Source organism: Lottia gigantea (assembly GCF_000327385.1).
Source record: "Lottia gigantea unplaced genomic scaffold LOTGIsca_56, whole genome shotgun sequence".
NCBI lineage: Eukaryota > Metazoa > Mollusca > Gastropoda > Lottiidae > Lottia > Lottia gigantea.
Window position 1 is genome coordinate 1106090 of NW_008709919.1, and position 144179 is coordinate 1250268.

Here is a 144179-nt window from a genome sequence, read left to right on the forward strand (position 1 = left end):
TCCAAACTTAGGCCGGGTGTCAACATACAACTCTTTTCACCCTTACTTTGATGGACCAATGTTTACAACGATTCACAGATTCTGAAAAGTGAAGATTGTATGGGCGTTGTTCTTAAGATTGATGGGAAAATATTGCTGAATAGCTTTAGAACTGATGATATGTTTGGTAAAAAAAAAATGTCAAAAATTTAATCGTATAAACATTTAACTTGTAACATAAAAATCAATTTGTTATCGTATAAACATTTAAGTTACTTACAATGATGAGATTATATAAAGTTAAGATGTGTGGGCGTATTTAAGATTTTGGAGTTTGTAGCGTTGTGTTTAAGATTGATGCAAAAAATATTGCTGAAAAGTTTAGAACTTTAGAATTTTCTGAAATTTGTAATCGTATAAGCATTTAACCTGTAACATAAAATTAATTTACGTTATAACTACAAATAAAATTTAACTAACACCTTATACCCTTCAAAACAACATGGCCCTCATCAGCTGTATTATATCGTAAGTGTGTCGTTTTTATTGATGTTTATTAACTAATATTAATGTGATTTTTATTAACATTGCACAAGTCAATCCATTAAAAACAAAGGCAACCCCATTCAATGATATGTATATTATGTTTAGGGTTTTGCTTGAACATGTTCAACACATTTTCTTGATAAAATTAATAGCCTTTTCATTGACTCCATTGTTGAGATGGATTGAAGTGTATCCACTCCATTACCTGTTACAAGAGTGCGTAGATATCATCAGCTGAGATGGGTATCTCTCTCAACAGTACATCAGAGATGTGAAAATCCATACGGTAACTTTCAGAAAATGAAATTAACGTTTATTTAATAAACACTCAACTGTCAATCTTTAGTCTATTTTAGATCATGAATGCGTCGGTGGCTGACGTTCTTAATTGACTTCGCAATATACATCTTGGTATGAGGTGTGCCAATATATGCGATCGAATCGTCATCAGACGCAACTATTGAGGAATCCAGCGTATTTGGTATTATGGTTGGATTAAGACGCGCACTGATGACCGTTTCAGACTGAGTATGTCAACTCAATATCCCTGAAGGAGAGTCTCGAACTGATAATAATATTTTGAAGTTATGATCTGTGTTAACCACGCGTAGTTTTCTAAGTAAAACGTTCACAAAGGTTGTTGCCTTGTCAATGAACTGAATACTTGTAGATGTTTTTCTGTGTCAATCTGTATAAATTCTGAAAAATCTAGTATTGATTTAATAGTTAAAAACACAGATAAGTGAGCTTGGGAATTTTGTTCAAGGCAACAATTTAACTGGAGAGGCGTTCAGGTTTGAATTTAGGAATACATGTACTGGGCTATTTTCAACTGAATGTCACTCACAGTCATGACCTTATACATATTTATACTGACACAAATTGAACATTCCTTTTCCTTCATCTCAAAAACTAAGACTTGCCTCATGAATGTATCTTACGAAGACTTAAGTGGTTTGGCGTATATCGGCAGATCTTCAATAGGAAAGGTGGTTGTTACTGGTTGAATTCTTTCAGTTCCTTGAGAAGTAAATGGCTATGCATTTAAATGTGACCACATTATTATTGATTATATCTTCCCTTGGGCCAAAGACCAGCTGGTAGAAAGGATCTTCATGAACCTGAATTGTTTTCCTTGTAACAAAAAGTTGTATATTTTCAGTCTATGTGGCATTTTTTCATCATTGTAGTTTATTGTTCAATAAACCGAGGCCCCGTGTGCTACAGGCTGTGCAGGTTAAAGATCCCAAAGACAGTTGGAAATCTAAAAAATGCAGGCTATTGCCGTTGTCCTGGCAAAAATTTCCATCATAGCACCCTGCATGGTGTTGTACGTTCACCCAAAAGGTTCAGAAAAAGAGGACGTACAACTCCATTTCATTTTCATTTATGACATAAGCAATGTTTTTTTAAAACATCGTACGTTTCGTAAAATAAATATGCTGTTCATTCTCACTTTATATTTTTGTCATACAACTTTACATTGTTTGCACGGTTTTGTAAGAAAGAAATTCATGATATATAGAATCGTAAATGTTTTCATATGTTAGTACGTATGATTTATTAGAGATTGTTCTTGTTTTCCGGGTATATTAATCATTTTTGTTTATATAACCGATATTTCTGGCAGATAGTGTGATTTACTGACAATTAGCTAAGCTAAAATGCAGCAGATTTTTGGATGAGAAGAAAATATGTATAAAAGAGATATTCATATTTTTACGAAATATATAGTATGTAATACCATACAGTAACAGTAACCGAGATTGATCTGCATGATATCTACAGATTATAGGTCCCATGTGGACAATGCTCCAAACCAGAATTGGCATAGTCAGCAATGATAAATGGAAATATGCGCCATTTTCAAAACATCAAGAATTGGAATAAGTTTCTCCAATTTGTATTCAAATTTGTTCATAATATGAAGCCAGTTAAAATTGGTTTAAGAACTTAATTTTCTTGTGTCTTTTTTAAAAATGGCCAAATTTTCGACAAAAAAAACCCCACAAAAAACATCCATCCTAAGGTTTCAAACACTGAGGCTACACATCAATACCTACAATGATGTGTGGAATCAATTGGATCCAGGATACATGGTTGCAGCAGAACTGGCAATAGAATTGTGTAGCAATTGTTAATCGTTAATAGGCATTGTACAATTATTATTGGTGTTCATAGAATATATAATATACAGTCTTGCTTTGAATAGTGTTCAAACCATGGATGTTCTTTCGCGATCTAGTGTTCATTGTATTTTATTTCTTGCACAAATTTTACATAAAAATACAGTGCTATGGGCGTTTTTCTCTAGACTTAGTGGCTATGTTCATCAAATTTTATATCATACAAAAAGTTTCTCTCCTTTATGAAATTAGAATACAGAAATTCTCGAAAAAAAATTTACAGTTAGGGTGCATAATGACAGCATATTTATTACATTATTAGACCATGATGAGATATAGATGAGGTATATTATTATTAATTATTGACATATTAGGGCTTTATTATTGTAATTACTTAATATGCTATTCCCTCTGGTCATTTTTGTATTTCATTAGAGCATTTCTTTTTATCATGTGCATTATATTCCCTGACATCAAATGTATGCAGCATCAGATCAACAATACATTGTTCTGGATCTCAGTGCGGTAGGCAATTTCTTACTTGATGAAAGAGTTCCTGGCCGAACACCCTGAATATTCAAACTTTTGATTGATTCTCAGAATGCGTATGAACAGTAGTACTAGCTTGTGAATTTTTGCGCTGATCTCAAAATATCTCGATGTACTGAGGGCAAGGAAACATCTAATGTTCATTGAAAATGGGACTAAGTCATCTTTAGGGGTTCATAATTTAGACAGAGGTCACCACCGTTGATCGTGGACTCGGAATGATGCAATTGAGTGTCCTCGATACACATTACACATATAATGGCAAGACAACCAACTTTGAATCACTCAAAGGGCAATAATAAGTTGCATATAAACAAAAGATTAACTAAAACAGTTTATTTATGTTTGAGCATTGCAGATACATACATTCCACTTACATAAGTTTTCAGATTAACATAAAAAGACTTTTGGCCCCATGGTTTTTATTCCAAGACAATCACCTTGTTCTGGGCAGCAACCTGGCTTGGCGAAGAAGACGATAAATTAATTATGGTGAAACACTGAACATAATATTCATCTGAAGACAGTATTTGTTCGGAAAAAAACATAACATTCAAGAGAACGTGACAGATTTATCAAGAAGTCAACAAATTGAATGTAAGCAACCATAAACACTGGTTCTTATTCGAAAAAATATGTCAACCCAACCTCGAAATTAGATGAATAAATGAAATGACAGCAGTAGATGCGTTTTCTGTAACTTTCCGCTAAATTTCACACATTTGTATGGAACTCTTCACTGCAAAGATCAAAAAAGTATTTTCAGACATCTCTAATTGATCCAATTTACACACAAGGTTAATAGCATTTATATACTTAAAGGCAAAAGGTACGTCACGTAGATATAGAATTGATGTACTGAGCACTATTTTAACAGTGTAAAATATTTTATTATCGAAGATATATATTTTCAACTTATATAGTTAAGTAAAATTGTCACAGATGGTCAATGAGGACATTGATGCCACAAAAAATCACTAAAACGTTAAATGAGTTTGTAAAACACAAGTAACTGTCAGTGTCTTGTTTCATTTTAATAGCATTTTACGAAGTGACGTTTCTTTTGCCTTTCGGTACATATATATAGATTTAAATTCCATAAAAAATACAGCACTGAAAAAATCATTATTTTGGTTTTATGCAATACAGATTATGCAGCTTGGTCTGCATTAAGCAACAGAGATAAAAGCAGTGCTATTAATTAACTGCAATCTGCAGCAGCTGTAAATTCAACAGAAAAAGTAACATCACTTACCATATTAAGCCATATGCTCAAGGACGTTACGCTAAAGGTGAATTTATTTTTTCCCCCGATTCAAAACAATTCGTTAACAATTTTATCTGCGTCTGAAAAAGATAAAATGTATAATTAAATGACGTAATATTTACAATACTGGTGATTATAAAGATGACTGATAGAGAAAATCAAAGTGAAATGGTTCATATCTTGTAAGGCACGTGGTAGTAAATTATATAATATAATTATACAGTCTATTTGAAACGAAACATCAGTTCTTAGGCACTTTCGAAAGACTATTGTTCAGCATTACGAAATAGATTGCCGACATAGGGAAGTATTATTCGCGTACATTAATTGATAGGCGCTTTATTGCGAATATCATGACCAACAAAGGTGCTTCATTGCGGATAACTTGACTGGTAAATAAGAGTATTTTCAACTCAATAACGATCGTTTCAGGGCCAAGTGGGGACCTCCCCCTCTTTATAAACAACACTGAATACATTAACTCTTTTGACAAACTAGGGCGACCTACTGGTTTATTTTACATGCGTAATGATAGTAATATTATTGAAAACACCTGCTTTCGGATGAACTTGAAATTATTGTATTTTTCATGATAACTTCGTTTAAAATTACTCGTAAAAATAGAAAAAGCGAAAAGACCATAATTGATATCATAATTAAATTTAAATTTTACAAAAAGATGACCAAATTTGATGTCAATCTGTAATTGAATTCTTGTGTTTCTTTCAAATGTAAAACTTACGACAAATGATACTTTTTAGAGAATCTAGAAATTTCCTAAACACGTTAATCTCTAATCTATTCGTATTTTTAAAACTATTTGATTTTGACATCAACGGCGTGATTTAATCACAAAGATTTATTAGTTTGTATAGGTCAGTAATGCTCATCATAGTAAAGCTACGTATTATCTCATCGTCAGTCGCGTCATTCCTTTAGAGGCATCCTAAAAGCCATCATTTATCAAAACCTATCAATTTCAATATTAGTTACCCTTAGTGTCATGTAATGGTAATTTCAACAAACCTATCAAACGACTCTCAAAATTGAGACCAACTCCTTGGAGTTGGAAATGTGTTACGTCGTATTTGCTCTGCTCTTATTATGAATGATGTTCAAAGACGTGTGAAAGTAAGGGTAATTTGGTCAAGCAGGGACATTGGTCAACCCTTTTTCAAATTGTCTTGTAACATCTCCGCCTTTCCCATCTGTATCACTGATAACGGTAACTGGGTCGAAAAATCTCCACCTATACATCCATTAAAATGACACTCAATCCATAGATTGTAAGGATACATTAAACCTTTGGTCACGGTTTCAATATACTGCTACAGAAAGTCCCCTCCATAACCAAAGCAATACTAAAGATACTGGTTGTTGAGGCTGTTCCAGTCCATCCAACTGAAGATTGACATTTCAACAAAACCTCGACAAAAACAAGATTTATCAACTATCTTAATGGAAACAAGGGAATTGAATTTGAAAGTGTCATCGACGGTAATTAATTTTATTGATAATCAGGAAAAGTGAAGATTCGTGTCATAATACGCAATATGTCAACTATTATCGTAAAGGCCATCTTCACTCAATCAGCATTATGAGGTACGTTTTCAGAAAGAAAGAAAGAACTCTATTTTACTTGGAATAAAACTTAGGTTCTCAAAGGATCCGGATTAATTGCTTATCTTTGGCCAAAACTCTTTCCTGGAGTGCCCGCACCTATTTACAGCTGGGTCGACTAGAATTATGAGGGTAAAGATAATTTTATCTAGGTAATTAGACAACGCCGACCGAGATTAGAACCCACGACCACCATTTGTTCGATGTAACCAAGCAAATGGCCAACTCTCTAAATGACTATGCTACAGAACCCCCATTTTTTGTCCTATTTTCAGGACTATTTTTATGAAGTATATCGAACGACAAAAGGAGGAAGTAATTAATTTTTAATCTAATTTCAGTTATTTGACAGACACGAAAATTTTAACTTTGTTTTAAAATTGTACAGCTTCAATTTACCGTTTACTCTTTTTAGAAACATATCTCGTTTCAAAATGAAATTTGTACAAAAGACATTTGGACATTTCACAATAGAACTTCTGAACATTAAAGTAAATACCAGAAAATTAATTTGTAGCATATTGAATATAATCAAAATAAATATTTCTGGTAAATTGTAGATGAAAAGGTACCACGACGACAAATCAAATTGCCTCTTAATTTGATCATTTGCCTACACACTACTCTGACCAAACTTTAAGAGGATATATTTCAATCTACAGAGTAAATATGTGTACATTCTTGAGACAACGGGCAGTGCAATAATTGAAAATCGAACATGAGAGCCTGTATGGTGGAAAATGCTATATCAAAGTAAATATCATGATAAATTCCTAGCAGAGAATGATATCTTTGTTAAACTGGACACTGATGCATCCTATTTTTGTGGATGTTTTCTGAAGTATTTGTTTTTTGGTCGTTGTTATTTGGGAATTTATACGCATGGACGTTGAAACCACCAGCATACAAAGAACAGACAATGTTCTCGATGCCAAGAGATTTGCCCATTTCCATCATGGTAAAATGTCATCTTTGTATAAAATTAAGAATGGTTGTTTATTTCTTTGTGTAGAAGTAGAAAGGTAAATAACACAAAAGCAGAAGCTTCACAGAAGCAAGCTTGTTTCATTTTAAGGAGGCTTAGCTAGGATTTGAGGGTCAAGCGAACAAACAAACTAAGCTAAAACAAATTAATCAAGGCAAAGCCGAAAGAAATATTTATTCAATAACTTTCAGTAATCAACTCTGCTTCCTCATTCAAAGAGCAGATATTTTAAGATAATAACACGTCTGGAGCCAAAAGCGACGTCCACCTGCTCTCGTGGTCGTAACCCTATTTTTATTTGACCACGTTCAGTCCTACAAAATCGTATCCACTCTAGTGGATGATGTTATCAGTTCACATGAAACATGTTCAGGTCGACTAAACAGACCGAATCTTATAGAATTGGCCAATACTTATTCTATTGCAACCTCTTTCTTAACCGAATCAAATCTGACCAGTTTGATGCTCAAGCAGTTGATTATCGAAGCAAGTAATTACTTATATTAATTATGAAATATTATTTTGAAAGTGAGTACCTATATCTACATTGGGAACCTTCAAGCTGCAGGAACTGAAAATGCTTAACTGAACTGTTTTCATGAATCAAAAACATGATTCTAAAATTCATTATCATCTGTCAGAGGATAGCAATAAATCTTTCTGTTTAAGATTCGGGTTGACAGGTTTTAATTATACAAAACCAACTTAATAAGCGATTAGATACGTGCACTAGAAATCACCATCACAAAATCATTCATATGAGCCGTCCTCGGATCACACAAATGAAAAAAATGCATTCAGCAACGCAGGTCTATTGAACAGTTTGGTGATAGGCTTGCCATGTAATACAATCTTTTACAATTAAAGAAGAAAATTGAAATGTCATCTCAATGAGTGATGAAGATCGAAAGTAAACTACTTTTGAATATTGGCAAATAGAAAATAAGGGTATGATATTGAGATTCCTTCAATAAATATCACACGGTGTTTTGTAACTTATGGATTTAATATTGTCTACACGAAAAGAAATCATCTAGAACAATGCTTCTAGAAAACATTTCCAAAATAACATACATCAAGAGGAAATAAATTATAAGATGGGGTGAATGATACCTCAAACGTAAAAAACCTATGCAATCGAATTAAAAAAAAGTTGTTTTGCTTTAAAAACCCTTTTCAAAAGGAAGTAGAATGCGTTCAATGAATCCATTTTCCTTTTTCTTCTTTGAATTAATCCATTTTCCCTTTATTCTTCTTTGAATGAATTCACATCACATTCATTGTTAATACTTTAACCTCAAAGTTGTCCATTTTGACTTTCTATGAGATAAATCTAAATCAACCTGAAGATCAACAATGAAAAACCCTAAAGGACTAACGATCCCAAGAGCAAAACGTACAAAAAAGGGCAGGTCCATGCCGCTTTCAAGTTTCTCATATTGCACAGTCCATAGAGTTGTCCTGCCAAATTGCCTCAATTAGAAAAGTAGAATGTAAAACTCATTTCAATTCAATTTAAGGTTAATGAAAAACTAATGTCACAAAGTAACCAGGGTTTGTTTCTTCAGAACTTAGTAGGTCTTAGAATTTGACATCATATGCTTTTAAGTATGTGATAACCAGTAACTTTGACCTTCATTCTTTGAAGACAAACAGACAAACGGCAAATAAAAATGACAACAAATTCACCCGTCATTTATTAAGATAATGGTGTATTTTCCTAGTTAATGTCTATCACTTTATTTAATAACCTTAATTAGGACATTAAATAACAGAACACAACCCTAAATGTCGCTAAAGGCTTAATTAGGACAGTCGCGACCAACTTTTAGAGGTAGATGGTTGCAGATGGACCAGAATCGATCATGCTCTTTTTTTTACCAAGGAAGAATTTGGATCATTTTTCAAATTATGTAAACGTTATTTATTCTCAAAACTGCTTATTTTCTTACTGCAGACCTTTGTCTTAAATAATTCTGATCTCGCTGGGCTTCTGATTTATTTAAACTTCGCAGGCTTTTAGCCTTAAAAAACTCCGAAGAATTCAATCGCGTTTTGGCTTTCAAAATACAATACTACCATACATAAAGCAAATAAACAGTTACTATCTTTGTAGACTCTACGTAAAGGATGTCGATTTGACAAACGTCAATCAGTCAAAAACCATGTCACGTCATTAAGCACGTCAGTGAAAGGCGTCTATACGTAAATATATTATAACAACATTTTACTCATGTTTCCGAAATTTATTCCATAGTCGTAGAGTAGCATCAGTTAGAGTAACACGACAATGTGTTTTGATTACATTTTATTTTTTAAATAATATATCTCTTATGATCTTTGTTTGTTTTCATCTATGTAATCGTTTGTTTATTTATGTGTTTTGTTTGTATTGGCATTGCTGGGCAGAATGGAATGGTTTAACGTTTCACATTCAAAAAATTGAAAGTTGAAATTGAAGTGTGACATGATCATGCTACTCCTAACCTAAGAAAGAAAGAGAAATATTCGTGATATTCAAAATTAAATTAATATATGAAGTGATATATGATATATATATATATATATATATGATATATGAAGCAGTTGTAATATATGATTTAATATGAGAATTGGTTTCCATTAAGAAAACACTACATTCCAATCAAAATGTGAAACTGTCACCGTGACACTATCACAGTGTTAACTGATTTGGCCGATATTGCTCACCTTCGCATTGATATAGGGACTTAAAGTGTTATGAATGATGTTATTATTGAATTATCGTGAAACACTCTTTATATACGATGCTTATTACTAGAATGTTGTTGTTTAAATCTTTATTAAAGAAGATCTATTACTTCGGATTATACTCAGGAAGTCGCTATTAAAAGCAAAGTTTTTTTTAAAAAGAAGATTCGTTAACGAAACAGCGTTTTACCAGAGGCTATGATTCATGTATCATAAAAAGGCTATAACAGCTCATGTTCTTACTACTAGGTTAAATGCACACTAACGTGTTAACATAATTTTGGTGCATCTGGTTCAGCTTCAGGATTGATCTTAACTGTTCTAAATTGTTCAAGATAGATATTGGCAATGTAATAGATTTCGACAAGCATTTAAAATTAGCATTATATATTGCACAGTATGGAACACAGTCTATTTTCAATAGTAAATTTGGAATAATCGTCAGATATATTGACCAGGATCAAATCTACCCTTTTCAGAATATAGAAAGATAAAAGCTCATTCTTTGCAATGGTTTCAAACACTATATGAATTTTGGAAATTTCTGACTTTGAGTGGCTTCATCTCAAAATAGTATGTGCTATGCAATTGATGGTTGCGAATACGTTTACTGAGATCTAATACGCACACCCGCACGAGTGGTTTGTTTCACGGTAGTGCGTTTCTCTTTTTTTACGGAATGTCTTTTAATGATTTAAATGCTCAATTAAACGAAACCTTTACTACCAGCTTATAATTCGGTCCAGTTGTAATTATAATTAATTTCTATGAGTGGGTGATCCTGTCGATAATAATTATGTTATTCTTCTTTTCACGTCACGAACTACTAAATAAATCAGCAAATATTGGGTTTGTGGTCATCATTTAGAAATCTTAGCTTTCAGCATTTTCGTTCGTGGACATGACCAGGACATGAGATATTATACTTCTTGCTGTTTGCTGTCAAATGAAACTTTTAAAATGCAATGTAATGTTAGTATTTAATACTATGAAATCAAACTACTTGATGAACCGATGTACCGACTGATCCTTGGCCAAACCGTTCAGCGGGGTCGTTCCCAGATTATCAGTACATGCACCTTTTGTCAACTGGATCGACTAGAATAACGAGTAACGGCGACACAAAGACATAAGAGCCTTCGACCACTATTTGTTTCTAAGCGACTGAAAAGCCCATATAAAAGTTCAATAGTCATGCCCACACTTTACAAATAAAGTCCTGTAAACTAATGATATCAAATTTCTCAGTGAATCCAATTCCTATTAATAAATGTCATAAGTATAAATTCGAAGTTCAGTTTGCTCTTAAGGGAATTATTCCACAAAAATTGAAAATGCCATCCTGTTTTAAAGAACAGACAATGTATTGTGGAAACTGTATTCCAATCATTATAGTTGGTAATTGATGTTTTGTGGACTGTAATTAAAAAAAAATAAAATGCCTGGAGAGAATTGAAGGCCGAATATATTTTAACATAAACTTTTTATCTCTATACCAGAGAATTTATTTTGAATTTTATATTCGATATAGCATCAACACCTGATACTTGATGAAAATGTAAGAACTTCATCGAAGTGAATTATGTCTGACCTCAGATAATGGCTAATAAAAATACTTACAAGCAAAACAATTTCGTTAACCTAGGAGTTTTCAATCTGAGAGTAAATACTTTCAAGACGGTAAATTTGAAATGTTGGGGAGGGGGATTTTATTGAGGTGCTTTGTAGTCTAGTATGAAAATTAAAGAATAAAGTATACCCACGAGAAAATCACGAAATAGTAAAGATTTATAGGGTTCAGGGGGTGGGTGTAATGCAATCGATCAAGGATCCTGGCTGGGTAATTGAGAACCCATCACCAACTCTTTCTTGTCATGCGTTACAACTGTCAGAAAAGCTAGGACTACAATTTTTCAATCATTTTGTAGTCTTTATAAGAATTACAAAATTACAATAACATCTGCTTTCCTGTGATCGAATATTGTCTGAAAGATAAATAAAATATAGACATTCATCTCGTCAACAGGAATAAGTACTTGAACCTCTGATCTTTGAAGTCCGCTTTGAACCGTCCTGTCACCTTTGAACGATCAACAACTGCACGAGGGGGCAACGTTTAATTCTAGAACTTCGTTCTTCGAAGTAACTGCCGAATTCATCAAAGTGAGACACATCGCCCACTGTGATAGGAAAATTTCAGCTACAGATGCACCGTTGAGATACTAATCTTCAATACGTCGAGGTCCATGATGACTTTCTCATAAAGGACCTTTGTCATCATCATTTGTAAGAGTTTGATTGATTGGATGGACATGACTTCTTTTCGTGTCGATGTATATTGGACAGAAGAATGTTTTTTTATGAGTTCCTTTTTACTGCTTATGAAATGTGCAGATGGTGGATTACAGGACGACAAATATTGATAAGTCACTTGTTCAACAACATATTTGTAGATAAAAGCCCTCTTGACAGTAGCCATGGAAATTAAGTTATGACTGCATCCACCCTTTTATGTGTATCCAACCACTTTCGACTGATGTCAATGAAAGAAGGCTTTTATTCTGTCCGCACACATAAGGCTTTTGTGTTTCATTTTTATCTTGAATGACTGATGAGGGCATGTGGGACACATGTACCTAGTTGATTTTGTCCACTCGTGGATCTTGCGAATAGTTACTTAAGGTTTTCTCCATGTGATCGAATAAAATTTAACCTTTGCTATTCATGATTTAAAAACATTAGGATTCAGATTCACTTTTTTAAAAATGTCTAGACAATTGTTACCTATATATATGTTTAAAGGAAATCTTTAAGAAACAATAAATAATATCCGCTGTTCTGAAGATGAATTTATTTGCACTTGGGTCATTCATAAAACATTATTTCATTTCTTATTCATAGAACAATTAATAATTGTCTTGCCACACAGAAGGTGGGGATGAAGAAGATATAGTCGATACTCATATAATCAAGACAATCAAACTCGACCTAGCCCACTTGATTAGCTTGAATAGGATTCCTGATTACATATAGATCAATACATTTCATCGTTTTGAATTGAACTAGTTGAAGATGATCCGTATTTAAACAGCGAGGTCTGACATCCCGTTTGTGAAATGCTTGTACCGCAGTGAGTTCAAATTTCATGCCACGTTATTTAAACCTACTGAATATATTATGGTGATGATTGAATAACAAATGAACGAGTCCTCTACGTAAATCGAAAATTAAAATCGGATGTAACCGACAAAACGAAAACAGGGAAAATAGTTATACGGTAGTTTTTTGATATCGGCAATATATTTTCTGATATGCCCTATATCAATAATAAAAGCAAGACAAATAAGCATAAAGAGCTATCTGGGTTAAAAACAGGGATGTTGAGTTGACAAACCTAATCATAAAGTGGTATCAAGTTTCCGAAAAAAAAACCCAAAAACTTCCGCACTATTATTGTAATAGAATTGAAATGCAATGACTTTTAAGAACTTGACCGAAGCTGATCATGATAAGACTTCAGAAAGAATTGTGTCCACCAATAGCCTGGTGGGTAATAGATATACTATGTAGAATCTATGAAAAGGGAATGTAATAGTTTTGTGACAAAGAAATGTAAGCTTTTATTTTAAGACAAATTCTTCCATTTCTGGAATTAACATCTGGTATGGCATTCTTAAGTAAGGCTGGAACTTTTTAATACGCGTAGGATGGATTGATTTTTGTGACATTTGCTGTACAAGCAAGGCAAGGACACCTTAATTTGATTTTAATCCTGACTTTACATTAAAAGATTTACAACGTCTTTCAATGTTTCCGATAAAGGCATCAATGCTAATTAAATTTGTCACATGGGACGGACGCTTTAAGAACCAGTAATTAAATAGGTACTTTCTGACCTATATTTCATAGAAGCACTAAGATTTGAAGTCGGGTCCCCACGGTAAATCTATGATCGTGTATGGAGGAACGACATTAAACATAAATTTTCCTTTTTCTTAAGCGCTCGTCTATCTTAAATACTACTAAATACTGTCAAAATAACAGAGTATATCCATTATAATAGCATAGTATCACAGTATCAATTAGATCGTTAAATGAATTCATTTAAATGTTCCAACAGAATAAAACTGACACGACCATGTCTCCTTTCTAGTAATTGTGTAGAACCTGCTTGGAGAAAATTACATGGTGTTGTCCACGTGTAACGAAGCGCTTTATCAAAAGAAACTTTTTCAGATAGCTCATTTACAAATTGAGGACCTTGATCGGAGATGAAACTAAAAGAAGGACACCATAAAGACAATCGGTACCACCAGATAGCCCCTCTTCCAATTTCTAAATGAACTATACGTTTCACTGTCTAGGTCTGTATTCATTAGCCATGGTGCAGAAAAGCAGGACGTAAAACTCCATTCATTTCATTTCACCTCAGACCTGTTCATTTGGAAGAAGTCACCCCTTCCCAAAAAGCTAATCCGTTTTGTAAAACCTTTCTTCAGCGGTGGTCATCTCTGAAGACCTTAAACCGCTCGATATCACATAGATTGAAAAATAATTCTGTTCAGAACTGAACAAAGAAAATAGCCGTCACATATCATATTTCATTGAAAATAAGGCTATAATTTACGTGTAGAAGCAAACCAGACCATATATCAATTTGATATCTCGGTTGTCTAGAATTTAATTGAACCGTCGACTCATAAATTGGGTATAATTTGAATTTTATCTAATGAAAACGATGGGAATTAGTATTTTGAAATATTAAATTCTCCGATGTAATAGATAAAACAGCCGCAAATTGATGTGAGTTTGACAGCCCGTCGCACAGTAAAACGGAATTCTTTGGAATATAACAGAATTAATCTTGAAAAGATTGTTTTGTTTGTCGTTGACAATCGTTACAAATACTGACATAAACCAAATAAGTTTCAAGTTTCAATTCCAAAAATTGTAATAATAGCACGCAGAAATTGCCACAACTGAATATGAATTTCGTTGTAACATATTCATGCACCATATCAAAGGCGCGGACCTATGAGAGGCCCTCACACTAAACACAGAGCTGTCTATATTAAAATCAAATTTCGACAATAACGTAAGTTAAAGATTTAGACGGGTGGATTCCAAATTAATTATCTCCCACGACGACATCACAATATGAAAATTCGGACACTTGTTGAAATCGAAACCCAGTGGCTGTATATTGTCTTCAGATAACCAGATTAAAAAGACGTTCGTTGATAGAAAATAAGCCATATTTAATGCCGATTCAGACGAATGTTATTGTAATTGAAACAAATGTGTCTCTAACCTCACCCATCTAATAAAATCAAGAGTAAGTAACTTTTCTATTAGATTTAGTGAATTGTATAATTGATAAATGTGGTTTGTCGTTGGGATAACAATGATTATCATGTCAACGTCTGAACATGGTGCCTGTATGTTAAATATTATGTACTTTAACTTAAAACATGTTTAAATCAATTGACTTTCATTTGAACAGATTACCATAGAAGCCCTGCTCATTAGAAATAAAACGCAACGAAACATTTAGTATGACAGTTGACAAGACTGAAAAGTATATCGTTCGGCTGGAGAAAAGCTACCAGATAGTTACGTTCCAGAATCCATCAACTACCTTAACTAACTACCATCGATTGAGGCCTTAAAGCTAGATTTTTTACTCACGTTCGAGCTCCTCCAATCATTCCAATATAAAGTCAGTATACCATACCAAGGACTACTTTCCTATATTAGGATACAATACAAGAAACGACTTTATTATTAAGTACCTTGTCTAGAACCACTTATTAATACAAAACCAAATAAAATACTGTTCCCAACACCGCTAAACTGATACCATAGTTATCACCAATCAGGGCGTCATGCCCAGGACTACTATACGATACAAAACCACGACTTTACTAAGTGTCACTATACCAAGGACAGCTGTGCTATCTGATACCCTAACCAGTACCCTAGAGTTACTATTCCATACCGCATCCAGCACCACTTACAATCAAATTCTTTTCTCATACCATCTAGAAATTATTTGATCCTATACCAGGGACTCCTCGAATTTCTAACGAAACCCAGGTCCAAGATGATATAACTATCTTAACTGCATTATATAATAGCATTAAATGTTGGGAAAATGTCAGTATGTGAAATATTTATAATCTCCAGGTAATTAAAATATAAAAACAGGTAACGAATTTTCAGCCAAACAAAATAACGAATTGAACAGAAAATTAAATGAAACCATAGCAACATACACAAAAACGTAAAATTTCTTTCCAAGATTATTCAACATTGTGAATATACGTCAATTATGAAAGCCACACTTAAGAACCTTCGACATTTTTCATTATAGTGCTTGCTCGGACGTGTGATGAAGCATAATCTAGGTAACGTGAACTGGGATGTTATTTTTACCTTGCTGATAGGGAACTCCTTATTGCATAAGCTTGGAACAACAAGGGTAGAAAACACGTAGATCAACTGTCCTTAGTTTGAAGTACAACTGAACGTAAGGTTTCGAGGTAAGAAGGTGAAGTTGCTGAAGGGCGAACAGTTCTCCTACCGTGATAGGTGAAATTTCTCATTTTACCTATTATTCAAGAGAATGTCGGTTTAACGAATGCGCCAAGTCTATACACAGAGAACTCATTTCAATCTTAACATTAATGTCTTCCACAAATTGCAAAAAAAGTTTTGTGAGAATTTTTTGACATAGTTCTTGGGTTCCTAGCTTCTCGTTCTAATCAATAGAGTGTCTGAAAATCGTTATGGAGAACAGAATAGAACTTTATATACGTCATGCTCATTGAGCAGTGTTAGATAATTTAAATCAATTCCGATATTATCTATCCATGACCGAATTAAGTTAATTATTCAAATTTTAAGCATCACCGTTATAAGAGTTGAATGCTTTTTATGATTTGTGACTTTTATATCTAATTTATCTGATTGGATGTCAATTGAAATTTATTTGCGGTCACAAGGCGTAAGATATTAAAGAATAGTGGAAAGGAAGATAAACTGCAAATATTTCAGGTTATAATTTTCATTGTGGAATTTTCCCAACGACAATAGATCATACATAAATGTGTGCCCGATACATTTCTATTGCATGTTTCTGAAAATTTATGAAATGGTATGAAATAAATATAGAAACACTAACCTGTACGGCTTTACTGATGTAATAGTTGAATTCATTTTCCACTGTACTACACTCATCACTTGATCTTTTACCCCATCCAGGAGCGCGCTTTCCCCATCCAGGTGCACGTTTACCCCATCCGGGAGCACGTTTACCCCATCCAGGAGCTCTCTTGCCCCATCCAGGAGCACGTTTGCCCCATCCGGGTGCTCTTTTACCCCATCCAGGAGCCCTTTTATCGGCTGCAAATGATTCTAGACTGCGCTTGCCCCATCCACGTTTAGAATAGTCCTGAGATACATCATCACTCCAATCATCAGCATCGTCTAATAAAGCACTCAAACTTCGTTTTCCCCAACCGGGGGCCCTTTTAGATTCTAAAAAGTCTTTTTCTGAGGATGACAGAATGTTTCTCTTTCCCCATCCAGGTGCACGTTTTTCTTCTTCCGCTTCTAGTAATGATGATGAAAGTTCTTCCGATGTGGCACATTGAATAAGTAAAACAAACAACGAGAAAAATAAGGCGGCGAGATGTGTCGAAAAGTACATGGTTTTGTCAACTTGGATTAGTAATTATACAGATCGTTCCCTTTAGCGGTTTCTAGATGTTGCTCGCCCCTGAATTGAGAGAAAGTGAGTTTCCCACTTTTCTTTATATAACAGAAGTTTAGCACACCACGTGTGAGCACCCACTTCCAACTGTGAGAACCAATCTCCACTGATTGAATTTTAACCCCGCCTTTCTAGTGTTCCTAACACGACACTCTTGTTTGTGGGTGGATTCTAGTTATTTCCCGTATACTTCTACTACAGTTTCGAATCCACATTGATTATATCCTAATAAAGATTACTTTGGCTATTAATGAACCCGACTAATGAGTGGTTCTTGCCACTTCCACATCAATAGAAAAGACCTAGAATAAATTACAACTTAATTTAGACAAGGCCATACAGATAACAGAAGTGACAACTGAAGAAATTGGGATATCGTCTTAACCAAATATGCCTTCTCATAATCATTCTATGTTATGGAACGATTCTGTTTTTCACACGCATAATATTAGCTAATTGTAAATATAACCGCCATGAGGGGATGTAATGTTAATGATACGAAGATCATGTTGGAAGTCAATGTAATTTAATTAAGCTATTTAACAATGTGATAAAATTCTTGTGTGAATATAAAGATCTTTTAGTTACGTGTAAGAAGCATAATCTCGGTAGAGAATACTTCCAGTTGTAGACGTTTAAAAAAAGAGATTAAATAAGGAATAGTGGATAATCCATATAACATGAGAATGATTGTTTCGTCAAAAATGATAAAATGACTGGTCGAAAAAGTTGACGCCGAATGCAGTTGATTGATAAAGGGGCCAATAAAATTCAGGGTGTCCGTCCACACATGCATTTACAGTAACAGTTTATCCGAAATAACAGCTGTTCTGTCGACTACTTATACTTGTTGGCACCAGAGCAAGTTACATCGCATTTGATATTATATATCCAAGACCTTGCGTGATTTAACTAAATTGCATCATCTGCAATTGTATGTTGAAGGTTATATGGTCATATTTTTATGAAGGGTGAATCAATTATTAAAATGCAATATTAAGTATTTGGAAAATGGTCAGATGTGGTGGATCATCCCTTAGTTTTTCCGACTTATATACATGTAGGTTAGCATGACGCCTTATCGATAACTTTCCCCTTGGTGTTCTTACGAAGCTTTAGCATATCTATTCAAATATAGCTCGTCGACAGCGCTGTTTGGGATACCAGCCCATTCCTCTTATCCATTCTCAATTCTCTGAATTAAAATAAATTTTACTGATATTCCTTGCCCGAGTTAAAAAGTTAGCTGCGCCATTTTTGTTGTTGTTGACCAATCTTACCGTAGTCTCAGAAACGGAAACTGTTTTTTAGTTAAGCCAATTAAAGTGTTCAAAGCTCATCGTCGAGCCTTCAAATCGTCATTAATAGAAAAGGGAAAGGAAATTCATAGTGTGAGATATTTTTTTTTAATTTTTGGTACTTCTGAAGACAATAAACAAATAAACTTATATTCAAGACTCAAATAAAATGCCGCAAATGTCACTCGGAGTCAAGGATTACGTTAAGGTGCTAATTTAGAAAAATCAAAGAACTGAAGAAAATGACATTTCAAAACCACAAGTCAACTGTTTTCAATGCACAATGCTACTGAGCGATTACACTAACAAGGTTTGAAGAGAGTACATACACATTGTATTGAAGCAATTTGAAGAATGTCCCAAGAGTATAGCAAGTTGTATTGTTACTTGGCTCCATCAATAGTACGTAATCATTTCAATTTCACAGGTTTATTGGTTTGATTATTATCTGATTACTACATCATTTCATTGTCCATGTATTAGAACAGTATTTTCATTCTAATTGTCAACACAAATTCTGACTAGTTAAAAAGCCATGTAGGTCAATCATGTCGGTTGTATGTATGTTACGATAGGGAAATAAAATGAAATAAATGGAGTTACGTCCTATTGTTCTGGACCTTGTCCGGGCAGTCTAAATCTTTCCATGAATATAAATATTAAATATTAATTGCCGTTAACTGACATGATGCATTTGTGAATATATGGATGTCTATGACATCAAATCCAATCATGTCAAACGTTTGTCCGCCAAGCAATCTGAATCAATTCGTGAAAATATGGGCGTCTATGGTCGTCAAGCAATCTCATTTACTCATGACTAAGTTGACGTCGGTTGTTGGTCCGGCCAACAACCTTAATCTATTCATATATGGCCATTAGTCGTGTCGGTTGTACGTCCGTCAGGAAACTGCATTCAAGATTATGTGGTCGTCTACATCCCAATCCTCCCAGTCGGTTTATCAGTCCAGGAACCTTTGGTTGCGTCAAGCACGTTATTATATGTATGGTATACATGGATAAAATAGCTCGTCCGAGTGCACCTGATCGCAGCAAATCATTGGCGTCTTAATACGATGTCGACAAATCAACTGAAATGAGTGAAAGTCGAAATATGGACTATTTTATTTTTCGCAATAAATTCAAAATAAGCTGAAATATCGTTTGTGTGTAAATAAAAATATTCTTTATTCCTATTTTTGAACCGAAAAAAAAGGTTTTCTAAATGTCTCAAAGTTACTGACATCCATGTGGGAACAATTTATTACGTGACATTAGTTTACTGTGAACCAGGTTGGCATTCAGTTGTGAGGAAGTTATGCCATGGTATGTGGTATAGGAGATCTAGTCGTGACACCGTATTGTTCTTGGGAAATAATAATATTCCGTGGATTTAGTACTTCCGCACAAAAAATACCCAAAATAGCGATGCCATCGTAATACGCCCACATTTGTAATGGCAGCTAATTTGTCCGGGGGGTTGACAAGAGTTATCAGTAAATGAATGTTTCTGAGAGTGAAATTTTCATATTTCATGGGTTAAGTTTACAGCTTACAATTCAAGAACAAGGGCAGTAACTGATAGTAAATATTTTTCGATTCGTCTGATTTTTAATCGATGATTACAAACACTCGCACCGTCAAAATCCATCAAGAAATCAGCTCTCTATCGTGTCCACAAACAATTCAAGAACAAGGGCAATAACTCATAGTAAATATTTTTGGATTCGTCTGATTTTCAATAGGGTTCATCCTATACACTAATGTGTGGGCGTATAAAACAGGATTAATAGCATGACTGTAATAAAAGGGTCGTCAAAAAGACATTGTAGTCTTCAGGGTTCAATTAATATTGAAAAATTAGAATTTTTGGCTCATCAAGATGAATTTGGATTTGCATATCATAAAAATTCGGTAGCAAATCTAAATTTTTCATTTGAAGACTTTAGATCGATCTTGCCGATGACGTTAGTCTCTTAAAGCTATAGAGATTTTGGCAGGTATTTCCTCAAAAATATACTATTTGATATGATTCCATCGATCGTCGTGATAAATTTTAATTTAGGCTAATCATATGAAGTAATTATTTATTATATAAACTATAACATATTCGTATTATAGATGAATATGTATAGAAATATCAAGTCATGCTTGGTATTGTACGATATACATGTTTATAGCGCAATTACCACTTAATCATATCTTTAAAACCGGTATTGCTTAATGAAGACTAGTTATCAATGCTTGTGTAAAATACTATTTTGCTTGAATAGAAAAGAGTAAGCCTATTTGCGACAATTACGTCAAACTTTTGTTTCTGGCATAATTTGCACCTGGCGGTTAATCAGGATGGAGCGATGAGAAGTTTTCACACAAAATCCAAAATTTGGTTGAAGAATATAATAATGCATTTTTTTTTCGAAAGAATGACAGCTTTTCAAAAATCTTAACTTCGACAGTAAAATGTCCAGTTTCACACCTACTCCTAGATTCAACCATTTTTTATTCTAGAGGGATAGTTTTTGTATTAAATGAAAATTTAAAACTACTGGCGTCTTCAAGGAGGGTGAAGGAGGATAGGTTTTTTTCGATACGGCTTGTTTTTAAGGATTTTCTTTTAAGATGTATTATTTAACAGTCTTTTTGGCTATAAAAGGACCGAGAAATGCAAAGTTAAGTATGTTTACCTTATCCACACATGTAAACCTAAGGCTGAAAATCTCTTTGATGTTGCAGGTTGATTATACTTCAATAATAACCTCCCAACTGTTTTCAATGCACACTATTATTATATAGTATTCTACGGCTCGACTCCCTCAGAAGTACTAAAAATATACGAAAACCGCATAATTCTTACAAAAATAACTCAAAGTATGAATTTCTTTTCTTATTTCTATATGTCATTTTGATATATGACAGTGTTTCAAGAAAAAACGACTCGTCTTTTTAACTTTCAAACGCGTATAATTCTGGACAAACATGGATTTGAAGACTCAAATTTCTACGGTGAGCTATGAATAATATTACTGATTAGTTTAGCTAATAAAAATCCCGTTTCTGAGAGTACGATTGGTAAAAATAATGGTGCTTCTATCCTTTAACGTACGTGAAAAATATTAATGCTGTCAATGCTGTGATAACTACAATGTTATCAGAATCGCATTTAGTCAATCACTTTAGTATCAATTGAAATATCAACTACAAACTATTACTGAGAGCCTTAGATAGTATGTAGGTCGATGAAAATGCCAACCAATGAGAAAATTTTTTCGTGTATTTGGAATAATAGCTTTACAGTAGATAATTATCAGTCCAAAATGTGGGTCTTTTTCACTGGGAATTTCTGGGAGTAAAGTGTGTTTGTTTTAAATGTTAAAATCATGTAAAATCGTTGGACATTATATATTTCTATGGATATTATAAGACAATAGCTGGATCGATGACTAGGTGCAGGACAGACAAGGGACGTCATTCAGAAAGATAACCCAAAGTAATTTGAAAAATTTACTACGTTTTATTCATTAATTTAGAATTGAAGATTTAAAAATCCTAAATCCTCATTAGTGATGTATCGTATGTATTAATGCATGCGGGTTCATAAATATATGTATGTACAAGACACAATATATTCACGAGTTATTGCGTATTACTTTAGATTCGCAATTGCAAAAAAAAAAAAAAGATCATCATAATCGTCATTGATGTATCGTCACGATTCGTTGCGTTGTATGTATATGTACAAGATATATTTCTCATATAACAGTTTGTCTTTTATTGATTTCTTATCGTTTTATTTTCATATAACAGTTTGTATTTTTCAATTTTGAGAATCGCTATTGTCTCCAGTTTGTAAATGTAGGTGGGACAAGCTACACGACATTAGGATCGTAGGTGTGATATCGTAATTAATGATGGGAAACGAATGATATTGGATTTTGAAAATATGATTATATTGGAAAGATTGACCAGATAGTGTAAAACATAACAGAAAATGATAATATGCCATTAAAAGTTTCTAATTTAGAAACCTTGGCTTCTAATAACTGAAAGAAAATAAGATTTTCATTATGCTTATCTGTGAAGACCTCGATTATTCGATAAACTAATTCATGTTTAGTTCCATGGAACTCTTTTACGGTACTGTGTAATTACTAAAATATCTTTAATGTGAATGAGTTGTTCCCAAAATAATCACATATTATCATAGAAGGGTTACGTCGCTTCAGCCAAGTTGTAGTTCATTGCCACTTACTTGCTAAGTTGTTCTTTTGCAATCTTCTGCAGAGGTACTTGACAAGCGTTAATGAAGACCTACACATAAAAGAACTTACAGCATAGATGTCAAAATATGCCATACAAACCAGGCTTGCTCTCATTTTCAAACTTTGTTTAGTACTTAATAGTGATATAAAGACAGAGTTTATTATTTACTAACACCGATTCTGAACCCAGAGTATGCCCGTTACAGCTGAAACTGTTGGATAGAATAACCACCTTTAGATATTTATCTTCCCTTAAGTTAGCCGCTTTTATATAACAGTTTCTCAAAAATACTTTATCTTGCCGTCAGTATTGTATCTATATGAATGGATTTGTTCAGTGGAAAACAAAAAACGCTACAAAAAAGTTTGCAACCTGGAGTTCAAAAAATGTAAAATTGAAGGCATCTTTAAGGATTTCTGAACAAGATAAAATAAAAAAGGATTATGTGCTAGGCCTGAAGCATTATTTAATCTACCAGACAGGATTGCAAAATATTGATTTGTTAGACTTCTAAATCACTTTTTAATCTGTGTTTCGCGTATAAACATCTATCTAGTAGATAAGAATGAAGCAAAGCAGTGTGATTATTTCCAGTAGTGTGCTGTTAAGGGATTCTGTGACTGACATCGGTCATTCAAAAACATCGTGTTCAACAAGCTAGCAGATTGCGACACGATAGCAGTGATTCACCATTGATCACATAATATTAAAAAGTATACCATTGATTTTGAATTTTTGTACAAAATATCTTTAGTTCGAAAACACTAATTCAATACAATCTGTGAGCGCAAAGAGGAATTCCTAAAGACTTGAAACCGCTCAGCCATAATCCCATAGCGCTAGTGGAACATGACGGAATCACACTCTCTGATTGCGATCGCTCATAAAGTTTATGAAGTTGCCCTTTGGGCTGTCTGACTTGATTTTGACAGACAACAACCAAAGACATCGCACAATTCATACATCTTACCAACCCAACAGTGGCTCAACTACCACAGTGACTGGTTGAACCACCACTAAGTGTGCGTATGTTTAAACGAAATTTCCGGAGCCCAACCTACTTCAGTCTACAGTCACCAACTTATTTAGATGAGCCAAAGTTTACCAACGGCAAAATATATATCGTTTTATGAAATATGGCGTATATTGAATATTTTTTAACTCGATTATAGGTAATGCGTAAACATGTTTTATTTGATAACTGCTTCAATACTGTATCAGAAATATAGTGAGCGTTATTAGCATATATTTCCCAATTTCAAATAGATATGTTTATCAGAAGGGTCTTAAAAACATCCCACCAAGGTGATTTCCGGTACTTCTTAGACTTTCGGAATTTGATTGTTGTTAATCCGTGGATTTAAGGTGTTATAAGGTTACGCCACTTTATTAAAAGTGAATTATCGTTCATTTACTAGTATTTAATTTTCATCCCTCTTTACCACCCACTCTCGGTTGTAAGGTGCTGGGAATGTACTGAGTTGACTGGTACAATTAGAATATGCAGCGCTCACATGTACCTTTAGTTAAAAAAAATAGTAATGAAATGTAAGGGAAAAGGTTAACAAAACAATTAACACAGGAAAAGGTTAACAAAACAACAATCAATTTATAAGGTATAAGGACATTTATGTATTAAACGTATTATTGTATTTTGATTGAGCGTCACAAGGAGCTCGCTATGAAATGGTAATGGTGATAATTTATCATACATGACAAAGAGAACCACTCTGAATAACTCTGCTTCTAATGGTCGAAAATAGCTCAAATTCGAACTTCGTTTCGTTTTATGAATATGTATACACATAACGAATTTCATTTGATTCCATCAAAAAATCGAGATTTCAGAGCGTTAACAAGCAAATGCTGACGGACGAACCGACACCGAGATGCCGACAATATACGTCCACATAGAGAGATGTGGGCGTATAAAAATTGAATAATATATTTTTCTTCTCAAACTTTATATTATTTTGTATAATGTTTATAATCTTGTATCATTTTTGCCTTCCTCTTAAAGTATCTCTTTACTGAATCTCTTTGAATATATGTTATTTGTAGCAATTAGTAGGGGAGATTACCTATGGTAACTGGATTTCTAAAAACCATTTTACTATTAATACAAATATTATCAATGATAGGATGTCTGATTTTAGCAATTCAACCTTTACATTGTTATTCTATTAAAATGATAATAAGAGATACTTTGAAAAGAGCATAAGTGTAAAGCTGGCTGAAAATAAGTTCTACCAGCTGAACAAAACAAAAACTTTTTTTAAATAACCATATCATCGAAGTCAACGACCATAAAAGTAGAACAGTAAAACAAGTTGATCTCAGATCAAATGTCAAAGAGGAAATACAAAATAACATGTTGAAGATGAAGCAAACAGAGAGTGGGGCATCCATGAAACAAAGTTACAGAAATGTGACTTCTAAAGTGTGGGAAGATTCCATAGGGCTACCTTTGCAATCAGATATACAAAGAAAAGCTATGTACATGTATCTGTATTTTTTAAGAGATATTACTTCTCTTTTGTAATATTGAGGAAGGAATTTTACTTATGATGCTTAAAAATGTATTATTTTGACTTGATATTTGGAAAATTTTCTTAGGAGGTTCCGGGGACCCCAAACCCCCACCAATCACTACCCCCGTCCCCCCGACAACTATGTTGTCGAAATAACACCTAGAGAGTCAAAGGAATTTTCCTCTTTTTTGAAATACCTTGCTCAAATCGCTGGATCTGAAATAATTGATGCATGTTACGTCCATTGCCTGATTTTTCTATGTTCACTGATGTTTCCTTGACGAGTTGTACAGGAGTACAGAAAGAACGACATACTAGGTTCAAATACACGCAAACGGTGTTAATTTAGTAAATGAATTACTAACTTAATTTAAAGAAATAAGTAACGCGACAAACAAAGAAAACATTGAAGACTAAGGTCAAACCCTACCCTCTTCAAACGTTTAGAAAACCTATTTTTATGGCAAGTAATTTACTTTGTGTCACTGTATAGAGATCTGCGTCATTTCAATTAAGCTGAAAATCCTCTGAAGCTGTCGATCTATATCAATTAATTTCCGACTAAGCTATAGAACGTTTGTGCTTTTTGTCTCTTCACCGACCATCCATCTTTGTTGGAAATTCAAATTTGGTAAATTAGGGTGTATTTCTGTAATATACTTGTCCAACACTGTGTTTAATTGTTATAAATTGTTTTGTGGCTGTCGACGAAGAAGAGTAGGTTTCGCTGGAAAAATTCTGTCGTAAAGGAGGCGAGAAGTGGTTAAATTAAGTACGATATATTCCGTTATATGTTGATGATTTTGCTAATATAGTTCACAAATGGTTAATTTCAACTCTGCCGTGAAAGTTGATTAAGTAGGCGGTGTGACAGATAAGTGACATGCAAGAGCAGATAATTATTGTTTCTAATTGGCATCATATCTTATTTCTTCTTGAGAAATCAATAATCTTGAGGTGAAAAATATACAAATATTTAAATTGAATTTATCGTAAATTTTGTTCTTTTCCTAGTAGTAACCCGTATTGTCAGCTTTTAAAAAGAGAACGATGGTTTGATCGTTTGTATATGGGTACTTTACCCTTTCGTTTCAGAATTATTTATGTCACAAAAGGATTAAAGGATAGTAGGGCTTAGTGTACGATGCGACTAAAATACTTTACCTTTTCACTTGGGATTTTTTTATGTCACAAAATCCAAAATATGTTTGCCCAAGCGGTTGCAAGGCTTATTGTGCGATGAAACCCAAGATTTGTTCAAAAGGAACAATTGCCGTACTGAAGCATTATCCCTCATGGAACAGAACCGTCAAGATTTTCCGACCTTTACTCGTGGACTGATGAGCTGATGTGTAGTAATGCCTGTACAAATTTTCAACAAGGTTACATGGAGTGTCGGTTTGGATTCAGCCTGTTGCAAAGCGATCATGAAATACAGTATAGATTGCGGACGAAGTTAGTCTAGGAAAAAAAACATAAGTCGTGCGTCACATTAACAGTTACAATTGACTGATGATGTTGAGTAAAAAAGAACTCCTTTATCAAGTACATGCCTAATTTAACTTCATTTCATTTCATTTAATTTGTCATGACAAATATCATTTTTTCAGTCGTTTTAAAATAAATCAGATCCAACGTTACTGTACTTTTTTTTTACAGAATTAATAACTTTAGCTTTCTCTTTAAAAATAAACACAAGTGTATTTGTTTGAAATTTTTGGTGTCACGAACTTTTTTGAACATTCACTTTAAATTGTTCACAGACGCAAACCTTTTGGTTTTGAACTTTATTATTTTTTTAAATTCATTTATTGGTTCTGTTCAATTTTTGTAACATGAAAATCAACTGCGTTTTGTTTCATTTTCTTAAAGCCACACTTTGTAGTCTTCAGTATATCATGCAATTGAAATATTCAAAACAAAATTTTAATCATGTTGTAGCTCAAGAGTTTTACACTATGCGACCTTCAAACAACTGAAGTTGGACAACTAGAACTTGTTCTCATGTATACAGTTCGAGACAAGTTGGGAACGTTTGTTTAAAGAAGTGGGCTTTGGGCTGGAAAGCTTTTCAGTTAAACACGGGTTACTTCGTTAGGTTTTATTTGTGTAGGCCCTAGCACTGCTATCAACGCACCAGGATTATACAACTGATGCATTCTCAGTAGTATAATACATTTCTGTTCGGCCATTGCTTTCTCTGGCTGTTATTGTTCTGTGCTCGTGGTTAAATTTTTATCAGACTTCCAGATTGTGTCCTTTGTATTGCGCTATCATGCACTCAAAATTGCTTTTTCCCCCTCCACAACGATTTATTTGGCCGCTTTAGAAAATCTGTTTCATAATTTTAGTCTTAACTGTGCATAAAAAACGAATTTTTGGCTATTTCAAGCGAGAATCAAAATTATTGTCCACTGGAATCTGAAAGAGTTTTTAATAAAGGTAAGCAGCAAAACTTGTCAAAAAAAATCAAAATAAGTCAATAAAGGTATGGGGATTTAATTGAAGTGACATATTTTAAATCAATAGTTATACAATATGGACGTCAACAAATCACCTGACGTGACCAAAAAAAAACATTATGTTGCCATCCTATGTGTATTTGAAGCTTTGTTATGGCTGTTAGTGAAATTTTGCTTTTCCGCCATTTTGAAATCCAAGATGGCCGCCAAAAGTGATTCATGGAGTTGGAGCCATTAAAAAATGTAAATGACGTAGTTGAACATCCTATAATTTTGGTACTTTCGTCTAGCTTTTAAAGCTTTGTCCAAAATTTTGCACTAAGGAAGTTTACTGCAGTGCGGAATCTGAAACGCTCTAGATGGCGTTTTTCGCAAAACCGCGTCTTCAAATTAAACACTGCACGATGTTAATTACAAGAGCCTTAATGAAGTTAGTTTAGACTTTAAATTAGTATGTGTTTATTATTCCACCCTAACAAAGCTACAATTAATTTTAATCAAGCTCATCTAATGCTAAAACTCAATTTGAATTTTTAATTGAGTCTTGAATTAATCATATCATTACATCTTGAGGCTTACGATTACATTGTGCATAGCTAATAAAGTGAGCATTTGCTCAAAGGTACAGTATCCATCCATGGACGTCTGGTGTAAGCTGGTAGCAACGTGATTTTCAACGACTGTAAGAACACGGCAAGAAACAACCATTTAAAAAAAATAATGAATAACAACTGAAAGTCACTATATTCTTTCTAGCTGGTCGTTGTCATCAAGCAAATGACGTCATGTAAAGTTTCCAAAGTTTTAATCGACAGAACCCCTTAGCTGACCCGAAAATCATCATTCGTTAGATTTATGAGACCTGCGCTAATTGGTCAAAAATACCAGTTGCCATGATTTGCCCATGTTCTATAAATGGGTTATCAGAATCTGCGATCATCCAGTTTATCTCCGTTGCTTGTAATGTTAATATTTGGATACGAGCACGTCGCTTACGTCCACAGCGACAGTTCGTCATTTGATCTGAGCCCATTTTTACGTTATATTTGAAATCAGTACAAGCAAAACAATTCCGTCAATAAAATATTCCGTCCCAAGAAAGTCCAGTCTAATTAATATGAGACCAAAATTTTGTTCCGTTTTAATTTTATTAGATTTCATTTTTAATATACCCGATTCGGTTAGGGTTTAACGATAGTCTTCTTGAACGTTCGTGAAATTGACTTTTAGAACTAATCTGATAAACATCGCGTCACAATATGCTAGACTTCATCGAACTGAAGTGGCTATATTCAAAATAAAAGCTAATTAAAAAAAAACCGGAACAAAAGTTTTGTCACATTTTATTGAGACTGAAGAATGGCGAAATCGGGAGTAAAAGTTGAATGGTCTGCCTCGCGTGCGACACCCGCCAAAACTTCAATGGTCAAAATCATGAAGTACAACCAGATCAATTCATGTCTGACCAAACAAATTGCAAGTGTCAATGGTTTTTTGTTGAAAAATAATCGTTTCAAATGTCCCATCAATAATAATCCGATTTAACTATGAAAACCAATTAGGATTTTGGTCCAAAAATAGCATTAGTAGCAATTGAAATATTACTAGAAGAGCCAATAATTTCCGAAGGATTGTCATAATCTGAAAATAGAAAATATTAGATAGCAATACATAAGAAGTTATGACTAGAAGATTAGCAATGTTAATCACCAATTCATTATAATATACCCACGTCTTGTATGGGAATTTTAATAATCATTTGAAGCTTATTAATAACATATTTAGTTCTTTGAACTAGTTTTTAAACATAAAGGATGCCCATATGTTAGCTGAACTGTTTTGACTAAGGATTAAATCAATGCTTCACAGTCACAATTACCTGGAATAACGAGGGTACAGCTTGGTGAAATATAGGGGTGGCAGAAAATTTCATTCATTAACAGCAATTGAGGAAACACCCTTTTATGATTATGTACATCTACTTTCTGAAAGTGATACTGCTATCACAGATGGAAAATACAGAGATTGTATGTTCGATAGTGTAAGTAAGTTGAGTTCGGTTATGTTGGCATAAAGCAAATGGGAATACTTTTTCTCCTAAGCATAATCTTTAGTTTGTGAAAATATTGGAACAGTATTTTATTCATTGCACACCAAATAACGCACACTTAGCCTTCGTTATAAATTTTTTTTCAAAAAAAGCAAGGTTCAAATGGTAGTTATTTAACACAATTAACACATGTTTTGGCTTTTAAAAGCCAAGTGTCTTCAGTGACACGCGGTTAACTCATCTATCTAGTTAGCCTAGTTTCGTGCTCATATTGATGGTTGCGATGTAAAACACAACGAAGTTAGTTATTGATACACCTTATATTATTTATACATTTGTCTTAACATTAATGCACTAATATTTGTCTTAGTTCCTTTTTGTTTATGAAACTAATAACGTTATAACAAGTATACCAATTCGTAATATGAGATCTGTTTTAACTGATGAGATCCTAATAGTGTATGGCCAGCATTGATAAAAAAAATTACACGACGAATTTGGGTAACAGTGTTTGCTATTTCTGAAGGTCTTCAATTTCACTAAACTTAAGCGTTGTGTTACTCCAAAAGCAGCTTTTGAGATAGAGTCTCCGTGTGCAGTTAGGCGTTTCTATGATTATGAGAATCACAGACGTGACGATAAATTGCATGTGAATAGAAGCTATAAATGGTAGAGATTATAAGAGTAAACCTTTGAGCACACAACACAGTGTGCAGAATGTCTTATTCGAATGAATATATTTTTAAAGTTCAAGATTTGTTCTGATATCTGTTTCGAACATTGCGAATGGCTTGGATGAATTTCTTTTGGCTATAATTTTATATTATTATTACCCAAATGTATACCTGCAATTCAAGATTTTTTATTCGACAATCTGCTTGGATTCTCTGATCATTTTGTTAGGTGTAACGGTTCGCTGGCCTTTTAATAAAAAGTCGTAACACGATGAATAAAGATGCCAGCGTCGTGATGTTGTAATGGTATGCAAAAAAGGTGCCTACCATTCACGTTTATCTTGATGATTAAACCAGACGATTTGGCAATAAGTCATGGAACTTTTAATGAGAAATTCCTCAAGTATATATGACGGATTAATGACGGATTAGTGTAATACATTTCTATACATGAATATTATTAATACGCAGATCATGGAATACAGAATAGTTATATTAATTATTACTTATTATTAATTATTATAAATCTTCATTTTTATAAAGATAATAATATTTAGACATATTAAAATCAGGGATTTATACTTATATTCAATATATATTTCAATAAACTAAATGATTTTGTAGAAGCAAATCTTATGATTGATATACATGTACTTCCTCATGCTTCTAATGTTTCGCAAAGAGACGATGTTGTTTGAAATTCGGGTTCTGTTTAGGGGTTCAGATCGTTGTGCTTTGTGTATTTATTTAACAAAAACACCTATCTTTTTTTTTCTTATCTGGATCAGCGAGTTAAAATGTTTGCTTGCTGTCCTGGAGGTCAGTGATGTGGGTCGGAGGGGCTGACACAGACAAAGCGTTGAATTGTCTGAATGAAACAAAAAATCTGTTACGCACATTCGTTCGCATTCAGGAGTTCCTCTGGTTCTCACCTGTTTTAGTCTCACCTCATTTTTTTAATTACACAGGACTGAACTGTATTACCAAACTGTATTAAGGTCAGGTGATTATCTATAGAGTTCTTCCGCTTCCGGTACGGGATACAATTTCTCACAAATCCACCTCTTCTATTCTGACTGCATCGATAATCCCAAACCGCACACCGTACCTAGCCTATTCGCACCTTTAAAGGTCATCGTCATCGTGGATGTACTAGAAGTAGGTTAGCTGTTAAAAAGAGAAAGTCAAAAATGTGTGGGCTAACTAAAAGCTATTAATATAACTATAAATAGGTGTTGAAGTCGTTTGAAATAGTGTATTGTTGGTCAGTAGGTCGATACCGATATACCAGCAACACGTTTTTCTCTCTGACCAACGTTTCGCAATTCTGTCGCATGACAATTTCAAGACGTAAATTGTTGACCTTGGGTAAGAATTGGTTACATTTGCTTAATTTGGCCAATTGAAGAATATAAGTGTATACATCATTTATCTGTGGTAAAGGTGGGATTGTTTTATATTTATATTGGTCTAATAACTTAGAAAAAAACACAAGTTTAAGCCTGATACACACAAAGACTTTTACACCGAACCCAAAACCGATGTTCATGAGAACCTGCCTCGTGGGTTTCTGTATCTAAATACAGGTAGTTCATATTGTAAATATTCGCTCTAAAAAATCCTTTGGTCAAGATTGGTATCTAAGTCGCCGTACAGGATCGGAACTGGTGATCTTATATTTAGCAAAAAGTTTGACGGCTGTTTATTTTTACAACACGGAATGAATCTTAATGTGTGGGTATACATGTATATGAAACAACTTAAACATTGTATTTTGTTAACAATATGAAATTACTAAAAACCAGAAGGAAATATAGATACCACACTTTTCTATAGTGTGTATTGCTTAACCTACAAAAAAAATATACTCAAGGATTCCATTTTTTGTTACGTTAATTTGGTTCGACCTCTATATATATGGTTGAATTTAGTTTGTGGGTGTTGAAAATTAACTTCGTTTATAGGTAAAGCTGCGTTTAACCGAGCTTATTAAAATGAAATAAGAACAATCCCAAGTGACGAAGCGAATTAAAGTGTAAGGTAAAGTGACTTTCATTTCTACCTTGTACGTTATTCATTTGAAAATATGCATACATTAGTAAGACAAATCAACAGCTCTATACTAGGACCTGAACTCGTTCGTCTTATTGTCAAAGGTTGTAGCGTCTTGTTTTCACTCCCTGACCACAGTTTTCAGCAGATTCATTCTGCAATACAGAAAACAAGACGCCCTCATTGAATAGTAAAATTGTATAGGGACCAGGGGCTGAGAGTGCATTCGGAAGCATGCAAAGCACATCATATTGATCAAATAAATCATCTTAATGAAGATTGTAGACCAATGTGTGAAATTAAAATAGTAGTAGACACCTTTAGACAGATTTTAAACTGAGTCTAATGGTAAAACAATTTATAATCAGACTGTTATTTCATTGTAAAAAGAATAAACCAAATCAAGTTATTAACCAACAACTACTCCATCTATGGGCATGTCAAACAGATAAATATATTGTTGACAATTTGGAGTCGGAGACAGGCATAACACCACAATCATACCTTTGAGCAACAAGCAAGCAAATGTCTGGGTAATTTTTTTATTGGTTTAGAATGCATAATGCCTCCCCTTTGGAACATCCTCAACAGGTTCCATAAAGCTAAAACTGTCTCGGTAATGAATGGTAGATCTCGTCTTTTGAGGCGAGCCTTTTTACTTTCGACACTTTTTCAAATAATAGTAATATAGCGACCCAAATATAGTCCATAGCTTAAGTGCCTTTTGGGTGATAATACTGACACTTACCCATGCATTAAGCTAGCGGGTCTTTCATGGTAGACGGTATGAACTCCTCCATGATAGAACATTATATTATCCAAGCACCACACTAAAAGCCATGAAAATAATATTTGCGTCACGTCAAAATGTAGGTTTTGAATATATTATTTATTCCATGGACATAGCCAGACAAAACAGATTCATCAAGCTCCATCATTATGTAAAATCCGACGTTTAATCATAAGAATAATTTGTCAATTTGATACAAAACATGATGTTAATGCCATATTCACCGACAGTCAGAAATAGAACATTTCACCCATTTTCAGAATTTTAATCAGGTTTCAACGAATTAAGCAAGTGTCAAACAACAAGGAAGCCAGCGTTTTATCACACTACCCACAGAGTCAAGAAAACTACATAAGTGACATTTATGATGAATTACAGAACCTCCAGTCTGTAATCGCGTGTCTGCATTTTAAAAAGAACATTGCAAAAGCATACCAAGCTTCTCTTTAAAAAAAAAAATTGGTATTGCTACGAAATGAGACGTGAGTAGGACCTGCGAGCTTGAAAATGATAAGAGAAACCACGTCCGAAAAACAACCCAGAGTGAAATATTCACAATTTTTTTTTTCAAATTTTTCTTAATACCAAAATCAACATACTTTCATGCGATTTCTTCATTAGACTGAGCATCTGCGAGAGATGAAAACAATTATTAGCAACTGCAGCTTAATTATGAGCAGCCTTATCCATTTTAGTTACATATTCACGCGAAGAGCTTACAATATTTGGTAATATTTCTTTAATATTTGTTTTTCGGTGTCCAATTTCATGTTTTGTAAATGACAGAATAACCAATTTTGATATGAATGCAAACAGCTATTTCAAACTTCAATTTATTTCATCAGATCTATCCTGACGTAAAAAAATATTATGAATGCTTGAGGAAACAAATAGATGCTGAGCACAAAACAATACATTAAATAAGTCAAGGGTTTTGTTGTGTTTTTCACTGTTTTTGAATGAAAATAAATGTGTTTTCCCCATAAAATGATATATCTCTTAGAATGGACATTAAGTGAAATTAAAAGTCTCAAACTTGTTCAACAAGTGTATGTATATTCATAATTTAGAACTTACCAGGTCTCATGAAAAAAGAATAGAATCTCAATATAAGACAATATATCCATTTAATTAATAATATTGAAACACGCTTCTAATCTTGTATCAAAATTACTTATTCTAATAAATTATTACTTAGTTTTATGGATTTATTAGATTATAGGGAGATTCGGTCATATAGATATGACATCAGGTATGTCCACTGATGAACAAATACTCATTTTAACCAAGTTTTTTAGAGGTATCATACCTTTAAAATCATTAAGCAGGAATATTTTTGTGGCTTTATAAATGAGTTCCATAAATGGGATACTTATTCGACAAAGATAACCATACTTTATCCCATAATTTTTGGTATCTAAAAGTATTGAAATTAACTTTGTCACCCGATCAAAAAATATTTTTCAGCTTCCAGAAATCATAAGTCTCTTTTTAATCCTCTTTACTTATCTATGTCTCCCAACGAATCACCCAAACACCGTTAAGTACATTATGGCTTGGAACCCCATTTGCGTCGGAGAAGACCATTAAATACCAGAAACATTGATAAGTCTACTGAATATATTTTGGAAGATTCACTCGCCTATATTATTCATAAAATGGCATATTAATGACTTTTATACGCCCACATTGAAATGTGGACGTATATGGTTGTCGCTCCTGTCCACCCCTCACATTTCTTGTAGGCACAATAAAGACTGTAGTTTTTATCCTATCTTGATGAAACTAGGCATGTATGTATATATTGATGAGATCTCAGTCGAGTTCCAAACTGGTAATAATCGGATGAACATTTTAAGAATTATTGCTCTTGCCTAAGTAAATACACGTCAAATTAGGCTTGTAGCCATGATTAAGGCTACAGTTTTTATCAAACCTAGATGAAACTAGGAATGTATGTATACACGTCAAAGTAGGCTTGTAGCCATGAAAGAGGCTACAGTGTTTATCAAATCTTGATGAAACTTGGTATCATGTTTATATCGGATGTTATACACCGTTTCATTTGTGACAGCTAGTAGTGGGCGTATGTTACCTGCCCTGACAAGCTATCTTTAAATTGTGGCAAAGTCATTCTAAACATTGATAAGTCTATTTAATATATTTTTGAAGATTCACTCGCCTTAATTATTTTTAAAATGGCAAATTAATGATTTTCAAATTGTTATTCTAAATATTGCTATTTAGTTTATTTTTGAAGGTTGATTTTCCCATATTATTTTCAAATTGTGGCCAAAAGCAGTTTAAAATATTGTTGAGTCTATCAAAATTATATTTTAAGATTCACTAGCCATATCATTTTTTTTTCAAATTATGGAAAAAGTCAGTCTTGTACTAGAACTAAGATGCCCTTCAGGGTTCAATTTAAGAGGTATCGCATTGCAGTTTGCGAGCCAAAATGATTCCTTTTGTGATCCAATATATTCTATGATATAGAATTAATTAAAATCACGACAATCTGTGAATGAAATCAAATTGCATATTACTTGAAAATTTCCTGCCAAATCTAGAAATATACAGCAACTTTAAGCAGTCTCTTATAACCTCACGAAACTAACACCATTGACAAAATCGATATAGAATCTACAACTGGAACATTTTGAACTTATTTTTTATAAATTGCGAATCAAAATTTAACTTGATTAGCAAAAACTGAAACTTAGTGTGAAAAATTGCTAATCCAATTTTTCAATTTCCACTTTGACCTACATTTTAGTATAATCTCTTTAAGTTGGTTATTTTTATTGGAAAAAGTACTGAAATGTATGCATTTCGGACATCCGTTAATATTTTTTTTTCCAGTAATAAAAAAGCTACTATTGAGTGAAATGAAAAATATACTCGACCGAATTACTAAATAAAAACATAGCTTACCAGGCAAGGCAATATATACCAATGGCAGCTTCATTTTGAATAAATATGTTTGGCAATTACCAGTATGAAATATTCAACCTTCAATCATACACTTGTTTGGACTTTTCGGGTGATACTGGACAGTATTATCAAATTTTGTTTACGAGCTAAAATATTAAAATATTTTTCAAGAACGAGGTCAATAACTCGTATAAAATGTTTTTCACCAAGTCTCGTCAATATCCATCGAGAATTGTGCCATCTGCAGTGGTGACAACGTAAACGTAAAAATTGTGCATGTTTTCAAGAACAGGGGAAATAACTCGTACTAATTATTTTCGATTTTGTTTGGATTACCTTTGGGTGATTACAAACACTCACACCAAGTTTCTTCAAACTTCAAGCAGTGTGCCTTCAGGAGTGTTTACCAACAATTGTTGACGGGCGGACATGGGTGACGCCAAAGTAGTACCAGGGCTCGCAGATTGGATGCACTTTCGCCCATTCCGTTTCGTTCCATGGGGAAAATGCATCCAATCTATAAGCCCCCCCCAAAAAAGACCTATACACTCTACATTCCATCGACTCACACCCAAAAAAGACCTATATACCCTTCATTTTCATCATTAAATTAATTCATTTAAAAATAGGATGACTTTAATTTTCTAAAACACGAACAAGCATAACACATATGAATTTGTTTAATCTGTTAAAATGAACTAATAATGGATCCATAGTTGTTGTATATGAATAAATCCACACAAGGAAGTAAATAGTAATATATAGGTCATAACACAAAAACACTCGTAAAATAATTTAAAAATAAGATGACTTTAATTTTTTAAAACACAAACAAGCATAATATGAATAACATATGAATTTGTTTAATCTGTTAAAATTAACTCAAATTGATTCCATAGTTGTTGTATATGAATAAATCCACACAAGGAAGTAAATAGTAATATATAAGTCATAACACAAAAAACACTCGTAAAATCATCGCAAATACACACTAATTTAAAAAAAAAACACATCCTTCTGTCCCAACATCTTGAACTATCAAAAAAAAAATTAATCAGAATCCTATAATTCCTCTTCACTTACATTAAAATAATTAACGAAAAGAGCATATTAAAAATACCCTTATACAAAATAACTTCCTTGATTTGCTTAACATCCGGTTTTTTTATAGCCTCGTTTTTATAGTCTCGTTTTTAACTGTTTTTTTTTATGGGTTCTTTTTTTAATTTAGAAACTTCTGTAAGAAAGATAATCTTAAAAATGGCAAATAAAAATTACATACCAAATCCAATCTTTAAATTATACGATCCGATTCGTTATTCATTTAACAAGAAAAAGAGGATTATATTATTATCTCACCGACTGTTCGTTCTAAATCCCAATTGAATGATGGTGGTAGAATTACCTTTGAAATAAATTCATTATCAAATTGGTTGCTTCTTTCCGATGCTTATTTCAGATGCGATTTGTGTACCACAAACTAACTAATACAACGTTAGAAAACAATTTCTTTCCATCTTTATTTAGCGAGATAGTTTTGGAAGCCGGTTCAAATCCTATAGAAACCATTAAACATCCGGGGAATTTGACACAAAGTTGAAAACAGTTCAATATCCCAAAATTTACGATTCAGTCTCAGGCTGGATACCCGATGTTGGTGATGGAAGTGTTTTATAAGAACCGGTAAGAAATGTTCCAAATGATGCAGATGAAGCTAGAATGAGAGTTATTGCTCGAAACACAATAGAAAGAGTAGGACGAGCAGCTAATCACGGATTCGAAAAACGAGTACTTCAGTACAATATTCCGGTTGATAATAATAGTTGGGGTAATTACGTAAATTGGAAGTTATATCCTTTATTCGGTCTGTTGGAAAATAGAAAAGTTTTCATAGGATTACCATATAAAATTCATCTACAAAGAGAAATCAATGATGATAAGATATTCTTTGAAGAGAATGCTTCCAATGCAAAATTAGAAATATCGAATCTCCAACTTTACATACCCGTAATAACACCATCAATTGAAGTAGAAACGAGAATATTCAACATGTTGACTAAATATTGAAATAGCTTTTATTCGTCGTAACACGGTTGGTAGCATGACTTAAACTGGAGAATCCACTACTTGGCCAATAACCAATACAAGATATTTAATGGTTGGTTTCAAGAACTTACCAGACTCTCAGACGAATAACAATAATGTCTTCAGAGTGATAATGAACCAAAATCAAGATCCTATAATCCATAAGGTTCAAGTACGATTAAACAACGATAATTATCCTAACCAACCTTTAACAATTAATCCATCCACAAAGGATTATAATGAATTGTATAGAAACTATAACAATATGTGTGCATTTGAAAATCCACCTCAGTTTGAATATGTAGATTTTGCAATTAATCACCCAATCTTCTGTTTTGATCTATCAGCTCACCAAGAAGATCTTTTCAAAACAGGAGTAAATATAAATATTCATATTGAAAAAACACAAGGAGAAAAATGATAAGAATTGAGTAAAAAATACACCCTTAAAAATGAAACTAGAAACTTTAGTCAAGAAAATAATAAAAGCTATTGAAACAGCTTCACCAACTTACAATGGTAAAAAAATCAACATAACTTAAAAACTTATAAATATTGTAAAGTCAGAGACAAAATAGAAAGAATTGACGCGAACGCAAAGGAAGGTGGGTTTTTAGCTTTTCTACTTTAAATATTTGCTGGTCTTACCGCAGCGGGTGCAATAACTAGTGGTACAGCTGCCGCAGTAAAAACTGCCAACGAAGATAAAGCAGCTGAAGAACGTAGACATAATTTAAAAATGGAAAAGGAAGCACATGAAGCAGCTACTGCAAAAATAAAAAAAAGGTTCAGGAGTGGCAAATATATCAGGAACAGTAAAAGAATTTGGAAAACGATTTGGGGAAGAAACCAAGAAAGTTGTTAAACAAGGATTAAACAATATCATAGACAAAATCGACACAGGAGAAATGAGAGTCAAACATAAGGGTAATGGAATATTTCTAAACATACACACTGGAGAAGGATTATTTCTTTCAAAGTATAAAGGAGAAAGAGTGATTTTTGGAACAAAATGAAATAATAAAAATGGGAAAGAAATTCAAACATTCAGACATATTTCCTGGTAACCCAATGTTTTTGTGTAAATGCGGTAGTTCAGGTTCTGGGAAAACACATCTCACTTGACATGTTGACAACATCAAACCTTTTAGATTTCGATTCTCTGTATATCTACTCAACAACACCAGAGCAATCATATTATCGATTTCTCAAAGCTTTAGAATATTTACCAACGAAAGATGTTCAAGACATATTTCAATATTATGAAGACAACGAAGAAGAAGTGGAAATAAAAGATATCACAGAGAACTTCATTAAAGCAAAGAATCCATCTTTCAATCCAACGGATATAAAAGTTTTTCTTACGAAAAATGTTAATGATCTAGACTTTTCTAATATTGATAGCAATCGAAACAACTTAAAAGTCTTGGACGACTGCGTACAACTGTTTAACAAGAATTTTTCACGAAAGGAAGACATCACAACTGTCACTGCATATACCAATCCCAATCTTTCTACGGAATGGAGGCAATGTTTATTAGGAAAAACACAAATTGTTTTTTTATTATTTAAATTAAACGACAAAGATTTTTCTAAAATCATTCAGTCGATAAATCACGGAATGGACAGAGATACATTTAAAAAGGTTTGTAAAACACAATAGAGAAACCCAGATGATCATGGATATGTATTTGTTAATACTAGAAAACCTGCGGGTGAAAGAGTTATGATCGACATATGTTAATTGTATTTTTTTAAAATGAATAGCGATTGGACCAATCGTTGATGAAGTGGGACTAATGTTTAATGGTTTTAGAATAAGATTTAAGCCAAATGACCCTATATTCAAAATCCATAAAAAAGACTTTATATTTAGCATACTCAAAATTTCTACATGCAATTAGAAAGTCAGGACATAAAACAAGAAGATTGAAAGAAGTTTATCTATATATATATATGAAAAAAGTTATTGCTGATGAATATGAAGTTGATGAAGCAGATGATTATGATGAAGTTGACGAAGCAGATAATATTTCAATCACACAAGAAATAGACGAATTCGAAGATATGGTATCTGGACAAGGCATAACGTTTTATCCGACAACAACGAGGAACTACTTAATAAATTACAAATAATATTAGCGGCAATGAAAGAAGGTCAATCACACAGACAATATAATGAGGTAAATTGTATATTAAATAGACTCCTAGAGAAAGGTATAGATAAAAATGATTATAAATAGAACAACTATTCGTTATCACCTCAAATAAAACAGACATTAAATTGTTTCTAGATTATGAGTGTGAACTCTTATGAATTGGGATTAAAGTATTTCTGTTTACAATTCCACTAGAAATATCAACGAAAATAATAACCAAATAAAAATATCAACAGATAATAGAGTTACATTCAAAACCATACGTTAACTATCAGGAAACTATGAATACGTAGCCATTAACGATTACCTTTCTGAATATGGAGGAAGTGTTAATGGTATAAACAATATTGAATTCGAAGGATATTGAGAAATGAGAGTCAAGTTGATTTCAATGTAGAAAATTTATTAAAGACTTTACTTGGCATATATAAGGAATCAACACTAGCACCACACAAACCTAATATCAAGAATGATATCGATGTCATTAATATTCACTGCAATTTGATAAACGGTGGATTTTTCAACATACAAACGTCAGATTATCTACAGCTTTCCAACATTCACTGTACAGATTGGATATAGAATTATAGAGAAACCATTTCAAACAACATATTTACCACTTAATTCCTATATGATTAAAGATATAAATCTGGAAATCAAAGATGGTAAAAATAGGTTTATGAATTTTGGTAACGAAGAAATTATAATCAACTTCATTTAAAACAAAAGAACTAACTCTTCATTCTCTCCTTGAATAGTAAGGTATCGAAATCACCAAATTCATAGTTGTCATCCATGTTCAATTCTTTTCCGTCGTTGTAAGGATACATAATTCCTTCATCGTCCGGTGCTTTTCTCTTAACGAGATTTAGATAACTTCTAAAACTTTCTTTTGTTTATCATCATCCTTTGGAATAACTATTCCATTGGTGAAACTATTTTCCCATCTTTTCTTAAATTCATTCGTCAAATCATGTCCGCTAGCTAATTGAATATAATCTTCTACACTTATCTTATCATTAGAGTAGCCCTTAAACGTTTTCTTGTCTTTTAGAATACCGCCAGAAGTTAGAATGATATAATATTTGACTTTTGGCGCTAAATATAAACCATATATAATTCCACCATCACCGTAATCATTCTTTCCTTTACAATAATCATTTTCAGATACCAACCCAGCTTCATTTAATTTATCCCAATTACTAGATGAAATGTATAAATTATCAGTATCTGTATAGTATATTTCCGGCTTATAAAATCCATCTATTACATGAATAAAATTATTCATTATTTTTTTACTGAGATAATACGAATGACCCCAAATAATCAGGCGTTAGTCGTGTAGATTTAGGAGGTATACAGTCACATTCTTTTTCTTCTCAACGATATATTGAGTCTCATTTACTTTAGGATAGCTTTTGACATGTGAATCGAAGTTGGCCTTTAAAGTTGTTTCACTCCATAGATGTCTCGATGTAGTTATATCCTTCTGAATAGATTTACCATACAAGGAATTACCTAATAATTTCATGCAATTACTACCCACAAGATTACCTTCTCGTTTATATTTATTTCTTAGATCTCTCAAAATTAAAATATAATCTCTATATGGTGGAGTTTTAAAATTTTCTTCATATACTATACCATCTAATATTCTTATACTTCGTCCACCAGCTTTAGCTATTTCTTGAATATCAACCGATGTTAAAACATATGATCAGAAACCATTTCTAAATCTGATTTTAGTGCCAGTTTCCTTATTACCTTTGTTCGTAAAAGTAATTTTATTTATGCTGGTATGGGTTGGAAGAACATGTTAGTAGGATATTCAAATCAGACTTTTAAAATAACTGTTCTAGGTCTGAATTTCTGCTCATTAAAGAGCTTAACAAATTCTTTATTCTCTTCTGGTAGAAACGGTCTATCACTTTCCGCTTTAGGATATTCGCTGTCTAAATCTGACATGGCGGAAGCATACAAACCGTTAGCATCGAACGCCATTAGTTTAGTACATTTCATTTTTTTAAGTTTTGAATTAACTTCCGTTTTATCTTTATTTCTTTTACTATATTCTTTAAATAAATCAATTATATTACTACTCTCGAGTTCTGTGTATTCCTTTAATACATCACAAATTTCATCCATTTTATCTGTTGTAAATGATTTTCTGTTAGCAGAAACTCTTCCACCTTTAATGGATTGTCTGATAAAATATCAAACCCTTTAAAGATAAAGAAGGAGCCGTTAGTTTATTGGAAATATTCTGGAATACAACTTCTTTCATAACTTTGTTATATTTTATCAAACAAGCTCCAAGATGTAGGTAGGTAGATGACAAGTTAACGTTAGCTTCCAGCGGATGCTGATATCGCAAACTAGGTAGTCGTAGTAGTTGGTAGTTGGATTGGATCAAATAGTGGACTTGTGTTAGTTTTTTTGCATTTTTAAGAACAATCCAGTTATCAAAACCGCTACCGTTGTGAGAAATTAATGTTAATCTTTTTGGTCTTTTCCTAAACGTTGCAACATTTGATCAATGCAATCTTTACCCACAAATATTTCTACTATATTCATCAATTTATTATAAAATTCTTCTGGAACACTATCAGTGGGATTTAAATCTGGAAAGTTATGTTTTTCTAAATTAATTAACGTGCAAGAATAAGGCATTGCTTTATTCGTTTCTTTTTCGCTATAAGTTTCGCAATCCCATGCGTATAAACAACCATCATGAATTGTTGGAAAAACATTTAGTTTTAGATTGTGTCATCATCTCTACAAGTTCTCCATACATTTTCGTCGTAATTATCTTTTATTTCTTTAATGCCTAAGGTTTTGTAATTTCTTCTTATGAGACAGAAATGTGGTTTATGTAAGTAAAATACCCAATCTAATTCCTCGGATACTATCTTTGGTTGAAAATGTCTATTTTTGGGCATATAGATTTGAAAAAAGTATTAAATTTCTTTTTGAATTCACTGATTCTAGCAGTTGCTATAACTCCTTTTTTATTTGATTTTTGAAAACTGTTGATGAAATCTTGAGATTCTTTTTTGTAGTCTTTGTTCAAAACACGATTTACGCACTTTATAAAGCAGTGCCCATCGCTTGGTATGTAACAATTTTTACCAGCATATTCATTTATCTTTTTGAGTAGGGTGGTACCACTACCCTTTTTTGATCTTTTTATTTCTTTGAAATCGTTTTTACGTAAAATGATATTTCCTGTGAAATACCAATCAGAAGCATCTGATTTTACATCCAATGTTTCGAAGAAATTGTGAAAAGTAGTGGCATTAAAGCCTACAAATTCCATGTTTTGTTTGTGTTCTCCATCTTGAATTATCTCTCCATCTAATTCAATTTGTCCTTTAAATGTTGAAAATTTATCACGAACAGCCATAATAACATTGGAAAAAAGCACATTTGATATGAATGTTTCATCGTCTAAAATTTCAATGATATTCATATTTTTAAGTATCTTTTTTTAACTAGGAATGTTTCGCTTTTATTGGTGATTTTTCTACATCAAATTTATCTAAAATTTCATTGATCTTTCGAAAAAGATAAATAATTTATTATGATATGTATTTAAAATTTCTGTTTTCTTTTTATAATGAGATTTCTGTTTTGATGTGAAACCTAAAGTAATCAATCCACAAGATTGAATTTAAAACGCAGCTAATACAGTTGGGACAATCATTGGAAGCATTAAACCACCAGTTACAGCTGTTGCCACTGTTACTCCTACTGTTAGAATTGTGCTTAATGTTTTGAAAACAGAATCAATTCTACTCCATGTTTTTCTGCATTAGTTGAAGTGCTTTAGTTTTTCTTTCAGTTCATTTTGTTTTTCTAAAATGCTTTCTAGTTCCATTTTTAGGTAATTAAATTAAGTGAACTTCTGATAAAGCAAAAGTTTGAAATTGTTTCTACAATAGGATGCTCAGAAAGATGTCCACCAGGCAGTATTTTTTCATTATCTGTTATAATTATTTCAGGTTTAATAATAAAAACTTCTACAGTTACTAACGATATTTGTTCTTTTAAATCATTAATCTTATTTAGATGAACTGAAAAAATTGGTTTTTCAATATTGATTCTTATACAACCACATGTATATATACCTCCAACTTTTGTTCTAACATTACGTTCAATTATTGATGAAAATATTATAAATTGCTTTTCTTGATGATTTTTATGAATATCGATTGAGGTAAATAAATCAGTTGAAGAGTTATTAAACCTGCTACCTCTTGTTGTTGTTTAGTATCAATAATAAAATTTTTATTATTTAGTTGACGTTTGGAGAATCTTTTCACATTACTTATTTTATCTTTTAAATGGTTTTTGTTTACTTCAATTGAATTTATCTGATCCCGTAAATATTTCTTGTGAACAGCGTCATTATCATTTTCCGGGGATTTTAAATTAGTTACTTTGAAATTGTTCATATCTAAATCACCTTGAAGAGTGTCTCCGATTTGATCCACAAAGTAAGGTTTTGCTTTATTTATCCATGCTGTAGTATTAGGTTTTTTAGTTTCTAAAGATAATGAACCTAAACCAAATTTGTGCGCCATTTTTCTTAAGTTAAATTTATTATAATTTCTTCAGTGAAAGCTGTCCAGAAAACTTTTGTCCTGGTAATTGAATTGGTTTATTCAGTTGGTTCTAATCCAAAAGAAAAAAAAATATAAGTTATTTGAAGAGTCTTTGTACAAAGCAGAATGATAAACTCCTTTTTGATCGGAAGTATGCATAAAATTTACCTTTCTTATCCTTGAGATCATTTATTTCATCTCTCATACAATAATAAAACGGTGATATATTTAACTCATTCGCCAATCTCATAAGTTGAAAGTTTGTGGTTGTATCAGTTCCATATTTATCGAGAAAGCTATTCATTTTTAAAAGTCATATTAATTGGCATATTAATTAAATCCGCTGACCATATTTCATCTTTTTCAAATACTTTAACTTTTAAAAAGTTTTTAGTTTTTCTGAATTCTTTATGAATTGCATCTGCTAATCCCATATCGAATTTCGTCTTTGCTTTTAACAGTTTTATAATCAGAGCCCTTTGCATTCTTTCCTTGAAAGATGGATTTGGAATATTTTCAAGTTCGATTATCATTTGTTTGTCTGCTTCGTGTCTGAACTTTATGTCTTTATTTCTGTATAGTATGTCTTGTTTAAGTGCAGCAGCGTCAACACTATTGACTGGTTCTTCACCCGTTTTCGTCTAAGCGTAGATCTAACCTAGTACCTGGGCCAGTGTACTTGTGACCCGGAAGATGTTTTTCTCCAGGATACTTTGCCCATGGAAAACCAGGAAGAAAGCCCAATGACTTTTGTATATCTAAACCAAAATAGGTTTTTGGAGTGTGTGCGACTATCATTTTTATCCTGTAACTTTAAAACATTTCATTTCCTTTCTTCTAATCTCCTATTTCGCAGTTCTCTTATTAGTTGTAATTCTTCGAACTCGTCAGACTTTTTCACTTCCGCGACAGATCCTATAGCTTATTTGTTGTTTGAAACAAAGCTAGCTACTTTTGGAATTATTCTTGAACCTAGAGAAAATATTGATGTAAAGATACCATCGCCTGAATAATCTTCGAATTTGTGTTGTTCGTGTTTTAAAATTAAACTCATCCTTTTTTCAAATGAGTTAATTTAACGAAGAAATTGTGGTCTGTTTTCCAAAACAAGAGTTATCTTTCTTACAGAAGATTAAAAAAAAGAACCCATAAATAACATTGTTAAAAACGAGGCTATAAAAAACGAAGCTATACAAAAACCGGATGTTAAGCAAATCAAGGAAATTATTTTGTATAAGGGTATTTTTAATATGCTCTTTTAGTTAATTATTCTAATCTAAGTGAAGAGGGATTATAGGATTCTGATTATTATTTTTTTTTTGATAGTTCAAGATGTTGGGACAGACCTATATATTACTATTTACTTCCTTGCGTGGATTTATTCATATACAACAACTATGGATCCATTATTAGTTCATTTTAACAGATTAAACAAATTCATATGTGTTATGCTTGTTCGTGTTTTAAAAAATTAAAGTCATCCTATTTTTAAATGAATTAATTTAATTATGAAATGTAGGGTGTATATGTCTTTTTTTGGGTGTGAATCGATGGAATGTAGGATGTATAGGTCTATTTTGGGGGGCTTATAGATTGGATGCATTTTGCCCTTGATATCCCCATGAAGTGCGTCCAATCTGCAAGCCCTAGTACTACTACTCGCCAATATACGCCCCTCATTTCATGTGAGCATCTTAAAATAATATGGTATTCGTACTCACTGTTTTGCTATTTTTACTAGCTTTGTAACTTGTTCATTAAGAAAGAAAATAATTATTTAATCAAATTGTATGCGGTCTATTGGATTGAGATTTGGATTGTTTGTCTCTTCCTGCGTGATTCACCTAGGTGATTGAATGTCATAATTTTTTGAAGAAAAATCTCAGTGAATCATGTGTGACTGATTTTAAAATGACAATTAATGCAGATAATCTTTGAAAAGATCTTTTGAAAATCTGGATCGACCGTGAAGGAGAAAAATCCCCTGCTCTGTAAAGAAATTCAGGATGCAATAATGTCCATGGTTGATCTGTATGTATATCCAACGGGGTTCCTTCGTCATTGAACCGTGATAAATCTTGATCCAAATCGTGAAAGTCATCGTGATCATCTTTTGTTATTGTTACACTACACATCGATCATCGAACATTAGTTCGGCGATCATGTCATTGAGTTTGATCAGTCCATACCCATCCAAGTGCAACACATTGCCAAATGATATGAACAACATATTGTAGCTAAGCGTGAAATTTCAAGTGAGTTTCAGATGTTTCTCGACCATCTACACGAGATCCGTTTGTTATTTATTGAAAGGTAAAAACTGACCAGTTGTCTTACATTTGTCACATTAGCTCGAGAGGAGTTTGTATTTGTGTGGTATATTTGATCACTAAAGACAATAAAAGAAAATAATGATAGTGTTCTGACACCTGAGACCAAGAAGTCTATTAATCACACATTTTCGTATCCTTGGGGTCACTTACTGCCATTTAGCCATGACAATGTCATTAGCCTTTGTTTTTCTGTTTCCAACTTCTAACGGATCTTAAATGCGCACAGTTTGTAACCTACCGGATCTCCCATCCCATATGGTCCCATTCGATCGACGAGACGCATTTCATACCAGTCCTTCTCAACGCTAACAAGAGCTAAAGGGATGTTGTAAATAACACTGCTATCTTTAATTGCCCGAAGCAGTCGCTGCTGACTCAGGTGTAGGTTGTTTTAAAAACAAATTGACATCTCTTGAAATAATACTCTTGTCAGGTGGACAAGACGTTATAAACCGTCATTAGATATTGTTCACATTAATGACTACCGTTTGACCGCGACTTACAAGCTCATTAAATTTACAAAATAGCTCACTTATACTACGCCTTTGGGATTAGTTTTTCTAGTATACGAATTCTTCCGAGTAGATGTACTTGATATGTCTTTCTGACATCTTCAGAGATCTGGAAAACATTCTTGAAAAGGATAAAAATCTAGTCTATCGTCGAAAATACCGAATTTTATGACGTCAGAATACCACTACCAGACGCAAATATATGCATTTCTCAATCGTATTAAAGTTCTAAAGGCTTCAATATTTTTTACCAAACCAATGGGAGGGATGTCGACTGTTAAAGAAACACAAGAACTTCCCCTTCCTACAATCTTATGGTTTAAGCAGGTGGAAATTGAAAAAAATGAAAAACGCACGCATATTTGTTAGGGAGTGGTTAAATATTCGTTATTCACTGTTTATCCACTTTACACCCACCTTACCATCAGAGGCGGCGCCAGCCTCCCAGGGTTTAGACAACAATTAAGAGGCAGACTAATTCAATTGGGGACGACTGTCGAGGTTGCTTACCAGGTTTTTCTCTTCTTTCTTAGAAGATGAACTGTATAACTACAAACATACATTGAAACAATTTATAAATTGTGTTTTTTGAATATTTTTTTTCCCTTTTCGTAGTTTGATTTCAAGGTGAGTTCCTTCATAGAATCAAATTTGGGTTGTTTGTACGAATAGTGGAAGATCAAACCAAACTAGCAAGTTTTGCAGTGCTTATCGAGATGATCTCGGACAGCAGTTAAAAAACATTCAGCCGGGACCAGGGTTATGATCGTTCTTGTGCATGTTCCTCTGTCTGCAGAGGGAACTATAACGTGCTACAAACTGAAATTGGGAAAAGTTTCGCTCACTGGACGCCTCATGTCCAATCAGAACAATTCCAACCTTATTTCCCTCCGCGCTTAATACACGATTTGTTTAGTGGAAAACAACAGAAAGCTCCGTAATGTTTAGTAAACTGAACAGAGGGCTGGTCTTTATATTTGACAGCAGATAATACCAGGTCGGAAATGTTTTGTACAAGTTTGGATTTAAAATTGGTGATTTACTACCTAGATATTGAATACGGTTTGGGTCTAGACGTAGGCAAACCAAGAGAATATCGAATTCTGAAATGTAAATTTTATTTCCACCCAAGACAATGAAATAAATTTGATCATCAATATTCATTAGGCAATGTGATCTATGACTGTTTCAAAACATTCTAATGAAATTTAGTTGGTGTTCGATCGGTTTTAAAACAATTAGTAATTCAACACATGGACATAGTCGTAACTAATTAATGGCGTTGGCTGGTAGATCGAATGTTTTTTCAAAGAAAGTGTCTATAAGCTAGTCACGTTAAAGTTCTCAGACAGTTGGGAATGGAAAACGAGTGGGCGAGTTAATCCCACTGGAAAGATGTGTCTTATTCATTCAATACAGCACTTAGTTGTTGGACAAATTTGTGCGACGTATGCAGCATGCCTCCACCTGCACACGACAATCCCATAAATAAAAAACGATATATTGATTAATAATTTTAAGCAATCTTTTAATGAAAATAAGATAAAATGAACATTAATTGTGTTTCCATGTTAATAAATAGAAAAGATTGTGTAGATGGCAACCCCAGTTATTGTCGTATTGAGCCGGGGTTGTCCAGCGAGTCCGTTCGTTGCCCAAGGAAATTGCGTCGAACCAGTATCCTATGATTTGAACCCCTGCTTTCTCTTTGCCAGTTTGTAGGTTGGAGGGTAAAGCATGAACAATAATCTAATCGATGTAAAGGTGAACCTAGAACCAAGCCGTTCGCTACGGATTGTGCATGGGGGGCTCGAAAGCAAGTGCGGCTGTTCTGGTGACATACTCCTCATTGTCACTGCCAGCAAAGTCAGTCTCTATCAGTATAGGACCAGAACAACAAGACTTGTTATTGAATCTGAAGATTAAAGGGACGCAACACCATTAGGACAGTCTATGTTTATCCATAATAGAATATAATTTAGGATAAAGGAATAGTTCGTGTTGCGCTACGAAGGCATTGCGAAAGGAGATTTTGTCCAACTATTGAAAGGAACAATTTGTAATACTTTTGATCGAAGTGGGGGATAGTCTCGAAAACCTATTTTAGTTAAAAATGTAGATTTAAGGATATACCGTACAGTAAATGGTTAATAGAACTAAATTTAAAATAAAGTTTAGTGGTTGACCAATCAGATTAAGAGAGTGCTACAATCTTTTTAAGCGAATAGGACCGCAAATCTATTATTGAAAAGGAAAAACGTCCAAGACTATTCCTTTCCTATCTCAAGTTTTGTCGCTGAATTTTCAATATGGATATCAGAATGTATACTCTTCAAATGGCGACTCAACGTTGACTTTCTTGTGAAAGTGGTGCCACAAAGTGGACAGTTGAAACGAATTTGGAGATGTGTTGATTTCATGTGTAGTCTCAAGCTTCGTTTATGTTGATATTTCACACCGCATAACGGACAACTAACTTTTCCATCTTCATCAAAATCCAAAGTCTGCAATACAAAATAAGATACACATTATATGTTTAATCATATGCCGACTGAGAGTACAAAAGGTTCCTAAAGCTGGGAGCAAAATGTCGCGGGCCACGCTCAGTGCGTGCTGTTCACAACTCTATTGTAATTTATTCTCACAAGATAAAAGTTTAGGAAATCGAACTCTCATCAGAGAAACGCTATATTAAAACATACAAGTAAAACGCAAACCCGTTCAAAGTATGATTAAATGTGCTATACTGTTCCCAGTGGCTCAACTACCATAGGGGCTGGTTAATGCACGTCCATCGGTCCCTACCACCATTCAGAATATGAATTTATGAAAATATATAAATGAGTGAAATAGCACTACTGTCTGAAAATCTTGGTATTAAATAGGCACTGTGATCTCAGAATGCAGGGGAGAATATGTTAAAAAAAACATTATTGTGTCCACGGGCCCCCAACTCATCTGGTTGAGTTACTGCTACGTTCTCCGTTACACCATGTTCTTGGAATAGTCACCCAATAGTGTCAAATACAAGCTGACCATACAAAAGTGGGCTGGCAACACAAATCAAAACATAATATTGATATTCAAGAATTTTCTTCCAGCCTAATTAAATGACATAAGAAATGCATAATTAATAATATACTAATTTTCTGGACAACAAAAGTTTAGAACTTAAGGTAAATGTTATGTACAACACAGTTAAATTATAATTCAAGTATTAACCACTTTTATTAACATACATCAAACTTCATGGATACAACCTCCAAGCTACAACCATAAGTGTACTGCTAGTTATAAAAGTCTTAGTGTTGATGTTATTTTATTGAAAAATCGTGCCAATCAACTAAGAATATCACGACTAAGAATACTGCTACTGAGTCTAGTACCCGTCTCCAACCGCCAACGTTCATGGTTCCCAACCAGAGAACACCAGAAAATGTCTTGGTCTAATGTTCACTGTAAGGCTTTTTTTCATTAGCCAATTGCTTTTCCAATTTACTTATAGCCAGTGAGTGTGGTTTAAACGGCTTTATGGGCTATTTTCTGTCGTTTAAGGCAGGACAGGAAATCAAATGTGTCTTTAAATTTCCTTTAAAACTGAACTCTTTGCCGCAATCTGGACACGGGAAACGAACTCCAAGATGTTTTGCTTTAATATGGCGTTGTAAGTTGGTTTTAGATATTAACTTTCCACAATATGTACATTCCATGAAATTCTGCACCTAAAACGAAATAATCGGAAATGTCAGGGCAAATGTATGATTTTATAACAAATAAAGAGAAGAGTAAAAGCATGTTCCCTCGAGCTACGATCTACATCAAGATGTCGACATCTACCAGTTACTTAAAATTCTCATTCAATACTCCCTGTATATACATAATATAATTATCTTAACCAGAAAACCAGAAAGCCTCCCAAGACTGGAGATTAAAATAGTGGGCAGACTGACGTAATGGAGGGATAGCTGTCTGTTGAGATTCAAACTGTGATAGCTCTATGTGCATAGGCGCGAACAACGGTCATTTCAACCAATTCAACCAAGTATTGATGTCTTAACACATTTATTTTAACCAATTCAATCAAGTATTGATGTCTTAATACATTTATTTTAACCAATTCAATCAAGTATTGATGTCTTAATACATTTATTTTAACCAATTCAACCATCAAGTATTGATGTCTTAATACATTTATTTTAACCAATTTAATCAAGTATTGATGTCTTAATACATTTATTTTAACCAATTCAATCAAGTATTGATGTCTCAATACATTTATTTTAACCAATTCAATCAAGTATTGATGTCTCAATACATTTATTTTAACCAATTCAATCAAGTATTGATGTCTTAATACATTCATTTCAACCAATTCAATCAAGTATTGATGTCTCAATACATTTATTTTAACCAATTCAATCAAGTATTGATGTCTCAATACATTTATTTTAACAAATTCAATCAAGTATTGATGTCTTAATACATTCATTTCAACCAATTCAATCGAGTATTAATGTTTTGTAAATGTCCATTTAAGTTAACCAATTCAACCAAGAATTGATCTCTTATATGTGTCTAAGTAAAAATACATCATATCATCCAATTCAACCAAGTACTGATGTTTTAACACATTCATTTACAACCAATTCAATCGAGTCTTGATGTCTTAACACATTCAACCGAGTGTAGTCGTGTAAGTGCCCTTCAGTAAAAATCACATTTATTTCGGTTATTTCAACCACGTATTGGTGATTTTGTTTTAACTAAGGAACCCAGCTGGAGTGGTGTTTTTGTATGTGAAGAGTTAAATTGTATTTTTGACTAAACTGCTGTCCACAAACACTACAATTATATTTTATTTGAAGATGCTTTTCTCGTATATGTCGGTGGATCGATCGTTTATGCATGACGGCTTTACATGTTGGACATCGTTTTTTATTTGGTTCCAAATCAGAATCCTGCAAGTAAAATATGAAACAAAATCAATAAAAGAAATAAAAGTTGGAATTTCGGATTAACTTCAAATCGTAGGAAACTATGGCATTTTAAATGATTTAGATTTTAGATGGTAGTTCGATCCAAACATATGTCGTAATAGTACTTTTGGAGATATTTCAACCCGTTTCTCTGGTCATTGATACAGGCAAGAAGCGCCGCTGAAAGGTAAACACTTCCATTTAAATGCAATGAACTTATATACATGTATCATCAACATTTTATGTGTGGGTGGAGAGCATCTGCCGGAATAGAAATTCCACAATGTATCAGTGTTCATTGCTGTCCGAAAACATTGTCTGGTGGAATCTTTGAAGTTTAAGCTTGGCTTCAATTACTATATTGGGTTATTATCGGTAATACTTCTACTTTCTCTACAGTATAATGCAAAGCAAACGTTTTCGTAAATCGGTGGTATATTAAGCTATATTATCAATTATTTTGACAATTATTTGGTGCCGGAAAAGGCAATGATTACCTTAGAGTTTTTACTATCTACTATGGTATTTCAACTTGTGTATTTTTAAGTTATATTTCTTGCTAGATTTGTAATCACAGACATCACATGGGTATTTAACTTGAAGATGTTTCTCTTTTACATGTCTTGATACAGAATTTTTTTGCATAGACATAAAACAAACTGGATAATTTCCTTTTTTCCAATAATCTCCCTGCAAGACATAAAAAAATCCGTTTAATGTTGGCGTATATCATAGAAATTTGTAGATTTCTCAAAAACTTGTAATCCCAAAACATTGGTTATAATCCAGTCACATATCAAACAATTGGGTGTATGTGCCCAAATTGTGATGGAATCACATTTTGCATATCACGTCTGTGGATCTAGGTATATAGCCGTAAGCTGATTTGTTTTGCAGTAAAGAAAGAGGTGAACTTTGTTATTTGAACAGAACAAGAGCAATAGAAAAAATACGGCTTTTGAAAGGCCACAGGAATCATCAATCTTCTAAGATTTTTTTTACACATGAAGTTTGGTGAAAACGAAATTTCATCGACAACAAATGTTGATAACAGACAGAAGAATCTTTGGTATTCACAACATATTCCACGCACAAACTATTCGAGTCATCGGTTCAAACCCTTAAGAGGGATAATATCTCAGCAAAACTTGCTTTCAACATTCAACACCACAATTGTTTCAATCAACTGGTCACTTGCTTAACCGGATGTCGGGTGATCAACCTGTACAATTGGCTAGGCCAGTGCTTCTCAACCTCAGAAAGATAAATCATCAATGAATAAATCAGTCATTTTGACACGAACACACACTCCACCAAATATATGGTTGGAAATGGCAGCAGTAGATTCCTCCCCATTTACCCTCTTGATAATAACCCCTAACTATGCTCTTCCACTTCCTCCCCTGTCGAGAAGCACTGGGCTAGACAATACTAAGTTTCCATTGTGATAGCTGCAAGTGAGGGTTTGATATGGAAAAGGCATAGAATCGGTTTGATGGTACTTGAGTCTGTGTGCTTTTGACGATTCATGTTGAGTAAAAGCACACGTATGGGGTCCGACACAGTCCTCATGAGCTAAGCACTAGACATAAACTCTTTTCTGAAAATGAAACCATGTAGGTGAATGAAGACGAACTTAGCCATGCAGGGTGCAATGAGGGAAATTTTGCCAGGACAGTGGCATTTGCCTGCTTTTTTTCGATTTGAAACCGTCGAGGGATATTTCAGGTGTACAGCCTGTAGCACTCGGTTTATTGTCCCATCTGAACGCTTTTCTGGAATGGCTTTATTTACTAGTATATTATGTTTTGTAGCTTCACATAGAAAACAAACACGATTCCACTGGATAAATTCTCCACAAACGCTTTTGGCCTAAAAGTACCCTCTGTACATACATTTATTAATGACAAAAATGTGCATATATTTGAATTGTTATCAACGCAAAGTAAATTAAAGACCATCATTACTAATTTCAATAATAAAAAAATAACTGGTTATCGTATATTAAATAAAATTTTATTAGAGTTAAAAGATAAATGGTAAAAGTATAAAATTCAAAATGGGTCAAAATGTGTATCCAATCTTAAAGGTTCTTTTCTGTTTGCATGTATCTTTCTTAAATGTCTTGTAACTGACTTTTCATGCATTAAAAGGCCACAGACTGGACAATTTCTTTGTCTTTTGACATTGGGTACCTACAATTAAAAAATTGAAATGCAGTTAATAAAGCTATCTGTGTTTCATGTTTTGAGGCCGGACCAGAAAGGAAGTAAAGCGACGCACAAGACGCATCAGAAAATAATGCATACGAATGTAAGCTGCTACTGATTACGTAGTTATGCAACAAAGGCATTACTTCACTTCATTCTCCAGGTGACAGAAAACGATTTATCTATCGAGTGCTATGCATGGAACTTGACCGAATCATAAAACAGTCACAGCCATTGAATACACATATTATGTGTAAATTTTGGCACTTTGTGGCTTGTTTTAGAAACAGAAACAGTTGAGGGGTAGCACAAAATGGATACACTTTAACACAAACAAGACAAGAAAATGCCGAAAAGAGTTTATCTTCTTCCACCTTCACGTTATATTTTCAGAAAAGTTGTTCTAACTCTATGCCATTAAAACCTGGATAATCAGCCCTAGCTAGAGAGCGATATACAACTAACGTTTTCTGTGATCAGATCAAATTTTGTTTCTACATAATCCATTATCCAATATACATGTACCTCAATAACGAAGTATACGATGAATAAATTTTAAAATCTCAACACGTTACATAACTCATATTTACAATATAACACAATACTCCATGAACGTTTCCTTCTGCCTAACAGGGATAATTAACTTCGAGGAAAAGTTCGTTAAAAATATCATTTACACAGACTGTTCTACATTACATTTATTACACAAAACTCTTATTTATGTTTCATTTTGATATAAGCATCTGTTTTATTACTATCTTCATTCGTCATAAATATCTTGAAAACTTTTGTTAATGTTTTCTGTAATAACATTTATAATATAATAATATTTTGATTTATATTTTTCTCTGGCAAAAACGACTACATGAATGTTATGTTACTATCTTGACTTATTTGTTCTTCTTTGACATGAGCACCAGCAATATTAATATCTTGATTCATTGTTTCTTTATAAGAATCTTGGATATCAATATCTTGATTAAACCTTGCATATCTGTTAATTTTCAAATGTTGTTCTCTGATATGCCGTTTAACTGATCTTGCATGCATTTGTTGACCGCATATCGGACAATTTCCTTTACTTTTGGCACTTTGGACCTACAAAAAACAAACAGAATTCCAAATCAGAATTGGTGATACTTCGTATATACGTTTAGAGAAGAGCGAGATTTTTAGTTTGAAATAAAAATTATACGAAAAAAATTGAAAAAGTGAACAATTGAATACAACACTCTCCTACCTCAATAACTTTAATGTTACAAACGTTGCTGCATAACGAATGCATTTTTGTATCATCTTGCATGACGGTCAAATTGCTAGGTCGTCGTTTGAGGTTCAAGGTCGGACACAATAGACAACATAAGGAGAAATGACGCTCTTGTTTTAAACCAGGGTAACTTCCTGTTTTTCAAACCTATAGTGTGCATAGCGGTGTTAATTGTCATTGTCTGGAACAGATGATGCACTAAAGGAAGCTTTTAACAGATAGGAGGGGAGTACCGGCAAATAAAAAAAGAACTTGCAAATAAATTCTTTCTGGTCTTTCAGTATTTAACTACATAAACGTTGAAGTCATGCTAATATTGCCAATTCAATTCAATTTAATTTTGATTATTCCACTAAAGACAGTAGAGGGGGGAGTAATACATTTTTTATGATCCTTCAATAGGCTATAGCTTTAAAAAAAAAAGTCGGATTTTCCATTTACCTTTCCTTTATTTCAAACTCTTTATTACGAAGATTTTCCATACGTATTTCAATGATATCCAGTCAATTGGCACACATCGCTATTTTAAACTTAATTCAGTTTACAATATACACTATAGTCATTTCAAATAGAAATTTCATTAAAGATATAGTATAGTACACCATTTATTCGTTACAATGAACAATTTTAATTCACAGCATGAAAACCATTAACAAAATACTAACAAAAAGTTAATTGATTGACAAAAAATAGCTAACAAACAAGTATTCTTTTGTAGTGTTACAAGTATTTTTTGTAGGGTTACAAGAAACAAGAATTATCTTGTAGGGTTATAAGACGTATCTGTCTTGTAGGGTTACAAGAATTGTCTTGTAGGGTGACAAGGGTTCTTTTGTAAGGCTTCAAGAATTATTTTGTAGGGTTACAAGAGTTATTTTGTAGGGTTTCAAGAATTATTTTGTAGGGTTACAAGAATTATTTTGTAGGGTTACAAGAGTTATTTTGTAGGGTTTCAAGATTTCTTTTGTAAGGCTTCAAGAATTATCTTGTAGGGTTACAAGTATTCTTTTGTAGGGTTTCAAGAATTAATTTTTAGAGTTACAAGAATTATATTGTAGGGTTACAAGAATTATTTAATTATTTTATAGGGTTAAAAGTATTCTGTTGTTCAATCATAATACACATGAATATTCGGTGTACAAAGCAACTTATTTTATTTGTCAATTCTGCCTTGAAGAACACAGAATAACCTATCGGGACCGCTTTTGCAGTTGCGAGCGTATTTTCAGTGATTTGGTCCACAAAAAAGGTTATCGAAAAAGGCTCGAAATATTTGATATATTTAGTGCAGTGTCACTTCATCCTTTTTCTATCTAATTACAAATATAACAAGGGCATGTTCACAGATTCAACCAATTAAAACTTTGCTTAAATTTAATACATGTGAAGTCAACATCTTGCAGTTCTTGCTCCATATAGAAAGTTCACCTTAAAAAAAACTCATTACATTACAAAATTTTCAATTACCAACTCGAGATGAATCAGTCGTTTCATTTGATAAAGAACAGTCAATGTCTGTTAATGGTAGATAATCTTTTGATATTGTAATGTTTCTCCCTTATATGCCTACTGACAGAATTTCTATGCATAACTTGATGACACACTGGACATGCTCTTTTTAGTTTATCATTTTCTACCTACAACGAGAATAAATTCAAAATTAAGATTGGACTTCAAAATGAACGCTTGGAATTGCAATGACATGTAGTTTGTATATCTGTGCCAATTCTGAAATTTTTTCTGATTTGTAAAATGACGAAGATAGCACAGTACTTATTACAGAAGATGTTAACCAATATATTTCTAAAACTGATTTGTAGTAACGACTTTACGAAATTTGGCTTGGCAGTTCAGACCTTAAATCTTCAATTTTGATTGAGCTTTTGCAGGAGAGATCTGGGAGATGTACTTTATTTTGCCACCCCAATAAGTCTCATTTAAATATTTCACTCAGAAACTTGGCAATTCAAAACTATTGTTGGTTAGCCATATTAAAAAAATGTCGAAAAAAATAAAGCCTCCTATAATGCAACAAAACGACGCTATACAAGTGAACGAGGATGAAGTCGATCTTATTCGTCACAAGTAAATGTTGTCTCGGAAAGAAATGTTCAGAACCTTTCATAATAAAATAACTGTACTATAACAAGAAAACAAATATTCAACTGAAAAAGCATGTTGTTTAAGATAATTCTTAATACATTTAGTCTTCAATGACGACCATGTAACATTGATTCATTTTCTATTTCTGTTTCTCAATGATTGTCGTCGTAAAGTCCCCTTTTTACTTTCATCTTCGATTATTGCTTCTTTTTTAAAGGTAGTAATATGATATTTCGTCTTGTAAACTGGTTGGCCAACTTGTTTGTAACCATCAAGAAGCAATTGAGAACTTATCAACACCTTTGCCTACAATGAAACAATTATAATAGATGATAAAGACTTTCCCAAAACTATTCTTAGTCAAGTGTGATTTACACGTACCAGAGTTTCCAGTAAGGAATTAAATAAATAGGAAAAAATGGAAAATATCAGTTGAAGAACAAGGGGTCTACAGCCTCCTTTATGTGGGGTTTAAGTGGAGATTTTACTATTTTTAAGATGCTTTAGGAATAATGTCCTAAGAAGCAATCTTTACAACCCTGAACGCAATTTTTAGTGGTTTTATTTGGAAATAAAAAAAACACAGGGCAGAAAAATAAAGGAATTCCCATAAAAAGAGAAAGTCTGGGATTCCCGATGCACACAAAAGTGAAAACAAAACTACTTTTACATTATATACTATAAGAGCTTCCCTTGGTCTCAGGGGCATTTTTGGCAAACTCCTCGGTCATTTTCTAGATACGCCTCTGATTCTTGGCTAGTTTTATCAAACAGAGAGAGATTGACCAGTCAATTCCCCACCTTGAGCGATCCAAGAAACAGCTTACATCATTTACCAAGAGTTTCAAACGGTCGATTGTGAAACATAAGCTAGCGTTCTGCAATATAGATTGTTTTACAGAAACTGCCTGGAGTTGCCCAATGTGAGAGAAATGCATTCTTGGCTCATATTTGCAGTTTTCAGAAAAGTCACATCTCCATCTTGAATGATCTAAGATAACTATTGGACTAATATCATGGCTACCTTAATAATAACTTGGTTGCTTTTGGACCTTGGTTAAGGAATTGTCGTTGGTTAGCCAGAAATGATTTATTGCAATACAAATTAAAGTTCAATTGAAAATTCTTAAAACAAAATTTGTATTGTGTTCTATAGAGATTATATTTTTTAGTCGTGGCACCTGGTAAGTCAAACTGATAAATATATACACTTGTTGACTTTGAAACTTTAAATTTTATGTCCATTCTCAGAAGTAGTATCCTTTTAATATAACGATCACTGTAAGCTTTGGTCCACAGTCTTGGAATGAGCTAATATATGCCGTTTTAAAGAAGTCTTTCTTGTGAAAGATGCATTACATATTGGACAAGACACTTTAAGTTGAAGATGCTTTTCCTTATAATGTTGTCCAAGACCATGTTTATGAGCATATCTAACACCACACTGATCACATGCATAGGGCCTCACCTACAAAATTAAACAGAATCAATGGTAAATGATAACGATTTTTCCCATGCATAGTTTGAGAAATTTATTACATAGGCTAGTATAAAGCAAAGTTTAAACTGATCGAAAATAGTTGGAAATCGGACCGTTTTCAATAAAGCGAACGCAGAAGTTAAAATATTAATAAAATCCAATGATGTTATATCCATTAAACTAAATAATTATTAAAAAAATGAAATGAAATGGAGTTTTACGTCCTACTTTTCTGCACCATGTGGGCTAATGAAGACGGGCAACGCCATGCAGGGTACAATGAGGGAAATTTTGCCAGGACAGCGGCATTATCCTGCTCTTTAAATAATTATTAAAACACACTTCTAAGCATGTTTCAAAATTACTGACTTTAATGCATTTTTGTTTAATAGATTTATTGGATTACATAAGGAATCTGTTGTATAGTTATGAAAGACCTCTGATGAACAAAAGACTCATTAAACATCGAGGCCGCAGATGATCAGTGAGATACACGCTTACTCTGAAAGACTTAGAGATAAGAACCAATTTTTTTTAACCTAGTTTCCCCCGTGACCCTTTTCTGTGGATTCAACACACAAAGTAAAGAATACAAATTGTTGAAGCTTGTACGTTTAATAAAAAAAAATATACTTCACAAATCTACTTTCGAGATTGAGTGCTTTTGACAAAGTAAATAACATGCTCAACACAAACTATTTATAAAAACAAAATAAACTGATCTTGTTTATGCTTAGAATAGTACACAGATAAATAGACAAATACCTATTTAAATACAAAATAAACTGATCTTGTTTATGTTTGGAATAATACTCAGATAAATAGACAAATACCTATTTAAATACAAAATAAACTGATCTTGTTTATGTTTAGAATAATACTCAGATAAATAGACAAATACCTATTTAAATACAAAATAAACTGATCTTGTTTATGTTTAGAATAATACTCAGATAAATAGACAAATACCTATTTAAAAACAAAATAAACTGATCTTGTTTATGTTTGGAATAATACTCAGATAAATAGACAAATACCTATTTAAATACAAAATAAACTGATCTTGTTTATGTTTGGAATAATACTCAGATAAATAGACAAATACCTATTTAAATACAAAATAAACTGATCTTGTTTATGTTTAGAATAATACTCAGATAAATAGACAAATACCTGTTTATTAAAAACAAAATAAACACCTCATGTACAGGTTTAGAATAGTACCAATAACAAATCAATTCGTCCCACTAAATTACTACATTTACCTCAATTCAAAGCAATAAACAGCTAAAATTTATATTTTAAATTGTTCATGAACACATAAATTTGCTGGAATATACCATGGTTAAAATCATTCAATGATATTGTAACCATTTGTCCTTATTTTTCAATATTTTACACACAGCTGGTGCTTGTAATTTTATATCATATTTTTTACCAAAGTTCACAAATATTTCTTAGACTGGCTTGAGGATTTGCATCCTTATACAAACAAATATCTCTTTTAACCTCAGTTGATATAAATGACCTTGAACTCTGACCAAACATGCTTAACCAAATCGAGGCCTACAAAAGTAAAAAATAATAAATTAACTTAAAAAATAAAAATTTAAATGCTTACAAGCAAGGTAATTACGTAAATCAAAATCACGTCCTAAGTATGACAATGGCAAAAATCGAGAGTAAAAGTTGTATAGTAATGGACTCCTGCAAAGAGAAGTACCATTAAGGGTTCCGAAAGAAGTAATCATGGTCTGCTTCACACGACATAGGTTTTATGATTAAGCTCTCTGATATATCTCAAAGTGAAGACACAAGAACAAACACTACTGGTTAAACATCAGACTGAAATATATCAGTTGTCTGAAGATAATACAGCATAAAAACTCTAATACAAGTAGCAACAGCATTTAGCTTTCTATTTAATATTTCAATTCTCTGTACAAACTCTTAAGCTTTTAGGAAGAACATTTCTTTCAACCAAATCATAACTTTGTGTTCAAAACCGACATGCAAATGAAAAGTGTGATTTACACGTACCAGAGTTTCCAGTAAGGAATTAAAAAAAATAGGAAAAAATGAAAAATATCAGTTGAAGAACAAGGGGTCTACAGCCTCCTTTATGTGGGGTTTAACTGGAGTTTTACTATTTTTAAGATGCTTTAGGAATAATGTCCTTAGAAGCAATCTTTACATCCCTTAAACTAAATTTTAGTAATTTTATTTTGAAATAAAAATACCCCTGGCCAGAAAAATAGAGGAATTCATCTAGAAAGAGAAAATCTGGTATCCCTGATGCATTCATAATACAGAAGATAGCACAGCTTAAAAACATTAATATAAATGGCAATAGCATTTTAGATCATTTTCCTAAGTAGTGAGAATCATCCATTGCACACTATGCAAGCCATTTTTCTTTGTCTTTTAATATTCTATGTATAGTAGATTTGCCCAGGGTCAGACCACTAGATTTAGAGAATATCAGTGCTATTTCATCTAAAGTCCTGGATTTATTTTCTTCATGCAGTCTACATATTTCTTTTTTCTGTTCTATGGTTGTTTTGGAACGAGATATAGAGGAAGTATACCACTGAACAAGTTGCTCCGCAGAACACTAGAAAATATAAAATAAAATTGACTTTAAGCTACATTTAGGGAAATATTATTATCAGAAATAAATATATTTATTAAAACGCCAACCCATTTTTAACAAAAAATATGCAGTTATAAGTAGTTGAAGATGATATACACCTCAATTCAAAATCCTTTTTAGTAACTGACCAAAGCGTTAAGAAAATGCTTAAATAACAAGTAAAGCTTTTGTGAATACTCAATAGGGCTCCCTGTTCTTCAAACGTAGGAGGTAGTTCACAAACACAAACCGGTTTTCTTTAAAGAGGTTATTACTGATGTTCAAATGAGATTTAAAACTATTGTTACTTAAGTTTGGTCCACATAGTTTTAAACACCCAAATAACAAACTTTTTCCAGAAGAGATGTATCAGTCAAATACGTAAGATCAATTAACAGTGGGTAAGTTGAACATTGACACAAACAACATTTCAAAATGCAACAGCCCTACATCGAAAGCAGCAGACTAGAAAATATTCAAAATGGGAAATAATTTAATAGATTATTTATTTCTAGTTGAAAAATGCATAGCATTTAAGGAAAGCAATATATAATTCAGCACTGATTTGCCATATAAACAGCTATAATAAGTTTTTAAACACATATATTTTGCTCAAATATTTCCAGATATCCATCATTTACACAATTGCCAAATTCCTTTTTCCAGGTTAGCTAGATCATAGCCATTTTTCTTTAAACTTGAGAATTCCATGAACAGTAGAAATAGCAATTTGTATTCCAGTCTTTTCATGAAAAATACTAGCAATTTCATCTAAGGTTCTTGATGGTTTATCCTGATGAAGTAAACAAATTTCTCTCTTCTGTTCTGAAGTTATGGTAGCTCTCCTTCGAGACATTGAGAAGAGTAGTTGAATTTGTTCCACTGGCATTTTCTGTAGAAAAGAGAAAAAAATTGAGATCTTTAAATCCACCTTATTATTTTTAACATATATTGGTTGGATGAAAAGAAACTGTCATAGAGTTTAGTGCATATCTTATAGGCATTGTAAACAGGTTTCTTTATGTGTATTGGGGACACTGATAGCATCACTTTGCACCACTCCAATTTTCAATCAGACATCTATGCTCCTGCAATTGACTTAAAGTAAGTCTATGATGACATCACTAACAGCAAAGGGCGTTATATAAAGCAGATTTTATGATTAGTAACATCATCGAACACTTTATAGTGGAATTGCAGGAACTGCAGACATGAGACTCTGTCATATATAGCAAAGACATACACAGAAATATAAAATGAAATTCCTAGTTTAACTATTAAGATATATGCAGGACCTAAATCAACCTCTGAATGTGGCAAACCTGTCCCTTTTAACGTCATTCAAATCAAAAATTTATGCCAGGATTGAACATCAGACAACCTCGAGTTGGTAAGTCAGTTGTGACCATATATAAAGCAAAATCAACAGAATATCACCAATTGTTATTTTACGTGGTTGTATGAATAAAAACACGTTTTTAAGATAAATTTATTCGATTTTTTCAAAATCATTGTGATTATGTTGTTATCAAACTACATTCAGCACTAAAAATAAAAACTTTCAAGTTGGCCCCACCCATATACATAGCATAAGATTTGACAAAAAAAAATTGACAGTTTTTAAAGCAATAAAACATTAAAGGGATTGTAAAGAGGTTTTTTTAAATTTGTTATGTGTATAAGGGACACTGATAGCATCAATTTTCACCATTTCAATTTCAAATTATGCTTTATCACATAAGGTCCTTTGCGATTAGTGACATCATAAAATGCTTAGTTTTAGTGGCATCTTGAAAATTAGAATGGTGCAAATTGATGCTATCAGTGTACCCAATACACATTAAAATCTAGAAAACCCTTTACAATCTCTTGGAATTAACCTAATCACCTAATTATGACTCCTTTGAGGTTTAGACTATTGTCACTTCAAAGGAAATATCAACATTTTCATGGGCAGTTATCATGTAATTGGTAATAACCAAGGTGAAAATGGTATTAAATGGTAAGTGGAATCAGCCTCATTTTAAAATTAATATGATGACTTCGCCATATAAAAAAAAATATATAATGACAAGAGTCAAATTCTTAGTTTGCGGTATATTTGAAGCAATAATGCAATTTTCGTGCAGCTCTAGTACTTCGGAAGACTATTTTCATATATTCAAGACCCAAATCAACTCCCAAAAATTGTGCACCATGGCCTTAAATTGAACATCACATTAAGAATCATCTTTTAACCATCTTTCCCTATCTTTAAGTATATAATACAGTGTATTCCCTTTTATTCTTTTGCCAAATATCTGACAATACAAATGACTCAGTTCTTCTGGTGTAGAATTGGGATATTGAAGAGAGAGACGACACAATTCACGTTTTTCAGCTTTAGAAATTAGCATACGACTTCTAGTATTCCCCAGTAACTTGGACCACATCTCTTCTCTACCTGAGCCAGTTATCTAGGAAATGGCAAAAAGACAGAATTAGTGACAAAGAATGGAAGAACTAATATACTATCCCTGCGATCAGTTAAAAAAAACGTTTTTGTTGTTTTCTAATGAATAAGTCTATGTAGTTAAGAGGCAGTGGCTAATGCTTTCTTTTTCGCAAACTGTTTTAAGAAACCAGACAATTGAAAGAAGAGCAGGTTTTTAATTCTTCTACCACAGTCTGATAAAATGATAGATGGGTTAACCTTTTAATGATGATTTTATGAAGTCTGGATATACAACTTTTGAATATTTTGTTATAAAGTCATGGAGTAAGCTATTAAACTATTAGATTAAGCAACAGTTAGCAAATATATTCATACGTTTTTGTTTTAAATATTGATTATAGCAAAAAATCACGAAAAAAAACAATTAAATGCTGCTATTGATTACAATATGTCAATAAAAATTAAGAGTCTTGTTTGGGAGAAAATTCAAACATTAATAATTTTTGCTATCACCATCAGTTTTTTTCACATTTCTCTCAACAATTTTTCTTAAAAATTTGCAAAGACCATTGTTTTATGATGCATTGTTCAACAAAATGCAGTGTATGGACTATTATAGTACTCAAAATTTATTTCATTGTGCACCCCTTCTTTAAGGAGCCCATTTTTATGTAAAAAAAAACTGCACATTTTATTCGAAAATATACGGTAATTTTATATTGAAATTACAGAAATATCGTCATCGTCTTTAAGCCATTTCTCTTTAGTTTTAATGATATAATAAACAGTAGCAGTTCGAAGCACTTTTCCATATCTCTTAGCAAATTCTTTACAAATGTCATCAATATTATAATCTGGATTAACTTTGTGTATTAAACATAACTCTCTTTTTTCTCCCCGAGATATAAACATACGACTTCTTGGTGCAACATAATTCTGGTTCCATTCATTGACTTCATTCGTATCGACATCACCATAGCTCCTAGAAACCTATCAAACAACAAAAATATTGACTTAGTTTGTGAGCTTTAACACAAAATTGTTATATATAATTTGTAATAGTAAGCACAAAATTATAAAGACTAGCTACCATATATAATTTCAGACTTTTGAACCCTGAATATGTATTTATCTCTATGGCTTTCTTTTTGAAGGAATTAATGCATTTTATCTCAATTTCAAATATTTTGGAATATGCAGTTTTAGGGTTTGGTAATTTGTCTACACTTTTTGAGGGTTTGATAAATTTTCTATTATTTTCTTAGATTTAAAGATGGGTTTCCTCATTTTTTAGTGTCAAATTAAGCAAACTATTTGAGGAATTGGTGTTTCTAATGAATTATCATGTATTCTTAATCATATCATTTTGTTCTTATTGCATATAACTAAAGAGTTTTAACCAATCAAAAATGTCCATATATGTACAGTCTGGATAAACAAAAAAAGACTTTTTGACCTTTCTTGATCAGGTCACTCATTGGAATTCTGGTGGTAATTCTCTTCTAATTTAGCTAATTATGAATTAATTATGGACATGTGAGACAACCTGATATTTTTCTAAGTCATTAGAACACATCTACTTTCTATTCATATAAGTATTAGCATTTTCATTTTCATAAATGAAAATAAGGGAACCCATCTTTAACTAACGATTTATAGGTTACCGGTATACTAGTTAAGTAAGTAATTAAGTTTTGGGTTATAAAATTTTTCAGTTAAATACTTCTTCATCCTTTGGCATTCAATAAAGTTTGCACTACAAATAAAAATTTCTTCAGCACTATTTTCAATATTATAATAAAAAAAACACAATATAATGTATAAGAATGAATAATTTTATGGCACATTCCTTACACAACAACATTGAAATATGGCTCATTATTCAACATGAAGAACCCTTTAAATAAGTGTGATCAACTAAATATTCCCAACTCTTAAATTTCATAACATCAACACAGACCAAAGACCAAATGACACAAATAAATGAAATTGAAACAAAAATGTATGTTGTGACACAAATTACCAGATTTAAGTAATAGATTTTCCAGATGTACTCATGTGTATGAATTGGTGCGCGCTATACTAGCAATTATATAGTATATACAACCAACTTAAATTAAGCTTTTACAACAGTAATACATCTTGGACTTAATTCATAAAAGTAATATTTGCATGCATGATATAACTGTTATAAATTCTCTGACATGCAGATATAAGTAATAATGAATAACTTAAAACCAATGATGCCATGCTTACTGCAATACAACAAGGTGGTTATAACTTATATAAAATCTACACTGAGAATATTCATAACACATGAATGCTGAAGTCTAAACTTCCGTAGTACATATTTTTTATATAAAAAAATTCTGAAAACTGCTTGCTGGTAAAGAAAGTATTAATGAGATAACAATTTCTCTTTAATCATCTGATTCATTCAACCATCTGTGTTTATTTTTAATAATTTTATACAGGGTGTCATAGGGGATTTCAACACCAAAACGATTGGTGAAAAAGTCTGTAACTTCCTTTCCAGTAGCATTAGGATTCTCTTCTTTGAATAGGCACAATTCCTTTTTCTGATGTTTGTCTATAAAGGTCCGTCTTTTAGTTCGAAACAATGAGTTGAAATCATAACTTTTCACCTACAGAATAAAAACAGAGACAAATTGATTTCAAATTGTTTATTTCATAAAATGATACAAATTTGTAAAATATTTGCACAATGGTTCATTTATCGCTCATATTTAAAATGAAAAGATATGAGGGCTATGATATCAATCAAATATCAATACAAGATCATGTGATATCATCCTAAAGCAATATATTGATTCACTAATAGTTGTTCCAGCAATAGACTTAAAGGGACAGGTGTGCCATTTTAGAGGGTTGATTTTAGTTTTGAATATATGTAAATAGTCTTCAGAAGCACTATAAATGTACAAAAATCACATATTTCACTATTTCTATACATTTCTTTTCTATATATCACAGAGAATCTTAAATTGACGAGTCATCATTTTAACATTTTAAAATTCAAACGCAGAAAATTCTGGACACACATGTATTAGAAGGCTCAAATTTCAACGGTAAGCTGTGAACACTAAGCTCAAAAATTCCAGTTTCTGAGACTAATGTATGATTGGTCATAAAAAAATAGCATATATGTCCCTTTAAATTAAGACTTTTTCAAACCAAAACACACTGTTAAATATTGGGCAAGATCAGACATAAATTATTTTTTGTATATGTACCAGTACATTCATGATTTATATGTAAATAATCTAAATTAAGACTTTTGAAGTTTAGTTATATATATACATATATGAAAAAGTTATGTTTATCATACACAATATTACACTTTTCAGATTGAGCATTGTTTCGAGGTCTTTCGAGGTAGCATTGGGATTTGTGAACAACTCACTGATCCACCTCAGCATCTGCCTCACCAAAGCCAAAGCTGAAATCTAAAGAGGCAGCTTTGGATTTTGTGAACTAATCATTGATCCACCCCAGCACGTGCCTTTCTTTTTGGATAATGATTTCCTTAATGTATCAAATACAAGTAGCTTTCCCAAAGTTTGAAAGATAAAATTCACTGTATCTTCAGAGGTAGCTATGGAAGTTGTGTCTAACTCACTGAGCTACAGAACCAACTGCCTTATCACAGCCATCTTTCTTTTTGGATAATGATTTCCTTAATGTATCAAATGCAAGTAGCTTTCCAAAAGTTTGATGGATAAAATTCACTGTATCTTCAGAGGTAGCTATGGAAGTTGTGCCTAACTCACTGAGCTACAGTAGCAAGTGCTTTATCACAGCCATCTTTCTTTTTGGATAATGATTTTTCTTAATGTATCATAAATGAGGTACTTTCCAAAATTTGATAAATTTGCTGGTGGTATTGAGAGGTAGCATGAAATTTTAACTCATTGAGCCACCCCAGCCACAACTTCATCACAGCCATCTTTCTTTTTGGATAATGATTTTCCTTAATGTATCAAAGGCAAGAAGCTTTCCAAAAGTTTGATGGAAAAAATTCACTATGTCTTTTGAGGTAGCATTGGGATTTTGTTCACTGTATAAGCACAATTCTCTCTTTTGCTCTGTTGATATGAACGTACGTGTTTTGGTCTCAGAGGGCCTCAGTACACTCCGTATTAGATTTAACTGTAACGATGTGGTATCAACCTAAACAAACAGAAAAGAGAATTGCTTCAATTATCGTTATTCAATTACTTTTATTAAGCTGATTATATGTCTTATATAGGGTAACAAGGACCAGGACCACTTTTTAAAAATTATTTCATCAATTGATGCGAAGCGTCATGCGTTAAAAATCGATATGGTTGGTTTAAGAGGGTATGATTCCATATATGCAGAAGCGGTATCTGTCAAATGGTCTCCGATTTTTGACGCATCCGGACGCCTTTCCACGAGGAGAACATATGCGACATATTTTGTGGTGATTCCCTGTCTTTTTTATGCAGCAAAGCATCCATCTGTTCAGAAGTCTGTGCGTCAAAAGAAAGATAACGCATACGTTTAACGCACATATGGAATCATATTTGACGCATGAGGGATCCGCAAGGGCCATTTATGTCCGCATGACGCATATATGGAATTTTAGCTTAAAGCAAATGTATAAGCTTCCAAAAAAATATGGTACTAACCACAAAACTATTGAAAAATTTCTTAAAACTACAGTCTAGATAAAACTTAAAAGGTGAAGAAATGTCCCTGTCCCTGTCTAGAATTATCAAGGGTTGTCCTTTTTACAAAATTTCACACTGTTTTTTTGGAATAGTAGATTATTCTTGTCAACTTTCTCCCTTACATACAATTGGATTTCATCAGCTATTTTTTTTAAAAGAATCTCACATCTTTAGTGTTAAAACCCATTCTATCTTTCATCTGGTATAAAACAAACACATCAATAACCAACAACATTTATTCATCTATAAGTTTGTACTTCTATACCATTGAAGGATTATCAAATTGGCAAAAATATGAACATATACCACATAGATCTGACATAAAACAAGCACATCAGCACAGATATCACCTAAACTTTCAACCAACGTTCTTTCATGTTCATAATTTTCTTAAGTGTATTGAAGGCAAGTTTCAATCCAAATTTCAAGTAAAAGAACTCCACGATTTCCTTGGAAGTGGCATATGGATTATCTTCTGTAAATAGACACAGCTCTCTTTTCTGTTCAGGTGATATAAAGGTTCGTTTTTTGGTGCCTGCCATGAGTTGACTCATATATCCACCAACCTAAACAAGAAAAGAGAACTGCTTTATTCTTAGAAATCTATTTTTAGCATGCTTATGATGAAACTCTATATCTTACAAGCTTAAAAAAATGAAACATTTAATCCTTGTCTGGTGCAGTATATTATTTGTATTTATAGCTTATTGTACTATCATGAAATCAAAGAAAATGGTGCCTTCTATATGATCCTTCTCCAAAAAAAAAAAAACACTCAAAAGGAAAAACTGGTATCAAACATTTCAAGATAATAACCGTGTTTCCACTGAGAATTGTATGGTAAAGCTAGTTCTAACTTAACTTGAGTCAACTTTATTGCCAAACGCATTGTGTTTACACTGAGGCCTAACTGGTTCCTGAACGACTTTAGTCTTGATCGCAAAGACGCATGTTATTGACAACTTGTGATGTACAAGACTACCATTTAGACCAGCAAGAAATGCAACAGACCAGAAAGACCAGTACACCCCATATTGCCAAATGAGAAAAAGATGGCTTTTGTGTTTCCACGGAGTAAAATGAAAGCCGATTTTAAGCTGGCTTTCATTTGGCCCCCAATAAATTGCCGAACTACAAAATAAACTGTACTTCTTATGGGTGAGTGAAGTTGATGTTAAGCTCTAGAAATTACTAGTTATATAAAGAGTAGCAAAATGCTGAAAAAGCAGAGATACAATTTTTCACTCTATAGATGATTATATAGATGCAAGATCTTCAATCATGAAGAGTTGGCTCAGTATTATAAGGCATAAAATACTCCAAAAAGGAAGAAGCCCACATTTTACTGAGATTGCAGCTAAGAACCAATGCACCAGTTATCTTAGTCCAGTGAGTTATAAAGGATAATTTCTTCAAAACTCTAACTCAAGACATTTCAGATTAACTCTTGTTCTGTTGTGTAAAATTATCAGCATTGAGGCATAAAGGTCACCGATTTTTCCATCATCACTTATATTTGTTGAATACAACATGAAGAAAAGACCAATAATTCTAATCATTTTTCACAAGATGAATTATTTATATACACATTTATAAGCTTATTAATCATGTTTATGAAATACGTTTTTTGATAAATTATGTCAGAAAACAAAAACTATCTTTTCCAGATGACAAAACTATCTTGTCATGTTTACAAAACAAGCACTATCTAGTTCGGTTTACAAAACAAGCACTATCTAGTCCTGTTTACAAAACAAGTACTATCTAGTCCTGTTTACAAAACAAGCACTATCTAGTCCTGTTTACAAAACAAGCACTATCTAGTTCGGTTTACAAAACAAGTACTATCTAGTCCTGTTTACAAAACAAGTACTATCTAGTCCTGTTACAAAACAAGCACTATCTAGTCCTGTTACAAATCAAATACTATCTAGTCCTGTTTACAAAACAAGTACAATCTAGTCCTGTTTACAAAACAAGTACAATTTAGTCCTGTTACAAAACAAGTACTATCTAGTCCTGTTTACAAAACAAGTACTATCTAGTCCTGTTACAAAACAAGCACTATCTAGTACTGTTTACAAAATAAGTACAATCTAGTCATGTTTACATAAGTACTATCTAGTGATGTTCTCAAGACCAGTTATGTTTTCAAAACAAGTGCTAATTGGTCATGGTCACAATGAAAGTTATTTACTTATGTGCACAAAACAAATACTATTATATGTAGAAGTAGTCAAGTTTACAAAACAAGTTTATTAGTCATATTCATAAAACCAGATATTTTGTCACCTGCACAATCATTTGTGTTCACAAAATAAGTTAATTAATAATGTTCAGATTAAAAACAGTTTTTATAGTGAACAGTAGTTAACTGAGTACATGCTATTTGGGCTCAATATGTTCCCATTATGATATTACAATATGTTTGAAATTTTTCAACTGAATAGTATAAGAAACTGGATTTAATTTATATGTGTTAGAAATGTCAACTTGAACAAGCACTCTCAATACAACAACCTGCCTTTCAGAAGGCAAAAATCTGACAAGATCTTAGACAATTTAATCACAATAAGTTACAACTATACAGGGCCTTACAGTTTACTTACCTGTTCTATTTCATTATCATAAATTGATGTCATTATACAAAACATTATCTAAATTTCAAAAATGTCATCGCTTTTTAACAAAATTAATGTCATTCAAAAAAAGTGTCAATTTTTTCAAATAAATTAATCTACAAAAAGTTATCATTTTTTTTTTTAATAATATCCACAAAATCTATGTGCCTTTGTTTTTAAGAAACTTATATTTATGAACATTTCCCTCTTTTCTTATTTTTTGCCCAATTTTTAGAAGAAATTTGACATCAACTTCAAATGATAATGAAATTTAAGGAAACTGAAAATGACATGAAAGTTGTCATGTTACTTTCAGTTTGCTTTTAAATCTTAATCAAGAGCCAAAGGGGACAGGATAATATTTCAATTGCAAAAATCCAATTTTGGGATCAGTTATGCTCTGACAAGGGAGGGCAATCTGTGAGGGAGTTGGGAGTGAAACATCATATATCAAATGTCATTTAAATTCAAACAGTGAAAAGATTTTCAAATGACTTTATGCAAATCTCTGTATGTCTTCACTATTTAAGTCAAAAAGACATTCGACATATAGGGAGGAAATGGGAATGTCATTAACTTTCTTGGCTATTGGGCCACATAGTGAGTTATAGCACTTGTGAGAGGGCACACTTTTACAAAAGTGGCTTTTGATTTGTCATTTCTTGCAAGTCTTGAAAGACTGAAGTACTCATTTCATGCTGTTGACAAATGTTCAGAAACATATACTTCATCAGGGCAACTAGTTTTGAATATGGATAACCTTTCCAAAGATCAAAACTTTGGGTTTGAGAAAAATAATTCAGCCATATTTCACAGACCAATTCAAGCGGGATTGTAAGCAAACAGAAATTCTAAATCAACAGCCAAGATTTAAAACATTCTTTGATGGACGTTCCAGTAATGCCATATGAAATAATGGCTAAGATGTTTCACTCCTGCCTGGACTAATAGAAGAAATTGAGCCTTCAGACTGGAGCCATTTTCTGGCTTTTACATAAAATCTGAGTTGGCTTACTTTATCCTATTTGTCCAAAGCTTCAGTTCTTGCAAGTTCACATTTTTGAGAATCTGGTTTGTACATATTTGATGCTTTCTGGGTGAATGCATTTATTTCCAAATTTTATGTAATTTTCTATGCATAAAGGCACAAAAAGTACCATAAAGTTGTAGTCAAACGAAAAGGGAGCCAAAATAATTTATGGTGCAATAACACCCCTAAAATCATTTTTTTTTCTTTGCGAGCTCTGGAAACAGTCAACCAACAAGATTCTCAAAATCTTGAAGAAATGGTTTTTATTTTCATATTTTCAGTATAAAAATAATCACCATGTTTTATGAAAAGGTTTGGGCTTTGCCCAACATATCATTGATGAAACTCAACCTAATAAATATCAGAAAATGAAATGTGTTTGGGATATAAACTCCTCATCAGGACAGCTGATGGGAAATAGGAAAATAAGTACTGTATGCCAATACACTGATGTACTCAATTGAAATAGTCATTTTAACAAAATTCCAATCTGATTTTGTTACATTTCTTTTATCATGTTACTATTATGAAGACTGTGATATTTCTATTGTTGTAACTTAAATTTGTTATAACAATTTCCATGACCATTTCAATGAAATAAACCAAGTGCTAACGTTTAAAAACTAAAAATCCAAACAACATATAGGTGAAAAATTTGTATTTTCATATGAGGAAGAATATCAATCCAATTCCAAGATTACCTTAACGAACAATTCAGAAAGCATCTGAAGAAATTGGAGTCCTATTGAGAATAATGCATATAGAAAAGTAGAAGCTCTGTTTGACAAAAGCCAGCAGAGAATATAATTGTACTTATGTCTGTTAGCCATCATATAATTTCCTTACACATTTTGAATTTGATATTTTTGGTTGAATTTCACCCTTTCAAGAACTTTCAATGGTATCTGCTACATGAAATTGATGTATTTTAGGTTTTTATTGGTAACTTTATATAAAAAGAGTTTGGAATTTTTTAAGTAATTTAATAAGATCTTTGATTAAATAAGATTTTACAAAGTTACATAAATCTATAAATTCAATTTGTGTTCTACATCATTATTAATGTCTCTGTATGAGACAAATAATTTCAAATCTATAGCTATTCAAGTAGTAATAATATATTTGAAGTGTTTGCATTTCTGTGATATTCAAACATTTTCAGAATAATTTTCAATTAAAATTCTGCTTTTAGGACAAATGCGGCATTTTGGGGGGTTGATTTTAGCCTTGAAATGTAAATAGCTTTCAGAAGTACTAGAAATGTACGAAAATTACATAATTCCTTTAAAAATACTTTTAAACTCATTATTTCAATGTCTTATCTATATATCATAGAATAACTTAAATTGATGAGTCACTATTACTATTACTGATTGATTAGGCTATAAAATTCCTCTTTCTGAGACTAAAGTATGTCTATAAAAATGGCCCACCTGACCCTTTAAATTACAAACATCTCTATCAATTTTCATGCCACAGAGTTCTACATTGAAAGTTCTTGAATTTTTTTAAAGAATTGAAAATAAATACTTACTGCTGAGCCATCGGGAGCAAAAGAAGGACCAGCACCTCCTACAATAGACAAAACAATATACTAATTAATAAAACAAAGATAGTGGCTCCATGAGGCTGGACATCTACATGACAAAGACAGTTAGACCTAGCAAATTAAGGTACTATGATAGGTAAAATGGGAATTGTATTTCACCAATCATTTTTGGGGTGAGGTTTTACTACAAACTCACTGATGTAAAAATAACTTAAAACACAGCATTACCTGCTCCCTGTTGAAAACTAATAGGTAAGTTAAAATCGAGTTGTGAATTAGACGCTGAAGTTTCATTTGAATGTAAGGCAACAGGGTATATACTAGATGTTTTATCATGTAGACTAGCTAGAAATTCTTCGTTAGACATTTCATTTCCCATATCTTCTGTCCCTGTAATAAATATAGAAAAATTACAGAATGAAATTGACATAAGCATGAAAAACAATTACTGTCCACAATCTGCTTGAAATGGCACCTAAACTAGTGGACAATAATCCAACTTGCTACTGACTGAGCTATTCCATTGCCACTATTTAATGATTTAAAAGCTTGATGCAAAAAAAAATCTCAGATCAGAATGCCAACTTTAAAAGTATTCCATATCCTCTAGTACTTATTTTGTAAAATTTATTTAGATTTAAGATTTCAGATTCAACTGTTGATTTTCTACACAAAAGCCTTATAATTGAAAAATGTGGCTACCTACCCCCATCATCATCTTGAGGTTCTGACTTCACATTACTAAGATCTATTTGCACAGGTTCTTGTTTGACTACCGGTACTGTTTTGGATGATGGTGATGATGATGATGTATTACGCTGTGAATTGTTGCTACTGATGTGTGGCTGAAGGTGAAATGATGTCTCAGATATGTTTGATTGCTGCAGACGTGATAAATCAAATTGATGGCTTGAGTTATCTCCCATTGCATTTCGATTATCAAGTCTTAAACCGGGATGAGATGAGTTCCTACTTCCAATATTACTGGGTGACATAGGTGATTGTGGATGGGACAGGCGTGGCATTTTCATTGATGGACCTTCCATAGGATGATGTAATGGTCTTCTCATTGGGGTTGATGTCTTTTGATGGAGGTGAGGCTGGTGCACGTCACCATAATTTGAGCCAAAACCAAGTCTGTCATTTCTTTGGTTTTGGTCATCATTGCTTGTTTCTGATTGTGATGAAGAACGACGTTCTCGAGTTTGATTTTTTTCTGTATTTTTCTTTTCTTTCTTCTGAGGTTCTGAATGATAACTTTTACTCACAAACATGGTCGATGAATTGTCACTTTTACACACTTTTTCATTCACAATGTAGTCTATGTTGGTCTGACTGTCTACATTTAAATACAGATGACCTATGACCTGAATGGAACTGTCAAATGATACATGACCATGACACAAAACTTGTAAGTTTTTCACTAGAGAGTTAATGAATTTGTTGGCTTCTTCCGTATCCATTTTGAAATTGTGACAGTGCTCTCTTCTGATGATTTTGGTTTGAATCTGTTCCTATTTCTAAAACTGCAATAAGGAAATAAATAAAAAACTAAGATTCTACCTGGTCGGTAAGGGTGAGGATGACAGTATTACCAGTTGCATACTGCTCTACTTAATTGCTCGGTCTAGCGCCTGGGCCTGGGGATGGAGCAATCTATCTCTAGGTCCAAGGCAAGGCACATGAACATCCATTCTGCATTCATAATGTCAATAATGATCATCATTGTGCCACACACCTCAATTCATAATCATCATAGCGACAACAATGATCAACATCTTTTATAAAACTTTTATAACGGCTTTTATAATCATTGATAAGCCAGTAAAGAAACAACTTAAGCAAATGGTACAATCAGAAAGAAAAAAACTTACTTTATAATGCCAAAATGATAAAGAATAGATCTTAGATTTCAATGGCTGCATGGAGGGGTTATTGCAATGTTTTTAATGATATTCTTATGCCAACTTCCTTTCCAAAATTATTAGACAATATTCATTTTCATAACCAGATATGACTTTAAAATATTTATTTAAAGACATTGAAAGAAAACAGATCTGAAATGACTCTTACTGAAATTTTAAAATGGAATACAAAATTATATTTCAATACATCCTCCCTTAGTTTATCACGCGAAATAGTCGGGATCAATCAGACTTAACCAAAAGCATAATAAATGAACCAAACTGCTAACATTAGATATTTTTCATTTTAGTTTGGACTTTGCTATTTCTTCGCCACTAGTACAAATGGATTCAAAAATGCTTCAAATATGATAAGAAAAGCTTCTAAAAAAGCAAGGAACCTGAAGCCAATAATGCTTTGTTTGAAAAGGCAACTGGGCAACCGAGTCAATGCAGTGCACGCCGCATAATGATGACGTACGGGCACCTTGCATGAGAACTCATTTAACATGAAATTAGAGTTATAATTTCCACACTTTTATACAAAAATATTTCTTTTTTCATAAATTTTGTATCACCACTAAGAAAAAAAAATCTTTCAGATTGAGATCTGATGTAATTTTTATGAAATTTTACAATTTGAACATAATTTTTTTAAAAATTCAAAAACTTGTCCCTTAAAATATGTTAATTAGGCCAGGGCAGCCCAAGAAGAAGGAGCGGTAACGGGGAAAAGCTGGAGGAACAAATTTATCAAGAATTTTTTTAAAATCTAAGGTATTTATTAAAGCAAAGCATATGAAATATTACAAGTTAATAGCATGGGTTCAGGTCACATTTTTTTCCCTATGAAATAAGAGTTATGATCAAACATTTGACGCCTCTGCTAATGGCTTGTTATTGAACAAAAGATTGACGCCCGGCTCAATTTAGCTTGGCAGCCAGCGCAAGCATCACGCCGACCTAGCTGACTCAATCTGAGTCAGTACAGTCTATTTGCGCAGTCTATTTTAACCACAGTGAGGCAGTCGTTATATTTGCTATCTGAATCCGACATTTTGAATTTGCTAGTAGGTTAGTGAAGAGTAAAATAACAAATCTGGCTACGTTAGTTAAGATTCCAGAGGCCTCTGTTAATGATAGTATAAAATAAAAGTAGACCTATTTGTATGTGTTATTGTTATGCATCACTGAATACTCACTGAGGAATAATTATGTAAAATAATTTCTAATTAAAATTTTGCACTGCTTTTTATATTTGGCTGATTGAAAGGACAGTTACAGACAACAATATTTTTGTTTAGGGGAGCTCAATAGGTGCCATAGCAAATGGTAGTAGGGGATGTTACCTTGCACCAATATTTTTTTATTTTAAAAATGTCTTCCAAAACCATGTCCTATTGTTTACAATCACTGTAGACCTCGGCTTCCCTGAAGTAAGCTTGTTTTAAAATGAAGATGGTTTTCAAGTAGAATCTTTCAGATTTTTTGCATTGATTTTTATTTTATTTCAGAACAAAATCAAAAAAAAAAAAAAAATTAACAGTTCCAATCCTGAAGCAAGAAAGCAGTTGGTATGGATGCAGAGGAGGCAAACAAATTTATTAACTCCTTAGTGAAAAATCTGCAAGTTCTCTGTCATGGGCATGTGAATTTTAATAATTCTATACAAGTCATTGGACATTTATACTTGAATGTGGACAGTCAGACTAACATTGATTATATTGTGAACGAAAAAGTGTGTAAAAATGACACCTCTTCAACAGTGTTTGTTAGTAACAGCTATCATTCGGAACAACCTCAGAAAAAAACAGCTAAACAACAAGACAATGGCCTGAATCAAAATAACAAAAATAAAAGTGCAGAGTTAGAAGTCAGTGTGGACCTCACAGACGATGGAAGAATGGTTCAAAGACTGGTGCCCATCAGTTTTGGATCTTCTGTAGATCCGCCTGCTGCTATTCATCCTGCTTACAGAGATCAAAGTCATACGCCCACACCTCATCATCACAGTCGCAAATCACGCAAACCATTTCATAATATTGAAGCCAGATCCCCACCAGCCAAAACTCCGCGTCTTTCCATCACCCCTATACATAGAACGCTTTTAAACCGGAGCAATGACAGTGTTGTGAAACATGACAAAAGTCTGTTAAATTCTAGTCAAATTAGTTTAGGAAGTGACTCATGTGATTTTTCCAGCAGTAATATTCCAGATACCTCAATCAACGATGATAGAAATACAGCGTCACCCTCACAAGGCAATTCTGAAATGGATTCATCCTTAAGAAATATTAAATCTGAACCTGAAGAAGAACACGATCCCAACAGCAGTAACCTATTTGATCAACAGATGGGAAGCAACTCTTGTAAGAATTTTTACATTTTTCAGTATGAAAATTTTTTGCATCTTATAAGCTCAATGTCATGGAAAGAAGTTCAATATGATATGATAAAACATCAACTTTAACCCTTTTAATGCAAGGTGATACCTGACTGCAGAACTACATGATCTGTACTCAAGCCATCAGTGACGCATAATCTATAACAAGTGATATGACATATCTATGGACACAGACTGAAAATAGGTCAGTTGTCTGAAGATCGCGTAGCTTTTTTTAGGTTCTGTTTTGATATATCTAACTTAAGGTATACAACTTATATATTTACACCTGGTGTTCACAGGTTTAATATTGAATGAATTTTTCATTGTATTTTAGCTCAACTTGGTCACAACAGCGATGCTTCCGCCGATGAGGAATTTTTCTCGGGTTTACGAGATAAGACATTAGGCGTATTTCCAGTAGCATTACATGCCAGTGATCAGGTTATGGGTTCAGATGACTATTCTAGTCTTGTACAACCTTCTACTAGCTCTTTCAAAACTGAAATGGGTGACTTAGAATCAGGTAAGTTTGTTTTCTTATGTGGATGAAAGGATGCAGAGTTGGGAACTGAGGGAGTTGGGAGTTGAGTCCAAAGTGGCATCAGGTATTCTAGAAGAGACAGCTTGCCGAAACTTACTGACATTAAATGCCACACACTTGTTGTTGTGGTTCTCAAAATCAGTATAGGAGTCTGTTAGAACTAATGAAAAACTATCAAATATGTTTTCAGAATGTCTAAAAGAAATTTATTTGATTTTCTAGGTGCTGGAAGCTTAGACTCTTCTTTAAATGTAAGTATAACTTAAATTTCTATTTATAAAGCAAAGCTTAGATTTCAAAAGTTACTTATTTTGAATGCAATGGAATGGGATTAATTTATTTATTCAAACCCTTATTGGGAAAAACATAGATTGAAGTTAGTCAAATATCTAGTGTAAATTTTTCAGTTCATGTTACAGAAATTTTGAATTGTTTTAATGATAGTTTTGGGTTACACAATCATCTGAATTATTATAAATGGTTAAGCTAAGTCAAGCTTCCTTTATCACATTTTGAATCTGACATCTAGTTTCTCTACAATTCAAAACAAAGTGCATGTAGAGTTAAAACTTATTCTGTTCAAAATGAAATGAATTTTTAAAATCTAAGCTGAGCTTTTTTTTAAAACCACCTTTCTGATTAAACTAAGATCTTTCTGAGCAAAACCACCATTTTGAAATTACATTGATCTTGTTTTGGAATATTCAACCATATTAAAATACTGTTTATTATCAAAATGTAAAACTATGCGAGGGGAAGCACAAATTTAAAAAATAAACAAATTCTCAAAGAGTAATATAATAACAAATTCTTGTTATTTCCAGTCAGTTTTTGTAAAATTTAATCAAGATCTGTGTATGTTTATGATATTTGCAATAGACAATGGAAACCATTTCAGCTTCGTAAATTTTGCCTAGGTTTGATGCCATTCTGCACAATGTAGTAGGGTTTGGTTGATCAGAAGGGTGGTTCATGGTTCTTGATCAATTCGATCAAAATGGGTATGCACAAAAGGTTTTAGACCAACAATGTTCGTCAAAAATATTTGTTGCTACTACCATAATAGCATCTTGAAGCATTTCAAAATCATTTTATTTTGTAGCTCGATAAAAAAAAGGCAAAATGGCTTTATAAAAAGTTTTTGAAATGTTTTTTGTCCAATTGTTAGACTGCATTCACTTTTCTCTGATGTTCACTAGTTAGATACAGTGGTTGCAGTCTACACTATTTTACTTGGCATTCAGAAATTTGCATATAAGCTTATATACAAGAACAAGAATAGTTCCCTATCAAACAGTCAAAACTAAATTCAAACCAAGTAAAACGTGGAAATTGGTGGTCTTCATAGACACAAAATTTTTCAATCATGAATTCTTTTATTCATAAACAACTTAGAGTTGAAAAATTTCAAATTTTGATGACACAGTTTTAAGTTGTTTAGAAAGAGACTTGATGAATGAAGATGTAGCACAGCAAGTTTCCAGTTTGGATAGTCTGAAACTTGCTGAGTTTTTTTGATGGGTGTTGGACCGAATAGAGCCAGAAAAACAGCCCCACTGTATTCACAATTTGGAAAATTATTTTGAACCAAGTCTATTTTTTCGGGCCCCTGTATGACTGATCCTTGTGAACAAAAAGCCTTAAAGGTTAAAATCTGCAAGTTGCAGACCATCCATTCTGGATATTTTGGACCCTCCAAAAACTTGCTGTGTTAAGCTCACACAAAATCATGCACACTTAAAGCATGCATTACAAGTATAACATATTTCCTCATGCCCATCTCTTTCTTCGTAATAGAGTTGGCAGATATTTTTTCAGTAATTACATTAAATGGAAGAAAACTAAATGACAGCAATATGCAAAACATTTCATGAATATTCAGCAGACATTTTTATGATTTTAATGAACAGCTTGTATTAAGTTCTCTTCTATTTAATGGAATATCTGAAATTGTTCCTGATTGCCAATTCTATTTCTCCCATACTGAAAACTACTTGATTTCAAAATGATATTGTAATTATTACTGATTGGGTTTCATTTGACTGGCTTAAAATCATGATCTTAAAGAAGCATTTCTGTTTATTTTGTATTGGTTGGATGATAACAAATACGTAGTTCTGAATTTTGCATATTAATTATGAATTGTTCATATGAGACAATCAAACACCCCCTTTTCTGAAATCTATTTTCGCGAAATAATAGACCAAAGAACCCACTTTTGAAATAGTCAATGACAAACACCCGACTCAACTCCTAAAAAGTATGAAGGAGGCTAATTTTAGAGATCTAGGTCACAATTGATTAATAAAAACTTAATTAAATCAGGTAGTTTTCAGTAGAAACAGGTAAGTGTCCTAACCCAGCCATTGTCCCTCTTAGAAATATTTTTGTAGTTCTGTGTTTGGGAACATAAGCCAACTTAGAAAGTGGTTTAAATTCTCGAACAGAGAAGTATAAACAACAACAATGAAACAATCTATAACATGAAGTTTTTGAAATGGAATCCTGCGATATGAATTTTGTGGTCTGTTGTTTTTTTTCTGATTTTGTTGTACATGTACTTTACTCTTGAAAAGACCGTTTTACTTAGTTGTACACATTCCAATCAAACACGACTTAATACATAGTACCGATTATTACTTAGTATCCATATATACCGATTAAACAGAACTTGTATTTGATAAGTGTTTCGAAGTTCATCTTGGACAGCCAAATGAATTTTTCCAAGGGTTCTTAGGGCAATATTTACAGTTAAATTGTACTCTGGGGCAAATGGTTTATATAGTTTGTAATACCCTACTATAGTATTGAAACCAATATCTTTGAAATATATAATGGATTCTTTGTATCATGTGTTTTGAGTCACTCACTCACTAAGATATTGAATGAATGTGGACATGTTAAGATTGAATTAACCTACAACAATCATACAATACCAGTACTTACAAAACAAGGCCATTCCAGTTCAATTGATGCAAAGGGGGGTCTGGGTGAAGTTTGGTCATTGTTGGAAATGTGATTAAATTATGTTAGGGCCTAATAGAACCAATATCTTATCGATAGAGACTCTTTCTTACATACATATAACAAACATGATAATGCTTTGATTTCACCTGTGTGTATGTTATCATGGACTATTAGCTTATCAGTGCCTTATTTCTGTTATAGGTTAAGTTTGATGCACAATCAGGTGGTCTGAGTTGTCCTCACTGTGGTGCCAAGTATGATAAACGAAATAGTCTCTATCGACACATTCAAGATAAACATGAAAACCGTAATGTACAGTGTGATTTGTGTGGTGCGAGTTTTAATCGTAAAGCTAATTTGATTCGTCATGTAACTCAAGTTCATAGCAAATACTAACACCAACTCAAATACTTAGTTTCTTTGTGAGTGGCAAAGCTGAACTGAATCATAGTTGAGCAAATTGTGATATGAGATTTTGAATACGTACGATGTGACAATACCTTTCTGAACCAATAGGTCTCTTTTGCCTCATGGCAAAACTGATTGGAAGAGATATATCTGAATTTACATAATACTGTGCAGGAAATGGCAATTACTTTCTGAGGATATCTCTCTCAATTGGCAACTGTTATACAGCTGAGAAAATTTTGATATTAATACTGTGTAGACAATGAATACAAGTATACTTAACAATGATCATAAGTAGGCCCTGTGGATATATAAGCAAACCCTTCAGAGACAGCTGGTCATTAGTTTTGGTTACAGTATTTTTCCCCTTTCCCTTTGCTTATGTTGTGTGAGAAGGTACTGCAAGCATTATAACATTGATAGGGTGTTACTTTGGGAGTCCAAAAGGTACTTAGCATACATGTGCCAACTAAAATATCTTTTGATTTACTTCATTTGATTACTGCATTCTTCTGAATTTTGGTTAGGATATAACATATGCGCATAATTAATGAATAAACAACCATAGGTTATGGCATTATCCTGTTTTTGGTTTAAAGTTTTTTTGATGTGACTTATTAAGACATTCAGTCTGTAAGGTTTATGCACTGCTTCTTGATATGTCTTGTGCTGAAGTTCAACCCAGCACAAATGCATTTGCAGAAAGCTGAATTTCTATTTGCTGTTAAGAACCAGAGACGTAAGACTTCCAGAAACGCTGTGCTGCATATGCTTCTCAAAAGTACCGGAAATGAACTCATTGGTCACTTACATCTCTAAAGAATTTTCATACGAAAAATATGTCCCTTTTTGGCGTTACCGTGATGTATTGGCACAAAGTTAAAGCTTAAATATAACCTTGATCCGTTGTTAGATCACCAGGCACATATTAATTAATACTTATTTAAATACTTAATTAAACTTCAATCAATTTTATGCCATTTGTTGCAGAAATCTACATATATTGTTATATGTTGAATATTGAATGAAATTTATATAATTGTATTAAATTGTTACATTTAGAACAAATTTTGCTTTTGAATTTTTATGTTTACAAAGATTTGAAATTTCATTAAAAGTTGAATAAGATGTGATAAAAACTGGTTCTTTTTCTTAGGTGGTTATCTCCTGTGAGATATATATAATTGGTTATGAAAGTTCTTCTGATTTTAGTCACAATTTCATCTGTCCAAAGGTGGGAATAGACGAATCAGTGCAGGATTATCAATACAGTAGGAAATTGATTAGAAGAATTGAATCGTGTCTGCGCCCTGGCTTGAGAATTTACTTCTAATTTCTGCTATCAATAATCCTGAATTAGAAACTGCCTTGTCTTAGCTTTACACTTGATGTATACAAGCGGTTTGTGGCTCATCCTTGTGTGAGGGACCCTTATCAATCATCAGTGAATAGATGGGTACCATGGTTTACTTGATGCGAAATAGCTTCATATAAGACAGTGAATTTTAACTAAAACAACCATTTTTCCACATTGTGTGTGTTTTATTACAAAACCTTGTGTTGATTGGCCAGTTTGAAATTCAATGACCTGAATATTTATAATCTTGGTCCTTCTTAGGAGGTTTACCTACAAAAGTGAAACACTATACCCCATGTTACCATTTATAAAGTTGATAACTATACCCCATGTTACCATTTATAAAGTTGATAACTCTTCCTGCAAACTCTTTTGACTTTTGTCCTGATGAAAATGCCATCATTGGCAAAGGTATCTTTAAATTATTCCATGCATTGATGGAACTAAATTAGGAATGAAATTCAGGTTTTGGACTGTTAACATCGCATCTAAATTCAACTTATTATCTGTTTGTAGGTTACATCTACTACAATTGCATCTACTGGTACAATGACAACCTATTCCACAAACACTGTTGAAACTCGAAAAAAAACAGGGAAGAAATATAAGTGTTCATACTGTGGTGTTAGTTATGATAAACGCTTAAGTTTGAATCGGCACATTAAAGACAAGCATGAGGCTCAAACTTTTGATTGTCACATCTGTGGTAAAGCTTTCAATCGCAAGTTTACAGCTCTCAGACATATGGCAACTCATTCCAAGAAATCATTGGTCTTGAGTAGTTAACATAAATTTTTATGCGTATCAGGAACACTGATAGCATCAATTTGCATCATTCCAATTTTCAGATGTCTGTGATTCCTGCAATTCCATTCGAACTGGGTGTTTGTTGACTTAACTAATTACGAAATTTGCTTTAACACATAAGGCCATTCGCAAATAGCAATGTCATCAAGCGCTTAGTATTAATGGTGTTGCAAGACAAACATACACATTTGAATGGTGCAAATTGATGCTGTCAGTGTCCCTGACACACATAAAAAAAATGGGAAATTTCTTTACAATCCCTTTAATTGTTCTGAACCAGCATTTTAAAGATGTATAGACTGCTATTTCATTAAACAGAGCAGACATCAATGATCCATAGCAATGTTATGCTTTTAACATTAAATTCATTATCAGAACAGAAGGGTCGGAAGTGGGCTTTCAATGTCTAATTTGTGGGCTTGTGTATCAAAAAAGCATCAATCAACTACAAACCTTTATTAAATTGAATCACAAATTATTAATACAGATAAACAAAAGAATTAAATTAAGTTGTAAAACCTAAGAATTATTACTTGACATTGTTGAAGAACACTTAAAAATACTGCAGGAATTTCAGTGCCCAGGAGATTTTAGAGTCTGTTCTTCAACAGTGAAAGACAGTTTGTCTTTCTGCATTGGCTGAAGCAAAGTCTGTTTGAGCATTGGAATCTACATCACATCAATTGCTTGGTTACATCAAACAAATGGTGGTCGAAGGTTCTAATCTCAGTTATTCAAACCAGCATTTGTTTGATGTGACCTTGAATAAGTTATCTTCCCTCATTCAATCTCCTTTCTGAAGAGTTTTGCTTCTGTTGAGTACAACTCTCTTACCAAGGCAATCCTGATAAGCACATTAAAGAGAAACATGTCTATCAGTTTGCATACATGTGTAATTTGTTTAGAGAGGTCCAAATCTAAGTACCAACTTAAAAGACTTTTGTCTACACATTATTAAAGGGTTGGTGACAATTATTGAGGAAAAGAGTGGGGATATATTGAAATGCATTTGGCTTTAAGCAATATCACACTTGTTCAGCCATGTTGGTAACAATGGTTGCCATTGAATCTCCAATTATATAACTAACTTAAAGCATAACGTTAGGATCATGGGATGCTTGTTGCTACACCTATTGCTCAGACATTTCACATGATTATGTGTGTTTGATAGAGCAACTGATAGAAATGAATGGCAAGCTCATCCTTATAGATAATGGCTAACAATTTGTTCATGAAATTTGTCTTGTTGGCATATTCTGTTGATGCCTGCTTTCATCTTCACAATGCCTTGACAGAAAAACAGTGGACATTGTGGCTGTAACTACTAGTCGGCCATTGCAGATGCCCTTTGTGGCATTTGATTGGCTCTTTATTCAACTCTCACAAGGGAGATAAATTGTACATTAAAAGCTTGTTTTGATAAGAACATAAAGCAGTATCCATTTGATAAGTGTAATTATTTGTCAAACTAAATAAACATAATTTTATGTTATAACATAGTCCTGAATAGATTCCAACTAGCAGCTGATATTGATAGTAAACATAAGTTGCTATGGTAATGATAAATAAACTCATATACTCATCTCTTTTGTGGATAAGCTGCAAATATTGACATAATTTTTGTATATAAGCAATTTTTTAAGTTTCCTACATTTTATGACCATTTACAGTGGTCTCTTGATTGTTTTGAATGTTGATTATGACACTTTTATGAAATAAAATATCTAAAAGAAACCTTATTGTCTGTTTTTAGATGTCCATGGATATGTGGAAGAGCCATAGTTGCCAATACTGTGATGCAGTGTATGCTAAAGAGATAAGTTTGTATCATCATATTAGAGATAAACACATTAATAAGGGTGGTTTTGTCTGCGGTATCTGTTCCAAGACCTTCTCCAGGAAATATTATCTGAACAAACATATGAGGACGACTCATCATGATTTTGTAGGAATGCTACCTCAATAAAATTGTGTGCATTTGACAGGATCCATTTTGCAATCTCTTAAAGCTGTCAGCTGCTTTGAAGTGTCCAATGTTGTGTCCATCAGGAATGGGAAATTGGAATAAGTTAATTTTCTGACAAGATCCATTGCTTTGAAGCTTAAAGTCTAATGTTGTGTCCATCAGAAATGGAAAATTGGAAATGGAAATTTTCTGACAAGAACCATTGCTTTGAAGTGTCGAAGCCTTAAGTCCAATGTTGTGTCCATCAGAAATGGGAAACTTTCTGACAGTATCCATTGCTTTGAAGCTTGAAGTCCAATGTTGTGTCCATCAAAAATGGGAAATTGAAAATAGGAAATTTTCTGACAATATCCATTGCCTTGAATTATCGAAACTTAAAGTCTAATGTTGTATTCATCAGAATTGGAAAATTTTATGACTTCTGACTATCCATTTTGCATTTAAGCTTTCTGTCACAAAACATCAGCAGAATTTTTAAACAGTCTGAATTTGCAGGGAAACTGTCAAGCACATAGTCATAAATTAACATGCAGTACTATTAAAATATATTTTGGACAATGGAAGTACTAAGAAAGCGCTGAAATTTTTTTCTTCTTCTTCTGTATCATGAATTAGTGTTAACAACTTCTCGTCAACAAAATACAACAATATTTTTTTTTTGCAAGTTCCTGGGCATTAACAGAAATAACATCAATTCAACGGGTTGATATATATATATATGATATAAGCACAAGTTAACTGTTAAAAATGTACATTTATCCATAGAATATATTATTGCATTTATTAGTCATAGGATTGTTATATTAGTAGATAAATTTTTTTTTTATGTTTTGATTTTAAAAAGGAGAGCAATACCAGATATTCAAGAAATACCTCATCCAAAACTTTGATATTTTTTTTAGAAGTGTTTTTTTATTGTGTTAAGTACGGTAATAAAATTGTTCGTTGTGTTCAGAATATTTATATAGTGAATATAGTAAAATTTTCAGCACACTCGGTTTGATAGTGAATTCCAAGTGACTGTACTGTATTTATGCCAAAAATTTTAAAATCAGGAAAAAGTAAATCATCGCATGCCCTGAACCAAAATTTTGGTTTGTCCCCTTTAACTTGTTGTTTCTGAGATTTCTTCTACTCTTTAGTTTTTCAGGAACTGTTAGTATTTGTTTATGAAATTTGTGAAAAAAATAATAACAATTTGAAAAACAAGCAATGCAATATGGTTCAATGATATTAGTATTTGATATTAAATAAGTAGTCATACGTAACCATTTAACAAAACCAATAATTTCTTGTTCAATTGGACATTTGATTTTACCAATTACCAAATTTATTTAGTCTCTTGTGCACTACAAAAATGAGTTTTTTTTTTAATGATATTTAGTTCTTGATATTATATGTAGTATTATGAAGAAAACCAATAATTTTGTGTTCAATTCGCCAATTAATATAACTAGTTCATATAAGTAATTCAAATTTATCAACACAATAAGTCCCCCTTGATATGCATTCTCTTGTTGACATTGCAGTCATCTCTTAACCATGTGAGCAATACCAGCTGTTTGTTACATGTAAATATATTACTTATACAGTGCTAAGAAAAAAGTGTTCATATCCTTTGTAAAATTTTTTGTCGTCTAAGTTTTGTATCTACCTCTTGAATCAATACCTAGTCGTAAAATGAGGGCCAAAGTTTAACAGTAGCTTCCAGTTACCATATATGTGTATTTTTTAACTACAATGTATATACCTGGTTCTTCATTATAAAACATGTCTACTTCATTATTTTTCAAAATATCAAAATCTCTCCCAATAAGGGTAAGCTTATTTATAAACTTTTTAAAGTTTGGGTCAATAATTTAAAAAAGAATTTTATATGATATGAGAAAAAAATATTTAGCCCTTTATTTTATTATCATTACATATTTCTTGTTCATTGTTTTTGAATATCTGAAGTTCTATGGATAAATCATGAATAATCCAAATTTCAAGGTTAATTTGTTGGTCAGTAATTTGAAAATTTTAAAGCTATCATAAAATGAGAAAAGGTAATTGCCCCTTTCAAAATTTTGGCAAATACATTATTACATATATTCTACTTCATTATTTTTGAATGTCAGTAGTCTATACCATGAAGTAAATATAAAATTTTTTTAGAGATAATTTGAAAATTTGAAAATTTTAAAGCTAACATGAAAAGAAAAAAAAAAACAGCCCTTAACAAAAGTGACTGATATTATTATATTATTATTACATATTCCTTCTTCATTATTTTTAAATGTCTAAAGTTTTATGCCAAGAACAGCACATCTTAATGTGACTGTAAATTTTATTGTGATTAAGACTCATTGGTCAGTAATTTAATTTTTTTAAAGCTATCATGTAATGAGAAAAACTAATCAGATCTTTATAAAAGAATTCAAAAATGATTATACTTTTATATTAATGACATATTTCTACTTCATTATTTTTATCAATATTTGAAATTTTATGCCATTATGGGTAAACCTTTGTGTAATGTATTTAAATGCAGTTTTTGTTGTTAAGATTTGTTAGGGTTTGAATCTAAAGCTTTAATATATTTCTACTTCATTATTTTTGAATATCTGACGATCTATGGGTACATCTTTATGTTATGTATAAATCAAAATGTTTTAGTGGTTATGATTTGATATAGGCCAGTAATTTATACATATTAAAGCTAACCTGTATTTAGAAAAACTATCCAGAAGGCAAATATTATTATACTTTTATAACATAATTCTACTTCATTATTTTTGAATATCTATAGGTACATTTAATTTTAAAATTGTTTTAGGGCAGTATTTCAAAATATTAAAGCTAACATGTAATAAAAAAAATATAATCAGCCCTTAACAAAAGTTGAAAAGTGCACACAAATTTTGTATCAGTTTCTTGAAGTTTTTGTAATTTCATAAATAGCTTTAAGCTACAAACTTACTTTATACTTTGTTTGATTGTAGGTATCCAGTCAGTTTAGTTTACTTGAGAAGAAGAGCTGTCCTGACTGTGGTGCCCAATACTCAAATGCCAATAGTTTAAGCTATCACATTCGCGATAAACACAGGGACTTCAATAAATATTCATGTAGATTTTGCCTGAAAACATTTTCTAGAAAATATCACTTGAGGCGTCATGTAACTTCTCATGTGTTGAGGTTGGGCAGAGATTATGAACATCTTCTTTCAGAAGTTGATCAAATGAATTAATACACAAATTTTTTTAATTTCATGTGAATTGAGTTTATAAGGTTATATTACTAGGGTAATTTTGCAATTTTTCCATTTTCGATGGGTCATTTTGGCCATTTCTAATTCATCATGTCTTATTCTTAAGAAAAGGATTTTTGAATTTGTCACTTTGAAAGGGTTTGCTTGTACGAGGTACTTATGTTTTTGTTTATACCTATACTGAATTATTTGCTCTTTTGTTTATTCAAATTATATTGTCATTTTATTTTATTGATTTATAATAAATATTGTCACAAGATAATGATCCTTCTATTTATTTTGGACTATTTTAAAACATAATTGTTTTAATAGTGATTCATATCCCTTTTCAATTATAATATTGATGAAGTACAAAAGTTCATATTGGTAGATATTGACTCATCACCGTAGTCTCAATGTTGATACTTGGCCAACAATGGAAGACTGGCTGTGTTACAGGGCTGTTGATTTATTTTTTTTCAACCACCTGTGAAATTTGCTCTCAATTTCCCCTTGAGAGAAGGTCTATATATTATACCAGTATTATCATGATGTTAAGCAAAAGAGAGATCAACTGTCATTTAACCAACAATTTTACTTTTTCACTTATTATAATGACTATCACCAATTATTCTAATCTATTTTAATCTGTGTATATATTCATCTGTTAATCTTGTTTATGTGGATTTATTGATGTGTTTATATGTATACTGCTACAGTAATGTAGATATATATATATTGTAAATATCATTATGCTCATGCATTAGACACAGACACCATACTGTTGGCATCATCCTCAGCATTGCCTAAGTGATATATTAAAAAGAATTGATAAGTCCAGTATTAAATATGTTGTAATTAACTAAAGAGGAAGAATGGAAAATAACTAAAGAGAAGAAAAAGTGTAACCATACAATAGAGTATATATAAACTTATTATTGGGTCACCTTGTCCCTTGCACCTGCTGTTCTTGGCGTTTTAAATTATCATTTGAACATTTCAGAAGGGAATATTTAAGCCTGCCTAGTCATAATGGGAGATATGGGAATTAAATTCATTTTGAAACACAAAACATAATTGAAAGTGTAAAAATAAACATTAGGTGGATTTTGCTATAAATGTCAATTTGATAAATGTGTGGTTCGAAGGATAGAGTGTGGCTATTATAAGCCCAGTTGCAGAGTGACATCATGTGATTTTGAAGATTGAAAATATTTTATTTTACTTTAAAATAATTCTGTTCGTATAGCTCAAACTAAACCCAAAAAAATTTAAACCAGTGAAAATTGAACACATAAGCCTGTCATGAATATAAGCTAAATTACATTTAAATTTGCATTGTCATTTCTTTTGAGAATTTGTCCAGTACCAACTGAACAAAACCCCTAAACCACAGTAAATGTAGCCGTTTTTTTTTTTTTTTGCATAATGTTAAGAATACTTATTTTATTATTGTAGGTCAATAGGAGTTGTTTTGATTTTACCTGTAATCAATGTGGTGTGATTTATCCAACCAAGAGAGGTCTTTATAATCATGTTCAAGATAAACATGTAAATAACATGAAATTCCCTTGTACTGTCTGTGGAAAAAGATTCTCGAGAAAATACCACCTCAATAGACATTCTCAAATGCATTTGCCAAGAACATTGGTGTCAGATAAAAATATCTTCATGTAAATATATAAGTTAAAAGTGGTTTTACAGGGTACATTTATAAATATCTATATTATATAATACAATAATAAAATATTTTCACTGTTAAAATAGTGCTCAATACATCAATTGTAGAGCTGTATAGAAATACCAATGTTAAAATAGTGCTCAATACGTTAATTGTAGAGCGACATTCACATAGTCTGAAGATCTCTATTGATGTTGATGAAAAATCCAAGAATGACTTAACATAAAATTGATGAGGAGGCATGAAGATTTGTCATTGAAAAGTTTGCGCATTTTTCATTCTTTTTAAAGAGCATATTTAGTTAAATCAAAATATTCAATTGCAATCAATATCTATATATATATTTGTGGGCTTAGTTATATCTGCGTTGGGATACAAATTTGGTGTATATCTAGTTTTTTGGAATTATATTCCTGGGAATTGATTTCCATGGTGTTCTTGAATTCAATATTATGTTATATATATAATATATCCAATAGTTTGCTGCTCGTTTCTGCTTCAATAATGGACTATTTATGAAGTTAATTGAGTCTAAAATTCAAATCAGGAATTAAAACTTCTGTTAATAAATCTGCTAAGAATAAAAACTGTTGTGATTTTCGTTTTGTTTTTTATGTTAAATAAAAGAGTTGTATTTTTCTTTTCGTTTCATTTCAAATAGAATCGCTGTGAAAAAATTCTATTTTTGCATGGAAAAACTTTCCCCAAAATGAATTAAGTAACAATTTGACAATAAACCGACTTCCAATATTCTGCTTTTAGGTGATGTTTCCTCAGAAGCGTGTTTGTAATATCTGTGGTGCCTCCTACAATAACCCAAGAAGTTTGAAAAGGCATACTGAAGACCGCCACTTAAATAAAGGGAAATTTGTTTGTGTTGTCTGTAATAGAGGATTTAATAGGAAATATCATCTCGAAAGACATTCACAAATTCATGTAAAATATCATTCCAGTTCAGAATACAACCAGAAAGATGAAACAATTAAATTTGATCCAGTCCAATTGGACATCAATTTGATGCAGTTTTAGTTTAAATATATACTAAATAGACATGATTAACATGTTGATAACAAGTCGTAGAGTGGCATCAAGTGCTCATGACACACATTACACCACATTAATACTAATATTACATTAATTTATTGGATTTTAAATTCTAGTCCTACTTGTGTAGCATAAAGTTTATATTACACTGATCTGTGTCTAAGGGACATCATTTTGTCCAATCGTACCCTAGTCACAGAAACAGGAATTTTTTAGCTGAGCTTATCAGTAATAATGTTCATAGCTCACCTTGATATTTGAGCTTTTAAATGTGTGTACAGAATTATTTGTGTTTGAAAGTTAAAATGACAACTCGTCTTTTCGCAATGTATAGAAATAGAAGATGGTATATCTGAAGGAATTTTGTGATTTTCATGCATTTCTAGTTCTTCTGAAGACTATATACATATATTCAAGACCAAATCAAACCCTGAAAATGGTGAATCATACTTAATCTTTATAACTCTATACATCTTTCAAGAAGCAGATCTGAAATTTGAAAGACAGGAGTTATAATGAACTTCCTCACTCTTTATCTAAAATACTCCATGTTAAGAGTTTATATGCTTTTAAACTTGCTTAGAATCAAATCTAGTCCTTTATATCTTGGTTGTTTGTTATGATAAGGAACTCCAAATCTCACTTGGAGATTTCATGATTTTATCTAGTCAAATGATCTTTTGATCCATGTTGTTGTTGTGTTCTTTATTTTTTCATCTTTTGTCAGTGCTTGATGATAAAGTCAGAAAAATCGAATCTATTAGTTTTTATCTTCTGACCTTTTGTTATTTCTAGTCAACAATTTTGAGCCAGATATTTTAAGCCTATACACTTTATTGGGCAGTGATAATAAGATATAATGATGGTCAAGATGTTCCTTGGATTTACTTTTGGGGACTTTTAATGTTTTGAAAGTATTTATAATATACTGCCTTTGGACAGTGGTTCAATGTTTGTTAAGAGGTTATTTGAATGTGCAGTAGTTTTGGAGTGTTTTTAATGCATTTAGTGCCATTTGTGAAAACTAAAGGTGCTGACACACGAAAGGTCTTGTTCAGCGATTTTTGTCGGCAGAGTTTCACCAACCATCTGCAGGCACACGTTGAGACAAATATCTCCAGTCAGTCGTTTTCCACTATGTCAATAATCACAAGCAGATCATGCAATTGATGATGATGGTCTGTCTTGCAGACGATAAAATCATGAAGACAATTATCAAACTCGTTTCATATTATAAATATAATTAAGTTGGGAATGCAAAAATCTTGGAAGCATGGGCAAGAGCAAGATTCGAGTCCAAATATGGTTAAATTTGAATATGATGTGAGTGGCACATGTGCTTGAAGACAAAGGACAATACTTTTGAAAGATCTTCAAAGTCTATGATAATATTTTTTGAATAATGAATAAGGCAGAATAATATAAAGTGCTAATTAAGATTTTTTTTATGTTGTTATTAATATTGAAAATGTTGTTTGTAGTTATAACATCTAATTGTCATTGAACATGTAATGCTTCTTACTGAATAAACACTGATCCATTTCAATATTTGTTTGTAGGTACATGTATGTTCGTATTGTGATGCAGTCTATCAATTTAAACGGAGTCTATGGCGCCACATTGGAGACAAGCATGATTCCAGGAATAACTTTCCCTGCCCCTACTGTGGCAGATGTTTTAAGAGAAAATTTGATCGTAAAAGACACTACAAGACTCACAAAGATGTTGATTTTATTTCCCTTATTGATATGGAAGAATCTGAAATACAGCCTTCCATTGAGTTTGAATCAGAGTAAAATTTTGTTAAGCAGAAAGAAACGTAGTTATATGGGCTGGCGATTACACCATGATAAATACCAGTATTGGAATTTATATAGCCTTGTCCTAATATATAACAGTGGTTTTCAAACTCTTCTTCTTTAATATGTCCTCAAATTTTATCAGCATTACAGCGATGGCCTCCTTATATTGAAAGATAAACTAGGATTGGATACCAGACTTGGTCTCTGGTGGTATGCTGCCTATAATTGGCTGATTACTCATGAGCCAGTGTTAACCAAGGCTGAATATTGTGTAGTTGAATGAGATTTTGTATGTATTGTAGTTGGATAAAAAAAATTTCGTAGCCTGCGACAAATCCAATGTTCCCAAAGAAAAGTGCATATGTCCCCAATTGGGATATGTCCCTGTTATCGAAAACAGACAATTGATAGACATACTGGTCTCAATATCCTGCTATATTTTTTTACTCTCAAATCTTCCATTTTTAACACATTTTCTATTTGAATTAGTATGGATGAAGTCTTAAGCAATATATGCATCCTAGGTACCCTTTTGAAACCTCAAAGGAATATATGATATGGACTTGAACATATCTTTGGTTGGATTGTGCCACTGGCTAAATTACATGTACATATATGGCAATAATTTGACAAATTTGTTTCTTGCATCTTGGATGATTGGTTTTTGTCAGGTATATATCAATCTGTTGACCTTACACCTGATGGTACTTCTCTTTAGAGGAGTCCACTACTTTAACTACTTTGGACGAGATTTTGATGAATGTAATGGTCTTGCTTGTACAGATTTTAATTGATATGATTTAAAGATGGGTTCCCTTATTTTCATTTATGAAAATTAAAATGCTAATACTGATATGAATAGAAAGAAGAGTTCTTCTAATGACTTGGAAAAATACCAATTTGTCCCACATGTTCATAATTAGCTCAATTAGAAGGGAATTACCAGGATAGACCGAGTGACCTATCAAGAAAGGTCAAAAAGTCTTTTTTTAGTTTATCCAGACTGTACATACACAGACATTTATGATTGGTTAAAACTTTATATTATATGCAATAAGAACATAATGATATGATGAAAAGTACATGTTAATTCATTAAAAACACCAATTAATCAAAAAGTTTGCTTAATTTGACACTAAACAATAGGGAAACCCATATTTGAATACTTTTTTGCTTTATTTTTCTGTGAATTGATTGAAATATCAGTTTTATTTTGTTATTAAATATCTTGTGTATATACTATGTTTTGTTGATTATAAGATTCTAAAGTAGTACCCTTGTCTGATTGTAGGTGTTATTTGATTGGAAGACTGTGCTGAAGAGTAGTAGTTATAGAAAGCAATGCCCTTACTGTGAAGTTATATATTACAATAAGAACAGTCTCTATAGCCATATCAGTGATAAACATAAGCTGGAAAAATTTGTGTGCAGCGTGTGTCACCATCCATTTAGTCGGAAATACGATATGCAAAGACACTTTAAAAGATCCCATGCTGAATTTGTTGGCGATCCCAGTCTGGATCCAAATTTAACACAGACTCCTCCCACAAGCTGTAGCTCTGTTGTATTAGAGTAAAGACTCCTCCCACAAGCAGTAGCTCTGTTGTATCAGAGAAATGACTCCTCCCACAAGCAGTAGCTCTGTTGTATTAGGGTAAAGACTCCTCCCACAAGCAATAGCTTTGTTGTATTAGAGTAAAGACTCCTCCCACAAGCAGTAGCTCTGTTGTATTAGTGTACAGACTCCTCCCACCAGCAGTAGCTCTGTTCTATGAGAGTAAAGACTCTTCCCACAATCAGTAGCTCTGTTGTATTAGTATAGACTAAGGCTTCCATAGAAAACATGCCCAAAAATAATACCATTTTAAACCCATGTGTTGTACTTAGTAATAGATATAAACCAAATAAACATTATTAACTATGTGGATTGTTAATAGATGTAGTGTTGAAAAACACCATCACAGAGTGGTATCAAGTGTTCCAGAAGAGAAAGCATATGCTGTCTCACTATCACTACTTAATATTCAAGATTAATGTGGATCTTGTTGTACTTATCAGGAAGAAATGTGAATAGACAAAGACCCAACAACCCAAAAAAATCCAGACTATTAAACTCTGGAAATCATGTTAAAATTCATTTCAGTACACCTCTTTTAATCAAAAACATAGCCTTAGTTTAATGGAAGATTGGATTCTATACCAATTGAAAGTAAAATTGCTATATGAATTTTAATTATCATTATGCTTTACGGTGTGAAATCCAATACAATATATCAGTATATTGAGATAATTTAATGTAATTATAGTTTCATGTAACATCTATTCATTATTGTGCCATGTACAGTTATGTAAATAAATCAGTACTAGTTTTACAGGACTTCATTTTGATTATAAATAAATCGTTATTGTTTAAGGACTTCATTATTTTTGTAAATAATCCAGTACTAGTTTAAAAGGACTTCATAATGATTATTAATATACCAGTACTAGTTTAAAAGGACTTCATAATGATTATTAATATACCAGTACTAGTTTTAAAGGACTTCATAATTATTATTTATATACCAGTACTAGTTTAAAAGGACTTCATAATGATTATTGATATACCAGTACTAGTTTTAAAGGACTTCATTATTTTTGTAAATAAACCAGTACTAGTTTAAAAGGACTTCATAATGATTATTAATATACCAGTACTAGTTTTAAAGGACTTCATTGTGATAGTCAATAAACCAGTACTAGTTTTATTTTGATCAATTGTGTCCAAATAGCCACCAAGCTGTAACTAACCCAATGACAATTTTCTGTTAAGGACTTCATTACGATTGTTAATAAACCAGTAGTAGGTTTATAGAACCTCATTTAGATTGCAAATAAACCAGTACGAGTTTTAAAAGGACTTCATTATGATTATGTATAAACTAGTACTAGTTTTATGGAACTTCATTATGATTGTTAATAAACCAGTACTAGTTGAATTCGTGCAATCATGTCCAATAAGCTAGCAAACTTTAATTAATCCAATGGCAATTTTCTATAACCATAACCATTCTATACCATTGTTAATAAACCAGTACTAGTTCTAACAGACTTCATTATGATTGTAAATTAACCAGTACTAGTTTTAAAGGACTTCATTATAATTATGCTTGCATGTACCTAATTTTCATGGAGGTTCTGACCTCCTGCCCATGTTCAAGTTTGAAACTAAAGTACTTCCATTGTTTGATTTTAGGTGTCCTTCTTTGGCTTGAAGAGCAACTCACAGATGAATGTGTATGAATGCCGGTATTGTGGGGTGGTTTACCATAATAAAAATAGTCTGTACAGTCATATGAATGATAAACATAGACAAGATAAATTCATCTGTAGCGTTTGTAAACGTGCCTTTAGTCGAAAGTACCACCTTCAAAGACACTTATCTAGTCATGTGACTCACGATTTAAGCATGGGATCCGTGGTGACTCAAAGCACAGTTTTGCGAGGCCCCAGGATGAGTCCTTCATCAAGAAATTCCTTACAAATGACAAGCAGGCTTTACCTTGAATCTATGGATTCACTTGGGGTATTTAGTAAAGAGCCTGATATTGAAAAGGATGTAAATGTTGTTGCTTCATCAACATCCCCAACGAAAAACATACTCTCTCAAGGCATTTACACCAGTCAAGATTCTGTCTCTGAAGCAAATAAGGCAGATCTTAAAACAGAGGAAAATCAAAAATTCTAAGACATATTAAGCTTACTATACAATTATTAAATGATATATGCTTACTCTTCTAGAAACCTGATACCACTTTTCATTATCAAATACTTCTACTCTATTCTCATGTGAAAAGTTCACAGGTTGCTACAAATGTTTTGCCAAAATGTTGTTATGGATTTCGGGTTTTGTTTTGCAGTTCAGATGATTTGTACTTAATAATTTGTACTTACACTTACAAATATTTGTTATTTTTCATGTTCATATAGTCATAATTTAAACAATGTATATGGTTTGCATAAGGATATAAACTTCAGTTCTTAAGAGATACAGGGGTCTAAATATTTGCATGTTACGGATAGAGGTCATTTTCAGCTGCCCATAGCATAGCACATTCCTGCTTGATTATTGAATAGAGAAGGCATTGCATCTTGTATCCTATAAGAGATTATGTATGTAAAATTGTGTTTTGAATGTAACTTATTGATTCCATAATAAATTGAATTGATGTCTTATCTTATATGAGTATTCTGCACAAAAGCAGAGTTTTTTTACAGATGGAATGGATAGCACAAGGGCAATGGTCAGAGTCTAAGTACACATTTTTTAAAAATCCTAATTTTATGACCAGTAGTAGACTAAGCACTTGCATAAATATTTTGTGATGGAATAGAATTCAAACTTACAAATTGTACCGTAATAAGTAGGCATGGCTGTCCGGTCCTAGCACAATTTTCTAATTTGAGGTTGCCAACCTGCCAAAATGTGATGTGAGACTCTATTTCAGACACCTTTGTATTTGTCAATTCCAGTTTCACTCAGTTGCTGATTCAAGATAGACAGGTCTGACAAAGTAAAAGCACTTAAGACAGTAAACCATGGTCTCTTGACAATTGGAAATCTAAAACTTTTGTCATTTCTTCAGTTTGTAACATGCTATATTGCGTTCCCACCAATGATCTATGGAGACCAATGTTGAATTTTTAAAGTATTTTTCGTACCATCAATTTTTCTGGAATATTGTTGAAACTTTCGTACTCATTCATGACTTTTTTCTTTTCAAAATTTTCATTTGGAATCGAAAAGGAACTGACAATATTTTTTTCATTCATTGTAGGTAATAGTAGAAGTTGGCAATCAGAAATTCTTGTGCCCTGTTTGCGGAGATGTGTTATCCCATAGAAAAACTGTGTTATCTCATATTCGTGAAAAACATCTGAAGTTGCGTTATATTTGTCATGTTTGTAATGCCTCATATTCCAGAAACAGATCGCTCAAAAGACATCAGCTTAAAACTAATTGCGGCTTGTCAGTTCAACCTGATTTAGGTGTCTGATCTTTGTCACCACATCAAGTTATGTTGAGTTGGTACTGGAATATATATTTTATATACATATCCACTTGGCAACTTATCCAACTTATAACTGAAACTAGCTTACATCTGTAACATACAATAATATTTAGCACAATTCTGCCAGAAAATTTTAAAACTTGGTTTTCTACAGTTTTGAATATCAATTTAAGAGAAAGATGTATATGTAAGTCCATTAGAATTGAAATTAACTACTCATTCCATGCAGATAATTTTTATGTTAAATTTCATGATCTCTTCTGCTATAGATTTTATGTTCTTAATTATCCATTATCCTCCCATATTTCATAATTTTGTTTATCAAAGTTTCATAATCTTGTTGACTTTAAATTTCATGATTGTTTACCCTACATATCTTTATTTTGTGTTTTCAAAATTTCATGATCTGGTTTATATGAACTTTCACAATCTTGTTTGCCTGAAAAGTTCACACAATAATTGTGTTTCTAAAAAGCGTCAAGGAAGGAAATCTAGAGGTGTAATAGTTGTATTGTTAACAGTATAATTGCTGATTCTAATTTTAACATAAGGCAATATTTGACTGTTAATTGACTTTAAAGTAGAATTTCTATTTTTAAGGAATAGGGCTAATGGTGCATGTCTCTGTCTTTATTAAGCTTACACTCTTGAATATGAATAATATCTTCCAATATTTGATCAGCTCGATAAAATTAAAGCCAATCTACTATATTTTGTAGGTCACAAGTAAACTGGGATGTCCAATGTGTGGCAAGCTTATTGCTCATAGAAGAAATCTTAATCGGCATATCAAAGAACAGCATTTCAATAGAAGAGTTATGTGTCCAATATGTTTAAAGACTTTTACACAAACTGGTTCACTAAATCGTCACATTGTAGGTTGTACAAAGAAGTCAGACTCTAGCGCCCCAATGGAAAATAACTACAGTGCCAAACAAAATTCTTCCCAAATAAGTTGATGTGAAAGGTTTATACTTTATGAAGTGCTATAGAAAGTTGCAAAATCACTGTAATGGCTTTAAGATGTATGCAACTTTACCTTTGATATTACATTTCTTCTTTTGGGTGGATTTCCTTCTTTGAGGGCTTATATTTTACAAAGTTTGTTCTTTAACATTTAATCAATAACAGATTGTTCATCATTAGAATGCACTAGATATGCACTTTTTGCATTATTTGATTGATTTTTTGCACTTTCATGATTTATCATTATGTTGGCCTTAAGCACTTTCATAATTTTCATATGTTAGTCTTTAGCACTTTGAATTTGTTATAAGTTAAACTGTTTCTTGTTTTTAGGTTTTAAATGAGGTTATTTTTGTGTTGACAAATCAATAGGTTAAACAGAAATCTTAAGAATTGAGGTGCTGTGTAAACAAAGTGAATTTGAATTAAAATAATAATATTTTGTATGTAAAACAAAAAAAAAGCTTTTGACAAATTTATGATACACAAGACACATTTGACTATGAAAACTGGATATTAAGATAATCAAGACTACAAATTTGCATGATGATTGTAAGACTTATTTACACTATTATAGTTTTTGAAAGATTTCCAAGCCCGATAATTGATTTTGTATTTTCCATTAGTTTTACAAAATAAAAATATTTCAATATATGCATCAAAAACAATGCATTTTGATTATATTTTTTACTTTTATTTTCATTTGAAATCCTAGCTCTATCAGCTGGTAACGAAAATATTTCATCATCTATATTCCACTCTGACCAAACTTAAATATATATAGGTAATTTTGTGAGTAGGGCATATTTCAGAGAGTTTTCTGATTGCTTTGATATAGACAGCAGAATTCAGCTCTGTCAGCTTGTAAAGAAAATATTTCAACTATATTCCACTCGAACCAAACTTTAATATATATAAATATGAGTAGTTTTATGAGTAGAACATATTTCAGAGAGTTTTGTAATTGCTTTGATATAGACAGCTGAATTCAGCACTGTAAGCTGGTAAAGAACATATTTCATCACCTATATTCCACTCGAACCAAACTTTAATATATATAAATATGGGTAGTTTTGTGAGTAGAACATATTTCAGAGAGTTTTGTAATTGCTTTGATATAGACAGCTGAATTCAGCTCTGTAAGCTGGTAAAGAACATATTTAAACAACTATATTCCTCTGTGTCCTAAACATATTGTTAACAGTAGTTTTGTAATTGATAATATTTCAGAGAATGTTGCAATAGTGTGGATGCTATAACTGAATGTCAACTCTACTAGCTGTTTAAGCAAACTTTTAGATGTATTATGATATTTCTGTGTCCAAATATATATAAATATATATATCTATAGGTTTAATAAATCAAACATACTTAAAGAAAATTCCAGCCTCATAAAAACTGGACTTCTTAATTTATTCTTTCTCCTAGTGTTCAACAATGTTTGGGTTTTTGCTTTTGTAAAGTCAGCTATTCTGTTGCTATTAACGTGAAAGGAAGAAGTAAGCCTTTATATATAAACTTTATGTAATAATAACTTCTCCAACACAGTTGACTTAAAAATGTTTTCAATGTTAGCTCTATTTCCAACTCTTCATTCTGAGTCTGATATAAATATTGAAAAATATTTTTTTTGCATTAAACAATGAATTATGTTTTTTTTTTATGAAGATATGTTGTAATAATTTTGAATTCAATAAAAAAAACTTTGAGTGAAAACCAATGTTTTATATTTCTAGGTCTATGACTATGGTTTTGAGAAGGTAGCATGCAATCAGTGTGGCAAGTTGATGATCCGAAGAAATCTACGCCAACATATCAATATCATTCATTTGAATAAGCGTTGCACTTGTCCAAAATGTGGTAAAGCTTTTACACAGACAGGGTCCAGAAATCGCCATCTTCTTATTTGTCCCTTTAATGATGATATCAACCCACCTCCAAAAGCCAATATGAATATGGAGTAAAGCAATGTTTGAATTGTTCGAAATTACCTCAGTAGTCACTAATGACTAGATCCAGATCTAAGTCTATATGCATAGAATTCCATTTAAAAGCACATTTTGATGTTGAGTAAATGTTCAAGTCAAAAGCTAAAATTTCAGTTATATTGGGTTTTAAAGTATATTCTGACATATTGGGACTCACTCGCTGGTACCATGCTCTGATTAATTAAATATTACTGTTCAATCCATGAGTTTACTAGTACTTATTTAGTAGAACTGACCAAACCAAAAGTTTAATTAAATATTACTGTTCAAGCCACGAGTTTACTAGTACTTATTTAGTAGAACTCATCAACCAAAAGTTTAATTAAATATTACTGTTCAAGCCATGAGTTTACTAGTACTTATTTAGTAGAACTCATCAACCAAAAGTTTAATTGAATATTACTGTTCAAGCCATGAGTTTACTAGTACTTATTTATTAGAACTGACCAAACCAAGACTTTAATTAAATATTACTGTTCAATCCAAGAGTTTACTAGTACTTATTTAGTAGAACTAACCAAACTAAGAGTTTAATTCAATATTACTGTTCAATCCATGAGTTTACTAGTACTTATTTAGTAGAACTCATCAACCAAGAGTTTAATTAAATATTACTGTTCAATCCATGAGTTTACTAGTACTTATTTAGTAAAACTCATAAACCAAGAGTTTAATTAAATATTACTGTTCAATCCATGAGTTTACTAGTACTTATTTATTAGAACTGACCAAACCAAGACTTTAATTAAATATTACTGTTCAATCCAAGAGTTTACTAGTACTTATTTAGTAGAACTGACCAAACTAAGAGTTTAATTAAATATTACTGTTCAATCCATGAGTTTATTAGTACTTATTTAGTAGAACTGATCATCCAAGAGTTTAATTACTTATTTAGTAGAACTGATCGTCCAAGAGTTTAATCAAATATTACTCTTCAATCCAAGAGTTACATTAAGTTGTTCTGTTCTAATCAAGAGCTTTATCAATTGGTACTGTTTATTAGTAGTTAGGTTCAAGAAATTAAACAAATATTACTCAATCCAAGATTAATTAAATACTACTATTCAATTCAAGAGGTTATGCAAATATTCCTGTTTGATGAAATATTACTCTTCAGTCCAAGAGTTTATTCAAATATAACTGTTTTGTTCAAGAGGTTATTCAAATATTACTGTTTATTCAAATATTACTGTTTATTCAAATATTACTGTTTATTCAAATATTACTGTTTTGTTCAAGAGGTTATTCAAATATTACTGTTTATTCAAATATTACTCTTCAGTGCAAGAGGTTATTCAAATATTACTGTTTATTCAAATATTACTCTTCAGTTCAAGAGTTTATTCAATATTACTGTTTTGTTCAAGAATTTAATGAAATGTTACTGTTTAATCAAATATTACTCTTCAATCCAAGAGTTTATTATAATAGAAAACTTACTGTTTAGTTCAAGAGTATAATTTAAAACAAAATGATATTAAACCTACTGTTCAGTTCATGAGTGAAATCAAATAATAATGTATAATCAAATATTACACTTCAATCCAAGAGTTTAGTCAAATATTACTCTTCAATCCAAGAGTTTATTTAAATAGGAAACTAAGTGTTCAATCCAAGAGTTTAATTTAAAACAAAATGATATTAAACCTACTATTCAGTTCAAGAGTGAAATCAAATAATAATGTATAATCAAATTTTACTCTTCAGCCGAAGAGTTTATTAATATAGAAAACCTACTGTTCAATCCAAGAGTTTAATGACTTTTTTCAAACATTACTATTCGCTGAAGAGTTGAATCAAATATTACTGTTCAAATGAAAAGTTAACTCAAATAATAGCCTACTCTTCAGTTGAAGAGTTCAATTAGATATTACTGTCCAATCCTAGAGTTCAATTAGAGTAAAATTACTACAAATATGTCATCAAAATTTTATCCAACAGACCGGAACAATTGGATCAAAAAAATTTGGTTTTAAACCATAACCACACATTTCAGGTAAGGCCCAATTGACTATTTAGCATTTATCTAGTGACTTAAAATCAATCAATTCCATAAAATACCTCAAGCAATAATATTTTTTAAAAAGCTAACCAACCAAATGAAATCTGTTTTTCACCAAAGAATTTATACAAATTTGTAACTTTGATATATGTTGTGAACAATTGTGTTTTTTTTTTTTTTATATTCATACCTTTTATAGTCTATGTAGTTTGACCAAAGATTTTTTTTAATTGAGAATTTAGAACTAGTCCAGTGTACTCTTATTGTTGTGTATGTCTTGTACTACCGTGTAAATATATATATTTTGTTGCCTAGTGTTTTTAAAGCATACTTAATTGGTGTTTGAAGGGGTTTAGTTTATTCACATACTTTTGAAGTCTATAGTGCGATAATTGTGTGTGTATGTATTTGGTATGTTGTATAGTGTAAGATACATTTATACCATTACTGGTTTAAGGGTTTGAATTCGAAGCTTTGGATTTCAGTATATGGTTCGAGATGACCATTTGATCACATTTGTATCATTTTACGGATTTTCTTTTTTTTTCTTACTACGATAGCTTCGTATTTATTTTAGCGATTTTAGTTTTTTTGTTCTACGGTTTGTAGCTCGGTATTTGATTTATTTTTAAGCGCGTCAGGTAGAGTTGAGCCAACATTAATCGCGTTCAGAATTGCTCAAAACCTTAACAAGATCAGTCCACTTTTTTTATGTAGTCTAAGTAGTAATAGGTCTACCCAAGAATAAAATAGACTGCTCTTATATTATGGTTTGAATCAGTCATTCAATTAGTTTTTAACTTACAAAATATGACATAACTGATAACTGTCAAATGCGTACCTTCATATGTTTAAACATTTTAGGAAAATGATATTAAAATACTTTTGGCGCTTTGATTTATCTATTTCTCCCAATCACGTACTTAATTTAATATGTGAAACAATATTATATTTACCTTTGATATTCACCGCTACATTTTTGGCATGGCTTTAACAGCAATAATAAGCATATTTAGTCAAATTGGTTGAAATTCCATAACGTTCTTCCAAATCAAAATATCAAAAATATCTCTATTTCCATTTCAGATTCTTACTATGGAATTAGATGATAAAACAAAGACTACATGCCCTAAATGTGGTTCCCTATTTCATAAAAGAAGTGTAAACAGACACATAAAAGATAAGCATAAATTTGTTGAATGCCCCAAATGTAGCGAAGCTTTCTTGACTCGAGGCAAATTGATCAATCATATTTCAACTTGTTGTTCGGAGGAATTAAAAAATACTGATCATAAATTGATTTATAATTTATTTAATAAATAATTTTGTTTTATTTGAAGAATTTAACACAAAAAGCTTTCAACTCATATCCAGTTTTTATCCTTAGTTTTTTAAAACTTCCCGATGACTATTCTTTCAACTCGTATCATTTTTAAATATAAATTGCTAAATTCATGTTTACCACTATTCTTTTAGTCATGTTATCTTAAGAATATATGGTTTAATATATACTCCTAATATTTGCTTTTAATTATCCGTTATGCTTTTTAAAATCAAAATCTCAGACCCCGTTAACCTACAATTTACCAAAAATGTATCGTCGAAGTTGTTTGTCGTCCCTTCCATAGTCTTACATGCAGATATTAACATAATATGTTTTTTTTATTATTGAATTTTTGCGGTTCTTTCCTTTCTATGAAATCCAACCATACTTTAAAAAATTCATTAATCATTTACAAGGAACAATTGAGAGACTTTTGCCGGCAGTTACTAGCAGTCGATGAAGGTCCAATAGTAAACAGAATTCGCCTGTAGCAAGGTCGGTCAAATGTCCATTTCCATCAGAAGCTGATATTACTTACTGCGAAGCAAAGCCGACCTCACTTGTAGAATACTTGATCAGTCTCCCACTGGGTTTGACATCGTTTCTTTTTAGTTTAAAGGGGCATTACGCTTTTTTTGTTAAACATTTTCATTATAGAACGTTGTAAATTATACCTGAAAATATTTCTAAAGTATGCTATTTGTATCTATGTATTTTGATCAAACTGAATTTGATGAGAGTACTAATTGTTTATTGAGCAGTTTGACCTAGTTTTGGTGTTTGACTTTTTAATGGCTCGATATTATTAGTTGAAACCTTGAGAATACGTAGGAGACATATTTCTCTACAATTAGGCATTAATTTTACTTAAATCCATACAATAGTTTACAGCTTCCTAAAAACATAACGAACTTTAAAAGTTTACGTATACTTTTTAAAATAGTTTTGACGTTAAAAAATTTACAGTTGGATTTTTTAGTTAAAAATTTCAGATGCGTTAAGGGACACATTTCTCTATATATGGGGGTATAGTTTTCACAAATTTGAGCATCTACAAAATAAGCGGAATGTCTGTTGAACTTTGTTTACTCATCTCATTCCAAAACCCATTCATTAGACAAATGCCAAAATTTAAGTTTTTAATAATATGCATTTATGATCACAAGATTTTAAGATTTTCTTATTTTTTGTACATTTCTAGTCCATTTAGCTTCATTGAAATCCATATTTTATTGCGTTTTTGGTGGTTGTACATTTATTTATGGTATCATAACTTTAAGATGTGAATATCATTTTTAGTACTATTTTTTGGAGTACCTCACTTAGTATGATAATCAAAAACTATTGTATTATTGTTATTATGGTCGCAGAAATACTTAAATAAAGTTTATAGACATAGGTTTACTTTTATTACTCATATTTGCATCTGCTGGTAGTCATTAGGTGGGAATAAACGAGGCACGATGTCCGAGATTATCAATTCAGTAGAAAATGGAAGAAGCAAATTAACAAGGTAACGGCCCTTATACGTTTGGCATTTTCTACCATACCTCGTCTATTTCCACCTTTAGCCATACTTCGACTTCTACGACGACGGTCCGTAAAGCAGGCATTATAGTCCAAAAATATACCCGAAAAATGTCCCTGCTACTCCCTAACCCGAGTTTCCGTGGTTTGATTACGACATCGTCCAGATAATAACTTCGGATGTTTTAACCCAGCCCTCCTTATCAGTGATAGAAGCCAGTGACGATCATGCATCTTGGTGAGCTTGTTGATCTGAACCACTTTCATTATTGCTGATGGATCGCGCATGACTAAGGAAGTTAACCGCTAATCGGGAGACCCAGAGTTTTATCCTGGTTTCTCTCTATCAAGAGGGATTGGCGTTGAAAATGCATCAAGTCAAGTGGATGATACAATAAATAGATGTCCTGTCTGTCTGCTGTGCATGTTCAACATCTTTCAACCGTTGGAAATAAGAAAAGAGTAGACTCGATTCCCGGTATATTGGCCACAGTTCCTTAATTTAACATTGCATGAACAATTCCAGCACAAAAGTATGCCGATACTATTAGCTTACCTTCAAATTGCGTTTACTATTTCACTTAATTACTGAACTTATCCATTAAGGTAATAATTGCAAATAAAATATATGTTAAGCACTAGTCCTAATAATATGCATATTATATGGTCCAAATGCATGTCGAATTACACAGAGTACACTGTAGTTGAACATCGAAAGTGATACCATTTCCTCTTTTCTTGTAGGTAAGAAACGAAACATCAGATGAGTTCCCTTATAAATGTCCAATTTGTGGTAAAGGCATCAAGTTGAAAGGGAGTGTCAAGCGGCATATTAGAGAGAAACATCTGAACATCCGAGTGCCTTGTCAGTTCTGTGGACGACTGTTCACTCAGAGATCTAACATGACAATACATCTACGCTCTTGCCAAGCAGTAAAAGAGACAAATATGTAGTTGTATCTATGTTCACTTCGTTAATATTTATAACTGTGAAAACAAAGCTATTCAAAGACATATTTTAATAAACAATTTTTAGTGCCTTGAACATACAGATACTGAAAAGTATGTGACTTTGTTACAAATAAGACTAATCATTGTTAACAAATTTCAGTTTTGAAACTTTCGACCAGTACAAAGTGTTATTTAATCTGTTACGGTAGCAATATTTGCTAACGTTATTGAGTTGTAATGAATATTAAAATTGTGAATTGATGCGAGTTTTTTTTTGCCTGTTTTGTGTTTTATTCAGTACCTTTCGCATATATGGGATTTACATAGTTAATTGAAGCCAATAAAGGAGTCCTATTAGTTCGTTAGTCTTAAATAAATAGCTGTTGAAACTGGCAAAATACAACAAAGCATTTAAATAACTCATTAATAACCGAAAACGATTTCTTTATTGAATTCCAATAGTCCAAACAGGTGCAGGAAAGTAGTACGTAAAACTTAATTTCATTTATTCATGAAATTGTAGGAGTAATAAACTACGTATTCACCATTACTGCATTTCTGAAATATAGTTTGTTCAGGAACGTAACAAAATACCAAGATAAAATTGAAGAAGTACTTGCATAATTTCCAATAAAATTTTATTTTGTTTTGTAGGCAATGCCAGTCATGTCATCTGTAGTGAATGGGAAAACTATCTACTATTGTCCATCGTGTGACCAGACCAGCAATAAGAGATTCAATATTTTACGCCATATACGAAGAATGCATATTGATGCCTCATGCCCTTATTGTTCAGCCTTCTTTACCGATAGAGGGCCATATATCAAACATGTTAGAAAATGTAAAACTTTCAGTTATAAACCATCGAACAAACCTTTTTGATACGATGAAAATCGGTAGAAGGCAGCCTTTATCCGTATTTGCCTTAAGTTCAGGTCGAACGAAATCAAAGCATCACAGGGAATCAAAGCGAAAGGAACATCGAGAAATGCGTCTTCAATTCTAGAAATTATAACATGATCAACAGATGGCAGATCCACCAGTTGCTAGCAATCGTTGACAATCCTGTTGCTGGCAGATTCCGCCAGTTGCTAGCAGTCGTTGACAATCCTGTTGCTGGCAGATTCCGTCAGTTGCTAGTAGTCGTTGACAATCCTGTTGCTGGCAGATTCCGTCAGTTGCTAGCAGTCGTTGACAATCTTGTTGCTTACAGATTCCGTCAGTTGCTAGCAGTCGTTGACAATCCTGTTGTTGGCAGATTCCGTCAGTTGCTAGCAGTCGTTGATAATCTTGTGGCTTACAGATTCCGACATTCGCAACTCGCGAGGTCCCCATTTTGCATTCAAGTTGGACCTTTTGATGATGTTTCAAAAAAACAAGTGTGGAGTCGTGTCATAACTAACTATCTATTTAACTATGTGTGCTCGATGGACAGATCCTCGGTAGTGATAATTTGCCCTGTTTATGATGCTATAAAAAGATATCTGTATACAATTAAATTTAAATTTAAATTAATTTCTCTGCAAAACATTATGCAACCCTACGATTGGTTTTGTCAACTCAGCACCTCTTTCCCCATTTCGGAGAGTGCAATTTTCTTTCCAATGTGTTGTTTAATAAGGTGAAACAAAGATAATATAATTGTAACTGTTTCTATTGTCAAATGAAATACATTGAAGTTATACATATGTTGTTTTGTCCTTATGTACTAATTATGATCAACAATGCCATGCAGTTAGCAATAATATTGCCATAACAAGCTACATTGACCCACTTGTTGCAGATTTCCACCTGCCGTAAACGTATGAATTGATCCTCGGTTTACTGTCCCATCTGAACGGCCATGATAGAAACGTGTTGACCTATGCCGAATGGTTAACTCATTTTTTTCATACCCAGTGTTTCTTCAAGCATTGGAATAACAGTGATAGAATTGTCAAAAATAGAAAACTTTGTGATTTAATAGGAGGTTTAAGATTAGATATTTACAGGAGGTTATTTTTCGTCTGCCTTACAACACCTTAAGCTGATGGTCACAAAATAATTTTCATTTGATTGTTTCCGAACTTCTGATATTTTTAAATCAGTTCAACACTTACTGGACCTTGAACAGATTACCACTGAGACTTTAAACAGGATATCACTAAGACCTTAAACAGGATATCACTTAGACCTTAAACAGTTTATCACTTAGACCTTGAACAGTTTATCACTTAGACCTTAAACAGTTTATCACTTAGACCTTGAACAGTTTATCACTTAGACCTTAACCAGTTTATCACTTAGACCTTAACCAGTCTATCACTTAGACCTTAAACAGTTTATCACTTAGACCTTAAACAGTTTATCACTTAGACCTTAAACAGTTTATCACTTAGACCTTGAACAGTTTATCACTTAGACCTTAAACAGTTTATCTCTTAGACCTTGAACAGTTTATCACTTAGACCTTAACCAGTTTATTACTTAGACCTTAAAGAGTGTATCACTTAGACCTGGAACAAGTTATTACTTAGACCTTGAACAGTTTATCACTTAGACCTTAAACAGTTTATCACTTAGACCTTAAACAGTTTATCACTTAGACCTTGAACAGTTTATCACTTAGACCTTAAACAGTTTATCACTTAGACCTTAACAGTTTATCACTTAGACCTTGAACAGTTTATCACTTAGACCACGAATTTCCTAAAAAAAAAAATAGTCCTATTATAGGAAAAAATCTACAATCTTCTTTTTTAAAAATCTATTCGCTCGAATGATTTGTGTTTGACACTTATGTCAAGTAATCTTAAGAAGAAGAATTGGGTATTATCACTGCAGGCAGCTTTACTAAAGCAATGAAAAAGACTAAGACCTAAGAAGAATAAGCAGTCAATTAGTATAAGAAACTTTATTTTTTTCTGTTCTAGGTTGATGCAAGTGGTGTACCGTGTCAAATTTGTGGTAAATTTTTTAGACATAAAAGAAGTATGATTCGCCATATGAAAGAAAGACATTTTAACTATAGGGTTAATTGTCCAATTTGTTCTCGCCAGTTCACTCAAAAAGCTGCCATGTTGAAACATAAGGATCGGTGTAAAGAGGCTTCAGAAAACCAACTTATGTAACAAAGACTCTTTTGGATGAAGTAGTTACAAATTTCAAATTAATTATGCATTATGTGCAACATTGTCATTTTTGACTTTGGAATTCGGAAGCTAAACCTAAAATGAGACCAATTCACCAATTTGACCAACGTTCGATTCCAACTTTTGAGTAATCTTTTACTTGCACAGCTTGTTGTACTAGATGCGGTTTCGGTTGCTTGGCCCATCCTGTCAGTCTTTTGAACATGGGAGAAATTAAACTATTTATTCGAACAAGCATTTGTATTCTTCTTGTGTATCGACTGAAGAATGCCAATAGAGTCATTTGTCTTATTAGGTTTTATGTGATCCCGTCCTTTTGAGATTGTATGGTGTCGATGTGTTAAGTGCCTTTGTGATTTTATACTCTATGTTAAGCATTTGATTTGGTGATATTTTAAAAAGGTGTCGTGTGCATTGATAAGTTCATTCGTTTATTTAAAATATATTGGAAATGGGCAAATAATATATTGTATTAAAATACTAGACACCTGATACCAAGTTTCATTACGAAATACTTACTCACCTATGATTGATCTCCTCATGTGAAAAATTTATAAGCTGCTACCAATGTTTTGCCAATATGGTGTTTGTATGCCTGGTTCCGTTTTGCAGTTCGGATCGTTAGTTCTTAGTTTATTTATTATATTGCCATAGATATATCTTGATAATATATTGTGTATTATCGGATCATTTCAAAATATAGGGACATTGGATACAGCATATATTTTGATAATACATGTACATGTTTATGGTATAGAACGGATCATTTCAAAATATAGGGATATTGGGTATATGATATGTTTTGATAAATATATATATTGTGGTATAGAACCGGATCATTCCAATGCAGATGTATAACGGGTAAAGGATGAATTTTGATAACAAAAATAAATATATGGTATAGGACCGGATCATTTAAATGCATAGAGACATATGGTACAGGATATATTTTGATAATACATGTATATGGTATAGAACCGGATCATTTCAGTGCATAGGATATTGGGTACAGGATATATTTTAATATTAAAAAGTATAAGACCGGATTATTCCAGAATATTTTGACAATGGATAAAGGTTCTAATTTCTAGTCTATTGTATAAAACCGGATCATTTCAAAATATATTGACATTGGCAACAGTATACATGTATATCTAAAAAATATATTGTATAAAACTGGACCATTTTATTTTATAGACATTTGAATAGTTTTCGTTTAATAATATTTTGTATAAGAATGGGCCATTTCAATTCCTATGCAGTGGTTATAAAATATGTAAATAAAAAACGGGGTAAACGTTACGTTGGATTTAATATGCTCTTAAGTGATTCATTTTTGTTCAAATTAGATTAGAACACATACATTCGAAGGATTTGATCAGATTTTAAGGAAATTTTCTCTTTATGTTTTGTAGATAAAGAAGTTACGTTGTTATGATCAAGTTTCTTGTCCAGTTTGTGGAAAAGTTCTGAAATATAAGCGAAATCTCCCAGCACACATCAAAGAAAAGCATCTAAACATTCGTCACACTTGTCAAGTTTGTAAAAAGGAATTCACCCAAAAGTCAACTATGCAAATTCATATGAGGAAATGTAAAGAAAGGGCTTCATTGTTGAAGATTTTAGACTCTAAACAGTAGGAATTTTGTTTGTCTTTGTTAAAAGGTGTTTCAATGCAGAGTTGGGGTAAAAATTTTAAAAAGAAGGGCGGTATAGGAGATAGGATTCTGGAAGCGGGTCTTCCTTCCAAATGATAAAAACTAGAATTTCAACCTCTGTCAATATCTGCTAAAATATAATCAATTGCTCTGTAATTATCTGATGCGGTGCATTGCCAGATGACCTGTATCCATCTAGTTGCTGATTTGATTGAAAATGTTGACATTCACTATAATATTACGCAAAGGCTTAAGGCTTTTTTTCAATAACTGCCACAAATCTTATTACTGCATCATATTGTGGCATGTTATCAAATATTGACTTGTAATGTCCGCTCCAGGCGTAGTTTCTGAAGCTCTGTTGACAATGAAAAATGTGTCTGTAAGGGTAGTTTCTGAAGTTCTGTTGGTATGTCTGTAAGAGAGTCTGTAAGAGAAGGTTTTGAAGTACTATTGCTAGTTTCTAATGCGTATGTAAGTGTAGATCTTGAGTGACATCGTCAGTTTGTAAATGCGAAACGTAGGTTGTAAGAGCCAAGCCTAATATTACCATTCTTAAAGAATGTCTTTCATAATATGTATGTTCTGTTGGCCAAATATAACCCGTGAACAAACAAGTTCATATCATTAATTTGTTGTGATATAAGTAATGTAAATTATTTCGCTATTTTCTGTATAATGTGTATATACCAATGTGGAATGTATATCTAGAATTATTCTAATAAACAATTTGAATAAATCTCTTTGTTTTCTTTCTTTTTTTCAAGGACTATTATGAACAAGTCTACATGCCTAGTTATAAAAGACAACGTCAAACTGCCGACCCTGAAGATCGAGAAAAGATATGTACAGCTTCCACGGTGCAATATGCCGATTCTGAACAACCGGACCGAATAGTGCATATGAAGTCTTATACATGTAAACAATGCAATTATTCCTCGCCCAAATTCTATAACATACGGCGTCACGTCATGACCAAACATGACCCAACAAATAATAAGCTTATCTGTCCAGTCTGTGGTCGGTCATGTGGAGACAAATTTCAGCTTCGCCTACACGTAGAGAATGTGCATGGTAACGGAGAAAAGAAATATGAATGTCCATATAGACCATGCAATCGGAAATTTGCATGGAAATGTGGATGGAAAAGTCATGTGAAAAAGTGTATATTTCGAACGGAAGATAACGAAAACATAGAGCATTACGAATAAAACATTGGTTTAGTGATCATTGAGTTTATGCTGTCGTGTGATTCTTTCAGTTGATATTACAGTGGAGACTATGGAAATACACATGTACACAGTATTCTGTCGAAAAACATCAACTGCTGGTCAAGAAAAAAACAAACATTTGTAAAACCAACATGTTTTCATGTGATTTCAGCATTTGTAATTGGTCCAGAGACTTTGCCAATATGACAATCATTGCCAGATTTTTACTGTAGGTAAATTATGACAAAAGTTAGAAACGTTATCGATGACTAGTCACAATTAATAATCCACAAATAATCTGGTCACACTTTTACATTTATGGTAGCAATAAAATCGACAATTAATGTTCATGTGTTTTTTATAACTAGGACCGATTAGTCCTAGGGTGGGTGAGTGGCTTCTTAATCTGATATCAGCTTTGCCTGCAATTAAACGTAAACTGCAAGTTTACGCCGTTGCCAATTCCAGACCAGTATCCTTTCGCTCATTACCAATGGTGCTCAAATATCGGTAATAACAGCACGAGCAAATAAGCTACTATTATTGTTATTGTTTGATCGTAAGGGGAACCAAATGTTGGATACACGGAAATGGTTGATTTGAAAATAAACCCCCTTCAAAAAGGGAGGGGGGAATGGGTTAGGTGTCTACATTAACCAGCCAGCTTTCAATTGGAAATGATGCAGGTCGGAGTTGTTGACGCTACGAAATCGTCTGCTCAATTGCATTGGACAATAACATTGAATAGTGAAAATGAAAGTCAGATTAACGCTATTGTATTAGTAAAATTTCTCTCGATGTGCTCCTCTTGGAGTTGCCCAATGTTTAATGTTTATAATTTGTTTTGAAAACTTTTAAGAATTCTATTTCTGTGTAAGTAATCGATTTTTGTTCATAAAGACTGTGTTATTGCTGGTGTTTGGATCTAGTAGGCCAGGCTGTGTATTTTTTAGTTGATAGTTTATCGCTGCTATTTTACGTATTGTGTCTCCTTTTCCGAATCAAAATACCAATGACCAAGGTAAAATGTAGTTGATACGATCTTTCATGTTTTTATGTGGTTCATGATGTTTGCCTTAATTGCCATAGAAACTAAAGAAAGCAATGTGGTCTAACGGCTGTAATATTGTTTATTGTTATCGCAGCATGAGGACACACGACTGACCAAATTTCTTTTTTAAATTTATGTTTTAGAGTAGATATATTGATTAGTTGCCCTCTATTCATAGACTTAGAACACCAATTTACCATCGCAAATCATTGTCTAAAATTTCTATTGTAGGAACGCACAAGATTAAGTGTAAGCGATGCGGAAATGGCTTTTCATCGGATTCCCTGCCCAGAATGTGGTAAATTGTTCGCCTATCGTCGCAGTGTGTCCCGTCATATCAGAGAAAAGCATTTGAATATCCGAGTCAATTGTCCTAAATGTAATCGTGCATTCACTCAAAGATGTAAAATGCTCTATCATCTGACAAATTGCACTGGTAGGTTGTCACTATAGTTTCGAACTTTTTGCAAGACAGAATGATAGAAGAGACCAACTGGAACCCCTTCAACGTTTGACCTTGGACCACAAAGTAAACTAGTCAACTTGGCATCGCATTCCGATAGTCCACATAATTAATACTGCCCATATGTCATATTAATCGACAAAAGCATTTTCACTAAGGTTCTGTTAAATGCAGTAGTTCCCAACCCTTTTCAGCCTTCACCCCCTTGGAGCAATCACCTGGACCTTTCACACCCCCAAAATTTGTTTCATCCAATTCAAAATAAATCCTACTCCTACACCAGTTGGCCACAGCCCGACAACCTAATTCCACACCCATAGGGGGTGAAAACACCCCAGGTTTGGAACCGGGGTTCTAATGTACCATAACATGGTTTGCATATGAGAGGCACAGTGCAGTAAAGCAGGTTATTCTAGAAAATTCGAGTCAATATTAATTACGACCGCTGTTTAATGATACAGCCAAATCAATATGCCTTGTTTTATAGCCTATTATTTGAACACTCGATTTTTTGCTTTCAGCTTCGCCTAAATTTTAATTTCAAACAGATGCATAATCTTAGGATTCGTACCACGATACCTCTAAAGACATTAAGAACTCTGTTTCCGGTAAAAGACATTATGTTCTATAAGACACTTCAGAAAGCTTAGTTTGAAAAGTGTGCGCTTTCTTAAAAACATGTTCGATTTTATTTTTAGCACATAGGGATTTATCAGTAATTACAGGAGAATTAAGATAAGTGTGTTGTTTAAGAGACCTTTTCGTTGATCAACACGGAGAGGGTGGAGTAGGATCTATTTGTTAATGATACCCAGGTTGACTAAATACATTATACCGTCAATTGCTATCAGTCATCGTTTTCTCTCAGTCGCAATATCAAATGCCAAACCTCAGCTCCGATGTAATGTGCGCCAATTATTTCACTCTTGTATTTTTGTATCATGCTTAAAAACATTTGAGCCGCAGTGTGTCGTCGCGAAAATAAATAAAGACTTTAAGCACTCAATGCTTCTGAAGAACTCAATGCAACTTTTTAAATCAAAATGTTGTACTGTTTCAGGCTAAGTCAGCGAATTATGCTGTGTGTCCTTTTTGTGGTGAGAAGAAACATAAAAATAGTATGAAAAGACACATATTAGTTATACATCACGATCGGAAAGTTACTCAAAAGAGAAAAGCAATCGCCACATTCAGTGTTAAGGTAAGAAAATTTTGATATACATATGATTACGTTGACTTGCACATGTGACTTTTAAAACGGTATTAAGGATTGTAAAAAGGTTTTCCGAAATTTTTATGTGTATCAGGGACACTGATAGCATCAATTTGCACCATTCCAATTTTTAATCGGACGTCTGTGGTTCCTGCAATTCCACTAAAACTAAGAGTTTGATGAAGTCACTAATCGCGAAATATGTTTTATCACATGATTGTTAATGGGAAATTAGATTGTTGCAAATTGATGCTATAAGTGTCTCCGATACGCACAAAATATTTAGAAAACCTCTTTTCAATTCCTTTAAATGCAATTGGTCAACACAATATATTACTGTCTGTAGATGTACATTTACTTTATAATTACTTTTAGTATATCAATTTCAATAACATAAGAGTCATGTCAGCCGTCTAATCGTATATTTGATTTGCAAATACTTTAAGAATATCAGTTTCCATTTGTTTATATCCACATCTCTAAAAAAAATTAATAAAAATTTCAACATACATCTTCGTATTTATCAAAGTTTGATTTATCAAGTAAAATTTTAGAGAGTTTGCGATTAGTCAATCGGCCAGTTCATTATACCAGGTATGAACATATTAAATCCACAGAGCTTGCAAAAATTTGAGCGCACATTGTGAATACAAGTTCTTGGAGAATGTTGTACACGTTATGGTTTTAACCGATTTTCATCTTTGTTGTGTACCGAAGGGTACGGTCCTACCACTCGATTGTACAATTTTACTTTTGTTTTCTTTCTTTCAGCGACGAAATTTCCCCGCTTTGAATAATGTTAAATGTCCATTTTGTGGCGCTGAGAAGCATAAGAATAGTATCACCAGGCATATCACTGAAATGCATTTGTTAGTTAAGGAAAAGTGCCTTTATTGTGACTTTGAACATAAGAGAAAAGCAGAAGTGCGAAAACATATGAAGAATTGTCAGAGTCGACATCAGTCTATTTCTGATGACGTCAGCGATAGTATGAGTCCGCCAGTTGTAGAAATTGACTACGATGATTGATTGTAAAGGTGCGATTAGACGAAGTATGGTGTTTGTGTTGTTGGTGAAACAAAAAAAAGGAAAAGAATCCAACAAACTGTTATGTGTCCGGACCCGTACCTTCTCTATTCCGAGATCCTAGACTGCCTCTATTTAGAGGGATACCTCCATTATTCTGGCACAAGTGGTAACTTATAAAACCTATTGTATCTACACACAATTGCTCACTCCGGTCTCTGGCAAGATGAAACACCTTCCATAGCGTCTTCAAATGGCAAAGTCTCCAGCTTTGGAGTTGATGCTCCCTGTTCCCCCTTATGAAGGCACCTTCACTACTGGATTCCCTTTTCTTAAATTTTGTATTCCTTACTGGATCCTTGTGTTTTTGCTTCTTCTATTTTCTAAAGTAAAGAATATCCAATTCTCCGTTTATCAGATGAATTCAACTGTATTCGAGCAACGATATGTGTGCAAACTCATGGACGGATCAAACCATAGTGAACATTTCTTTTTTAAATGGTAATTAAGATTACTTCAGCTTGATAATTGACAATAAATGCACCAGGGAAAAGTAAATGTTTCAAGTCTTTTGATTATTTTGATATAATTTCAAAATCAATAAAGTTATTATTGTGTTACAACTCTGTGTTTTATTAAGTTTACCAATTTCCGTTGCAAAAGAACTCTGTGCATAGAAGCAGATGTACCAAGAACTAGTCCTATCAAGATCTTTATTATACTTATTAAGTAGACATGACATAGTGTATTTTACATTAGATTGGTAAAGATATTGCTGGTTAATAGTTCGTCCTGTTGTTAAAACATAGTATCATTATATTTCTTTGATGTATTTCATCATCTCTATATTTAATTCAGCAGGTGTTCAATATGCATGCTTGGCAAGATGTAAGGTTACATGATTTAACGTATTCTGGTCAGACCGGGGACTGGAGAGACAGATCTATCTGTATCAGTGAAAGGTTTAGGATGTGAGAAGAAAGGTTGTTGAACTCTATGATGTTTAGATATTTCTGTGATATTTTGATGCCATATTAAACAAAGTTTTGGTTCATTTTAATCTCATCTGCTGCTATGTGGAGCTAGCTGGCTCACACTTATACATACGGCTGGCTCAAAAATCCATATCATTTTTGTTTCTTGTTTCATTGTTCTGGCGTAGGTAAAGTAATGCATATTACACCTTATTGTATCATTATAGCAGAAAAGTAGCCAAGAACATAAACTTTCACCCTAGTGGAAGCATCTCTTATAATGCCAGTTTCAACCATCCTAAAGAACCATTTCAGAATATTTGCTTATGTAAAGAAGTTGCCGAATGAGTCTACCCTCAAGCTTCAATTGATCTACACTATGATGACATTATTCCCCCCCCCCCCCTTTCTCCCTTTGCATCATAACAAAGCTTTGTGTATTGATTTACCTCAAAGATACTACAATAAAATCATTAGCCGCCTCTCACAAAGGAACAGCAAGTTGACAAACTTTTAATAAAGCTTTTGCAACAAATGTAACAAAATGGGTTACTTTGTTGACAGAAACCTGAAACCAAAATGTCAAGCAATTATGTATTTGAAAGCCATTACATTATTAATAAATCCATAATGTATGAACAAAACGTTTGCAGATTGTTAAAAGGTTAATAGAGTTTAATTATGCTCCCTGTTTTTTGATTTTCAAATCATCAACGCAATGTCGGTATTTAGTATTATTCAAAATACTAGACGCCTTTATCCTTTTTATTATTTTTGGCCTTCAATGTGATTGAGAAGAGATAAAATAAAATAAACTATTTTACGATGAATTAATTGAAAAATCGATCAGGCAAATAACAATAAACACGATTGTATGAAAAAGGTGATAATTACTTTCGATACGTTCAAGGACCATTTTGAATATTTTCGTCATATTTTAAGTGTTAATGCAACTCATTAAAACAGAACCCGAAACAATTCTATATCGCTCTACTATTTATTAATTGAGAACATTTTAACAGTGAAAATATTTAAGAGTAATATAATATGTAATTCATTATGATAAACGGATTTTCGCCTCTGAACAAATTGACCTTACTTTTTTATTTTAATTCCCGGTGGAATTTTCATTTAAACATAGTATCTCATTTGAAGGACGAGTGTGTGATGGCTTCATAAAAACAAGTGGTTGCCTAGCAAGATACATTCAGTATATCAAGGGCAGTCACCTATTTGTATCAAATTATACCAAAAATCTAATTTATGCAAGATATTGTTGATTTAAACAAACACACATTATTTAATAAAATTCTGACATAAACTGTCACCTCTATCACCAACAAATTTTTTTGCGTTTTTACTAAGTCTAGGGCAATAACTCAAATTCCGTTGATCGAAGAATTGTCAAATTTAATCTTTTACTAAGATCTCATCATTATAAATGATCATACCAAATTTCATTTAAATCGGATGAAAACTGTACCCTCTATTGTGTTCAAAAACAAATTTTGACGGTTTTTCATAAACCAGGGGCAATAACTCAAAAACCATTCATCGAAAGATCGTCAAATTCGAACTTATCCAAGATCTCATCATTATAAATATTAACACCAAATTTCATTTAAATTCGTTGAAAACTGTAGTCTTTTTTGCGTTCACAAGCCAATTGTAGACGGACCGACGGACGGACGGACAAGGGCGACCACATTATAATGTGGGCGTATAACAATAATTGTGATCAAATAGTGTCTCCCTGTATTCAACAATATCTAAAAAAATTTTCAACAACTTTTCCTTTAATAATAACAGTAAGGAATAATATCAAATATGTGCCAGCTTCGTAAAAAAAAACCAAGAATTGTGATAAAAATGGCTGTGTTGCACAATTTGGATTTCTTCTCTTGATGCTTGTTTCTTTTTTACCAATACCAGTGCCTTAGTAAGTAAAAATAACGAATCCTCCATATATGGAAAAGACATATATAGAAATAGAAAGATAAATTCCTAGTTTAAGGTATTTGTGAAGGAATCGTGCGATTTTCGTTAATTTCGAGAAATTCTGAAGACTGTTTACATATATTCAAGACTTAACCAATCCCTGATGATGGCGAACCTTTCCCTTTAACATTTCATGAAATTTTAATATTTCTATGAACAATATTTGAAACATATAAACAATATTGTTTGCTGTCGATACAAATACTTATTTACACATCTTAATTGCTGTTTAGTCCTTATTAGACGAACGTGTTTAATAACATTAGTTCAGAACTGCAATTAAATATATGAGAGCATATATAATATTGTACTATTTAGACATAATGTACAAAGTACAGAGGCATGCCAAGTACAGATAGTGCAGAGGAACTGGGGTATTATTTCATTTATGTGCTGTGACTTATATCCGTTGACCACAAACTATTTTTGATTTAAACCAGTAACTATTACTATTGTTGGTTTTTGTCCAAAGACTGTTGGATTTTGACTTACGTCTATTCTTGATTTTAAACAGCAACTACATGTGCTTTTGAATTTGACCAGCAATTATTCTTGATTTTGACAATTTATTACCAGCAACTGTACTGTACATCTATTTTTGATTTTAAACAGCAACTGGATTTTGACCAGCGACTATTCTTTAATTTTGACGAGGAACTATTCTTGGAATTTGACCAGCAACTGTTCTTGGATTTTGACCATCAACTCTTCTTAGATTTTTACCAGAAACAATTCTTGAGTTTGACTAGTATCCATCCTTGATTTTGATTAGTAATTAGTAATTATCCTACATTTTGACAAGCGATTATTCTTGAGTTTGACTAGTATCCATCCTAGATTTTGATTAGTAATTAGTAATTATCATAGATTTTGACAAGCGATTATTCTTGAGTTTGACTAGTATCCATCCTTGATTTTGATTAGTAATTAGTAATTATCCTAGATTTTGACAAGCGATTATTCTTGAGTTTGACTAGTATCCATCCTAGATTTTGATTAGTAATTAGTAATTATCCTAGATTTTGACAAGCGATTATTCTTGAGTTTGACTAGTATCCATCCTTGATTTTGATTAGTAATTAGTAATTATCCTAGATTTTGACAAGCGATTATTCTTGAGTTTGACTAGTATCCATCCTAGATTTTGATTAGTAATTAGTAATTATCCTAGATTTTGACAAGCGATTATTCTTGAGTTTGACTAGTATCCATCCTTGATTTTGATTAGTAATTAGTAATTATCCTAGATTTTGACAAGCGATTATTCTTGAGTTTGACTTGTAACCATACTGGATTTTGACAAGCGATTATTGTTGGTTTTTGACAAGCGATTATTCTTGAATTTTGACTTGGAACTATCTTGGATTTTGATCAGTAGCTATCCTGGATTTTGACCAGTGACTATCTGGAATTGATTAGTAACTATCCTAGATCTCGACCACTGACTATCTGGAATTGACGAGAAACTGTCCTGGATTTTGACTACAGGAAACGTAGAGCTGGATTTAATTTTATATATGTTTGACCTCGGATCAGTTTGAAAGGTAATGTCATTTTTTTTACCTTTGTTGTTTTGTCTTTTTTTCTGCGTCCTAAGTAAGTAAAATGTCCTTCTCATGAATCAATGAAATACTGAATGAACACTTCTTTCAGTTACATATTTTAGAGAGATTCTGTCGTCTATATGTTTGCCGTACCAGAGGTCAAATCCAGCTTTTCATTTTTTAGAATTATAATCTGACAACCGATGCTCTTATTATTCAACCAAAACGTACAGTAAGAGTTTAGAATTAGGGTAATAACTTCACAAGAGAAAGTCAAGAACGCTTTGGAAGTGACGACCGACTAAAGTTGTTGAAAAATGAAGCTAAATCTGAGCTCCGCTATGTGTTGTTGAGTGTCGATAGAGGGGGCCGAATCTTCGTGTTGTATACCTGTTGACACTCTGTGACTGGGTTTGTAAACTAGTCATCCCTTTCCATTACGAAGCTTATACTGATTATTATATACTGTTTCTCGGTCAGATTTAGTACCTGTAGGCATCACAAAGTTCAATATTGGCCACTTTCGATTATTAATCGAACGCGTATGCCTACAGGGAAAGGAAATTTTCGAGGATCAAGAGGAACTTTATTGTATGCCAAACTAATTCCCTTCTTACATATAATTTTATAATGATTGACGTCATAAACTATGTTGTTATGTATAGATCTTTGGTTTCAGTGAACACCACAATAGTCGCAGAGTGATTCCTTTATTGACTGAACTAATAATTTTTTGTTTTTGGTCCCTTTAACAATCATCAGGACATAGCAAGGGTTTTCCATCATTATGGGTCGAGTAGAGAAGACGACACTTATTGGGATGTTACTTATTTCGGTCATTCCATTTGAATTTGGAAAGGCGAGGTGACGGCTGATATTAAGCCGTACTTTTACGGTACTAAAGGTATTGGGCACTATTTTAAAAAGTACAATCTGTTCATGTTATTGTGACAGCATCTGTATGATTTCGAACTCTTTTTATAGGACTTCAATATTACGACATACTGGACCTTCAGAGTTTGGGAACACAATCTAAAATGAACACAGAAAACAATACCAATGAAGACGATGTTAAAAAATGTAAAGAGCTTATTTCCGAGACAACTGCTCATGGCTGTAGGAACATCATGTCCAACAAACGAAGTAATTTTATTAGGTAGGCCAATTTCAACAAATGCCCATATCACTGACCTTCAAGCTCTAGAGCCAAGCGTACGAGGCTTCCAGCGAACACTACCCTTGGGATGCCTCATGGTTAATTTATAATTCGTGAGTGATTCATCCATCGTGTTATGGTGTTTTTTCAGATGATCTTTGTAATTTGAAGACTCATTTTGTATTTGTTTAGTTATTCTTTGAAAAATAGATCCAAGAGCACCGTCCTTTGCAAAAGCACACCAGTCTGGTCATGTAGCAGAAAAACTCTTTGAAGCAGATCCAGTCAGATTTCTTCAATGGTTCCTCACTTTGTACCAAATAAGAAAGTCCGATGCAACACCGCTCTCCCCCTCCAAAGAGGCAAAGAAGCTGCTCTGGTTCTTCTTTTCAATCCGTGTCCATTGACCTGAAAAGAAATACGCCGCACGGATCAGGAAATGTTGTATTTATTGTATTAAATTAAAGGCAGGCCATGAAAATTTTAGTCCTCATGTGTGATGCTGCCAACACAAAGTGCACTAAACTAAGCATTATTATGAATACCCATGTCTATATTTTACAGGTTTCTTTGGCTCTGTTATGTGATTGGAATGGGAATAACTCTATTCGCGACCCTCTACATGGGGCTTGAAAACTATTGGACCTACCCTTTCAACACAGTGTTGAAAATTGGACCACAACCAAAATTAAAATTTCCAATGGTAACAATATGTGACTTGACATATCTTAGAGTGAATCGGTTCCCTAATCCTGAAGCCGTTCGAAAAGTATTTCTTCGTCGCAGCATTTTGAACTCAATGATGGCTATAAATGAATCCGATAAAGGATTTATAGAAGTGACTAACACTCCGCTAGACGAGGCGCACACCATATCAAACGTTACAGTGGATGACATTTTTCAGATATGCATATGGAAAGGACAAACTGTGTCGTGTAATGAAATGTGGATTCCACTCTTCACTGATTTGGGCAAATGTTTTGTCCTTAACGACTCGTTAAATTACTATGCTGATTCTGATGGTTCTCATGGAGGACTAAACTTCATCGCTAAAATTGACCAAGAAGGCTATATCGTTGATGACAATGCTAATGCAGGATTAAAGGTAGGTCAGACTACATTTTGGTATATTACCAAATGTGCTGAAAATAAGGATGTCAAAAATAGTTACTGTTTATCATTAATGCCTTTGCAGTGTTAGCAAATATGACCTCAGTTGTCACGAAACCCATCTTCACAATGTCAACCTATTACGAACTTCGTCTCATCATCATCAAATCCATTATTTTTGAAGAAGCAATCTTGACATTTTTGAAGAAGCACATAAGTTTACTACATGTATATCTATTTTGGATCTTGACAGTGATACCAATATTAAATTTCATCAGTCGCATGCCATTTCGGGTTCTAATTCTCTACCATATTTTCCCGATATGCTAATATTATATTATAGATTAAACTGCACGATCCACATGAAGATCCCCGAATATCAGATTCCGGTATATATTTAAACCCTGGTGGTGCATGTCTTATGTCTGTCAACAAGAAATCTGTAAGTTTGGTTTGTTCTTCAACATCTTGGTTGTACATCTCCAGTATCCTCTCCGTAATCACCTTTTATATGATATAGCAATAAGGCAATCCCTGTTCTCCAGTGGTTCACCCATCTGTGATGTGAGTTGAAAGTATGAGACATTCGATAATGTAAGATAAACATGAATAATTTTAGGATGGTGTAGGATGGAAAATATAGTGCATTGAGAAATTGGAAGAGATGGTCTAGATTGGTTGGGAAGTTGTCATCAGTTAACATAATAATAACATTAATGATATTTCCATATTTGATTTCATACATTTGGAGACTGAATTACTTCAAATTTCAGTATACGTTTCTCCCTGAGCCCTTTAAAGCCTATGGGGACGAATATTGTGTAGTAAATTCTGAACTGTCTGGTCAAAAATCCAAACCTACATCAATAAAATATGATAGAGAATCCTGTATTAGAAGCTGTGTAGTAATTTATGTTATTAAAGGCTGTAACTGTAGATCTGTAACAGATTCCGGTGAGTCTTAGGCAGCGTTTGCTTAGCTAGTGACTTCTAATTTAGTTTTACAAGGACTTCGTACCTTCTGATTTTTCAACCAAGTTGTCCCTAATCATACGTAAAAAAACGTATTGGTGTTGCGAAAACCGACACACCGAGGCTTCCTGTGCCATAGGGTTAGCAAATCCCCGCCAGATGGAAAGCGAAAATGTTTTTAAGTATATGCTTTGTGGATTTTGGAAGGAAAGAAATATGTCCAGCTATAAATCATCGTATTCCATTGCTTGCAAGAGGTTGGTTGTGGATCTAGAAATCAACCATCGAAAACAGACTAACATGAAATGTCTATTCCCTAAGTCTGAGATTTCATGATCTTTTTCAGAATTTTTAACTTATCCAATGTGTACTATAGGACAGTGGTTAAACTGCTATGAACCGTCTTTGCGTAAGTAAATGTAACACAATAAAACAATTGGTTCGTCATCATTACATGTGCTTGAAATGTGAAGCATAATAGATTTCGGAGAAGCTTCTGGTGCCCATGTTCTGTCGGATGATACACCATTACTTAATTACTGTCATTAATTCACTTAGAGGCAGCTTAAGGTCTTTTCGCACATCTTTGTCTGTGAATATTGACAATTTGTTAGGTTATATGTATTTGCTTGAATTAATACTTATTTTATCATAACAAAAACTCAATAGAGGTTGATATCCGTTAAGGGAGATGACTACCACCAACTATGATAAAAAATGAAATCAATCCAAGACACAATTGAATTGAATAAAGTTTTTAATTGCAGGTATAGCTTATACACGAAATATATCTCAATACAATTGTACTTGTCCAAGAGTATGCGAGTTCAATGTGTACCAAACAAAGTTATCTCTCGGTATGTTTCCCTCAGTTCCAGCCCTGGAAATTTTACAAAAATTAAACATTATAAAGAAGAAAAGCGGTGGAAGGTATGTCAAAAAGTTTATGCTGTATGCAAGCATAAGAGCGTGATTTATATCTAGTGTTTGCATATCAAGAGCAATTTGGGTCCTCAGCATGTAAGCTGTGTTCTAACAAGCCAATGTTCGTGAATTATTGTCTTGTTCTTGAATTGGACGAAAAAGCAGGATCGAGAGGTGTAGGTCCTAAACCACCAAGCAACCTGAATTTTCGAAATTTTCTGTAGCAACAATGAAGAATCATCATGCAGTTCTAATTGCACCATTTCTGTTTTCCGTCCGACGTTTGTAAATTATGATAAGATGGTATTTAAAATAGTTATTGCAAAGTCGAGTTTTTCTTGAAATACAGGGAACACATACTCGGAATGGCAAATCTGATATTTAGCCAACCCTGATGCGCTAACTAAAGTAATTGTAGAAAACATCATTGATTTAAATATAAATCAGCAAGCCACTGATTAATGTAATGGATTTTTATCATTTAGGACTGGCTATTTCGATGTTAAAATATTTTATGAAGATTTGTTATTGGAAGAAGTCTCGCACGTTGCTGTACATTCATATACTTCCGTAATCGGTAATGTAAATTAGTCCATCAACAATGTAGCAACTAGGGCCTTTGAACCGTTGGTGAGACCAGGTCGACTCAATTCAGCTTCTCATCAGATGCTCCCAATATTTGTTGCAAATCCAGTTGCTCTCAGACTTTGCTAGTCGGTTGGTCGACCTCAATCTCCGATTTGGTTTTGTTTCCTTGTCCCTTTATCCAATTTAAGGTATTTCAAAACTTTTTGGTTATTTGAAAATACGAAAAAATATAATTCAAAGCAGTGCATCAAAAGTCAAGATAAACTTAAAAAATTGTCGTTAATAGCATTTTTGGAGGAAATGCAATTTTAATAGACGCAAAAATATAACTCACATTGATTATTTCAGGTATAGTTGGAGGACAGATGGGACTGTTCCTTGGTGCAAGTTTCATTACAGTGGTGGAATTCATGGAGATATTTCTTTTATTCCTGTGGTCTAAAGCTAAGAAAGCATGTTGTTGTTTCTCCAACAACAGAATCACGCTGACAAAAGTTGTTAAAGTACAACCCATCTCATCAGATACCTTTCCTGTCAAATCATAAGCTTCTTTTTAATGTTGATTTATCTAGATACATTCGCAGTGCCGTGTAGATGGTGATGAGGGCATGAGTCCCACAGAAACACAAGCAATGCTGTCTGTTAGGAAGGGCGACTAAAGGCATCAAATAGGCTCTTCTTTCCCTACGCAAAATAATAAGATATTAGAGAGTTACAGGCCCACTTCCGCCCCTTTCGTGGATACTACACAAAACACTAGGCGTAGTCACGAAGTGCTTGCAAAGAATAAATAATACACTTTAAAGATTATTGAAAGTACATTTGGTAATTTCCTTCAGTATGTGTTGATGTTAAGCCTACCAAGGACGTCAATGTAACTAGAATTTCTATTGCTTTCGAGGTCCTTTTGCTATAACCATGATGTTTTTTGGATTCTGGTTAATAACAATCTGAATGTACAGAAATTAACATTCTAAAAAGATTTTGAAATAATACTGTTATTAATAAAATATTATTTTTCGTTGGTATTTGCTATTGTCTTACTTTGGCCTGTTGTTTCTGAATCTTCAATGAAGTGTCTCTTTCGGTCTATTAAGAGGTTCTGACAGTGGTATGGTGCCTAATACAGCAGCAATTCTTGTAGGAAATGACGTAACCTATATTCTAATTGCTAAAGCTATCTGGGTATACAAATTAATGTTGATGTGTTTGATAACTCTCGGATAATCTTTATTGCTTAGGTTGATTGTTTTTACATGAGTTATTGCCCTTGCCCTTTACTCGTAAACAATTTGGAATGTTTAGCTGCTTTACAAGTAAAATACTCAAGACAAAATACTGGAGGCAAATAAGAAAAGGCGTTTCGGAATGGGGCGCATGCCCTTCCTGGCTAACAATATCCTCCACAGAATAGTGGATCTAAATTAAAAAATGACTTATAATCAGCCACCGAACTCCTAAGTGCATAAGTATACGAAAGTATGGATTTCAGTTTTGAAACGTTAATGTTTGAAAAATCAATATTATTGAATAGAATTGCAAAAAGTAGTATTTAAATTCATCATTGTAAACATCAGATTGTTTAGATAAAAATATTTAATTCGAACGAAAACAAATTGTATTAATAATTAAATGTTTTTTCTTAAGTGATTGTAAATAAAACTTCCCAATCTCAACACATTATTCCTGTCATTCCATTTGATTAAACCGAAATCGATATGTGTTGTCTTTCAGTTAATGTTGTCTGTTAATGTTATAAATATTTCATCCTAATCGGTTTCACGGAAAATTATTACATTTGTAATACTATTTATGGTCAGGTAGGATGCATTAATTTACTTTTTTGAATCGATCTAAAAGTGAAAACGGACGCTTTGAAGGATAAGCACGGAGACGATGTTAAAATATGCAAAGAACTTATGTTCGAGACAACCGCCTATGGCTGTAGGAATGACAAAATAGGAGTGACTACATAAGGTAAGGTCTGGTCCCCGTGATTTAACTTGGTGGTCAGTGTTGAATTTATCAATGTAGTCATTGTTATTTTATTGGGTGGTTACACTTTCCTCACATAAAATCATGGGATGTGAATAAAATTATCAAAGAAAATAGAAAAGATACAAACCTATAAAATATAGATATTGCTATAATTCCTATTATTGTGAACTTCAAAATGGCGGTCTTAAAATCAATATGGTGGTCTGAGAAACAAAATGGTAGTCTGAAAAACAAAATGGTGGAACCAAAAACGTCGAAGAGATTTTAACATTGTTTTATAGTAGGCCAATATCACAGCCTCTTGCCATAGCTTCAAAGCGAGTAGGTGAATTACGAACGATTCACCTTTCTAGCCTAAAAACAAAAAACATAAAAACAAGTGCACTCTCTTATTTGCTCGGTTAGCTGAGGAGTTGAGCTGTCACTGTCCCTTAAATTTTTTAAAACTTATAAATAATGTAGAAGGCACATTGGGAGAAAGATAACTTAACTTGCAACCTATATGGAGTAAAAACTCTGAAGGCACATAAATAACCAAACGCGATGTTGGCTAAGTGGACTCTCCGAAATGTAGCAAGTCGCAAGGTGAGATTTAGTGTTCCAGAATGGTGAGCATGCCCTACCTGGCCAGCAACATCCTACAAAGAACAGTGGATCTAAATTAAAAAATTAGTTATATTCAGCCACTGAACTCATATGTGCATAAAAATACGAAAGTCTACATTTCAGATATGAATTTGAAACGTTAATGTCTGAAAAATCAGTGACAGGGAAATTGAAAAGAATTGCAAATGAAATAATATGTAAATTGATCATTATAAAAATCAGATTGTTTTGATAAAGATTCAATTCGTTCGAAAAAATATTGTATTAATAATTAAATGATTTTCCTAAGTGATTGTAAATAAATAATTAATGGGTTCAACCTTCCCGATCACAACACATTATTCCTGTTGGATTCAACCAAAATCGATATTTTTTTACTTTCCGTTAATGTTTGTCAATGTTATAAATTTTTCATCGGAATCGTTTCACGGATAATTTTTACCATTGCAAGGATGCATCCTTTTTGAAACTATCTACAGCTAAAATGGACCCTTCGAAGGATAAACACGGAGACGACGTTAAAATATGTAAGGAACTTATGTACGAGACAACCGCCCATGGCTGTAGGAATGTTCTATCCCAAAATAGGAGTAACTACATGAGGTAAGTTCTGGTTCCCGTTTCTCACTGGCAGCTTTGATTTTAAATAAAAACTATTCGGCAGTACAGTAACAATAACCAGTATAAAATATTGAACCTTCTGTCGTAAACTTCTTTTGAACTTTTTTGTTTAATACTGAACAACATTACAAATAAAAAATATTTTGATTTCTTTTAGATTTTCGAGCTGAACATCATTATTGCTTTTTATGTAATTTTGTTGTAATATTTCTAAATAATTCAAAGGCAACTTAACACAAATGGGAGGAGGGATTGCTGCAACGTCTTTATCTGCTTCTCTTCATCTGTTCTTCATCATCTGTCTTTCTTCATCTGTCGGCGCCCCGCTTTTTCTGTTCCTCATCTGTTTAATAGGTGGGACCTCAGATCCCTCCTTTTGTGGCAGTGCTATTACGGGTAGGAAAATTAAAATACGACTTACCCTGTCTAAATTAAAAAAAGAAACAAAAATAAACTCTCTTCTTTTACTAGTACGACAAAATAAATAAAAATACTATTTAAATATTCAACACTGTTTGACAAGTTTTTTTTGTTTGGTTGAGTTCTGCAAACCTTGATCAACACATTTTCTTTGCTCGGCCAAATGTGCCATGGGGTGTAATAAAGTCAACTTGCCTTGCGAGCATCTGCGCCACACCTTAACCACTGTATTCTATGTAGTGAAGCTCTATCTGTATACACCTACAATTATAAATAGCAGAACATCGTGGACAAATTTGAGAATGCTTCAAACCAAATTTCCATTTTGGATGTATTTTGACCTAGTTAGAATCAGTTCATCAAAAGACAACAGGAGATATCACCAATCAATAACCTCTCAGTTAAATGCCCCCTTATAACTAAACACCAACTACTAAAAGGGTTGGTATTGAATTATTTGACTGTGGTGGTAGCCTTATTAAATTTCAAATTTAAAAAGCAATCGGTTTAATTTTCTTGTAGGTTTATATGGCTTTGTTGTGTGCTTGGAATGGGAACTGGCCTATTTGTCACTCTTCATATTATGCTCGTAGACTATCATACATACCCGTTCAATACAGTCGTGAAAATTGGACCAAAACCAAAATTAAAATTTCCAATGGTAACAATATGTGACTTGACATATCTTAGAGTGGATCGATTTCCTAAACCCAAAGCGGCTCTTAATGTATTTCTAAGCCGCAGTTCATTTGGAGCGCATCTTGAACTAAATAAATCCAGCAGTGGTTTTATTCAAGTGGAGAATACTCCGTTAGACGAGGCACATAACATATCAAATGTTACAGTGAAGGATATTTTTAAGGTGTGCATGTGGAAAGGACAAAATGTGTCTTGTAGTGAAATGTGGATTCCAGTCTTCACCGATTTGGGTAAATGTTTCGTCCTCAATCGGAACGACTCGTTTGATTATTATGCTGACTCTGCTGGTTCTCATGGAGCACTTAACTTCATCGCTAAAATTGACCAAGATAGTTACATTGTTGGTAAAAGGTACATGGCAGGATTAAAGGTAGGGATTAAAACATTGAGAATTTGCTTGTCTGGTCATTACAATCTAATGAATTTCTTCAATTATATAATATGTTACAGTCAATCTGTGAAATCAGCCATTTCATCACACGGAGTCACGGTTTACTGTTCAATCTGGACGACAAGAAACTTTGTCCATGCCAACTGGGTTCAACTGTGAAAATTCTGAAGGTACAATTAAATAGAGATTCCGATGTTATTCTAGGTGGAAATTTATTTTTGAACAAAAAAACCTTGTTAATACATGTAGGAAGGCTTTGTTTCACTCATATCTTGTGTCAATTGTCGTTATTCTGGTGAAAATGTTGTCACTCATTAATTTACAATAATTTTAACAGTTGAAGCTGCATGATCAACATGAAGATTCGCGGATATCAGATTCTGGTATATTTTTATCTCCTGGCATAGCATCTTTAATAGCTGTTAAAAAGAGATCTGTGAGTACCCTTGACGTTTTCAATGTAAATTTTAAAAATTATACAAGGATGCTCCAACCATGGTCAATGAATGCTGATTCTTTTCCACAATAATAATTTTCATGAAGTGTGAATAAGAACATGCGATTTATCACTTTCAGTATACGTTTCTCCCCGAACCCTTCAGAGCCTATGGTGACGAATTTTGTGTAATGAATTCCGAACTGTCTGGCAGAAATTCCAAATCCACATCAATAGCATATGATAGAGAAGCCTGTATTAGACAATGCGTAGTAAATTCTGTCATGAAAGATTGTAACTGTAGATCCGTGGCGGATTTGGGTAAGTTGTTATCCTTTAAAGCTCAGTTTTTCCTTCAATTGGGTTCAGGTCCACCTTACTATCGGTAGACAATTGAGTGTTGCTAACAAATGAAGGCAAATATTCTACCCTCTAGATAAATATGGATTTTGTCGGAATTCCGTTGATCACAGTAAGTTGTTAGTTTTCCGTCGACCATAACCTATCTTGTAAGAACCTTCAACGAAAAAGGTAGCTTAACAGTTTCTTGGAGCATACTACACGACGTTGCCCAGGGGATCAATCTGAAGCAGATGGACTAAACTCGATGTCACTTCTTTCAATTTCAGAGTATTCCACCTATCCAATGTGTACAGTTGGACAATGGCTAGACTGTTATCAACCAGCTTTACGTAAGTCAAAATCAGTAAAAGAATAGAATTCGATCGGTACATGAACACGTTGCAAAGTTATGTTGGTATAATCAGAAAATTTGGTTTACTGATTTTAAATAGAAGTTTTATGTACATCTCACAAAGAGACCTGCAAATTTTACAATTTTGTTTAGTTTTATGATATTTACGCCAGTGCATTTCGATAAGATGTACATTGTACATACATGTTTAATAGGGTATGTATGTTGATAATTTCAATACTTTGATAGCTGACAGGGCATTACGCGGCGCCATTCAATACTTTTGTTGGTCCGAGGACAAGGGTGAAAACATCGCTGTTCCATTAAGTTAAACAACATCTGGACAAATAGATTACATTACGACTCTTATTTGTAGGTATGGCGTATACAAGAAACATATATGAATACAATTGCACGTGTCCCAGAGTCTGTAAATTCAACACATATGAAACCAAATTATCGTTTGGTATGTTTCCATCTGTGCCTGGGCTTGAAATTTTTCAAAAATTAAATATCATAGACAGCAAATTCGATGGGAGGTAAATTTTGTTTTATATAATGTATTTAATGATGCGTTTCCATTTCTTTGTTTTCAAGGCTATCATGCATGTTGGATAAACGAGAAAAGGCGTTCAGTCCTTTGGATAGGACAATAAATCGAGCCCCTGTTTGATACCAGATGTTCAGTTTAAAATTCCCTACACAGATGGAAATCAAAAGGAGTAGGCTACTTCTGTTATATAAACAAAACTTCTTTTGTTGTAAATTGTGACGTTGCCCTTCAGAAAACTTAACTTTTATCATATTTGTTTGCTAACTCAATACAATTTGATGGAAATTTGTCTATCTACATACGTACGTGTACTTTATTACTTCCTGAATTATTACATTTTTTGTCAACGATAATTGTATTTGTCTGAATTTAAGAACTGAATATTTTGATGTAACAATATTTTATGAAGATTTATTGCTGGAGGAGATTTCCCATGTGCCTGTTTATTCCTACATTTCCATAATGGGTAATTATTTACTTACGTCATGTTCTGTATTGATCTTACTGGATTTGTTTACTTATATGAATATCACTTAGCAACCTCTTTCATTGCAATTGCCATAGCACAACCCTGGTTCGAAATCTTTTGATCTCCTTGATTCCCAAGCATCTTGAAACCGCTCTCTCATCAGAATAACCAGGCTCTTTGAACAGGTTACTGCCACCAAGGACCATAACATCGACCATAAACAATGGATTTTTGTGTATTCAACAAAAACGTTTCAAAAGTGTTTCAGAAGCATATCTCAAAGATGTGAGATGTAATGTTAAGAGAACACAGACCCCGTTAATATTTTCAAGCTGATTGTATTACAGTCCCATTACAAAAATCGGTAAACTTCGATTAAGCAACAAGTGTTTTAATTGGTTCTCTTTCTTTCAGGAATAGTTGGAGGACAGATGGGATTGTTTCTTGGAGCAAGTTTCATCACAGTGGCAGAATTTCTTGAGATATTTCTCTTATTCTTGTGGTCTAAAGTCAAGAAAGTGTGTTGCTGCTTAACCAGTGGAAAAATCACTAAGACAAAAGTCTTAAAAGTAAAACCCGCCGTGAAAGATTCTGTAACCAAGAAATCATAAATTTGCTATCACGGATTATAATCTAATAAGGTATAAACGTGAGTCAAAATAGGAGCCATTCTCAATGATATGTGCCAATGGCACAAATGTATCATATGAAAAACCAAATACCAAGCATTTTGCATTTCGAAATTGTTGTAAGTTCAATTGTAGTTGTAGAAATATAAAACACCCTGAAAGATTCTTTTACTACTAAGTCAAAGATTTGATGGTCGAGAAAAACTTGCCTTCGGCATAATTTTGTCATTTGATAAACTAAAATCTAAGCCTTGTATATTTCAATTGAATTAATCTTATTGGGGCATTGGTCAGCAACAATGGTTATTACGTAACATTTACTAGACCTCGATACAGATTGTATGGGCATAATTAAAACATTTATGACATTAAATAATAAAAAATGTAAATGTATTGTATTAAGTTGAAAATGACTTCCCTGATAAATTCTTTATCAACAAAATCATAGATTTATTATCACAGGTAGTCCATTATAGGTTAGAAAGAGTGAAAAATATATGAGCCCGCGGGATAATTATATCTTATGATAAACCAAACACGAAACATTTCAATTAAATTTACAGTCATTACTTAACGTGTTCTACTTCTGGATTTATTTGACCGATATTACAGATATTTCGATAATAATAAAAACTTGATAAATTTTCGGGTTCTGTCGATGGCAATGTTGATAATGTCAAAAAAGTCAGTTAAACGGTAACTAGGTTGTACGATGCCATCAGTAAATATGCAAGCATGGTAATTTTAGACAATATGTGTGAATGCAAAAAGTTATCAAAAGGTTACAGAGAAATCTAGCTGTATCTGTGTTTTAATAAATTAAATTTACTTCATAAGCGGAAAAAAATTAATGAAAAGAAACCGTACTTGCAGTTGCTGACCAGTCTTACAGCTTAGCAGCAGTTGCAGATAGTAGCAGTTGTGGTTAAACAATCTGATAGATAGCGGATGGGAGTTTGTCCTGAAGAATAGTAGCCGCTGTTGAAGATTAAAAGCAGCTGATTAATAGCAGCAGCTACTAATGTGATTGTGAGATTCCTGTCTCCCCGACGCCCTCTTTTGTCAGGGAGCACGTTACAGCTTAATAAATAGTCTTAACTGCACATAGGGGATTTTCTCATTCAAGGAACACATGCATTATTTAAAAAAAATTTTAATTTCTAACATAACAACAAAACAACCATTCGTATCATGCTACATTGTGCTTAGGATTTAACACAAAATGCAGCATCAATACAGAAACATTTAAGTGACACATAAATCATATTTTCACCAATTCTGATTTTTCTCCTGACTTCTATGATTCTTTCTTAATTCCAGAAAAATTGACAAGATTTTTACATCAGTGTCGCAACTTAATAAAACCCTCAGACACCAAGGTAAATGGAAAGATCCGAATAAAAGCTATAAGCTTACACATTTAAATTATTAAGCCTCTTCTGATGTCTGATGTCATCGGTAGAGACAACAGAACATAACTCAGTGAATATTTCTTATGGAAAATAATTGATGGAATTCAAAATAACATGTCCATGCTGTCAGGATTTCTTTTTGGGGTTTACTTTTACTTCTGGGTTTGCTTTAACTTTTGGGTTTACTTTTACATATGTAGTGTTAGCCATTTCAGCACCGCCCAATATTATAGGGAAAAATTTATTACAGAAAAATGTTTTCAATGAACTTGTTATTGCACTTAATTTCACTGGATGAAGAAAAATTTGATCGGCTCGAAATAATTCCGGTACATGTTCGCGTTTTCCATCGTACCAGAGGTATTGTCCGGCTAAATTAACAATATTAGCCTTGTCGTCTAACCCAAACACAACACTCGGAATCGATATTTCCATGAACACTTTATGTTTAGAAAACACATCAAACAGATATATCGCTTGACTTTTAAAACGAATAGGAATATACACAATATCAGACGCACCATGATACAAACCAAGATTTGAACCAGTTGCTTTTTCCAATCGGGTCATATAAGAATTAATTATCTGTTCCTTAGATGGATCTGTCAGTGACTGCTGTAGCAGATATTCCCAAGTCTTGTTGAAAACCGTGTTACCCATTTCCTTATTCCACCAATGCCATCCACTGCTTTTGTCTCTGAGGAGAAGTTCATGCTGATGGAACCACAATTTATCTAAGGGCAGACTCGGAATGTTCCAGGAATTTAAAAGAGTATCATCTCCTATCAAGAGATAACCTTTCACTTTGTGATTCATTTTCATGGCCACAGATAAACACTTCTCAAAAAAATAGCCGCGATGCACATCTACCTCCAAAAATGACACAGAAAACCTCAATTTTTTGGAAGATTTTAAATAAGCCTCCAAACTATTTCCACAATAGACAATATGAGAAAATTTTACACCGTACATTAACTGTAGATAGGGAATATTGTCATAAATTGGAAAATTGAACACAATAATCAACAATATATTAGGATACGTTTTAGACGCTAAACTCTTAGTGGTTATTTGATACCTTGTTAAATTACAAAACGACGTAATTCCTAAAACCTGATCCCACTTCGACTGAAGAATACTTTTAGAAGCTTGCATCTGAGACTGCTTTTGCTCAGTTGGTTTATAAACTACCCTTATTAAATGTTCACTCGTCGTGTTTGAAGTGGTTGGAAACACATAGGGTGCCCTGGAAGGTTCAATATACCCAAAATGGTTCAGGTCTTTGAGCCAAACTTTTACGACATGAACATCTTGCTTTGTCCAAAATTTATTTAAATACATTTGTTCAGAAAGTTTTACTACGCACTTGAAAAATTTTAACTCAACATTACATCGCCAATTCTGTAAAAATTCGATTAATTTTGATGTCCGAGAGTAAAATGCCGATTCATACTTGGCGTCTTCTATGTGAGATTCCGTATTTCTCTTGCGGATTCCGTTTGGAGGGTAAAATCCGACATTACCACCTATTTCCCACAGTAAACGTTGTGCCCAATAGTTTTTCCAGATATCACTGCCTTTAAATGACGTTGAAATCGGTAACACCAAAGCCCAGAATGCATCATATAAAAATAATGTATTTTGTGAACTAAAAGGGGACAGAACTCCACTAGGAACGATCACAGGAGGGGCTACACTATCAAATAACACGTTCATGTGTTCGGATTTCATTTTCCTTGTTAATCTAAAAATAGAATCCACGTCAGGATCACCGTTCACTAAACTCTGTTGAATAGAGGGTGTGGTAAATTTTCCAACATGATAATTCAGTGATTTTTGGTCAGAGATTTTCTCCAATGGGAATCCTTTCGGCCATATTGATGACTGGCCAAAATGTGAATAGGCATTAAACAGGTTTTGACCACTATAACGCATACCGAATTCCATAGTTTCCAAATTAAAATTTGTAAGATTATCTGTTGGTCGGTAATTGTCGTCTGTTGCGTATATTACCTGAGCACCATTTACAATAGCATAGAGATATCCAAGAGTCTTCCGGGAGTAACTTCCCTTTGGTAATAACGTTTTAATTGTAAATAATTCATTTTCTCGGTCGTTATAACTTAAAAAGTGACAGTTCACATTGCTGAAAAATATTAAAAGGTGTGCAAATTGATAAAAGTAAACATCTGATTGGGAAAAATATAGGCCTACATGTAATATTATTACACGAAACAGCTGCTTGCATGGACATGTCCAAAAATATATTACCGATCTTTATGACCACCCAATGTTTCAGCTACAATACGTCATTAGAAAAAGCTTGGGGATCAGAAAGCAGCTATCACACTGAAAAACAATGCAATTTCAAAAGGAATGTTTTCGCTTCAAGTGTGCCTTCAAAGCCGCGTAGGCCATTTTGAGCATGCATGAAAAGGGGCATGACTTCTGCAATGCGATGGTTGTTGAAAGACAAACGTCTAGAGCTTTGTAGAATTTAATAAAGTTTGAGGGTTCTGTTGTTCTTTGTTTTTCAAGTATTGGATAATTTAACAACTAACCTCCAGTTTGATGTCTTTTCTTCACCCAACACAAGCAGTTTCCAGCCAGTTATATTAGCTAAATAATAAATATCAGAAGTTGGCGAAGACAATGATGTTACCACTATCCATTTATCGAAGCTTTGAGAATTTGGGAAAAAACTGTAAAAAAAAAGAAAAAATATATTATTGAAAGGAAAAATTCGCGTACATCATCTTGTAATGTGAATGTAGATAAGATATGTTATCTTTTCACGTGAAATGAGTTTCCCGTCCTCAATTTCTGCTCAGTTTTTTTTTTACTAATGTCAACGTTCCCTGCATTGTTCAATGCGAGATAAGTGATCTTTAATGACCAAGGGCGTATCACCTTGGTTAAAGGGATGGATAATTCTTGACACAGATGGATTTGAAGGATCAAATTTCGACGGTGAACTGTGAACACTATTACTGAATAACTCAGCTGAAATTTTCCCCTTACGATCTGAATGACTACCCGCGATTTTTTCAATTTTTTCATTTCTAAAAATAAACTAAAAATAATTCTAAATGGGTCAGAATTGGATCTAATACACAAAAGTGATCTCGTCCTGTCTAACGTTTAGCCCAAGGCTTATTTATTTCCCTTTTTGAATTGCATAATGTTTGGCCCATAGCTGTTCATTTGACTGAATATCCTTCATGACTGACATGGAGGAAAGCATGGTAACACGAAGGTACTACCTCAACATATGCCGGGATTGAACCCGGGGATCCTTGGTGAGAAAACAAACGACGTCTCAAATACTCAAAATCCTGTTGATAATAATATGTATTAAGGGTTTCTGAATGATAACCCTTCGACATTTGATAGGTTGAAGTATCTATCCCAAACTCAATAATCTTAGGTCATAACTTCGTATACGATTGCAGTGTATGGCAATGGCGAGATACAGGGTCACATTCATATATGTTCACTTCAGTATACGGTCGTGTTGACATAGAAGGAACTCGTGAAAATTGGTTGTAAAAGTTAGAGTGCGATATTCAAACACTCAAAATTTATTAAATGACCCAAATTGTCTCAAACTTTTTAAATTACAAATGTTCTTCTCTTGTGGACTGTATGCCAAGTTGTAAGTGAATTGGTTCAACAGTAAAGGATGCACAACATTTAATCTACGAGGTCTAGAACCGGGTTTACAATGTTTAAAATTCGAAATTTGCAACGATTACTTAGATTCAGCATTGGTATCATATACCTTTTTACTTGTTATTATGACAATCGATAGCTTCATTTTCAGATAAATTTAGCATAGGTTCAATGCAACCCACGTTCCACGTATGTGAGACGTAAAAGTTATATGTAGGTATACGTCGAAGATTTTGACGAGCTCACTGTACTTCGAGGTAAACCAGCTAAACACGTCAATTGTTCAGCGAATACCAGCGTTTTAAGGAAATTTTTTATATAATTCCTTACGCTGGCTAATTCTTCAAGGTGTGATAAGGCCACACGAGTTGATGTACGGGTATAGGCACCGACACGTCCACATAATGGTATGGGAGCTTATACAAAAAGACTAAAAAGTAATTATAAGAGTTTTAATCTTATTATAAGTAAAATATAAATTTAAAAAAAAAAAGCCTACATATATAAACTATGTAATGGAAGACTGTTTTTGCGATAAAAATTTCAATATATATATAACACAATATAGACTATTTGGGACTATTTCAAATAAATATTCATAATTTAGCATAATATATCCTATCGAAATAAATAATTTTTCTTTGGCAAATCGGCATGGGAAGATATGGAAGGGATGAGTTGTTCTTACTATACAAGTAATACTTTGCTAATACTGGTTTTCTTTGGCAAATTTGCATGGGAAGACATGGAAGGGATGAGCTGTTCTTACTATACAAGTAATACTTTGCTAATACTGGTTTTCTTTGGCAAATTTGCATGGGAAGACATGGAAGGGATGAGCTGTTCTTACTATACAAGGAATACTTTGCTAATACAGGTATTATTAAATATAAATGAGATAGGATTCCCTTTGAGTGAAAAACTATAATAGAACTTACAGTCTTCGTAGGAAAATAACTATTATGAATCTTGCGTTCAAGGTTTAATAAAGAAAAAAATCAAGGAAGTAGATTTCAGATCAATGGCACTCAAGATGGTAATTTAGTATATCACTATTTGTTAAATGTTTAAACTAATATATAATGTTTTAAGGATTTCGGCCTTTTGCTATGTAGGGATGATACGTATATCAAATATAAGACTGCACAAAATAAATAATAAAAGCATTAACCATTTCCGAAGCATTTTATACTTCCGTTCGGTCAGAGGAAATGGATTGTGGATTTAGTTTTATAACAACCCAACTATCAAATTGGGTAACTTTGGTATAAGGAACCCTATCCAGGAGATTCAGTTTAAAAAAAAATACACGTAATTCTAAAAAGCAAAGCTATACTCCTTAAAGAGGTTGTAAAGAGGTTTTCTACTTCTTTTTTATGTGTATTGGGGCCATGTTGGCGTATTGCTGTTACTGAGGTGAGAACTGTAGAAACGGTATATGATGTAATTGCGACAAACGTTGCTGGAAATCGGAATGGTGTCATACATACAAAGTTTAGAAAACTTCTTTACAATCCCTTTGATTTCGGGGAAGGGAGGGTTATCTCTATGCAAATTGAAATAAAGGACTAAAGCATGACATAGATAGCATTAGGCACTAGAGAGAAAGCACTATTTAAGGCACATGGATTCGTGATGCTTGTTTAGATAAGACTTCAAAGCGAATGTCTTTTTGCAATATTGGCACTGAAATTGTTTGAAGGCTGAATGAGTATTCATGTGAGCACGCAGATTTGAACGATCGGCAAAGGCTTTGCCACAATGAGAACAGCCAAAGGGTTTTTGACCGCTATGTGACCGGATGTGTCCACGTAGCAGCCATGGTCGTGAAAACGTCTTGCCACAAATATTGCAAATATGACGCTGACTGTGAGTAAGGATATGCATGGACAATGCTGGCATGCTGACGTAAACCTTTTCACAGTGTGGACATTTCTTGGCAAGTTGGCTATCGAGACTTCTATGAGTCTGTTTATGGCGTGATAAATTGGAAGAGGTAGCATAATCTTTGCCACATTCATCACACCGAAACCTTTGCCGTGGGGAACCATTTTGCCTATGCTTTGTACGGCCATCAACTACAATAAATCCACCGTAGTGATTTGGTTGGTACTGGGAGTTAGACTCCAGCAGGACAGGACTTGGGTAACAGGAGTATTCTGCCGTTTTACTGCTCTCTGGACTGGTCATGGATTCACCTTCACCAATCAAGTCTTCTTTTTGTGAATGCTCGAAGGCAGCTGGGACACTTTGCATATACCCTGAAAAAGGTGAATAAGTATTGTTTTTAGGAACCTTCTGTTTATAGAATTGTCTAGATAACTGTGGCGTTTCCGACAATTATTAGAACCCATTAAATTTATAAGTCGTCAGCATAGTTGTGCATTTACAACAAAAAATGCACTGACTTTCGCAGATAGTTACTTTACTGATAGAGCCTAATTTCAGTTATCCGTATCATGTTTCAGAAAGAAAATGCGTAGTCAATAATGCATTTTAAAAAAAAATAGCAGCGGAAGTGACGATTGGTTACAATTAAGGTATCTATAAACAATTTCACATGAAGCTATCATGACGTAAGTAGTATAATACAAACGTTTTTTTTAAGTGATACGGTAAAGCGAAATTTGAGCTCTTATCAGTTAAAAATTTTATGTGCAGACAGTAAATGACTATGCACCAATTTTTACTATTGGAGGTGGATTATTATAACAATATCAATATGTGATAATAAACTTGATAACCATTCATGATCAATCAAACTAAACTTATTTAACATATAAAGGTGTAAGCCCAGGGAGAATATAGGTTATAAGAAAGCAAAATAACTTATCAACCAAGTAGGGCCTAATAATATTTGCCCTTGAAATATCAATTGTTAAATATTAGTAATTCATTTCTATTTACGGCTATTAATCTTTTCAACAATACCTATTTGTATGTTTTTGATGAATAATCTCATGTTCAGAGAGAGCATATGTTGACCATAAACCTTAAAGGCAATTTATACACATAGGATGTTGTTTCCTAAACACGCATCGTCAACATGCGACGAGCTCTAGTTAATTACAATAAAAACGAACAATAAACAAAATAAATCTTTAAATTGAAATAGCAATTGTTGAATATAATTAATTCATTTCTATTTACGGCTATTAACCTTTTCAACAATACAATTTGTATGTTTTATTATTGTTTTTGACAAATAGCCTCATGTTCAGAGAGCTTATTTTGATAATTAACCTTAAAGGCAATTTATACACCAAGATGTCCTGACGAGGATTTTGTTTCCTAAACACGCGTCGTCAGCATGCG

The 144179-nt window shown here is 32.8% G+C and overlaps 12 protein-coding genes across 12 annotated transcripts; 5 read left to right on the plus strand and 7 right to left on the minus strand.

The window, feature by feature from the left end:
• Positions 1–16982: 16982 nt before the first annotated feature.
• LOTGIDRAFT_57638 (hypothetical protein) lies at positions 16983–17402 on the minus strand (the record flags this gene model as incomplete). The annotated part of the gene is made up of 2 exons (XM_009063143.1): positions 16983–17218; positions 17303–17402. Coding segments are annotated over 2 exons (336 nt in total), but the record flags the coding sequence as incomplete, so codon positions are not given.
• Positions 17403–41742: 24340 nt separating this feature from the next.
• LOTGIDRAFT_166168 (hypothetical protein) lies at positions 41743–43019 on the minus strand (the record flags this gene model as incomplete). Its single annotated transcript, XM_009063222.1, has 3 exons — positions 41743–42137; positions 42429–42560; positions 42857–43019. The coding sequence occupies 3 exons, from the start codon at positions 43017–43019 to the stop codon at positions 41743–41745; spliced, it is 690 nt and encodes a 229-aa protein (XP_009061470.1).
• A 2027-nt stretch (positions 43020–45046) lies between these two features.
• LOTGIDRAFT_166169 (hypothetical protein) lies at positions 45047–45457 on the minus strand (the record flags this gene model as incomplete). Its single annotated transcript, XM_009063223.1, has 1 exon — positions 45047–45457. The coding sequence occupies one exon, from the start codon at positions 45455–45457 to the stop codon at positions 45047–45049; it is 411 nt and encodes a 136-aa protein (XP_009061471.1).
• Positions 45458–50590: 5133 nt separating this feature from the next.
• Positions 50591–60341, minus strand: LOTGIDRAFT_127000 (hypothetical protein; the record flags this gene model as incomplete). Its single annotated transcript, XM_009063224.1, has 3 exons — positions 50591–50799; positions 51946–52039; positions 60177–60341. Coding segments are annotated over 3 exons (468 nt in total), but the record flags the coding sequence as incomplete, so codon positions are not given.
• A 7504-nt stretch (positions 60342–67845) lies between these two features.
• Positions 67846–76858, minus strand: LOTGIDRAFT_234871 (hypothetical protein; the record flags this gene model as incomplete). The annotated part of the gene is made up of 4 exons (XM_009063225.1): positions 76047–76858; positions 75569–75730; positions 75326–75363; positions 67846–68070 (listed from the first exon to the last, which is right to left on the minus strand). Exons 1-4 carry the CDS (start codon positions 76801–76803, stop codon positions 67846–67848), a joined length of 1182 nt encoding a protein of 393 aa, XP_009061473.1. The 5' UTR covers positions 76804–76858.
• Positions 76859–77948: 1090 nt separating this feature from the next.
• Positions 77949–79613, plus strand: LOTGIDRAFT_234872 (hypothetical protein; the record flags this gene model as incomplete). The annotated part of the gene is made up of 2 exons (XM_009063226.1): positions 77949–78021; positions 78759–79613. A coding segment is annotated over exon 2 (792 nt), but the record flags the coding sequence as incomplete, so codon positions are not given.
• Positions 79614–83366: 3753 nt separating this feature from the next.
• Positions 83367–103414, plus strand: LOTGIDRAFT_127178 (hypothetical protein; the record flags this gene model as incomplete). Its single annotated transcript, XM_009063227.1, has 10 exons — positions 83367–83516; positions 85504–85674; positions 87569–87655; positions 90694–90829; positions 92429–92556; positions 93368–93523; positions 95263–95355; positions 98702–98863; positions 101204–101359; positions 103187–103414. Coding segments are annotated over 10 exons (1467 nt in total), but the record flags the coding sequence as incomplete, so codon positions are not given.
• Positions 103415–109059: 5645 nt separating this feature from the next.
• LOTGIDRAFT_127110 (hypothetical protein) lies at positions 109060–116749 on the plus strand (the record flags this gene model as incomplete). The annotated part of the gene is made up of 5 exons (XM_009063228.1): positions 109060–109244; positions 112169–112323; positions 113871–113969; positions 114932–115196; positions 116545–116749. Coding segments are annotated over 5 exons (909 nt in total), but the record flags the coding sequence as incomplete, so codon positions are not given.
• A 7802-nt stretch (positions 116750–124551) lies between these two features.
• Positions 124552–128706, plus strand: LOTGIDRAFT_166177 (hypothetical protein; the record flags this gene model as incomplete). Its single annotated transcript, XM_009063229.1, has 7 exons — positions 124552–124670; positions 125235–125775; positions 126124–126222; positions 126554–126734; positions 127099–127161; positions 127520–127682; positions 128613–128706. 7 exons carry the CDS (start codon positions 124552–124554, stop codon positions 128704–128706), a joined length of 1260 nt encoding a protein of 419 aa, XP_009061477.1.
• A 2646-nt stretch (positions 128707–131352) lies between these two features.
• On the plus strand, positions 131353–135762 carry LOTGIDRAFT_166178 (hypothetical protein; the record flags this gene model as incomplete). The annotated part of the gene is made up of 7 exons (XM_009063230.1): positions 131353–131471; positions 132432–132978; positions 133059–133169; positions 133337–133435; positions 133576–133756; positions 134065–134127; positions 135566–135762. The coding sequence occupies 7 exons, from the start codon at positions 131353–131355 to the stop codon at positions 135760–135762; spliced, it is 1317 nt and encodes a 438-aa protein (XP_009061478.1).
• A 1712-nt stretch (positions 135763–137474) lies between these two features.
• On the minus strand, positions 137475–139869 carry LOTGIDRAFT_62788 (hypothetical protein; the record flags this gene model as incomplete). The annotated part of the gene is made up of 2 exons (XM_009063145.1): positions 137475–139338; positions 139754–139869. Coding segments are annotated over 2 exons (1980 nt in total), but the record flags the coding sequence as incomplete, so codon positions are not given.
• A 2609-nt stretch (positions 139870–142478) lies between these two features.
• On the minus strand, positions 142479–142898 carry LOTGIDRAFT_58520 (hypothetical protein; the record flags this gene model as incomplete). The annotated part of the gene is made up of 1 exon (XM_009063144.1): positions 142479–142898. A coding segment is annotated over one exon (420 nt), but the record flags the coding sequence as incomplete, so codon positions are not given.
• Positions 142899–144179: the final 1281 nt, after the last annotated feature.